This window comes from Gossypium hirsutum, chromosome D09, assembly GCF_007990345.1.
Source record: "Gossypium hirsutum isolate 1008001.06 chromosome D09, Gossypium_hirsutum_v2.1, whole genome shotgun sequence".
Classification (NCBI taxonomy): domain Eukaryota; kingdom Viridiplantae; phylum Streptophyta; class Magnoliopsida; order Malvales; family Malvaceae; genus Gossypium; species Gossypium hirsutum.
Window position 1 is genome coordinate 2,557,636 of NC_053445.1, and position 144,179 is coordinate 2,701,814.

Below are 144,179 nucleotides of genomic sequence, written 5' to 3' on the forward strand. Positions count from 1 at the left end.
AATATTATGGAACTTTTAATTAAAATAATATGAAAAATAAAATTAATTAAAAAATGATATAGAATATAAATTATTTACTAATGATAGCTATAATAAATTTGTATGTAGCATATACCATGGGCAATACTACCTTAAATAATTAGTAAAATAATAAAATAAAAAGATGGGTATCGCACAAATAATATGGTGTAAACCTTTTAATTCACGAGGGTAGGAGTACATGGGTCGGATTGGGTTCGGGCCGAGTCAAGTAAAAAATTTAGGCCTGTTTTTTTAGGTTTGGACTCGACTCATAAAATTGATCTAAAATTTTGTCCCAGCTCGAATAAAAATACTAAAACTTGAGCCCGAACTACCCATATTAAAACTTTTATATTATCATTTTTATATAAAAATAAATTAAAAAAATATAATATATCAAATACACTAAAAACATTAAATTAAATGTTTCCCAACAAATGAAAAAAAATACTTAAATAACACTAAGATAAGTACAACTTATTAAGTAAATACCTATAAAATTAATAGTTAAATAATATCCAAACAATAACAACAAAATAATAACAATATAATGGCGAAATGATAGCAAAAACAATGAAAAAACAGTGGCAAAATAATAAAAAATAGCAACATTTTTTTTTTTGCTAATTTGGGCCGGGCTAAGGCCAAAAAAGCTTACCCAAAGCTCGACCTGTCTAGAAAACGAGCATTATTTTTTTTATCCAAACTCATTTATTGGGCCTCTATTTTTGCCCAAACCCTCCTACTTTGGGAAGCAACTATTGTGTTTTGGGATATTTGATATTTAGATCCCTAAACTTTAAATTTTAATTTAATTCCAATCTTAATTCATAGTTTTAATATTTTTATGATTTAGTCTACGCTTTTAATATATTTTTTAAAATTTAGTTTGCATCTAAATTATTAATGCCTTTGTATGTATATGGTGAAGATTCAATTTTTGGTATAATAATTTTGTGTTATGTCTATATTAAAAGAGACGTGTGAATAGTCTCAACTAAAATTATTACACCATAAATTGAATCTTCACCACATACATACAAATGCATTAATAATTTTTAAAAAAATCATATAAGATGTTAATTAAATTAAAAAATATTAAAATTTAGAACTAAATAAAATTAAAAAAAAACTACGAATTAAAATAAAAATTTAAAATTAAGGGATCTAAATAACAAATATCCCAAAAACACAATAGTTACTTCCCTCCCACCCTTGTGAATTAAAAGGTTTGTAGGGTGTCGCGTGTTATTTGTGCAATACCACCATTTTATTTTATTATTTTAATAATTATTTGATAATGATTAATTGGTTTTTGATATTGTGACTTTAGTACCATTTTCATAAATAATTTATAATTTATATAATTTTTAAAATAATTTTATTTTTCATATTATTTTAATAAAAACCCCAGAAACTCATTTTTTTCATGGCTTTCGCATTGCTTTAAAATTTTTATTTTAAAAATATCATATAACCCAATTTAATGAAATTCGATTGAGGATTAATTTGTAAATATGTGAAGGGTACAGGGACTTGTATCATGAAATTTTCAATTCTTACGTTCGAATTACTGTTTAAAAATATAATCAATAAATGTAAACCCTACCAAAACCTCTCTCCCTTAGCCAACTGAAACAGAGCAATTTATCACTGGGATTTGTGCGCTGTTAATGGTGGTTTCCTTTCTAGCTCATCTCTTTTTCTTCCATTTTGCTTAATTTCAAGATATGGGTAAGCTTTATTCTTCATTGTTTCTTCGTTCAATTGTTAATGTTCGAAGTAATCTTTCTCCTTTTTCTTCTTCTTTAAACACCATTGTTACCCACATTCAAGCTTTAAGAAAAAAGTCAACGTCTTCAAGGGGAAATGTTGATGATGCTTTGACTAAGTTTAATATGATGATTTTGAAGTACCCAAAGCCCTCAATTGTGGAATTCACTAAATTATTAGCATCCATTGTTAGATCAAAACGTTATGCCATTGTTGTTCCTATGTGTAGCCAAATGGAATTATTAGGAGTTTCCCATAACGTTTATTCATTGAGCATCTTGATTAATTGCTTTTGTCAATTAGGTCAAGTTGAATTAGGGTTATCTGTTTTGGGGAAAATGTTGAAGTTAAATGTTGAACCTGATGTGGTAACTTTTTCTACTTTGATTAATGGACTTTGTAAACAAATGAAGATTTCTCAAGCTGTGAGTTTGTTTGATGAAATGACTGAAAAATGTTATAAGCCCGATTTAGTTTCTTACAATACTATACTCAAGGGATTGTGTAAGGTTAGGAATGCTAATAAAGCAGTTCGACTTCTAAGGATGATGGTAGAAAAAGGTTTTGAACCGAATATTGTAGCGTATAGTACTGTTATTGATTGTCTTTGTAAGAATAAGTTGTTAAAGGAGGCTCTCGATCTTTTCTACGAAATGAAAGTTAAGGGTATTAGACCGGATATTGTTATTTACAGTTGCTTAATTCATGGTATGTGTATTTCGGGCCAGTTGAAGGAGGCAACGAGGCTTTTGAATGAAATTGTGGATGACAATATTTCACTTGATGTTATCACGTATAACATATTGATCAATGCACTTTGTAAAGAGATGATGATTTCTGAAGCTGAAGGTATTGTTGGTACAATGATAAAGCGCAATATTGAGCCTGATATTGTCACGTATAATATATTGGTTGATGCGTATTGTAAGGCTGGGATTGTTTCTAAAGCTGTAGATACCGTTGACACAATGAGAAATCAAGGCATTGAGCCTAATGTTGTTACGTATAGTATATTGGTTGATACTTATGGCAAGGAGGGGACGATTTTCCAAGCTGTAAATACTGTTGATACAATGAGAAAGCTCGGCATTGAACCTGATGTTGTTATGTATAGTGCATTAATAAACGGTTATTGCTTAAGAAACAAAATGGATAAAGCTAGAAGAGTATTTCAGTTGATGATTAAGAAGGGTTGTGTACCTGATATACATAGTTACAACATCATGATCAACGGGTATTGTAAAGCTAGAATGTTAGACGAAGCAATGGAACTCTTTCGTGAAATATCTCAAACAGGACCAATCCCGAATACTGTCACATATAGCACTCTTATGCAAGGTATGTGTCAATTAGGAAAAGTTTCAACTGCATGTGAACTTTTGAGTACAATGCTTGCTTCTGGACAAGTTCCGGACTTAGTGACTTGTTCGATTTTATTGGATGGTTTTTGCAAAAATGGTAAAGCCAAAGAGGCATTGAATTTTTTTCAAGCAATGCGAAGCAACGGGTTGAAACTAGATGTTGTATCTTACAATATACTAATTGATGGTTTGTACAAAGTTGGGCATATCGAAGTTGCGAAGGAACTATTTCATGAAATCTTGGTTAATGGTTTAAAACCGAGTGTTTACACATATGCTATAATGATCAATGGATCTTCTAAAAAGGGATTACTAGATGAAGCATACCGGTTGTTTAGGAGCATGGGAGATAATGATTGTTTGCCAGATAGCTGCTGTTATAATGTAATGGTCCAAGGGTTTCTTCGAAATGGCTATACCTCAAAGGCAACACAACTTCTTATGGAAATGGTTGGTAAGGGCTTTTCTGCAGATTTATGCACTGCTACCTTATTTGTTGATCTCATCTTAGTAAACCAATTTTGATCTGAAATGTTTCATAGATGGTGTAAATATAATCACTTGCGAATTTGAATCGATCTGTTATTTTTCTAATTGTAGATAAGTTAAAAAGTTTTTGGAAACTAGAATGAATGTTGTCAAGGTCTATTTTTTGTTTAGTTGATGAAACAAATAAGTGTTATGCACAATGAGGATTCTTATGGGCTCAATTCATGTCTGCCTGGGAATGACTTTAAGAGTAAGGCTCCAGTGTTGCTAACCGAGGCCAAAATTTTGGTGAAAGTAACAAGTCTTGTACTAGCCTACTAGGATTCAGATTGTATTTTACTTCCTTTACTAAAAAAATAAGCAAATTAGTTCTTGTACGTTAGATCAAAGAGCAAATTGGTCATGTTTTTAACATACAGAGATCAATTGTTAACAGTAAAAATAGAGGTAACTTTTAGTAGAAGAACTATTTAGTAGAGGGAGCAAAATATAATCTAATTTTTAGTACAAGCCTTTTATGGTATTTTGGGGTTCAAGATATCGAAGGCATAGGGTAAAAGGCTTTTTTTTCATCAGGTTCCATACTGTGATGATTTTCTTTTACTCCCTATTGAAACATACATTAAACAATGAATGGAAATGAGATTTTGTTTGGAGTTCCCATACCATCAGGTTTGAGAATTGAGATTGATATGAAAAAAAGGTTCATCATGCGTAGAACGTCGCGACATTGGTCTCGAAATAATGCCAAAAGGCACGTGATAAGTAATAATTTTTTTATTGTTGATTTTTTCTACTAGATATGTAATAAACAATGAACAAAATTAACATATATATTTACAATCTAAAAATATTATGTGGATTGAGAAATTATTCTATTTAAAAAATATAAATAAACAAATATAATAAATTAATTTTATTCTAAAAGCGATTCTTATTCAAAATTTTATTGCATTTATAGAAGTTTGACTTGTTACAATATGGATGTTTTCCTTGCATTATAACAAAGAGGGCAGTTATTAACAGGCAAAAGGGCAGTCCCCATGGTTGAAAAAGTCTGACCAAAATTATGGTAATTCAACAGGCTTTATGTTCCATATTTCTCGAGCATATTCATGAATTGTTCTGTCACTGCTGAAATTGTAAGAACCTGCTGTATTCATGATCGACATTCTTGTCCATACCTACCACACACACAGTTACAACATTTAGGTAACAGATCAACATATATCAATATACTCGGATTTTGGTGTGAGTGTTAGATATTGGTATATTACAATACTCAAATTTAAAGTGAAGGGGATGCTGTAAAATAATGTAGGGTAAACTGTATTAGCGATCACTCAATTATTAGTAAATTTTTTGTCTTTTTTAAGTCATCAACTAACCAACATTGACATCTTTGAATATTAGTAAAATAATAGCTTTAACCTTCAACACTTATAAATTATGTCAATTTAATCTTAATTCTAAAAAAAAAATTACTTTTCAATATACACATTGTGTAACTGGAGACTTTTTTTTTTCAGTATTGTAATGTTGAAAGTTAGTTTTAAAGAATGAGAAATCGCAATTTATTATCTTGGATTTGTTGGTGTTCCTAATTTTTTTGTATTTTTTGAAACAATTTTAGCTGATAAACTTGTTTTTTAGCTTTTTAAGTGAAAATGTCTCCAAAAAAGACCAAATTACATAACATTTAAATGTTACGGGTTAGATCTTTTGAAAATCAAGATTAAATTGATAAAATATATTAATGTTGAGGGTTAAATTGCTATAATGCCAGTATTAAAAATTATCACCATTAGTCCGCTGGTGACCAAAAAAGAAAAATTTTAATAGTTGAGTAATCATTTTGTAACTTTTCTTAGTTGGGTGACTAATAATTAATATTACCCAACAATATAAGAGCTTATCCCTCAATGGAAACATGCACGAGAGTGTAAAATATAACTATATGTAAAGAAAAAGGTTACTCACCTTTTGGTCTTTATATGTTTCGTCGACCTTTTCTTGGCATTCTATGTAACTAGGGAAGTCTTTGCCAACAAGGAAATAGTCTGCACGACCGAAACCTTCATTTCCCTCTAATGATCCCAGGAGTTCATTATAGTTGGAAGATCCGAATACGCCACTTTTGATAAACTTCTTAACTTCTTCGAACCGAGGATCCGGAACGAACTGTGGTAAGATGTTAACTATGTCAATGAGGTGACGAAAACCCGAGGGTGAAGGAAAACCAGTAATCAGACCACATACCTTCCCCTCAGCTCTTTCTTTCCGAAGCCCAGCAATCTCGTGTGCTTGAGCCCCGAAGAGGAAAAAGTTTTCTTCTCCAACCTCTTCTCGTATTTCAACATTGGCACCATCCAAGGTCCCAATTAAAATGCAACCATTCATCGCAAACTTCATATTGCTGGTTCCACTTGCTTCCATTCCAGCAGTACTGCATAAAGGGAAAACAACATTAAAGAACAGAAAGAAATTCAGATGCCCCGGCGTCAACTTAGCGATAAAATCGAGATAGAAGGCTCCTATAAAGGTATATACCGAGCTCATTGCAAATCTGAGTAAACAGGAATTCATTTTTTATGTCAAAACCACAACAGCTTGAGCTCGATAATGTTTCATGCATTGAAGTTGAGTCAATTTAAGGTAAAAGTATCATGAAGGCTCCTGTATTAGGAGTTGGATTGCATTTTGCCCCCTCTACTAAAAAATGGGCAAATTAGTCCCTATACGTTAGATCAAAGAACAAACTGATCTTTCTGTTAAAATTCCATCCATTTCTACTATTAAAAACCGGACACTGTACGTCAACATGAGGTACACATGGCACACTATCTAGTTTTCTGTCAGTCATTTCGGTTTTTAAAAATGAATGAAACTTTTAACAAGAATGGCCAATTTGCTCTTTGGTCTAATGTAGAGGGAATAATTTATCTATTGTTTGAGTAGAAGAGACAAAATGCAAGCTTATTCCTAGTACAGAAGCCTCAATGGTACTTTTACCATCAATAATATAAAATCACTAATGTATAATGCTTCATCAAACTGATTGAGTATAGGCTTTCCCAAGTTATAAAGAAGATTACATCCTTTTACAAGTAGGAGTTTTAGCGTAAGCTAGGAAACTTTCCTGATTCTATGCTACTCGGACTCAGACTTGCTGGACACTATGTGTTCGCAACAGCTGTACTCAATATTTTGAAGTATTTCCATGAATCTAAGGGTCATATCCTCACTATCTGAATATGCATCAAACATGGATACTTTTTAAGAAAAAAGGAGAGTCAAAGCAACATAGCATGCTTACCGTTTAAGCAAAAAGCAAAATTATGTCAAGAATTATCCATATAATGTATAAAATTGAAATACCTGATATGTTGTGATAGTTCACTTGCAGGGATAAGCAATTCAGCCACACTCACATTGTAGTCAGGAACAAAAACAACCTAAAATTAGAACATAACAAGACATTATATCTGCTTAGTGATCTCGGGAAAGAACACCGTATTAGGTCCGTTAATGATATTCTGCAGTCAAGACATACCTTCAGTAAATCACCTATATCAGGATCATGATTAACTGTAGCTCCAACATCGGTAATGAATTTCACAATTCTCTTGGCTTGAACATAAGTGGCAAACGCTTTTCCCCCAAATATACAAACACGTGGAACGAACTTTTTCTTTCTTTCTGAAGCACTCATTTCTTTCATCTTCTTGTAACGGTAAACAATACCCAAAATATTTAGCAGCTGACGCTTGTATTCATGGATGCGCTTCACCTGAAATTCAATGTAGTATACATTTTGACAAAGCATTCAGATCTAACTGTCTTGAGATGACTATCTGAAATAGCTACAATGGTCTGAAAGTATTCATAATATTTATCACATACAAATACTGAATGACGGACAATATTATGTCGACAATATGAGCTAAAAACATAAAGTTTGAGGAAAGCGTAGTTGACAAGAGAAATTACCTGGATGTCGAACATTGAATCAGGGCTTACTATATAGCCTGTCCTTTCTTTAATGAGGGATGCAACTTTTAACTTGTTGCTCCTTTTTGCGGCCCTCCATTGGATCTGAAGATCCTCGTTATCTGCAAACTATGAACATATGCCATAACACTGATTAGGTTCTTTCATAATAACTTGAAGATCCAGATGCTTCCTTGTACATACAGTCATTCAAATTAACCATAAAAAATGCTCATCTAGTATTTTTATAGACAAAGACACAAACACAAGAGCTTGTATATCAGAATCCTAGAAGGTAGCTTTTATGAAATATCACTGCTTGAATTTCAAAAGCAATGCCTAACCTGGAAATAAAAATATTAGAATGGTAAAAGTACCATAGAAGCCCCTGTACTAGGAGTCAGATTACATTTTGTCCTCTCTACTCGAGAAATGGGCAAATTAGTCCTTATACATTGGATAAACGAGGAAATTGATCTTCCTGTTAAAAATTCCATCCATTTTTGCTGTTAAGAACTGGTCTTGGTACGTCAGAATAAGGTACACATGACATGCCAAGTGTTACTGTCTAGTTATTCTATTTGCCACGCTAGTTTTTAATAGCAAAAAAGAACGAAATTTTAAACAAAAAGGATCAACTTGCCCATTTTGAGCAAAAGGGGAAAAATGCAATCTGACTCCTAGTATAGGGGCCTCTATGGTACTTTTACCACCTGTATATTTAATCAGCAGGACAAATAGGACAAAATGCTACAAAAGGCAATCTGGTTGTTTTTCTTGTGAAAGAAGCATTTTAAAAGGTTTATCCGACATTGCTAGTTTATTGTTTCATAAAATTTTCCAAGTTATACCATCACTGGTCATTCACAAAACTAACAGAGAATGCATATAAACTTCATTTCAATTAAAAGACCAAGAGCACATTGTAAATATATGTTTAGAAACGTAAAAATATTTGTACAAGAAGTTTTACAAGAAAAAGAAGAGCCACGGATATGGCAGATTACCTTTCTAAGTTCAGACAACTTTTCAGTATTTAAAACCCAGTCTTCTGAGCCTGTCCAGCTCGTTATAATTTTACTCAACTCTGGATTGCAGAAACGGATCCATCTTCTTGGTGTGACCCCATTTGTTTTATTTCGAAATTTCTCAGGCCACAACTGCCAAAATTTGAGCTCAGAGATCAATAATAGAATCATTTTCCTAGTAGATACAAACTGAAGAAACTCAATTTTTATCATCAAGTTGAAAGAGGTTTTATAATTTGCATTTACCTGAAAAAAATCATTAAACACTTCGTCTTTTACTATCTCACTATGTATGGCAGCAACTCCATTCACTGCATGACCACCTACAACACATAGGTTAGCCATACGAACCAGCTTTGGGGGCTCCGGTACTGGTTCTGGGATCTTCTTTTTCTTCCCCTGAGTACCTTCCTTTACAGATTTAATTTTTCCACCAGCAGGCTTAAGTTTTTCTTCTTCCTTTTCTTCTTCTGCTTCTGCTTCTGCTTCTGCTTCTTCTTCCTCTTCCTCTTCCTCTTCGGATTCTCCAAATTCATCACTGGGAACAGCAACAGGACTTTTCTTGGGTTTAACTAGTAAATCAGAAAATGCAGCCGGCAGCTCAACATTTTCTAAAATTCTCATCTGCTTCAGTTTTTTCTCCAGTAAGTTAGAATCTGCTTTATCATGTTCTGAAACTATGGTACGAATTAGCTGAAAACAGTATAAAGAGGGATGAAAATTGAGTTAGAATAGGAATTCCAAAAAATTGGAAGGTTTTGTTTGATGTATGTGTTCCATCTGACCTCCTCATCAATCATTTCTATGATCTCCATGTGTCGAGGCAACAGTTTCTGCATAAGTTCTAAACTCCATTTCTCCAAAGCCTCAGGTAGAACAGTGTGGTTTGTGTATGCCACGGTTCTAAAAAACAGCATTACAAGGTATTCAAGTTACCACATTATAGGGAAAGAAAAAGAAGAAATTAGAAAGGGAAAATCTATTTTAGTTTGTACTTACTAAACCCTCAACATAAACAAGTTAAATTTGAGAAAAAAAATAAGCAATTGTGAAAAGTGCAAATGCCCAATATGCACAAGCACTCGTACCAAGCAAAAATTCAGAATTGAAGGACACAAATAACTTATATTACACTAAAGCATGTGTTTGAAACTGCAGAGAAGTAGATTTGATGACGAGAGTATACAGAGTATGGCTTGAGCTTCTCAATAACCTCACAGCATATGTGTTTGGAAAGGAAAAAGAAAAGGGATTTCTCATGCATAGAGTATACCTTTGGGTGATATTCCAGGCCTCCTTCCAGCTTAAACCTTTCACATCAATCAAAATTCTCATCAGCTCTGGAATGCAAAGAGTTGGGTGAGTATCATTCATTTGCACAGCAACCTTGTCAGGAAATTCGTCCCATTTGACCTTTGCTCCTGATCTTCTCTCAAAACGTGCAATGATATCTTGTAGAGAGGCTGAGCACAGGGTGTATTGTTGCTTTAAACGAAGGATTTGTCCTTCAAGTGATTCATCCCCAGGATAGAGTACATAGCAAATCTGATATTCAAATATGTATATTATGAGTCATCCTCACCCGACCACTTGTGCATGAAAAATCAACACAAAAATTGAAAAACTTGAACTAGATGTGATTAGGGGCATAAATGGTGCAGAGTGCAGTTAAAATTCTTGATATTTCTGAAAGAAGACAACCGCAGAACATTTGCCCAAAACTATCGACATATATACTCCATTTTAAGACCAATAACCATTTCAGAAATTTTGTTGTATTACTTTAGTGTAAAGAACCTTGGTTCAGATTCTCCTCCAGATTTAGCTCCAGGAAGTTAGATAGTCTGATGAAACTGTGAAGAGATGTGCCAACAAATAGCTTGACTTACGAAGAGCTAACAGATATATTGCCAGAAGCAAAAACACATAACAAAAAAAAAAAGACTGACCTTTTCAGCATTATATAGGGCCTCAGCTGCTTGGGTATGTTTTCCAGAATTAAATACAGATAGATCAAAGTCTCCTGATGGAGCTTTCGTTGACCAGAGTCTTAGGTTGATCGTGGTTTTAGTTTCATATCCTGGTATTGGGACATCATAAGCAACAGCCTGTATATCCTCTCCTCCAATCCAGTGTTTCTTTCCATCTGAATCTGTAAGAACCTTGCCATAAAACTTGATAGGATATGCGACATCATTTCTCACAATTTCCCAAGGATTGCTCATCTGAAAAGAGAAGCCATAATCAAGACAAAGATAAAGAAGTTGGTCAGTTCAGAGAGGGAAAAAAACATTAGCATTCATTATGCAGATGTTATATAGACATGCGTACATTTATTTCTACAATGATTGCTTTGAAAGAGAGATAACAAACAGAGAACAAGTATACCTCAAGCCAATTTTCAGCAACTTCTTCTTGCCCATCTTTTGTAATATGCTGTTTAAATAAGCCATACCTATATCTAAGCCCATAACCCCATGCTGGATAATTCAATGTTGCCAAAGAATCCAGAAAACAGGAGGCAAGTCGACCAAGGCCTCCATTCCCTAGGGCAGCATCAGGTTCCTGTAAATCAATTGAAGAATTTAGCTATCGTAAAAGAACAATGTGAATGCCAGCATATGGACACCCTCCCTGTTTTTCTTTTTGACAAATACACGAAATAAATCAGAAAGGGCAGATTTTTAGAAAGAACCAAAGGAAAAAGTTCTATATTTCTAGAGAGTGGCGCACTATGGCAGCTGGTAAAGGATCCAAATGAATTTTTGTCTTATATGGCCTGTTGCTTTGATAAAACAGAGAAGTTATCAATAACTAAGTCAATTAATATAGTTCAATTCAAGATAAACACCTATAGTAATTGTATAGCAGTCTGGAGAGTCTTTTATCCTCTCAAATCATTCTCTATCGTCAGAATGTGTTGGTAAAGTTAGGTACACTAATAAAAAATTTACATGCACCAACCAACCTGGGAAGCTATATTTTCTAGGTTGTGTCCAAGCTTGCTCAAGGCCTCTGCATAAGCTCCAGTAAGCCCTAAATTACCAATTGCATTCAACAGTGCCCGACCCTATATAAGAAATAAAAAAAAGGGCTCAAATAGTAACATCTTCAAAGGAAGTTACAGAACTCAAGTATTGAATGTCAAACAAGTGCAGACCTGTAGAAATTCCATTGACAAATAGTAAGCCTGCTTTACATTCAATCTTTCATAATAATCATACGTGGCATTCCAGTTTATAATGAGAGCATCACGAATACTTTGTGCAGTTGCAAAGAAAGCCTTTGGAGGATCGAACTTCTCAGGGGAGAACAACGGGGTGAACTCTGAATGGTATTTGATACTAGAGGCAATAGATGATGCATCTGGAGGGAAAGGATTATAACTGCCTGGAGATTCTAAATCAAAGGAAACAGAATATAAGTTAAAATGAAAAGGAAAAAGTGGAAAGTGAAGGACAATAGAAAATTTGACCTTTTTTCCAGTGCAATACAAGTGCAAATTGTACTGGAAAAAATCAACTGATCTGTGGATATTTTACCTCAGCCTAAGATTATACAGGACTAGACAAGGTATAACCTTTAAGTTACAGTTTGTTTTTAGATATGTCACGGTGCTTTATCCATATTATTTTGCACTTAATTAGCTCATTATGAAATGAGAAAAGAATATTGCTCATTTTGAGACACTTCATCTATGATTCTTTATTTCAAAGCCATCTTCAATATGAAAAGAAAAAAGAAAAGAAAAACCAACTTTCATTCATGATGCCATGTCAGCACTGACTTAGTTAAGTTCAAAATATATATATGTTATATATATGGGTATGACTTATTTAGCTAATCAGCAAAATAAGAACATAGCTTAATCTCAACCATCTAAGAAGCAAGCATTTTTTCCCTTTATTTTTCACCAATAAGCTGTTGAAGACTTCAAAATTCTTTAATCAATCATTGGAAGTAAGATAGCTAATATAAACTGGTCACGTGACTCATGATCCGTTTCATGTCTTAACAACCAACCAGATAATAAGTCCCAATCCCTTTTTCGATGTTAACAAGGTAAAGTGAGACTTGTTACCATCCTAGCACATCAACAGATCCAAACAGTTCAATTATTTTCTACTGAAACTCATTTTTTTTACAACAGTCAATCAAACAACAGCATCAACTAATATCAGAGATTCAAAGTTTTAACTTCAAATCAGCAGATTCTATATGTGAGATAAAGATGATACTAAAAGTATCAAACAAGAGATAGGATAGCAACAAAAGGTAACAAACAACAGGAAGAACGCCGCACCAAAAACCTCTCAAATATAACATAGTGAGAGAAGTGGGATCCACTTATGTTAGTGTAAGTAAAATTAAAATAGTTTTATATACTTCCATACCTTTTTGCATAATTAATATTCTAATAGTCCAGCCATCAGATCACGTTATTCGAGTTTTGAGCAAGTTATGTAAAAAAACTTTCGACCTTCAAAGTATACTGATAATATGGACGAGATAAAAATATCAAATCAATTCAAAGCTTTTATGTGCACGAGTAAGATTATATTAAAAATTTTTATAGTTAAAGTATTAATCATATAAAATGTTTTTATACTGTCTAAATAAATCCTCCTCCAATATAATATATAATGCTTCTCACTCATGATCATTCAACTACAAACCTCATAATGATTAATTAATGTCTGAAAAAGAAAATAAGAAAAAAAATCTAACACACACAAAATCAGTTGTTTCTAAGTATCAAATATTAACACACACACACACACACACACAAAATCCACAAGTTTCCAATTGAGCAAGCAAAAAAGTACATAAAAAGAAAAAGAAAACTGAAAGATAAAAGTAAAAACAGAGTATCTGCATTTGTATACAGAAATTAGAGAAGGAGATCGAACCTTGTTGCTGAGTTACTAGATCTTTCACCTTCTGTTGCTGCTCACTCGACACATTCCTCACCGAAAACGATCTCTTCACCGGCCTAAGCTGCCACTTCCTAATCAACATCAGCTGATCCGGTTTGATCACTCTTCTACCTCCACCACCACCGTGGCTGAAGTCGACGAATCTACCCACCGCATTGCGACTCGAAACTGCCTCCGCTCCACCCGGCATCGTTGAATATCGCCACGTAGCCATCTCTGTTCGAACTTTAAGTGAACCGAAAGAGATCGAAAGTTGCCAATTTCAAGTGTAATGTAAGTAGAAAAATGAAACGATTCACGAGAATTATATTATGCATGAAGTTCCAATCACCTGTGATCCGATTTAACTTCTCATTTCCCTTGATTTCCACCTGGCAAAATTTCATTGGCCCACGCGGATAATAGTTTACCGTTATTATCACCACTTATGGAGTTCAGATTAAGTAAAAGGTTAAAATATGCCTATAGTCCCTGTAATTTTTGAAAAATAGGAAATTAGTCCCTATACTTGTATTTCCATAATTTAATCTAATTTTCATATTTCAAAATTCATTTTCCTTTGTTAATACTGTTAAAATTTCATGTTAAATTCAAGCTAATTACAACATCTTTTTTTTTAAATTACATGATTATTGAGTACTTTTTTTATTTCAAAATGCCACAATAACAAATTTAACAACAAAAAATAATGTTTACAGTTAAACCTGAATTTTAATACTTGAAAAGTAAAAGGACTAAATTCTTAAAAATATAAATACATTAGTGCAGGGACTAGATTCCTAATATTTTAAAAATACAGAGACTATAGGGACATTTTAACCGAAGTAAAATCATGCTGCCTTCGATTGAGATTGAAATCTGGTTTTGGTGACGCGGCGTGATCTGAACGGTTGGGGGTTTAAGTTTCTGTTTTGGTAACGGAAGGAGGAGATTTTAATTTGAGAGAGATATTTTTAACATCTCCTGCCATGGGAAAAGGACAAAAGGGCGAGTGAGAATGGAAATATGGGAGCTATGTAGCTCTGCTCCGTCCACTTGTAAGTATTTGATTGGATAAGGTGGATCCTGTCAAGCTAATTATACAGTGGATTGTGTGTTTTATGTCTATCTATGACCTCCGCAAAATGGACGGTGGTGATTTAAAGTAACGACAAGAAGCATTTTTCTTCTCAGTCTAATCATATCTGCATTAGTTGGGATTGTAAAATGAATAGTGTTGAATCTATTTTGAGCGATCCGAATTCTTCTGCGACTTATTTTCTAATTATTTTAAATTCGCGACTTATTTTTAATTATTTTAATGTTTATTCGAGATTTTTTAAGGATAAACTGTAAAAATAGATACTTTTATTTGTCTCATGTAATACCCAAATTTTGCCAAGCCCTATCAATAATAAAACCAAATAAAAATAAAAAAATAAATGTCCAGTTTTTATTACAACAGCAGGCCCAATTAATTTACCTAAAATACATTTCCCAAACCCGAATAGCCCAACACCAGACCCAAACCCTAGCCCAACTCGAAGTGGCCCATTTTCTTGAAGCATCCAGAAACCCCTAGGGTTTCTGGAGCGATTTGCGCCGCAGCCTAGCCAGACTCCTCACCGCGCACGCATCGGCCTCCCCCACGTACGTCTCGCCTCCAGTTGTACCTGCAGCAACAAACAACCAACAACAACAGCAAAATAAAGGGGAAAAACGAGTAACAAACGGAAAAGAGGGATTTTGTATTTTTATTATTTGTATTATTTATTATTTCCAGCTATTTAAGGCCAGGAAAGAAATCTGCAAAAGGGGGATTTTTACGAAAGCAAAAGACAGAAAATTTGAATACAGATACAAAAATCTTTTTGAATACAAAGGTTTTTTTATTTTATTTTATTCTACTTTGTTGGTGCTCATCGTTCTTTTACTTTTTATTATATATATTTTCTTTTTATTTTTCTTTTTTTAAAATAAAAAGAAGGGAAGAAAGGGAAACTTACCTTTTTCCGCCGGAACCACCGAGTTGATGCCGTCTTTGTCGTAATCGGAGCTTTGGCACAAGGCTGAACGTCGGCACTCAAGGGTCAGTGAAACCCTAAAGAAACTGTTTCTTTTTCGCTGCTTCAGGAAAAGGAAAACAAAAATGTTTCTTAAATTTTTTTTTTTAAACTTAAAGAAGGAACAAAACGGCGCCGTTCAGTGGGGGAGGGTTCGCGCATTTCCACCCTAAATGGGAAATTCTCGCAGTTAGGCCTCCCTTTTTGCGACATGTTTTTATTAAACCCTTTGTTCCTTTTTTAATTTGGCCCAAATGTTTTACCTTTATTCATTTCAGCCCGTGTCAATGCACAGCATTTTGGGGGGCGGATTATTATTAAACTGGTCCCCCATGTCATTCATGCGTTGCAATCTTGCCCTCAATTTGTTTTTAATTCCATTTGTCACTTGTTAGTTTTATTTCAATTGTAAAATGATATTTTTTTTGTTTTCTCTTTTTGAGTTTATTATTAATTCATTAATATCATTATCTTATTATTATTATTGTTATAGTTTATTATCACTATTCTTATTGTACCCATAGTATTAATATATCTGTTTAATTCTCACTTGTTTTCTTATATATTTATATTATTTTATAATATATATATCTTTTTTATATACTTCCTGTAATACCTAATTTTAGCCCGGACTCACATATGGAAACATAATCTTCGAGGATATGCAATCTTAGATACGATATATGCAATCTTAGATATGATATTTAATCTTAGAAGATATGATTTTGTAATCTTAGAGATTTAATTTGTAGATACTCTTTAATCTTCGCCTTTAATGTAATTGATTTGTACCGTTGAATTTGGGGAGGCTCAGCTATAAATAGAGGCTTCTCCCTTCATTGAAAAAGAAAGAATCAATAAAAAAGGGAGAACGATTGGCAGTTTTTTAAAGGTGACTTACTGTTTTCTTTTTTTTCTTTTTCGATTATTTTTTACTTATTTACGATTTTAAAAAAGGGAGAATGTGATACCACTGCAAATTTTATTTATTTATTTTATTTAGTCCTAATAAAGTGACGCGTTTCAAATGATGGAGATATTTTTCTATTCGAGCCCTATGAGTTATTCGCACCTTTTAATTGGGCCCTTCATTTTTTTTAATTCTGTTGATTTTCAATTTAATCCTTAATCTTTCATTTTAGGTTTTTAGTCTATTTTATTAATTTTGTTATTATTATTTTTATTATTATATTGTATATTATTATACCTACATATATGTGCGCATATGCATGTTAATATATATACCTATATATTTTAAACGTTTTAATATATATACATACTTTATTATTATTTTATTTTCATAGTTTTTTTATACATATATATATGCACATTTATATTTCATAATATTTATACGTTTGCCCATATTCTATGAGTTTTTATATGTTTATACATTTTTGTAATATATATACATATATTTATACTCCATTCAAAGCTTATTATAAATATTTTCCACGTTTTTATATTATACTTATATATTTCATTTTTTTGTAAATGCATGAATATATTTTATATGTATATATTTATATTTTCCTTGTTTTTATAAATGCATTATGTATTTTATATATATATAAGTTTTATAACCCAAAATTTTATGAGTAAATTATCTTTATGTCTTTTATTCTTCATAGTTTCAAATGTATATATATTTTGTACATTTTTCTCTTTATATTTTTTGTTTATTTCCTTCATTTGCTTATTGATTTATGTTTTCATTTATATTCATTTGATATTTTACATGTCGTTGTTTATGTACATTAATTTCTTTTATTTCTATGCCATTGTTGTATTTATTATTACATTTTATATTTAATGTAGCATCACATCATTTTTTTTCGATTTTAAAATTTTCAAAATTGAGATAACACTCGTATTTAAGATTTTCAAGGAAATTGAGCCCTAACGTATTGGGTTCCGATTTTCTTCGTTAAATCCAACGATCGAGGGTTTCTCATTAATAAAAAATATATAAAATAAAAAGCTTGTTGTTGGGGAGTTAAATATGTTGTATCCTAACGTATTGGATGTGACGTATTGATTTCTCGAGACAAAGATTTTTTGAAAATAATAATAATAAAGGAAATATTTCAAGTTTGGGATTTTGAGGAATTGTGCCCTAACGTATTAGGCCGCGATTTCTTAAATCTTAAACAAATGAATATTTTTTTAAATTTTTATTACACGAGTTTTAGACTAATTCATTTTTGAGGAAATTAGAATGTTGTGCCCTAACGCATTGGGTGTGACATTTTCTTTCTCCGAAATGATAAGGGTCTTAATAAGTAACGTTTTTAAGTTTTTGTTAAGGATTATATTTTTCAAATTTTCGACATTAAGACACTAATTAATTAACTAGGTACCAATTTTGGGCGTTATGAGGGTGCTAATCCTTCCTCGTACATAACCGACTCCCGGATCTGTTTTTCTAGAACTCGTAGACCAAAGCCATTTTTTTAGGTGATCCAATCATACCTCAATAAAATATTGGTGGCGACTCCCAATTTTCATTTTTTAAAGTCGACAACCTTAAATTTTTGTTTTTCAAAAAAATGGTTTCGATACTTCTAATTTTTACATAAAATTCTCTTTTTATAAATACATACATTTTTTTCAAAACATATATATCTTTTATATTTTTATTTCAAAAACATATTTTTTTAACTTTTGTAAATATATACATATACACATACTTATATATATATATTGTTATATATTGTAATTATTTTTTATTATATCTTGTAATTTATATATATATGTACGTATATATATTTTCTTATACTTTTATACTTTTATTCATTTTTATTTACTTGTTTATTTTCATTTTCGTTATTATTTTAAAAAAATGTTTTACTTTTGCTTATATACTTGATATTGTGTATGTTATTGATTTGTTTTTTTTATCTTATTTTTGTTGCTATTGCTCGTATTATTTTTACACCATCGTGTTTATTATTGTTTTATTATGCATATCAGCAATGTAATTTGTTTTTGCATTCTTTTTATTACGACATCGCATCTCATTTTACTCGATATATCAAACTTTGTTTTAAATAAATAACATTTCGTATTTCAAGATTCAAAAAAGTCGTACCCTAACTTACGGGGTTTCGATATTCTCGATAAATCTAAATACACAAGATTTTTTAAATAATATTGGGAATTAATAAAAGATTGTGTTCTAACTTACAGAACATGATCTTCTTTAAAACTCGAGATAATTGAATATCTTTTTAAATAAATTTTTCGGCATTCATTCTCGTATCGAAAGTTTGGGCATTTGTCCTAACTTACGGGATGTAATTCTCTTTCTTGATTAACGTAAAAATGTCTTTGTCTCAAAAATTCTCGATGTTTTGACAAAGGATCGTATTTTAAAAAAAAAACTCTTCAAAATTTTCAAACTTCGACACTGAGACACTAATTAATTAACTAGGTACCAATTTTGGGCGTTACGAGGGTGCTAATACTTCCTCGTACGTAACTGACCCCCAAACCTGTTTTCTGATTTTCGTAGACCAAAATCGTTGTTTTGATAAAATCAAGTTGTTTATTAAAAACAACCGTTTTATGAGGTGACCCAATCACATCTTATAAAAAAGATTGGTGATAAAAAAGATTGGTGGGACTCCCATTTTTTTTATTTTCAAGATCTAAGTCGATCCTATTTTCAATTTTAAAAGTGGTTTCAACATCTCATATTATATTTTAGTTACTTATGTTTAAAATGTAACGTTTTAGTCACTTATATTATCGTTTTGTTATGAAGTGACCACTCTAACGTGAAGCTCTGTTAACTCTCTAACGACAGTCCTACCTGGCAGTCCAAATGGATTTTTAAATGCCAACTTAAATGTCTAGCTGCTAGGATGATAATAGATTTTTAATTAAATAAATTAAATTTAGGCTACCACGTAAGACATCCAAGTTGGTATTTAAAACCCATTTGGATTTGCAATGTAAGACTACCGTTAGGGAGGTAATGAAACTTAACGGTAGAGTGACCACTTCATTACAAAACAATAATGCAAGTGACTAAAACGTAACATTTCAAACACAAATGGCTAAAATGTAATTTGAGGCAAACAAAAGTGACTATTTTTACAATTTACCCTTTTTTTAATAATTTCAATACATTTTCAAAATAAGATTATAGTAATTGGATTTGTGAATATTTTTATATTTTAATAATTTATTTTATATATGTTTTAGGATTTTTTTTTATTTTTCTAATAATTTTTGTATATGGTCAAATTGGTAAAAAAAAACTGAGGACTACATTTATTATTATATTAATTGAAAAGTTCAATGTCATCATTCCATAAGTCACTTAATAATTAGATGACGAAATTCTTTTGAAAATGTTATTGATCAAATTATAATTTTTTAATTGAGTGATAAAAATAAAACTTCCGCATAATTTAGTAACAGTTGGTGGAGTTTATTCTAAATTTAAAAAAAAAGTGTTTGTTAAAAAAATAGCATTATCAAGTATTAAGTGCAATGGTAAAACATACTATATTCTTAAGAAAGAACAGTCATTCAAACCTTGAAAATAACATTATCAAGGACAACTTCAAACCTCAAACATAAATTATACCACCAACATGAAAGATAAAAAATAATAGTTGGTACTTTGGCATTCCTTAATGCTTATATTAGGGTACAGTACGTATCAATACTAATAAAAATAGATAAATTATATTTATAGTCACCGAAAAATTATTTTATCACTCAATTATAAAAAGTTACAAAATAGTCATTTAACTTTTTTTTTGTCACTAACCGTTAAATGACTGATGGGTAGTGATGTTATAACTTTTAAAATTTGTATAACAACACCTTTAATCTTTAATATTATACATTTTGTGAATTTAGCTTTGATTCTAAAAAAATTAACTCTCAATATTTACACATTATGTAATTTAATTTTTTTTCCCAAATTTGCTTTTCTTTATGACCTTTTTGTTAGAACTGTAAATAATATTTAATATAAACTTAGAACTGTTAATCAGGATCTATCATGTTAAATCATCAACAATAAATCAAAAACAAAACTAGATGCGAAAGCATACCTGAATTCATCGATTTCTTAAAATCTACAGATCTTGAGGTTTTTTATCTTCCAAATTAGCACACAAGTATTTATAAAATGTAGCTTTCCCTTTTCTAAATATGGGATATTAGAAAAGTTAGCTTGTATGTAATTTGAGGACCATAACCTACAATATATAACTTTAGCACATTAGCCCTAATTCTTAATTAGCCCATCATTAATTAGAAATTGATTAGAACTTAAATACTAGAGTATCTACACATATTTAACCCATAACATGTAATTACCCTTATTATATATGCGATGTCCATATTTTTCAACAATTTTCACTTAAAAAATTAAAAAAGATCTATCAATTAAATTTGATCGAAAATATACCAAAAACAAAAACACCGAAAATCAAAGATAATAATTTTCATATTGTCTTATTCTTTTAAAATTAACACTCAATGTCACAAATAAAAATAAAACTACAACAAAAAAAATAAAAAAAAACAAATTATATAATATGTAAATATTAAATGTTAATTTTTTGAAATCAAGATAAAATTAACACAAAAGATAAAGTTATTATTATATCAATTTCAAAAACAACAAATTATCTTTCTATTAATAATTTAACAATCGGTGACCAATAGTTAGATAACCAAAAAAGAAACTTCCCGTGAAAAATAAACGAATAATTCACAATGATTTGAAGAAGCCGAAGGCTTTTGTATAAGGATGGGGAAGAGCTCACGTCTTGTGTACTAAAATTTTTGAATGCTGAGAAAGAGAGTACCGATGCACACAAACTTAGACTGCAGCCACCACCAAAAGAGAGTACCGATGCACACAAACTTAGACTGCAGCCACCACCAACCATATGCCATGGTTAAGTTCACCACCTCAGCCTATCCTCACTTGTTTTTGCTTTTCTAGGAATACAATATTTGCCTCAACATTATCTTTTGGATGGCAACTGCCATGATTCTATGCTAAAAGCAAATGGCTTGCAATTTCATTGTTAAATTATCTAGTTCATCCAAAACCAAGTCTTAAGAGACCGAACTAGGTCACTCTTGAAGCTCATGCATTTGGAAATAGATCTGTATAACCCATATTCGAATATGTTAGAACACATATTGGTGGAGCAATTAAGCTCAGCATGCGATTACTTGGGCTGCAGATAGTATGTAGTTAATTTACGTTTTTATCTACCAAAAATAAAACAAAAATGAAAAGTCAACATGAGTCGTTTACCAACATTTGCGAGTGTAAGCTATATTGCTTCGACTTCTCTCCCAAGTTTGTATTTGACACATATTCAAACAGGGATGTAAAGATTCAACCTTCCAATACATAGAAAACCTTGGAAGAAAAACACTAGTCTGAGTAACATGGCGCGGATAATTGTAGATACGGTGCAATCAAGTGATAGACACAACAAGAACTCAATGGTTAATACATGCGCAAGTTCTTGAACTTGGCGACTTATGCCTACTTGGTACCTAAACTTAAAAGCTATACATGTCAAAATGTGAAGCTGCCACGTATCACCATGCTATTGGTCACCAGTGCCATGTTACCGTATTTTAACAGAGTTAATCAGGTACCTAAAAAAGAGTAGCAAGTTGGCTTATGTTTCCAAATTTAGGTATCGATTAGGTCTAAAAAAAAGTTTAAGTACCAAGTAGATATAAGTTGCCAAGTTCAAGTACCTCTTATATATATTAACCCCGAACCAAATTATATCTACATCAAGCCAGAACTCCATCCCACTAGTTGAAAACACACGCATATATACATACCATTTGACATGGAAGTATTATAGTGAAGACAACAAAACAAAGAAAAGAATGACAGTTCCAAGTTCAGCTAACATTAAACACTCAATCAAGTGCAAAGTTACAAAAAATAAGTCAAACCTACCGCTCTTCAATGGGAGTGAAAAAATATATTACCTGAGATTCACAGAACAAACTCCATGGGAACAGTCTCACACTCATCAATCTGAACTAACTATTAGAATGACAGATATGAAAGAAAAAGAACCAATAAAGATCTAATCTTTCATAACGGTGATATATCTATGATGAAACAATTTTGAGCGCACCATTCCTCTTCTTCATTAGATCAGCTTTAGATTCCATCTTCACAGGCAATGGAGCAGAAAACACAAAATCATGACCTTGAATCTGATAGTCCTCAACACTGTTACTTCTTGCCTCTTTGTTCAAGTTCATTGCCTCCTCCAAATTCTCAACTAAATCTTCACTTTCTTTGACAAGATTCTCCATTGTATCTCCACGTTCATCATTCGAAACACTCTCATCGGTTAAACTACCATCTCCACTTGAACTAACCTCATCTCCATTGCTAATAATCCTATAAACATTCCCATTTTCAGCAAAGCTTACAGTTTTCTTCACTTTTGGTTGAATCCCTTGCCTTTTCAACAAAAGCTCACCATTTTTATTTTTATTTTTATTCTCTGCTTCATCAATACCTTGATGAAAACCTTCAAGCTCAACAACATCATTTCCTTCTTCAATGGTAGAAAACCTCTCAAGTTTTTCAACTCTGTCTCTCAGCTTCTCCATTACTTCACCAGATTTGGACCTTAAAACCTTAGGTTTACTACTACCATTTCTCAAAACCCTAATGTTTTTTGCATTCTTATATAGGAGCTTATTCCTTTTTAAAACTAACCCATCAACATATTCTAAAAACTGAATCAAATCTTTACTAACTGACCTTTTTCCATCTCTAATCATTGAATCACCACCCTAAAAAAAAAACCCATATTTCAAAATCCAAAAGAAAGAAAAATAGTCAACCAAGATTTCAAGTACCAAATATAGATATATACCTGAAAAGAGTCCAGTTTGAGAAGCAAGTCCATGGCTTTTTGAGAAACAACTTGGGGATCAAAATGGATATTATTGGAAACTGAAAGCTTGAGAGCTTTGAGACTTGATTTGATAAAGGCGAGATCTTTGAGCTGTCTAAGTGTTCTTGATCTATGAACTAAGAAAGCTCTGAAATGGGTTTGGATTACACGAGCAGCTGCATCTTTAAGTGAAAATGAAGGGTAAGAAGAACAACTTGAGGCTTTGGAGAAGCTATGGAGTGATGATTCAAGAGCATTGATACGGCTCACAAGTGAAGAGATGAGAAAGTCGGGTTGTTCTTGCTGTTTTTGATGAAAGTGATGGTTTTTAGTGGCAAAGTTTTGATCTTGGAATGATTTTAGATGATGGATTTGATTTAGATAATGATTTTGTTGGGGTTGAAGGAGAGAGGCAAGGGCTTGTAGAAGATGGTCAGACTGTTGGGGATATGGAGACGAAGCCGGTGCTGGTTGGAAGCACTGACTGCAAGAGCAGGTGGAGCAGCAGGTGGCGGAGGTATGCTGGTGCTGATGGTGGTGGTGGTGGTGGCAGGCCATGACTTGAGGGTTTTGAGAAGGCAGTCACTGGCAGTGGCTTATGGGGACTTATGACTAGGGACAGGAGAGGCTCCGTTGGGATAGAAAGATTGGAGTTGGCAAAGGTTTGGGCGTTTGGGATTGGTTTATGGCTTTATGGGACCATTTTGTAATTGTCTTTGTTTTGGTTTAGAATTAGAGAGAATAACAAGTCGAGATAGATATTGAAGTTTGAGAGGGACCTGCAAATTTATGGATAATCTAACATGAGAATAAGAATCCGATTTGGTGCTGGGCCATATTTTAACCTTTACCTGCTCTAATCTTGGTCAATGATCTAACGAAGAATGGCTGCTATCATTTTATCAAGTCTTCTTGGAGTTGGAAGGTATTCATGGATTAGAGGTGTTTCAATTGGTTTGGTCGGTCAAACTGAATCGATATTTATTCTGTTGATTGTTTCGGTTAATTGACCCATATTTTTCCTTCTTGTTTCCTTGTAATGAACAAGGATAAAGATCTTGCCGCTGAATGGTGATGAAGCTCTTACTGCTGAACCACGATGAAGCCGTGAAGCTCTGGTTACTGGACGGCTGTGAATTAGGGATAACTTTCGATCGAATCGAGTGATGATTTTTTTATTTAATCGAGTTGATGAGTTTTATTTATCATCTTAACTCGATTTGAAATTTTTCGAATCGAGCTGAGTGAAATAAAATTTGAGTTGAGTCGAATTGAGTAAAATTGTTCGAGTTAAATTAAAAAATTAAACATGTCAAATTAATATCTTATTATCATATAACTAATTCTATTTTAGAATATATAAATTTGAAATCATATATATTTGAAAACTCTTTCAAAGCAAAATAAGAGAAAAAATTAATAAACTTGAATTGTTAATTTACTTATTTAGGTCCCAAAATTAATTTTTTTAGATTTTTTAAAACTTTTTTATATATTCTTCAATTTTTTTTAGAATTTTTATTTTTTATATTCTTTTAAATATAAACTTTGGAATTCTTATAATTATTTGGATTTCTAAAAATCATTTTGAATTTTTTGAATTTTTAAAATTTTTTTGTTGAGAGAGACCAATTTATTCGTTTTCAAATTTGAGCAGGAATTAAAGGAGCATTTACATTAATCTTTTATTTAACTTATTCGAATTGTAAAGTTCAACTCGACTCAAACTCGAAACTCGAATTACTTATTCGAGTTGACTTTAAAAAATCGAATAACTCAATTTGATTAACTCAAAAATCAAATTCTTTTTAGATTTTTTTCAAATCGAATCAAGTTTTGTTCACCTCTACCGTGAACAAATGACTCAATAAATCTCATTTATCAAATGTATCATTCATATAATATTCCATCATAAAAAATTTAGAAAAAGACCAAACTACCCTTATGGGTCAAATTACCATTTTACCCTTTTATGTCAGGCACAAATTCCTCACAATCAATAGTTACTAACCAACTCAAATTCCATAATTCTCGCTTAATAAAGATTCTTAATTGATTAAAATTACATTTTTACCCATTACTCGATAAAAATAAATAATTTATAATTTAATCCTTACACTATGAAAATTTTCTAATGTGGCCTAGAAGTGATTTTCATCATATGGATACATATTCCAAATTATTTTCATGCCAAGTAATAAATAATAATTCACATTTTCTCTTTTTGCTTGATTTTACACTTTATTAATTAGTTTTCATTAATACTATAGGAAAAAAGTCAGAATCATTAATACAACCCGACGAAACATTTTCACTTTGTGAGCTTTGTCATCATCACTTTTTTGGACACTCGATGTGTTCTTTTTGCAGCCATCTGGGCCATGCTTTCAAGTATCATTGGAATGATGCACAAGGTTCATTATCTATGTATACTTATTCTTGGATCAAAATACTCGCCTCCCTTGAAATTTGAGACGGTTTAGAAAAAAATAAGATAAATTATTAAAATAATTATTTTTATTTATTTTAGATTATATTTAGTTATTTATGTTTTAAATGTTACGTTTTAATCACTTACGTTGTAATATTTTAGTTATTGAGCCATTAATTATCGTTAACGATATAACGGTAAGCTGACATTACACGTTAAACCATAACTTCAAACAAAAATTTTAGGTTAATTTATTCAATTAGTTCCCATATTTTTTCTTTTTTGAGCAATTTAATTTTTTCTTTTATGTTTCTTTAACTTTTATTTTTTTCTTTATTTTTCATTCTCTTTTACTTCTCTCTCTATTTTCCTCCTTTCTTCATTTCTTTATTTTTTGAACAATTTAATTTTTTTGAGTGAGGCGAGCATGTGGACTAGTTTTAAATAAAGAAGGAAGGAATATAGAGGGAGAAGCATAATAGAATAAAAAAAGAAGAAGAGGAAAGTTAAAAGAACATAAAAGGAAAAAATTAAATTACTCAAAATGAAAAAATATAGGTAGCAATTGTAGAATTTAACCTAAAATTTCCATTTAAAATGATGATTTAATGTACTATGTCAGATTATCTTACACCGTTAACGATAATTAACAGCTTAGTAACTAAAATGTTACAACATGATAACGTAAGTGATTAAAACGTAACATTTCAAACATAAGTGACTAAAATGTAACCTGAGGTAAACAAAAACAAAAGTGATTATTTTAATAGTTTACACATAAAAATATTCACCTCGAAAAATATGGGTTGGGCTTAGGCTTGAACATTCAAGGCATGATTCAAGCCTGAGCCCGGCTCGACTCATTTTTTTAAGTTTGTGATGTTTTATATTATATTATTTATATATATTATGTAATTTATAACACAAAATTTATTCATACAATATAAAAATTAAACAAATGTTAAGATGAGTTATATATAAAATTTTAATAAATTAAAAATATATATAATTATTAAATCAAATTAAAATAATATAAATATAAATTTTATTTTTTTTTAAAATATGGGCAAGCCTAAAATGGACTTGAGTTAATTATTTACAAATGTGAACAAATTTAGATAAAATTTTAGATCATATTTTAGATTAAGTTAGACTTAAACAAATATAAAATATATTAATATGATGTCTAAAGGTAAGTTCTACCCATAAACACATCTAATCTACTGCGAATGTATTCATACTCCACTGCCTGCAATGATGCTTTTCAATGGCAAAACTAACCCATGTTGTAAACGGTAAGATAAAGAAAATTGACATACACACGCCCGTGAGGAGAATGGAGGCCAGGTAGGTTCTAAAGAGTGTTGCAGTAGGAAAACATATTTCAGGGGAAGTCTTACAAGGAAAAGGATTATACAAATGAAATGATGACTGTCTAAGAGTTTAATGAGACAAAACAATGACATGTCTCCACAGCATAATTTCAAGCCACAGGCCAACGGTTGCACGTTCAAGCCTCTACATGAACTATTCAACGGCTTCTTGAAGAGAATATAATTTCATATCCTTTAATCGAAAACTACACCACTAGTAAGAGTATGCATTATACATTCTCAGATTGTCGAGTCAATAATCACAAAGCAAAATTTATACAAGTCAACTATGAATAAAAATATCATCCACCAGCACATTGTTAAAAAATGGTAGGCATGAATTTTAATAGCCTCACAAGGCATTGTATATTCCCGAATCATCGAGCCAATAACTATCAGTCGAACTACAAAGTGAAGTTTTGGGGGGGGTTTCTTCCTCTCTTCACATTTCAACCAATGAAAGCACTTCCCTATACTTTCCCTTTATCACTGACGACTATCCGCCCTTTAAAGGTGATCCATTCTAAATTGTCATCCACTACTTTATTTGCAACAACTACTACTTGAGGAGACAACGTAGGGATGGTCTCGAGACAATGTCACTTTATGACTTATCTCTTAACTGGGAGAGGACTATTTTTATACCCTACCTCAACATCTAAAATTGATTGTTCCATTTTAATTATTTGTGATTAAATTACTATTTTATGTCCAAATGAATTTATTTATGCTTAATTAATTTTTTACCAAAAAAATAATTTTTTTTTTATTTTTAATAATTTATTAATTTTATTTTAACATTTTTTAACTTCTAAAAAAGTTCTATATTCCAAGATTTTATATGCACAAAAATGTATATAAAAAATTTAAATAGTAAGTTGATGTTTTTAATGGAAAAGGTAACTAAAAAATAAAATATTTTTAGGATTATTCAAAGAAATAAATCTATTATTATGTATATGTATCAATATATATTAATATTGAATTTACTTTCTTTTTTTTTTCTTCTAAATTTAAATTGGTTGGTTTCTTTTGTAACACCCCTATACCCAATTTGATTACCGGATCAAGTATAGTGTTACATTAGTTTTCAAAAACTCTAATAATAATATTTTAATAAAAATATCATTAAAATTTGTACATATTAATTTCGTTGCTCTAGTATATTGATTATTGATATTCGAAATAAGCTTGAAATAAAAATTTTCAACCATTTCTACATTTAGAACAATATACTAAAGTGAAAGAAGGGCCATTGTGAAAAGTAAGGAACGTGACTGTGTGGATTTTAGTAACCATGTTTAAATTTGAAATTCAAGGGATAATTTGCCAAATTAATTCCCAAAGTTTACCTAGTTTAACCTTTGTTCACATCTCAAAATTTAAGCCAATTTAATTCAAATATAAATCGTAATTAATTTTCTTATATTACTTAATTAACATTTAAATTATTTCACATAAATTAAGTAAACATCGAGTTTCACATTTAAGTCTCATCACATTCAACCTTAATACACACACCTAGGTACATGCCATTTACTGTAACAACAAAAATTAATACTTTACCCCTTTTTCGGATCCATTGATGTGATGAGATGAGGTGCCTTCAATCTTCAAAGATCCATTTTTCCTCTACTTTTAACCTACGTGTATAAACACGAGTTAAGTTATTGCTAACTTAGTAAGTACGACTAATATTTAGATTATAATCTATATTATAAATTATGACTTATTTATTATTACTACAGAGAATCATTTAAATGACCTGTTTATATTCATCATACATAATTTACCAATCGATTCACTTATTCTTACAATTAAGTCCAATTTTATTATTATTTACTCATTAAACACCAACTAAACATATTGATTTAATCATCATATATATATAATACTAGAATCACATGATTTATTTTAAATTTTCATTTATTCCATTTAGCTAAAATTTCTGATAATTTACTTTACTTATTTCAACCATACATTTTCTTATTTTTCTCAATTTCAAATTTTCAACACATAAAATCTATATAATTCAATAATCACTAAAATAGTTTTGTACATTTTTCAGAGGCCCAATAGACTTAATAGAACACATAGGATATATGAAACAGAACAGAACACCACCAAAATGTAACTTGTCTCAATATTTAATAATCTTCCATAATTCCTCTAATAATTCTTATTATACATTTCACCTATCACTTTTACTTATTTTACAATTTATACCTCATCATGACATTTCATGTAACAATATTTTTTTCTTTCAATTTCGTATATAACATATTTCATTTGTCTATTTAACTTCCATATTCCACCATAATTTCTTGTCACATTCACATGTCGTTTTCATTTTATTTTATTTTCTAAATTTTGTCTTTGAGGCATCAAATCCACAAATAGAATTTATAATTCTCGTTTCACCAATTAATATAATTTCCATAATTCATCACTAATCTTTATTAATTCTTTCCTTTTCATGTTATTTTATGCTTTTAACAGACTAATCATTGTCTTTCATTTTTTTTAATCAAACATCTATACATTATTTCACGTATTTCTCTTCACATTTACTTACATAAATATATAGTTCCATCAACTTTTACATCCTCTAGAATTTAGTATTTTTTTTATGCACTCTAAATCTTTTCTCACATCTCTTTCAATTTCTTTATCACATATTACTTAATAAATACAATCAATTCATTATTTATTATATTTAATCATTATCAAGTCTTAATTCTTCACTTATTCAACTTATAACTTTGTAATTAAATACCATATTAAAATTATATTCATTCTAACAATTAACTTCATAATCGAGACAAGTAAGAATCTAGTTGTACTTACAACTCAAAATATGGAATCAAGCTTTCTTCCTCCTTTAGCTCCTCATTTGCTTTAATTCTCTACTTGTTTCTCACTTCCCTTCACTTTTTCTCCATTTTTCCATATCAAAGTACACAATATTTACACATTAAAATCATATTCACATATCATATTTTATGTTTTTCAAATAAAACCAACATGTATTTCAAGAGAAGTTTAACTTTCTTACCTTAATCACTTGTATTCAACACTAATTCTTATTTTCTCTCTCCTCCGAGACAAGTATGAGTGTATTTTGTTTAATAGTTGGGTAATTATTACACTTCTCTACTAATTTTACTCATTAATCTTGAAGAAATTTGGAAGAAACTAACGTGAAGCACCATGGCTAATGGCTTTTATAGCCCTTTTTTTTATCATTTTCTTTCTCCATTTGTTTGGACTTCTCCATCAATTTATCTATACAAAAATCTTTTTATTTTATTTACCATCTTGCTCTTTCCACTTAATTACAATTAAGCTATTACTTTTTTATAATTATCTTTTTAATTCTTTTACCATTTTACCCTTTCACTTTTTCTATAATAACACCCATGTGTCCTATTTCCTTTGGTATATTTTCACCTCTAGTCTTTCCTCCTTTTTCATCAATTTAATTTAATCCTTCAACACTCAATTTTCTCACCTTGTCCCAATACTTTCCATTAATTTAATTGTTTCCCAAAGTAAATTTATATTAATATTTATACTTTTCCAAATATCTTATGCAGCTATCTTTTATGTCTCATAACTCTTTAAATTTTCAATTTAACTTTCCTCAAAATTTTGACAAATTTATTGTATATTTATCACTGTTCAAGACTCTAAATTTTTTTAAGGATATTACATCTTTAGCTTTACTAAATATATTATTATCACAAATTTTAATGATTTTTCAATTCAACTAACAGCAATTTAATGTTATTTCAATTTCAATTACATACTTTGTATTTCATAATATTTGTTATTAAGATGGGTATATATATGGGTTTCTTTTTATATTCATTCTAGATATTATTCTATGTTTAAATTAGATATGAGGTTTCGAATTACACTTTTATTATGACGAGTATAGATATATTTCACTTATATGATTTAATATATTCATGGCATATTCTACAAAATTATAACAACTTTTTGTAAGGTAAAATAGTATTTTATCTAAAAAAATAGTCAGGGTATCTACCCTCGGTAGTATTGATTAATTCTTTCGGCACGGGTGTTCTTCGAAGAGGTAAACCCCTATCCCAATGGAAATACATGGTAACATAAAAACCAGTGAGAGAGACTCATGAGCAATTATCTTTCTTGTACCGTCCAGTTGATCACTAAGTGATCAACTATCTCTCCCCCCCACCTCACAAAAGAAACAGTCCATCCTTGACCACCTGATTGAGTCCTCTGTTAAGCCATCCGTTATTAATAGGTGCACTCTCCTCAAGAGGGGATCACTTGAGAACCATCACCTCTCCTATAAATACCCCCAGAGCACAATATAGAAAGAGGTCTCTCCTTTCTTTCCAACAAAACCTAAAAGTCCAAGTCATCATCCTCACCCCTTGATTCTCTCTTTCACTCTCCTACTTTTCTGACTCTCGGCCTCGGCGTGGGTGAACCGACCTTCCTTGTTGATATCTTATATCAAGAATAGCGCGGTGAGCATGGATTGAATTTACTTGTTCCAGCCAAGAACATAATAAATCTATCTGCATCACTCCTTTTCCCCTCTTTTTCGCTGTTTGCTTAATTCCCTGCATTTTTCATTTTGATTTTCCTTTGTTGGTTTGTATAATTTCGTCCCTACAATTGCTTTCTTTGAGCTCTTTCATAATGATCCGCAAGTTAATGCATGGTTGGATCGTGTATGTTGTTTGGTTTCTTATTTGATAGTGTTGTAAGCTTGATATGTTTAGAATTTAGAATGCTTTAGTTGATGACTAAACTCAATGGATATCCCCTCCATTTCCTTTTCACTAACCCACTATCCCTGTCGTAGGTCAGATCTTTCTTTTCCTTTACATACACATATATTTATGTGTATAATATGTTTCAGTCATCGGGGTGTCCAACACCTACCCCTCTCGTTTATATTTTATCTAAATAAAAAAATATATATTAAAGACTCCGGCGGGAGGTGTCCCACGGAATTAGAGAAGCACGGAGGGTGGCTACACCCTCCATCTACATACAAGCATATTAATAATACATGTATAATAGAAGAATAGCAATAGCAATCCCATGAAGCGGGGTTTAAGGAACCCCACAAAGGGTCACATATACACATGCATGTATTTATATTTTATAAATAATAATAATAAAAGTTGTTAAAAAGAAACCACGAAAGGTCACCATGGAGAAATTTGAAGTAGAGATGAGCATGAACCCAAGCATTATCAAATGATAGGTGAGCTAATTCCCATGTTTATATTTAAAAGAAATGATAACAAGTGATAATTAAAGACCAACAAAAGGTCCAATTGGGGGTATACCCTCACTTGCATGTGTTTGCATGTATATAGGTACTAAAAAAAGAGTTGATGGCCGATTAAGTCTTAGCTTGATTAACATCGATATTATTGTCAGTGGAAAAAATATAAATTCAAATGTGCTGAATCAAATTATCACAAGTGAAAGTGGGGCATGAACCCACCATCTGTTCCTCATATATATATATGTGTTATAAAAAAAATTATATATTGAAAGTGACATTGCGGTGGGGTTTAAACTCCACGGGAGTGTTCAACATCCCCATACATGTATATATTTTGTATGTATTATGATGATAGAATATAGGGAGCTACTAACCTCCCACCTATACGCATATAAAGTATGCATATTACATAAAAGTAAGTATACATAGAGAAGAACAGAAAAAGGCCCCACGAAGGATTACCTCTAAAGACAGAATTTCCCATTCATGTATGTGTATATTTTATTTGTTAAAAGAAAATATAGGGTAAAGCAAGGAGAACTTACGAGGGGTTCCCTCCATATGAATAATATATCATGTATATGGTGGTAAGAGAAAGTGTCCACGAATGGTTAGTGAGCACGGATTGTTCCCATGAGATGTATCGGTACGCATGTATAAAAAAAAAAGAGAGTCGCGTAATATCGCAAAAGAAAGGCTAAAAGTTTAAGAAAAGAAACCCATGGTGGTCATATCTACCGCCTACATTTATATTATATTTAAAAATTCTACATATTCATCAAGTGGTAAATCAGTTTTTATTTACATAATTTTTTTATATTATTATTTTTTATTTGGTAAGTTTTGCTCAATATAGGAGAGCTCAACACGATATTAATCATGTAAATTCGAAGTGAGTAGATTTGGTTGATAGTTGTGATTCGATGTGGTAGAATTTCACTTTCCACGTAATTTTTGGCTGCAAGAGCAACAGTAGTGTGATTGTCATATGATTCCATAAGCCTCTCCTATGTGTGGGAGCAAGACATTTATTACTTTTCACGTAATTTCGAGCTGAAAGCTGATGGTAGTGTGATTGACTTTTGATCAACATTTGGGCCCTTCCATGAACCATTCAACAGCTCTCTGCATAGGCAAAGCATATCTCCAACCATCAACATTTGGACTCTTCCATGAACCATTCAACAACTCTCTACCGAGGTAAGGCTTATCTCCAAAAATCAAAATTCGAGCCGCTTTGTGAATCATTCAGTGGCTCTCCATGGAGGTGAAGTGCATCTTCAAAAATCGACACACAATACCCTCCCACAAGTACTGTAACATCTCAAAAATTTTTAGAGTCTTGAACAATGATAAATATACAATAAATTTTTTGAAATTTTGAGAAAAGTCAAAAATTAGAAATTTAAAGAGTTGTGAGACATAAAAGATAGGTGCATAAGATATTTGGAAAAGTATAAATATTAATATGAATTTATTTAGAGATAAATATTAATATAAATTTATTTGGAGAAACGATTAAATTAATCGAAAGCATTGGGATAAGATGAGAAAATTGGGTGTTGAAATATTAAATTAAATTGATGAAAAAGGAAGAGAGACTAGAGGTGAAAATATACCAAAGGAAATAAGACACATGGGTGTTATTATAGAAAAAGTGAAAGGGTAAAATGGTAAAAGAATTAAAAAGATAATTGTGAAAAAGTAATAGCTTAATTGTAATTAAGTGGAAAGGGCAAAACGGTAAATAACATAAAAAGACATTTTTGTATAGATAAATTGATGGAAGAAACTAGAGAAATGGAGAAAAGAATGGATGAAATGGCTATAAAAGGCACGTCAGCCACAATTTTTACACCATTTCAACTTTTATTTTTCTTTCAATTTAGTCCTTTTCGTCAAATACAAATCAATTAAGCTAGTTTCTTCTGAAATTTTTCAAGATTAGTGAGTGAAATTAATAGAGAAGTGTAGTAACTACTCAACTGTTAAAAGAAATGCATCCATACTTGTCTCAGAGGAGAGAGAAAATAAGAATTAGTGTTGAATACAAGTGATTAAGGTAAGAAAATTAAACTTATCTTGAAATACATGTTGGTTTTATTTGAAAAACATGAAATATGATATGTGAATATGATTTTAATGTGTAAATATTGTGTATTTTGATATGGAAAAATGAAGAATAAGTGAGGGGAAATGAGAAACAAGTAGAGAGTTAAAGCAAATGAGGAGCTAAAGGAGGAAGAAGAGGAAGAAAGCTTGATTCCATATTTTGAGTTGTAAGTACAACTAGATTCTTACTTGTTTTGATTATGAAGTTAATTGTTAAAATGAATATAATTTTAATATGGTATTTAATTACAAATTTATAAGTTGAATAAGTGAATAATAAGGCTTGATAATGATTAAATATAATAAATAATGAATTGATTGTATTTATTAAGTAATATGTGTTAAAGAAATTGAAAGAGATGTGAGAAAAGATTTAAAGTGCATAAAAAAAATACTAAATTATAGAGGATGTAAAAGTTGATGGAGCTATATATTTATGTAAGTAAATGTGAAGAGAAATACGTGAAATAATGATATATAAAATAATGTACAGATGCTTGATAATAAAAAAATGAAAGACAAGTATTAGTGTGTTAAAAGCGCAAAATAACATGAAAAAGAAAGAGTTAATAAAGATTAGTGATGAATTGTGAAAATTATATTAATTGGTGAAACATGTTACATGTATTAAAAGAATTATAAGTTCTATTTGTGGACATGATGCCTCAAGGACAAAATTTAGAAAATAATAATAAAAATGACATGTGAATGTGATAAGAAATTATGGTGGAATATAAAAGTTAAATAGAGAAATGAAATATATTATATACGAAATTGAAAGAAAAAGATATTCCTACACGAAATGTCATGATGAGGTATAAATTGTAAAATAAGTAAAAGTGATAGGTGAAATGTATAATAAGAATTATTAGTGGAATTATGGAAGATTATTAAATATTGAGACAAGTTACATGTGTTAATAAAAAAGGAAGATATAATTATACGAAGTATTGTTATAAGGATTAAATGGTAAAAAATGTAAAAGTGACGTGTGTATATTATGAATTGCCCAAGTAGACGAGATAAAAACTATGGGATGTTAGTGGCATGCCATTAAGGAACCCTAGCGCGCTCTCTGGTTATTAGAACGTAAGTGCTCTCTGATTATTAGCACGTCAGTGCTCATTGATTAGCACATTTGTGCTATCTGTTCATCTGTTTCGGCGGTGTTCTATTCTGTTTCGTATATCTTGTGTGTTTTATTAAGTCTACTGGGCCTCTGAAAAAGGTACAAAATTATTTTAGTGATTATTGATTCATATAGATTATATGTGTTGAAAAGTTATGAAATTGAGAAAAAAATATATATGGTTGAAATAAGTAAAGTAAATTATCAGAAATTTTAGCTAAATAGAGTAAATGAGAATTTAAAATAAAGCATGCGATTCTAGTATTATATAGATGATAATTAAATCAATATGTTCAGTTGGTATTTAATGAGTAAATAATAAATGTGGACCTAATTGTAAAAAAATAAGTGAATTGATTGGTAAATTATGTATGATGAATATAAATAGGTCATTTAAATGATTTTGTGTAGTAATAATAAATAAGTTATAATTTATAATATATATTATGATCTAAATAATAGTTGTACTTACTAAGCTAGCAATAGCTTAATGCATGTTTATACCCGTAGGTTAAAAGTAGAAGAAAATGATCTTTGAAGATTGAAGGCACCTTGTAACACCCCTTAACCCTAAATCGTCACCGGAACAGGGTTACGAGGCATTACCGGACATATCAAACAATTTACAAATAATTTTTAAATAAATAACCAACATATTAAAATAAATCATAAATTCATATAAAGTTTAATAATTGATTACATTCATTCTTTTTTTTTATATAAAAATTTCGACAGTATTTCTGCTTATTTTTACATATAACCCCTGCAAAAATTTCAAGCATAACCAACCCAATTCCAGTATTTCAACCAAAGCATTTATATACTTAAATCTTACTTGACATATTGACATAATAACTTAATTAATAAAAGTCTTATTATCATTTCTAATTAACACATAAAACTAATCAAGCCATTTCAATTTGATACCAATGCCATAAAGGACTTCTACCATTTTACTAACATAATCATCAAAACACATAATATCTTACTTTACAACAAAACTATATAACATACCAAAATAACTATTATAATTCTTATGTACATGCCACTTTCAATTAAGGAAGAAGACATCACCAAAATCTCTATGTCAGAGTCGGGATTGTCCTGGATGCTGAACCGAGACTCTGACCCATTTTCGACCTGCGCACGGAAACAACCGTACGCTGAGTATTTTATACTCAGTGGTATTACCATAATTCAAATTATAATAGCAATAAAAAATTATAATTACCAAGCATGTAACTATTCAATTTCTTAAATAACAATTAATTCATAAACTTTTATTATTTAACAATAACAATACAATTTTAGCTATTCTTCAATCTCAATCACATATCACATGTAGCAATTTCAATCACTACATAAACATTAAATTCATGCCTTTCATTTTCAATATCAATTTCAATCTGCAAATTTTAAATTTTCTCATATTCAATACCACAATCGATCAAATTCATTTGATTTTCTCATTTTAATTATTCACCCTATTAACAATCTGGACTTTGATGGATACACGGATTCCAACCCAAACACACCAGTACGGCACATTGTGCCTAAAATGGTACATAGTACCTGATCAGTATACGACACATAAGTGCCTGAAACGACACACGAGGTGCCTGATATACGACACATAAAGTGCCTGATCGGCAAGGCCGATGAATCCCGTACTCATCCAAATCCTATGGCATGCCAACTATATCCGACTTAGCCCGACTAGTTAATAGGGTATATAAATCTCACAATCTAATTTTCACTTTTGATTTCAAGAATTCATTTTCAATATTAATTATACTTTCTTTCTTTTTTTTTCCATTCACTAATTAAAACACAGTTCAATACCAACACATACTTTTCTTATTCAATTTATTTTTTTTTCAAATTCAATTCAATAAAGTCACTTACCTTATTATATGCTTACCATACACATAATTTAAATTTAACATCAAATAATAAATAATTTGAATTATAGTAATACAAACCCGAATTTTGCTCGATTATTCCTCAATAACCTTCTCCTTTTCTTTGTGTGTCGATGCCTCGAGTTCTTTGTTAGCTACGAAAATAATAATAATTTACACCATCAATTACAACTTTAATTTATAATAATAATAGAATTTCTATCTAATTTATACTTTAATTCCAATTTAATCCTAACTAAATTTATTTACTTTCTAATTTAATTCACCCTCTATTTCTATTCAAATTTATTCTAAACTCAAATTTAACTACCAAATTTTCAGCATATTTCATTAATTTCGAATTTTCCTCAATTTAATCCCTACAAACATAAAACTTATAGCTTACTTCACAATTTAATCCTTTTACAACTCTAACTAGAAATTCTATCAAATAAACCCTCAATTCCATCATTTATTCAACATAAACCCTACTATAAAAAATCTATTAACTTTCAAATTTTCAACTTAAATCCAAGAGTATTTCACTCTAGGGTTCTAAAAAAAACATCAAAGGACTTGATTTAGCTTACCTATTAAACTTCAAGCTTCAAAATCTAAATTTTTCCCCTTTCTTTTCTTTCCCCTTTTCTTCCCCTGTTTTCGTCTCTTTCTCTGTTTCTTTTTAGCTATTCTGTTTCTATTTCTTCTTTTGTTTCTTTTATTCTATTCCTTTTATGCATTAGTTAATAATAATAATAATATATTATAATATTATTTACTTAAATGATAAGTAAATATGTAATAATTACTAATACATGTATTTCATTTTTCCACATGTCTTCATTTGCACCATACATTTGTCAACTTTTTTTATTTAAAATATAATAATAATAATTTAATAATACTAATTTAATAATATATTTTTAACACATAAAAATTTTAGATTTTTTATGCTTATGCCGCCTAATCTTAAGCCATTGGCTTATTTACCTATTTAGTCCATCTTATTTTATTTTAATCTATAATTAAACTTTCACTTCTATTGTAACTTAATCCTTTTTACTAATTACTCTTAATTAAGCTAAATTCACCTATCTAAAACCTAATTAAACACACAACTAGTTTAGTAAATAAAAAAAATATTTCTAATAATTATTTTCGAACTCAATTTACTAAGACGGAGGCCTGATATTATACTTTTCCGATGCCCTTGAATTTTTGGGTCATTACACACCTCATCTCATCATATCAGTGGATCCGAGGAAGGGGTAAAGTATGAATTTCTGTTGTTTCAATAAATGGCATGTACCTAGGTGTGTGTATTAAGGTTGAATATTATGGGACTTAAATGTGAAACTTGATGTTGGCTTAATTCATATGAAATAGTTTAAATGTTAATTAAGTAATATAAGAAAATTGGATTTTTAAAATGCTTAATTACGATTTATATTTGAATTAAATTGGCTTAAAATTTTGAGATTTGAACAATGGTTAAATTGGGTAAACTTTAAGAATTAATTTGGCAAATTATCCTTTGAATTTCAAACTTAAACGCGGTTCCCTATTTTTCACAATGGCCCTTATTTCACTTTACTATATTGTTCTAAATGCAAGAATGGTTAAAAAAAATTAATTTTGGGTTATCCCAAATACCAATAAAAAATATATATACTAAAATAATGGAACTAATATGTACAAATTATAATGTTATATTATTTAGACATTATTATTATAGTTTCTGAAAACCAATGTAGCACTTCTATAATTAATTCGATAATCGGGTTGGGTATAGGGGTGTTACAAGTACCCTTCCACGATACCTTCCCATGAGTACCTTCCCACGATTACTCCCAAAGTACCCTTCCACGGAACCACCCAAGTTACAGCTCTCACACCCTTCCACTAAGGGTTAATCCATCAAGTGGTGGTTCATCTCATTAAATCTGCATAATTTCGAATGGTTGCTATAGCCTTCGAGGCAAGCCTAATTTTGAATGGTCGTTTTACCTTCAATGTTAGCATAATTTTAAATACCTACAAACATTTGCAATGCTTATGATGTAAGCACAATCCTTGTTAGAGTTGTATAACTCAAATTCCTGTTAAAGAAAATATAGTAGTAAAATTAAGGGATCTGGGTAGGGCTTAAGGCCAAGGGCCGAAACTCCTCTTGTGTCATTCAGTTTTCAACATTAGTGAATTTATTCTCCTCTACCCGTGGTTTTTTCTTGAAAGGGTTTTCACGTAAAATCTATGTATTTTATTTTTCTTTTCTTTATGCTTTGTAATCGTTTTATATTACCATTATCAACGTTAGTTTTAACAATTCCAAATATTTGTGAATTACCACCATTTTTGTAAGAAGAAATACAAACAAATTTTACTTAAACCAAATTGACCTTACTCACGATATAGAAATCTTACCATTGATTTTCGTCTCAGGCAAGGTCATTTTATAATATTTCCTTCGACTAGGGAAGCGGAGACAGTTTTTATAGACATGAATGTTGACCATAATGTAGATTCCACTAAAACCCCCTACATATACCCGTTTTAGGATCCACTCACACATTGTTAAAATGGGTAAACATGAATTTCAATAGCGCAAGGCATCATGCATTCTCAAATCATCAGGCTAAAAATTGCATCTTTCGTCCTGTTGCTTCATTTGTAACAACTACCATTGCAAGGGCAACTTGTAGATGGTCTCGAGGCACAATCACTTTATAACCTATCTCTCGATTGGGGGAGGGGACTATTGTTATCCCTCTACCCCAATAAGGACACGTGCAACATGAAAACCAATTAGAGAGACTCGCGAACAACCCTTCACCTTGTACCATTTAGATGGTCATTCTATCCCCCACATGAAAGGAACTGTCCATCCTTCACCACCCGGTTGAGTCCTCTGTTAAGCCATCTGTTATTATTAGGTGCACTCTCCTCAATAGGGGACCACCTAGGAACCATCACATCTCCTATAAATACCCTCAAAGCACTGTATAGAATGGGTGTAACAGTCCGATTTTAACCCTAATCAGAATAGTAGTTTCAGGATCATAAATCCTAGTTAGAAAAATATTTTAAAATTATTTTCTGTGTTTATTATGTATGAATTTACTTGTGTGAAAATTTTGTGCTTTAATTTTGTTGTTTGAGTGCCTGATTAAATAAAAGGATTAAATTGCGTAAAATAAAAATTTAGTGGTTATTTGTAAAAGGACCGCATAGTGGTTGTTCTTTAAATATGGGGGTTTTATGTTGCAATTTGACCATTGAAAAGATAGTGGACGACATTATGTTTATAATATATAGTTTTATTATTATTTATAAAGGTTATAATAATAATTTGTATATTATAATGTTATTATAATAAAAACAAAACATAAGAAAGTGGCCATATTCATTATCTTTGTGCCGAATGAAAAGAGAAAGAAAATAAGAAAACCAAGCTAGGTATTCGGCCCTTGTTCAAGCAAATTAAGGTATGTTTCGGTTTCGGTTTTTGATGATTTTTATGTTTTTGAGATCGTTGTTTCGAATACTACTCGACCCATGCTTAAATTTTTGAATTTGATGATGATTTTGTGTTTTTCCATTGTTGAAAGCTTGTGATTTTGTTGTTTAATGATAAAAAATAAAAGATATGAAATGGATATATATATGTTGAAATTGAATTTTTGATTATTTTGAGTAATTAGGGCTAAATTGAAAAAATAATAAATTGAGGGACTAAAATGTGAAATAAATGGCATGCATGAACTTATATGAGCTTAGTGCATATTCGGCCAAACTATTGTGCAAGGAAAGTTTGTTTATTTTGTATTTTTGTGAAATAGGGACTAATTTGTGAAAAATGTGAAATGTTAGGGGCAAAAGTGTAATTTTCCCATTTATGTGTTTTTGGATTTAATTGAATGAATATGTGGTTAAATTAGTTAAAATTGAACTTATTTAGATCAAGAACAGAAGAAAACGAAATTAGATCGGGGAAAGTCGAAAGTAGTCGAGTAGTCGACTGTGTCCGTCAATATCCGAGGTAAGTCGATAAGCATTTAAATGTTGTTAAATTCAAGAATATATAAATGATAAGTAATAAATTAAATTATTGTATTTGTTATATGCTTTGGCTGAATGTGATTATCGAGATACAGATTTTGTTTCGAGTTTGATTCGATTGATAATCAACGCCTGAAAGCCTCGTACGAACCCTAGGAATAGATAGGATACTTATGTCATGACATAGTACTCTGATATGTGTTTTCGTGTAAGACCACGTCTGGGACGTCGACATCGACTTGTGTTTACGTGTAAGACCATGTCTAGGACATTGGCATCGTATTTGATTCGTGTAAGACCCTATCAGGGACAGTGGCATCGATATGAGATAGCACGTAAGACCACGTCTGGGACGTTGGCATTGTTCGATATATGTGATTATCCGAGTATCCTATTAAATTCCGAATGGTTCAACGGGCAATGATAAGTTGTGATCGAAGGTGTAAAACGAGCTAAAACGATCAGGTATGAGTTAGTTGACTACCTATATAAAAATAAGGCAAGTTGGCCAGTTGGTATATGATACAAATTAAATAAGTTACTAATGTGAACATATGTACATTAGTGGAGTATATTCGGCCATATGTTATGTATATGCATATGATGTTATATTTTGATATAAAATTATATGTATATGTGTGTAAATATATATTCGGATATATAATGATATTATGTCTTTAAATTGATTGACACTTTGAATATATATACATATACATTCGGTTAAGATAAGATTTACTTAAGAAAACACATGTTTTATATGAAACGTTAAGCTTGAGGTTAAATGTGATTATGCTAGTGTAATTTAATTTGGTTAAAAAATGAGTTGATAATGTAGTTTATATTCGGTCAAATTTTGATATGTAATAATGAGGTTAAAAAAATGAGAGCTGCACATGTGAACGACATTATATATATATTCGGTCAAATGTTAAACTTATGTGTATTCGGTTAAATATGGATTTGAGGTATAATACGTGTTTGATAAATGTATTTTTCGATTATGGAAATGTATATGAATATTGAAAACATGATTTGATTTTGTTGTAACTAATTAAATGTTGTTAAGTTATATATTTGCTTATGACTTACTAAGCTATAATTGCTTACTCTATGTGTTCTTCTTATGTTTTTAGAGTTCCAAAGACTTGCTCGGGTTGGAAGACGTTGGAGTCGTGATCACACTATCCGGTTATGGCTTTGGTAAGTTAAAGATTTGAGTTTTTGGTTATGTGGCATGTATAGGCTAGTTTTAATTTAGTTTTTGTATATATATTTAGCCATGCGAAAATGGCTTGATCTAATGCTAATGATCCAAGGTTTAAGTAATTTTGGTCATAGTAAAGGCGTGGGGTATGCTTGGTATATGAATTTGATAAGACGTAATGATATATATATAGGTATGGTTTATAATTATTTTATTTTGGTAAGCTTGATATGGATGATGGATGTGTTATGGTTGTGGTTTGTCAATGATGCTAATGATAGTAATTTTCGGTCATGTATTAGTTTAATTTGTAAGTATGAATTATGGTCTAATTTGTGTGATGGAATGGTATTTAGATTTGGCTTGATTAAATAGGTAAAATATGAAATATATTGAAGATGAAATAATGGTTATTTCGATTTATGTGATTTAAATATAGGTGATGGTCATAATCTAGTTTGTGATTTGGCATTGGTGATCAAATCATGTAGTTAAGTATTTAGTTATATGTTAATTTTGAATTTGGTTGTATTCATTATGTGTGGACTATGTTATGCTATGAATATTGGTAAATTGAAATGGTTAATTTGAGTAAATTTGTAATGGCATGAGTACATTGGTGAAATGGATTGAAAATGGAAATTGATATATTATTATATATTCGGTTGATGAATTGTAAACATATATATATGTCTTTGACAAGTTATTTGATAATTCGGTATGTAAAGGACCAACGGTTTTAATGCTTGAATTACAAAATGTGTTATATGTATACATAGTGGTATGATCGATTATGGTAATTGACTTATTATTGTAAGTATGAAATATTTGCATTGGTATGTGTTCTTTTAAGTTTATGAAATGTTTATGCCATTATTATGATTTGACTATTTAGGCTTAACATAGGATGGCAAAGGTTGAATGTGATTTAAATGTTATAGAAGTTAATTTGCATGACCGAATTTGCATGACCGGATATATATATAATATATTGATTTGGGTGTGTATATGAAGCATGTGTAATATGGTAATGCCTTGTAACCCTGTTCTGGCGACGGATACGGGTTATGGGTGTTACAAAAGGGGTCTCTCCTTTCTTTCCAACAAAGCCTAAAAGGCCAAGCCATCACCCTCTCCCCTCAATTCTCCCTTCCACTCTCCTACTTTTTCGGCTTTCGGCCCCTATGTGTGTGAATCAACCTTCCTTATCACCATCCCCTTGCATGACCACATATAAAGCATGTGTAATATGACTATTTTGAGCCGTGTTTTACATGGTAATGCCTTGTAACCCTGTTCTGGCGACAGATAGGGGTTATGGGTGTTACAAAGGGGGTCTCTCCTTTCTTTCCAACAAAGCCTAAAAGGCCAAGCCATCACCCTCTCCCCTCGATTCTCCCTTCCACTCTCCTACTTTTTCGGCTTTCGGCCCCTATGCGTGTGAATCAACCTTCCTCATCACCATCCCCTCCTCTTTCTCTAACCTTGTTGATATCCTGTATCAACAGTTTTGTATTTATTGCATTAGGTTAAGAACTGATGTTTATTTAACTAATATTTTTATAGCTGATAATCTATATTAATATAGTGTTAAGAAGTGCTACAATTATGAAATGCACAAAGATTGATTAAACAAATGTTACAATGACAAATTGATTAAACAACTATATACTTGTTTTTTTTTATTTTGGTATGTAAACTTTTTTGGGTCCAATTTGGTACTTAAAAGTATACCCGTTTCCCAATTAAGTACTTGAAGTATGCTTTCGTTATGTTTTTCAGTCTATCTTTTAATAGATGTTAAAAAAACCTAATGGCCAATCAAATAATGCCACAAAATGGTCACCCAATTATTTAATATTATCTTTTTTGGTCAACAAAGGGCTAATGGTGGTAGATTTTTAAATTGGCATAATACAACTTTAACCCTCAACATTCATACATTGTGCCAATTTAATCTTGATTTTAAACAATCTAACCAATAACACATTGTGTAATTTGGTATTTTTGCAATTTTACTTTTTTTGTGACCTTTTCAACTAAAGAGCTAAAAAACAAATTTATCAGCTAAATTTTATTGGAAATATACAAATAATAGAAACATCCAAAATTTTAAAATAATAACTTTCATCTTTTCTCATTCTTTTAAAATTAACCCTCAACGTTATAAGGAAAAGAAAAAGTGAAAAAAGAGAGAGATCAAATTACACAATTTATAAATGTTGAGGGTCAGTTTTTTAGAATCAAGACTAAATTGATATAATTTATAAATGTTGACGGTTATTTTTGTTATTATGCGAATTTAAAAAGCTACCATGGTTAGCCAACTAGTGACAAAAATAAAACAAAGTGAATAGTTGGGTAATCATTTTGTAACTTTTTTATAGTTATGTAGCTAAAACGAAAATTACTAATAGTTAGGTGACCATTTTTTAACTTTTAATAGTTGAGTGATAAAAAAGAAGTTTACTAATAGTCGAGTGACTACTAGTGTAGTTTACCCTTAAATTTATTTAAATAATAATTTTTATAATATTGTAATTAAAAAAATTAGGAAAAAAGATCTCTCTAATCCCTCTTAATTTCAAAATTGAGCAAATTAGTCCCTCTCAAAAAGGTTGGAGCAACCTGTCAATTTTGAAAGTGAACAATAAATGACAATTAATCAATATGTTAATGTATTTCATCAATTGTGCATAATTTAATTGGTATAATAAAAAATTTAGCGCTAAACGTTTACATATTTTATTAATTTATTATTGATTCTAAAAAATTCAACAAATTTAGCCTCAACTTTTACATATTTATAATAATATTGTGGGCTAAATCTGTTAAATCATGACCAACTTAATAGAATGTGTAAATTATGAGAGCTAAATTTGTTATTATACCAGTCAAATTTATCTAAAATTGAAGGAAAATATTAACATTGTGGTTAATTGTCATTAGTTTATCACTTTCAAAATCGGCAGGGAATAAATTGTTCCGATTTTTTAAGAGGGATCAATTTGCTCAATATCAAAATTGAGAGGGACTAGAGTGGTCGTTTTAAAAAAAAATCAAAAAGTGTTATTTTTTTAAATATTTATTCCTTGTGAAAGAGAGGAAGAAAAAGAAAGAAATCTGTCCATTTTCATCGTCTTAGGAAATTGGGAGGAGAAGGCAAGAATGGAAGCATTGACCATGCATTTAGAATACTTTGAAAACTCCGAAACAGCCTCGATTATGAAGGAGATTTCTCATTTGATCTCTTCTTCGTCTTATTTCTCTCTCTTTCTTTTTCATTATTGACTTTGATATGATCAAAACAGTATATCAAAGCAGCGGCAGCGGCTCTCTTCTTCATTTTCTTGAAATTTTCAAATCGACCAAGATCGGTTTTGGACTCAAGTAAGTTAACCCATCAAGCTTTTTCACTTCTTTGTAGTATTGGAGTGACCTATTTTGGATTTCAAGCTGATTTTGTGATCTTAAAAGACTATATAGTTTGGAGATTTGTTCTTCTTTTTTATTGGTGGGTGTTTGCTTATTTGCTTATTTTACTGGTTTCTCTTTTTCTCTTCTTCAACGCTTGGAGTTTTTCAGCAAAAAGTAACCGACACAGATCGGGTTTGGACTCAAGTAAGATAACCTATCAAGGTTTCTAATTTTGTTTTGGTTTTGGAGTAAATAATTTTGTGATCTTAAAAGACTACAATATGGAGATTTGTTATTCTTTTGTTATTGGTGTATGATTGCTTATTTTGTTTTCTCTTTTAAGTTGTTGCCTTTAGCATACCTTCTTAAACTAGATTGCCTGTATATCTGTTTCAAATATATCTTTGAGTCAAGCGATTCAATTTTGCAGAATTTCCAGTTGAGAAATAGAGAAAACCAAGTACTTGAAGAGGACTATTGATATCTATTACAGCAATCCACATTGAGCTTTTTTGTATACAATTAAGGAGAAAAGGGCCTAAGTAAACATATCGAGGTTTCAGGTTTTGAAGTCTTTTAAAGTTTCTGGAGATGGCTAGTGTCCAAGATCAACTAGAAATCAAGTTTAGATTGATTGACGGATCAGATATTGGACCTAAAACCTTTCCTCCTGCAACCAGTGTTGCAACCTTGAAGGAAAGTGTTCTTGCTCAGTGGCCTAAAGGTCAGTTTGGCCTTTGATTAACACCGAATGAATATCTGCCTTTCGTCTAATTTTTGTTGGTGGTAAAAGTACCATGGAGGTCTCTGTACTAGGAGTCAAATTGTATTTTGCCCCTAGTAAAAAATGGGCAAAAACTAATCATTTTGTTAAAAATTCTATCTATTTTTGCTGTTAAAAACTGATATGTATGTCAGCTTGAGGTACACGTGACAACTATATGGTTATTTTCATCAATCACGTCAGTTTTTAAGAAATTTTTAACAAAAGGGATCAATTTATTTTTTGATATAATGTACAGGGACTAATTTACCCATTTTTTAAGTAGAAGGGGCAAAATACAATCTGATTCCTAGTATAGGGGCCTCTATGGTACTTTTACCTTTATTGGTGCATGTTTTGTTGTTCTATTTGGTTTGAAAGTATAGGATCATGAAACATGATATTGCTTTTTCGAAGTTTGGATAGTTTACTTGTACTATTTGGTGTTTGATTAAATCCAAATGAATATTGTATTTTCTATATGTTCTTTATCTAATTGTTTATTGCTTGATGTTTCATTGTTCCATATGACATTGCTTTCCGAAATTCGTATAGTATATTTGTATTGTGGGTTTAATATTCAGATGAGAGAAACAATGCAAGAAAATAGAATAATTCTATTGTACTTTATTTCCTTAGGACTAAATTACATTCTTTGATCAGTAAATTGATTAGAAATGCTCTAAAGTACCATGAAGGTCCTTATACTAGGAGCTAGATTGCATTTTGCCTCTTTTACTAAAAAATTGGGCAAATTAGCCCCTATACAACAGATCAAAGAGCAAACTGGTCCTTTTTGTTAAATCTCATCCATTTCCACAATTAAAAACTAGTATGGTTGATAGAATAACCAGACCGTTACATGTGGCGTGTCACAAATACCTCATTTGGCATACAAGGACAAGTTTTTAACGGTAGAGATGGAACTCTTAGCAAGAGGATCAACATGCTCTTGGATCTAACGTACAGGGACTAATTTGCTCATTTTTTGAATAGAGGGGGCAAAATGCAATCTGACTCCTAGTACAAGGACTTCCATGGTATTCTTACCTTACCAGTGTTGCTGTATGAATGAAATATTGCCAAGGCAACCAAGATAACATGCTACAATATATGAATTAAGAATGTTTTTGGCCTTTTTTTCCCAGTAAACTCGGTTTTTTTTTCTTTTGATAAATGATGTTTGTATTCGTCCAAAGAAGTTGGCAGATAAATTGACATATTATAAGGTTTTTGGCTTGCTTCTTTGCATCATAGGGTTTCTGTTGGAAAATGTGGCTTTTAGATTGTCCTTTTCGAACACTATGAGGCACTTTTGTTGAACATTTTATAGTCTAATTCCAAGCAGAGATGATCTAGAAATTTCTCTTTCTCGATTCTCGCTCTTAGGTGGTTCGCGTTTTTTTTGTATATTTTGTCAGCATATGGAAGTATTTGCAGTTAGTTTTAATTGTAAATTGAAGTTACTCGATTCAACTAAAAGCTTAGGTCAAGCTAAGTTCTGCCATCTAGCTCTACCTTTAACTTGCATTTGACACATGAGGAAAACCGTAAAATGCAGGGGCCAGGGTTTTAGTAAAGCACGCAAATTGTCTCTGATTGAATGGCATTAACCATTCCTATATACTACGAGATCTCTCTGCTCTTTTTTTTTCAGTCACTAAAATTCCATGTGTAAATATACAAATTTAATTTCGGCAGAGAAGGAGAATGGTCCAAGGACAATGAAAGATGTCAAGCTAATTAGTGCAGGAAAAATACTGGAGAATAACAAAACATTGGGAGAATGCCAGAGCCCTCTTTGCAGTATTCCTGGTGGGGTGACGACTATGCATGTCATTGTTCAACCTCCTCTGGAGAAAGGTAGGATTTCGAAAATTATAATATGAAAATTTTCATAACAAGCTGTAACGATTTCATCGTTTTAAGGTTATATATACAAGGGGAAATCCTTTTCCATAACAAGCAATAAATATCTTTTTCCTTTGTCATTTTGTGATAATGATCTTTAGGTTAAAAAGGGAAAACCCGTTTGTTCAGAAATTGTTCAAGTTTGCTGTTTGAGGGTATAAGTACCATGGAGGCCCTTGTACCAGGAGTTGGAGTGCATTTTGCCCCTTTTACGCAAAAAATGAACAAATTAGTCTCTATATGTTAGATCAAAGAGCAAATTGATTCTTTTGTTAAAAGTTTCACGCATTTCAAATGTTAAAAAAACTGGTTCATGTACATCAAAATGAGGAAACATGTGATCATTTTGTATAACTGTCAGGTTATTTTGGTAGCCATACCATCTTTTACCGGTAGAGATTGATGAAATTTTTCACAGAAAGGACTAGTTTGCTCTTTGATCTAATATATAGGAACAAAATTACCCATTTTTTGAATAAAGGGAAAAAATGTAATCTAACTCCTAGTACAAGGACAATCATGGTACTTTTACCGCTGGTAGAGGTTTTCTGCTTTTTAGGTCAAATTGAAAACATTTGGTGATGTTCTCCATTGCTTTTTAGAGAAGTTTTAACTTGGTTTGCTTGGCCATTTCTTGTTTATAGTATTAGGCACTGGGCTGAAACCAACCATGCATTCATGCTACCTTTTCCGAACTTGGAACCTTTTTGATGGTGCTTTTTGTGTGCGTTCCTTTAAATTAACTTTTGTTATCTTTCACCAATGAGCAGAGAAGAAAGCAATAAGCCAACCGAAGCAGAACAAATGTTTGTGTGTCATATTATAATCTGCAACCTGAAAGGGGGCAACATCATTTTCAGGTGGTCCGTTAATTTTATGTTATTCAGACTCTTCATTTTTTTCCTAAAGTAGTTATATTTGACGCCTATGTTCAACATGTAATTGAGCATACCCGTCGGAATCACGCCCTAGTACTCTAAACCAAGTTACATGCAAACAAATTTTCCTCAGATAAAGAGTGTCAGAAACTGAAGTTGCGGATCAGTGATGGTGGTTGGCAATGGCATCATGCACATTAATCATATAGGTCATATGATTGTTTCGTTTTGTTTTGTTTTTTTCCTTCTGCTGGTCTATGCCTTACAAGTTATATGTGTAATTGATGATTGTCCATCCATTTTGTTCACTTTGTTCTATTTTCACATAAATTGTACTCTGCTGCTATCAAGCAACTTAATCTCGGATTTCATGTCCAAATACATCTCGTAGGATGCGTTTTCACGGAATTTTTATGTTTCGGAATCATCTTTCCTTTGTATAGTACATTACCATTTCTTTTTGATAGTGTAACTTTACTCGGAACTCGAATTTGTGTCTTTGTTCATAGTTTTACCAAGAATAAATGTTGTGAGTTTGAGAGTTGTTGCCTTAGTAATTGTTCCTTTTTGCATGCCACCATTGTTCAGAAAAGTTCCATGTTGGCTTGCTCTTAGGGACGGCAAAATAATCCGGACCTGTGGGGTTTCAACTTGAACTGTTCTTATAGATTCATATCGAGGCAGAGGGTTTTAATTAAAATTTTCAGGTTTGGGATTGAACTTACGTTTTCCTAGTTGTGATATTTCTCTTCTAATCTTGTTATTTTTATCATATTTTTTATTTTCGTTTTATGGTTCATGTTCAAGGTTCGTGGTTACTCTTCTCAACAATGTCGTTTTTAAAGTTTGAACTTGAATTTCTCTTTGAGAAGCTAATGTGCTTTATCATTGTCCCAGCACTTGTGATCTATGTGATGTATGCATGTGATCTGGCTTAATTTTAGTCTTTAAATATATGATGCAAGCTTGAATTTAATTTTTTTATAAATAATATTTATGTAAATTATTTTATAAATTAAAATAAGTGCTTGCATCAACAAAAAAATTTCATTAAAGAAGTATTTTGCAGAAAGCTAAATTGTTTTATTAAAAAAAAGGGCTTGGGGGGGGGGGGAATGGATTCAAACATAAAAAGAAAAATTGAAGTACATGGTTAAATAAATAAAAAGTTATAATATTCAAGCTATTCATAAAATTTTATAGGTACAATGATGGTTGATTAATATTAGATTAGAAAAATAAAATTATATAATAAATATATTTATAAAAATTAATATAAATAATATTAGTTAAATGGTAAAATTAATATATTGGAAGGGGCTCTGGTTCATTTAAAATGGAAAAATTTTTACTTAAGCCTTTAAATTTTTTTAAAATTTTAAATTAGTAAAAGTAAAATTGTATTTTGAACTTTCTAAAAATGATAAAAATTTGAGTTAATTCTTTAAAATTTATAAAGATATAGACTATTAAAATAGTGACATTGTATTTTTTATAATCGTAAAAATTATAATTTAATTTACATTTTTTCTAAAAAAAATTTCTAGCTTTGCCCCAAAGAGAATTGGGTCTAAATCCTATTAGTTGGTGCAATCAATTGTTTTCTTTTATATATCATTTGAATTAAAATTTTAAAGTTGCGAAAACAAAATATTTTTAATTAATATAAATTTTAAGTGAATTTTTATATAAATTTTAAAAATAAATTAGATAATTTTGAAATTCAATATAAACTATTTTTATTTAATTATGTATAAATATAAAAAATAAAAAGTAAATATTATAATAAAAATAATATAAAAACAAACCTAAAACAGAAATGCAATTTATATTTACATGACTTGAAAGATACTAATAGTTCAATTCTTTGACATACTAAATTTGCTCTGTTTTAAATTATGGACATATCCTTGGTCTTTACTATCAATTTCTTTTCCAAGCATTTGCAACCAAGCAATTTTAGTGTAACATTCCTTACTCGTCTCGACAATCAGTATAAACAGAAAATACTACAATATAACATTTTCATAGCTTAAACAAAAAATTTTCTTTTATAAAAGCATTCATTCCATAACATATTAATGTTCTTTGAATCAAATAGACAACATTTAGAAACATTTAAATATAACAAAAATCATTTCGGATAATTAAATACATATAGGGACATATTCTAATCATAAAACAAGTTTTTGAAGCTCTTCAACTCAAAACGAGGTCATTCGAGTTTAGAAAAATAGGGTTTTGCAATAACTTAAATTTTAAAACAATTTAATAAAATATTAACAATAAGATAAAATCATTTTGAAAGCTTTAAAAATATTTTAAAATTATTTAAAAACTTTTCGTGAGTGATCAAAGGTGGCCAAGATCAAATACGAACTTCGAAGAGCTTAAAATGACCAAAATAATGTAGTGGGGTCCGTCCAAGAGTAAGGTATTAGTACCTGGGCCATAGCTATCTTACCTTAGCCTAGAAATCTAAATTTTTAGCTACTAACTTGCAATGTTCCAAACTTTACCAAAACAAATCAACAAGTTTTAAATCAGTTTGAAACATTTTCAAAGCTTATTTAAACATAAATTCAAGTCTCAAACATGCTCATATCAATTTATGAATCGGCACCACATAAAACATCCAAATAGTTTCAAATGACACTTGAGTTCACAAGTTAAAATACTTGCAAATTCTTAACCTAGCCTAAACCTTTATGTACATGCCAAAATACAAATAGCAAATACAAACCATTACTAATCCCATCTTCTAATCTCGATGGTTATACAACCCACTAATAGCACAATCTTGGACTTCTCAAAAGAGTCTTCCACTTACGTGTTTAAACAACTAACGATTAAACTCGAAGAGTTGAATAAGTACTCAAGAATTTCCTAACTTACCTTATTTGGATCAGTCTTAAGTCTTTTATGCACATAAAGTCTTATTTCAAATAAGCCACATATTCACAAATACCACATCAAGACTTAACCACCCTAAATCTTAAACTCCTAAATGAAATCAATGAACATATGGCTATAAGAGGAATGAGCTTATTTATGAGTACGTTAGAAAAACTCTAACAACAGGAAACTTATGTTTGATTAAACATTCATTAAGAATCATATGTTCGGACTTCATCATGTGATCGACTAAATAATCATAATGTATAAGTTGAGCCTTTATAATTGGGTAATAAGAAATGAATTTGACTGTCGTAATTTAATATGTCAAATTAAGCTCTCTCGAGTACTTATGAGCTTGTTCTCAAGTAGTTTACACATCTTTTTAATGTTTTTTTTATCGATTCTTATATTTTATTGTTAATGATAGCTTTTTTATATTTGACCTCTTTTAAGACCCAAATTAGTAAAACTATGTCGTTGTGAGTTTGATGATTTAATTGAGGTTGTGTAAGGAGATTATTAATGCCAAACATCAAGGAGGACCTCAACTGTTGTGGGGATCACGACACAGATGCCTATGTATCGCAACACTAACCTTCTATCACCTTAAGGAAGTGAATTTCAACGAAAACCCAACTTGGATTAACATGTCATTAAAGTCTCAAAACTAAGTGTGTGGTGTTGCAATATTGAACCCTCGAGGTTGTGATTCCAAATCAATTGTTGAAGTGAAGGTACCTAGTGGCCTGCTGTCGAGGTTGGGACACCCGCAAGGCTATCGCAACACCAAGTGCTCCCAAGCCAAGCTCGTGCCACTGCCATGGATGTCACGACACCGAAGCTTAGGTGTCGCGATACTAAAGTTTGACGGGTGAAAAACTGCAAGGGCAATTTTGTGTCAAACTCAACTCAAGTCATCACATATTTACATATTCTTTAAGGGCATTTTTGTAAATGTTAAGGTTAGGGAATCTGATGCATTTAAGGTATTTTTATGCCACAACTAAATGAGGGATTTTTATCATCTTTTTGTGAACATTTTTTATCCCCTCAACCGTTTTTAGCTTTCTAGGTTTTTCCTTTCTTAGCTTAGTTGTTATTTATGTTGTTTTGTTCCTTATTTTTAATGCACTTTTAGTTTTCTTCCAAAAAGATACAATGACCTATATTGTTATTTTGAGTTTTCCTTCAAAGCATTCAATAGATTTACATATTTTTAGTTATAAAAAATGCAAACATATTAATTTGGGCTGTGGATTTGTCAACATTCATGCTGCCATTATCTTCATTAAGGACCTCTTCAAGAGTCACTAAGCATTTTTAAACCTTTGCCTCTTTTGTGGTTACTTGATGAATCATTTGAGCATGAAATTGGTTGGACTTTGTAGATAATGGGTAGGAACAAAGTTTTATTGTGGTTGGTTGATTGAAATGTTGCATGATTATTTTAGATTTAGAGACTGAATTGCAAAAAATAAACTAAATCAAATAGACTTTAAAATGTAAAATTGACGACTTTAGGTGAACATTTAGATAGGTGAGACTGAATGGATGTCCTATTATGAACTAATTTGATTGTCCCGATTTAATTTAATGAGGTTGAAAGATAAATTGGACTAAATCGTCTACTTAGGTAAAATGGTGATCGAGTGGTAAAATTGTACCAATTAGGTGTTTGAGCAATTTAGATTCCTAATACGAGAATTAATTAGCAATATGGATATCAATTGACCACTCTATTTCATTGAATTAATATTTTTGTACTTTTAACTTTTGTTCAATTTAGTCCTCTTAAGTATAGTTTTGTTTAATTAACCTTGAATCATGGATTTCTATAATATAGCACTTATTCATTAGCTAGCTAGACTTTTCAATTGCATGCTTGATCGTTCTCCATTCATCTTATCGTCCAATCTCTCTTGAGTTCGATCTTTAGAATACTCGGAGTGTTTTATTGTAATACTTATAAATAATACAACTGACCTGTTACACTTGCAATAAAAGTCACTTTTCATTTCTTGATATTTTGTGCTAATTCTCTGCTCGGTGTACATACGCCATGGTGTGGTCAGAATCCACTAGTAACATTAAAATACGACAGGAATGAATTTAATAGTAATCACTTCTAAAGGGCTTAACGTTAATAGGGAATATGATAAGTAGGTTCATCCTTGTATATTTATTGAGCTTATCAAGGTCATGAGTTAGTTGTTTAAATGCGTAGGTTATGGACTTGACAAGTAGCTTGTGATTTTCTGCTTAAGAGCTTTACATCACAATTCGAGATTTTGAGGTTGTAATGCATCTATGTTGGCTATCATTTTTATAGGGATCATGACCTGTACACAAATACTTAATTTTGATTTTGTATTTGAGAATTGATTTGCAATTCAAAAACCTATTGGCATTCCTATTTGAGCATACATGGTTGCAAATGCCCTTTCGTGTATGTTTCACGACTGCCTAGTTAAAAGGTATTTTGGTGTGTGCTGGAGGTGTCTTTGTCTTGAATTTTTGAACTTCTTCTTCAAAGTTTCGGTACCTTGCTTTTAGGTATTGAAATAACCTAGTCAGTAACTCATTTAGTTCTAGGGGTCTAAAGTATCAGTACCTGGCTCAGAAGTTTTGGAACAATTGAGTTAGATAGCCAAAATCAACATACTGAGTTAGATGTATCAGTACATCTCCCTAAAGGTGTACATCTAGGCCAAACTTGGTTTATTGCACTATTTTGGCTTGTTTTGGATCTTAGACACCTCTAATCACTCCCAAGTCAATTTTAAATTGTTTCTAAATCCCCCAAATAATCCCAAACTTGATTTTATGATTTAAAAATTGTTCTAAAATTTAAATTTTAAAGATCTCTAGATTTTCGTTCCGTATCAGTAACATCTCCCATTCGTACAGTACACTAGGACTGATGAGGAGCGCTACAACAATTTACTTGCATCATGTTTGGTTGGGAGAATGGCTATTTCATTCCCTCCTTATTCAATATAAATAAATATTCAATAGTTTGGTGGAAGAATGACTCATTCAATGAAATAGCTTTTCCCCCTCTATTCACTTCCCTTTGTAATAACCGTTATTTAGTGTTACGACGTTACCTTGAATAGGAAATATATATATTCAAATTTGCCCTTAAAAATATTTATATGATTAAATAAATAATAATTATATAAATATTAAATAAAAAATTTAAATTATATTACTTTAAATATACTTATTAAATAATAAAATATAATTTCATAATTTTAATAATAAATATTTTATCACTTAAATATAGAGGTTGGGTCGGGCTGCAACCTGGTTTCAAAAAAATTCAAACTCGCTCTTGTTTTTTGGTTAGCTCGACCCAACCTGTTAACTCGTTTCATTGCTCAAATATTAATAAAAAGCTATATTTTTATATTAATTTTTGTATTTTTATAATTAAAATTACTTTTTATTGTTTAAATCAAATTTGGGTTGGGTCAGATCGGGACATTTTGGAAAATGAAAATCTTTTCCCAAGTTTAGATCAAGTCGAGTCGAACTTACTACATCAAGTGAGTTGCCTGGTCATGAATAAGTCTATTTACATGTATTTAAAAATATTATACTTTTAATATTTTAAAATCTTTTCATATTTTAAGTAATTTCTTAGGAAAAGAGCTTGAATATTCATTTAAATAAAAATTAGTAATTTTTTCCTTTCAAAAATTGAGTTAAACACAAAACTTGACATGAGTATTACAATTAGATATCTTCTTCAAAATTTTGAAAAATTCTATAATAATACCTTATTTCTGAATATGTTTTACTTATCATATAAAACACGAGAAGTTTAAATAATTTATTATTATATTTAAATATTTTATTGAGTTAATATAATTTTTAATCGGATCATTAACTCAGTAATGAATTTACCAAAGACCCTTAATTTTTTTAAAGCAACTTTATCTTTTCACTTAAAATCTAGAAAAGTGATAAAGAGGATTATTTATATTGATTTTGGGGCAATTTACTAATAAAAGTCTTTTTTTTTTAAAAAAAATTATCGAAATGGGCCCATTATTTCATTATTTACCGGAATGGTCCTTTTCCGCGAAATCGCATCCACGTCAGTGCGATGTCAGGGTACGCGCCAGGAAATCGCGAGTTGCTGACGTGGACGCGATTTCGACCCGCGCGTGAACAGTACCCAACGGTAAAAAATTTGACCGTTGCCCCCCCAACAGTAAAAAAAAACTATAAATACCCCCACCCCTTTTTGTTTTTCCACAAACAAATCCTCTCTCATATTTCCTCTCAATTCCTCTCAATTTCCTTCTAAAATTCTCTTAATTTCCTTCCAAAATTCTCTCAAATCCATATTTAATTTCAATTTCCTTTTTTAATTTTTTTATATTTTTTATAAATCATAAAAATTTGTACGATTTCATCAATGGCCAGATCATTGACTCGTCTTGATAGGCATCACATATCGGTGGAACAAATGACAATGGTAAGTGTTAAATTTAATTTTTAAATATTATTTAAGAATTTTTTATTTATGTATTTTTAGATAATTATTAATTTATTATTTGTTATAAAAGTCTGAAGATCGGGTATTGGAATGCAATATCCGGAATATGCATGCTCCTCCATCATCGTTGGTAGAGAACTAACTGCGGGAAGCGGGTGTTTGACACGTGGCGACGGTAGGCCGGGGATGCAAGTTGGAACCGAAACTGATCAGTGCGTTGATCGAGAGGTAGAGACCCGAGACACACACATTCCATCTTCCATGTGGAGAGTGCACTATCACTCTAGAAGATGTTAGTCTGCAGTTGAGATTGCCGGTGGACGGGCACCTAGTCACCGGGTCTGCCCAATCTAGCAATTGAGAGACGGTGTGCTACGAGCTTTTGGACGCTATTCCGGAGAAAATGGAGGGAGGTAAGGTCGAGATGGGCTAGTTACGTGACACATTCCCTGATCTGGATGAAGATTCAACCGAAATTGAAAGAATCCGATATGCTCGGGCATACATTCTTCAAATAATTAGAGGTTATCTGATGCCCGACACGTCACGGAGCCGCGTACATCTAAGATGGCTGCTAAAACTCGTTGATTTTAGAGCAGCCGGTGAATTGAGTTGGGGGTCTGCCGTATTGGCAACATTATATCGGGAGATGTGCGGGGCGACGCGACCGAGGAGAGCAAACATCGGAGGTTGCCTGTCACTACTGCAGTCATGGGCACGGTTTCGCTTTTCTACGTCCTCGAGTGAACCACCCATATACATTCCCACTCATAACAAGGTAAATTTTATTATATTACATTTTACAATTATTATTTAGATTTTAAAAATAAAAGTATGCTAAAAATTTATTTAATTAGGTGGAACCATCCGGCAAGTTATGCTCAATTACCGCCCTCTCTTGAAGATATACGGCTTCTATTGGACCAACGGTTGGAAGCAGAAGTAAGTATTATTGCAAATAGATATTTCCATACATTCGCTATTCGATTGATATTTAGTATTTAGTATTTAGTATTATGTATATAACTAATATTTCTATCATGTTCATATAATTTCAATGGACACCATACAAGGATCCGGCAATTCGGGCAATAATCCCGGAAGAGTTTTTACAAAATCCACAAGCTTGGCACGTGAAAGTCGTGTTGGTCAACTACGCAACCGTGGAGCCGCACCAGACAGACAGAGTGCTACGACAGTTTGGATGTAGACAACTGATTCCGGTGGATCCTGAGATGTTTGATTATCAACACAAAGTTGACCTTCGGCAATTGAATACGGATTGGACGAGATACTGGTCTGAGTACATGGAAATGTGGGAAGATCGGTATGAATATTTACCTACTCAGGAACCAATCATCGTTCCGGAGTTATCGTGCATTCCAGAATACATGCCATGGTTTAGGATCCATGGCAAGCCGTATTTACTGACGCCAGAGGAGAGGCAGCGGCAAATACGTGTCGAAAGGGTAAGGCGCGGGCCTCTAAATCCAAGACGATAAGACGAAGGCAGCCCCTCAACGAGGCCCAGACATTCACCTGGCTCATCATCAGCGGCCATAAGATCACCAGGCCCAACGAGAGCACCGACGCAGCAGTTCAACCGATGATACCCACTCAACCGCCTTTTTAGATGATGCCAGGTGCGTTTCCTAGCCCTTATATGTACCCTAACCCTTATATGTATCCTTTTCCAAGTCCTATGGCAGGTTGGAGCCAAATGCCCAGTTTAGCTCCATTTCCTGTTATGCCGAGCGGACCGCCGATGTATAGGCCAACGGCGCATGAGGGATCGCAAGGGGGCCGTCGGGGAGCTCTCATTTTTACAAATCCCCATTAACGTATGGGTTTCAAACACCGTCGCCGTTCCTGATGCAAACACCTCCACATACACTATTCTTTGAAGGTGGATCATCGTCCCAAGTCCGACAACCAGATACCGAACCGGAAGAACCAGAATCCCCACCGGAGGAACAACAACCGTCGCCGAAAGCTAGAGAAATGAGGAATCTAGCGCGTAACCATCGACGGCCGCCATGTGGCACTGAGTCCCCCGGGCATAGACATTGATTGCCGTATTTAAATTTATTTGTACAAATATTTTGAATATTTTGATATTATTTTATGTAAAAAAATAGAAATTTTTTGAGTTATTTTGATATTATTTAATGTAATAAAATAAAAGTTTATTTGATGTAATAAAATAGAAGTTTATTTGATGTAACAAAATAGAAGTTTATTTGATGTAATAAAAACCCTAACCTAATTTAACCCTAAACCCTAACCTAAATTAATTAAAAATCCTAACCCCTAACCTAAATTAATTACAAACCCTAACCCTAACCCTAACCTAATTTAATTAAAAACCCTACACCATTAACTTAAAAACCCTAACCTTAACCTAATTTAATTAAAAACCCTAACCTAATTTAATTAAAAACCCTAACCCTAACCTAATTTAATTAAAAATCCTAACCTAATTTAATTAAAAATCCTAAACCCTTAACTTAAAAACCCTAACCTTAACCTAATTTAATTAAAAACCCTAAACCCTAAACCTTAAACCCTTAAACCCTAAAGCTCTAACCCTAACCTAATTTAATTAAAAACCCTAACCTTAACCTAATTTAATTAAAAACCCTAATTTAATTTAATTCAAAGCCCTAAACCCTTAACTTAAAAACCCTAACCTTAACCTAATTTAATTAAAAACCCTAACCTAATTTAATTAAAAACCCTAAACCCTTAACTTAGAAACCCTAACCTTAACCAAATTTAATTAAAAACCATAACCTAATTTAATTAAAAATCCTAAACCCTTAACTTAAAAACCCTAACCTTAACCTAATTTAATTAAAAACCCTAACCTAATTTAATTAAAAACCCTAAACTCTTAACTTAAAAACCCTAACATTAACCTAATTTAATTAAAACCCTAAACCCTTAACTTAAAAACCCTAACCTTAACCTAATTTAATTAAAAACCCTAAACTCTTAACTTAAAAACCCTAACCTTAACCTAATTTAACCCTAAACTCTTAACTTAAAAACCCTAACCTTAACCTAATTTAATTAAAAACCCTAACCCTAACCTAATTTAGTTAAAAACTCTAAACCCTTAACTTAAAAACCCTAACCTTAACGTAATGTTAGATTTAGAAAAATGTTTTGACTGGTACTAACAAATAATAATTTTACATAATTTGATAATTTTACTAACCATTAATACAATTTTTTGACTTAATAATTTTACATTCACATAATATTAGATTTGGAAAAATGTTTTGATTGGTACTAACAATTAATAATTTTATATAATTTGACTGGTACGATCACGCAACCGGTGTGGTAGATCTGGAAACTCTAACGCATCATCTGCAGACAGATCGACAATATGCATGTGGGTTGGAGGTGAGTATGCTCTGAATCGTGGATTTTCTTCCTCATCTGAACTCCTGTCAGCATCTTCAGCTTCTGTTGGAATAGGCTCCGGTTCAGAAAATAAGCCAACTTCTGCACCATCCGGTCTGGGCTCTCGAGGTGGATCCACATCGGAGTCATCTTCTAACCCACAATTATCTGTAGTGTACGAGGTCCCCTCACCGGTTGACGTCGTAAGGAGTACATCATCCATTCTTCTGGGCATTTGATAACGTCCCCAATTGGATGTAGATTGCCACCCGCTAGAACTTGATGCCGCTCCTCAGTACGTATTTCCAGCATCAAACATCGAGCCACCGACGTACATGTCCCATCCACCGACAGAGTGTCTTGCAGGGGATATGCATTCGACACCGCTACCGAACATGGGCTGTTCCGTATTTTGTAACCTGTTGACCGAGTGTCGGCTAGGGGTGGTGTATACATCTCGAACACCGGTTGCTGGTACATCAGTTGGCGATGTAAATTGTATATATAACTCAATATAAGATGCTCCACTAGCAAGATGAGCCTGCACCATTGCCTCCAAGCTACGAGCACCTTTTATGTCGAACGAGTCTTATGTCACCGAATCAACAGAAGAACAAAATCGATACGTGATAGGCAGAACTTTTCATTGGCGTCGTTCCAAAAATTGTACGCCTAATCCTTTTACGAAGTTCTGTCAAATCTATGTTCTGGTTAAAAACTAGTCGCACCGTATTCTCTGACAAAAAAACAACACCATTCTCGGTGTGGCAAACCTCACCATCGTAGTAAATAACAGCACTAATACGTTCACTCATATTTGAAACTCTAACCTTCTTAGTCTCTCTAAATTGTTTCTGCTGTGACTTTATGCATTCTGAGAACATTTTCTGCCTAGCTTATAGCCTTAGCCCAATCATGCTACTGTAGCAAAAGTGCGTCTACGAGGGCACGATTTCACAAATTCTTCTCAAATAGCATCCTGCTAGAAGCGATTTTATATTATTTGCTCAGAAACATCAAAAAAATTATTTCTTACATGACCTACTGTAGCAAAAGCGCACTGACGAGGCCGCGATTTCAAAAATTCTTCTCAAATAGCATCCTGCTAGAAGCGATTTTATACTATTTGCTCAGAAACGTCAAAAAATAATTATTTCTTCCGTGATCTACTGTAGCAAAAGCGCGTCCATGAGGGCGCGATTTCACAAATTCTTCTCAAATAGCATCCTGCTAGAAGCGATTTTATACTATTTTATCAGAAAAATCAACTCAAAATTATTTCTTCCAGGACCTAAAAACCCTAAAAAGCCTGAACCCTAAACCCTAAAAGCCAAAAAAACTAATATGGGAAAAACCGCGAAATCGCGTCCACGTCAGCGCGATGTCAGGGTACGCGCCAGGAAATCACGTCAAGGGCGCGATTTGCTGCCACGTCAGCAACTCGCGCTGACGTGGACGCGATTTCCTGGCGCGTACCTTGACATCGCGCTGACGTGGACACGATTTCGCGGAAAAAAGACCATTCTAGTAAATAATTAAATAATGGGCCCATTTCGGTAATTTTTGAAAAAAAGGACTTTTATTGTTAAATTGCCCATTGATTTTGTTTTATAAAGAATTTCATATAAAGTTTTTATTAAGTTTATTTATAAAGATAGTTGAATAAATGTAATAATATTTAAGGTATATTTTAATTTTAAATTAAGAAAAATAAAATAATTATTTATGTGCATTATATAATAGGTTAAAATATGTATATAATTTTTGTATTTTTTGAAAATTAAAAATTTAGTTTCTTATTTTTTTTTAGATTTTAAAATTTAAGTTTAACAGTATCTTTTTTTACATAGCAAGTAAGTAGTTTTTTTTAAATGTCACAGTAACAAATTTAATAACTAGATTTGAATTTTGAAATCTGAATAGTAAAGAAATTAAATCCGTAAAAATTATCCATAATATTTTAAAAAATAATTATTATTATATTTCCATCATATCCACAAAATAAGAGCCACGTGTAAGAACATAGATGATTACCGATATTCTCTCCACTTAAACCTTATATATGTCCGACCAGAACTTTCATTCCTTAAAACGACATCCCCAAACTACAGAAAACGCAGAGGAAAACCAAACAAAACCGAGGGATTTCGAGAAAAGCCGAGAGACAGCAACTAGAACTCTACAAGTTCATTTTTTCCCCCTTACTCCACGCAAAGCCAATCGATTATTTTTGTTAAATTCATTTGAACTTATTTCATCTTTTTGAAATCTGAACTTAAATCAGTCCAACAATGGCGGCTTCTTCTTCTACTACTTCAATGGCGTCTGTTAATGGTTTCAGTTTTTGTGCTACACGTTCTGTTTCTAATATAAACAATCTCCTTTTAACTCACCCACGCCTTTCTTTGAGCTTTCCTTCAAAACCCAATTCATTGAAATCCTTTAAACCACTTCAGTTAAGGAAAAATGGGGTTTTTGAGAGGTTTTCAAGGACTTCTTCAAGGCCTTTCGTTGTTCGTTGTGAAGCTTCAACTGGGAAGGTTAGCTTGTTAGTAGCCGATAGTTTTTTATTTTATTTTATTTCCATATGCATCGTCTCGATATATTTCTTTTTAAGTAGAGAAACATGATTTGTTTTAATAATTCTAGTTTAATTAGTGTTAAAGAGACCGAATCTGTATTGATTTCGAGTTGCTTCTTCAGTGATTTTCATTGGTTCAGTGCGAATGTTGTATGTAGAGATGCTAGTACTCGTGTGTAATTGTTGGATACGAGTATGTTTGTTGAGGGGTCTGCCCTCTTTCGGGAGAAGTATTGTCGTCCATCGAGCACCGGATCAGATCCTCAAACACTGGAGAAATTGTGCCCAGAATGTCTGTGCTCGGTTTTAACCCCAGGTTTTGTCTCCTTATTCCGAGGAGAGCCATACGGATTCATGGAGTGCGTCTAGTACACCAAAGAAATGTTTAACATTTGGCCTTGGTGGGGTTCGAAACCCACCAAGACTAAAGGTTAAACATTTCCTTCGTGGATTAATGCTCCTGCCAAACGACTTGAATCCTTTTGTGCTTTTCTCGGAGTAAAGAGACAAATCCGGAGCTAAAACCAAGTATAGACACCCGGGCATAATACCTTCATTATTTGAGGGTTCACAGACAGCACTTCAAAGACTTCTACAGAAAGAGAGCCGATCCCCCTAAAGAATGTTCAATAGTTTTCTTATATTTTCATGTGTTTTGAGATTTCTTGATTATATCCTCGTATCCATATTTGAATATGGCTTAGTCAACTTAGTGTGAAGTAGCTTGCTTTATTATGTAATTGTCTTTGTGAATTCTTTTTGCTGAGTTGGGGTTGGGATGTTATGACAGATTACACAACAGGACTTCACTGAAATGGCCTGGCAAGCCATTGTTTCTTCACCAGATGTGGCTAAAGAGAATAAGCATCAAATAGTGGAGACTGAACACTTGATGAAAGCTCTATTGGAGCAGAAGAATGGTCTTGCTCGGCGAATATTTTTGAAAGTCGGAGTTGACAATACTCGCCTTCTCGAAGCGACTGATAAGTTCATCCAACGCCAGCCGAAGGTAACTCCTCTCACATATGTTTGTATCAAACCTTAACCAATTGGTACTTGAACTTTACTACATTGCTTGCCTCTATGTCTCACCGTTTTCCTAGTTTCATCTGTGGATTAGGTAGTGCTGTTTTTTTGATAATATCTCTTCTCTGCTTTACTAGGTTTTGGGTGAATCTGCTGGTTCAATGTTAGGACGTGATTTGGAAGCACTGATGCAGCGAGCAAGAGAGTACAAAAAGGAGTACGGGGATTCGTTTGTTTCTGTCGAGCATTTGGTTCTTGGATTTACACAAGATCGGCGTTTTGGGAAGCAGTTGTTCAAGGATTTCCAGATATCCAACCAAGCCTTGAAATCCGCAATAGAATCTATTAGGGGACGTCAGTCAGTTACCGACCAAGGTTACAGAATTTCCCCTTTCTTTACATCCTATTAACCAAACCATATGCGTTTGTCTCGTGCAAAAATGTCTCAACATTTTTGATTTGTTGAGTCTGAATCATATTCTTTTTACCCACATGGATGACTGGTATGACCTTTTTGTTTATCCTCGTATATCAGTGCCTTTTAGTGGATTATGGGATTGATTCAATTCTCAATGTCATAACGTTGCTTCTTGAGGCTTTGGTGTTTTTGGTTGCTCATTTATTCTTGGGGTTTATCTGCATGTTTTCTGTTTTCCTGACATTTCGACTTCGAATATAGACCCCGAAGGAAAGTATGAAGCGTTGGAGAAGTATGGGAAAGATCTAACAGCAATGGCGAGAGAAGGAAAGCTTGATCCAGTTATTGGAAGAGATGATGAAATACGTAGGTGCATTCAAATCCTTTCTAGGAGAACAAAGAACAACCCTGTGCTCATTGGTGAACCGGGTGTCGGTAAAACTGCAATTTCTGAAGGGTAAGCACTTAAGTTTCAGCTTCATAGTTGTAAATGGCCTTGCAATGAAACAAGACCATGAACTTTCAGTATATGCTATGTTACTTGGACTTGGACTTGGGTTTGTGTCTGACATGGATATGTTCAAAATTTTAAGAGATGTCTATGTATTCGGAGTCTTTAGAGATCATATTCCCAAATCTGTATCTAGCTATGCATCGGATACCGATGTTAAGACATTGGTCCTTAAAAAAAAGTCTCAACATAAGTCAATTTGTAGAAATTAGCATTTTGCAGTTAGTGTTAGCTTAATTTCTACATTATCTACATTATCATTCTATTTCTTTTAACAGGCTTGCCCAAAGAATCGTTCAAGGGGATGTCCCTCAGGCTTTGATGAACCGTAAGGTGAACTTATCTAGCCCTTTCTTTCCAGGAAGAAAACCCGGGTTGGGGGTGGGGGTGGGTGTTCGAATCACAATGTTGCTGATGCTAATAAACCAGTTTCTTTCTACAGCTTATCTCACTCGACATGGGTGCACTCATAGCTGGGGCTAAATATCGAGGAGAGTTTGAAGACAGACTGAAGGCTGTACTTCGGGAAGTCACTGATTCAGAAGGCCAAATTATCCTCTTCATTGATGAGATTCACACAGTTGTTGGGGCAGGTAAGGCTTTTGTTGTGTTTTTAGATTTATCGGTTGTTTATCCAATATTTGATGATATGTGATTTGTGTACTGTGGAAAATGGTATTCTATTTCAGGTGCCACCAATGGTGCAATGGACGCAGGCAATCTGTTGAAGCCTATGCTTGGTCGGGGAGAACTGCGATGTATTGGGGCAACGACTCTAGATGAATATCGTAAATACATTGAGAAAGATCCTGCCCTGGAACGTCGTTTCCAGCAGGTTTATGTTGATCAACCAACAGTAGAAGATACAATTTCTATTCTCCGGGGGCTTCGTGAGAGATATGAGCTTCATCATGGTGTCCGTATTTCTGACAGTGCACTTGTGGAGGCTGCAATCTTGTCTGACCGTTACATTAGTGGCCGATTTTTACCTGACAAAGGTAACATATGAGCGAACACATATAAACAGGTATTATTGAGTTGGCGATGCTCGTATTTGCGGACTAATATATGGTTTTTGGATTTGCAGCTATTGATTTAGTAGATGAAGCAGCTGCTAAATTGAAAATGGAAATCACTTCAAAACCTACTGCCCTCGATGAGATTAATCGTTCGGTACTGAAGTTGGAAATGGAGAGGTTGTCTCTCACAAATGATACTGATAAAGCTTCAAGAGATAGACTGAGCCGCCTTGAAGCTGAGTTGGCGCTCTTAAAGGAGAGACAGTCCGAGTTGACTGAACAATGGGAGCATGAGAAGTCTGTAATGACAAACATTCAGTCGATCAAGGAAGAGGTAAAAAGCTTTATTTTCAGCCACCATACATTTTGCCATTTATTGTCCTTGAGAGGTAGTCAACCAACTGTTTTACTCGGTACAGATTGATAGGGTCAATGTTGAGATTCAGCAGGCCGAGCGGGAGTATGATCTCAATCGAGCTGCTGAGCTGAAGTATGGAAGTCTGAACTCTTTGCAGCGCCAACTTGCTGACGCTGAAAAAGAATTAGATGAGTATATGAAATCTGGAAAATCGATGCTAAGAGAAGAAGTTACAGGAAACGATATTGCCGAAGTAGTTAGTAAATGGACTGGCATACCGATTTCCAAGCTTCAACAATCTGAGAGGGAGAAACTATTATATTTAGAAGAAGTGCTGCATAAACGTGTCGTAGGTCAAGATCCTGCGGTCAGATCCGTAGCTGAGGCCATTCAACGATCTCGAGCTGGTCTCTCAGATCCCCGTCGTCCAATTGCCAGTTTCATGTTTATGGGTCCTACTGGTGTAGGGAAAACGGAACTAGCAAAAGCACTTGCATCTTACTTGTTTAATACGGAAGAAGCACTTGTTCGAATCGATATGAGTGAGTATATGGAAAAACATGCGGTTTCAAGACTTATAGGTGCTCCACCTGGTTATGTTGGGTATGAAGAAGGAGGACAGCTGACAGAAACAGTTCGCCGGAGGCCCTATGCTGTAATTCTTTTTGATGAGATCGAGAAAGCTCATGGTGATGTATTTAATGTTTTCCTTCAAATTTTGGATGATGGGAGAGTCACTGATTCACAAGGTCGTACTGTGAGCTTTACCAACACTGTCATCATTATGACTTCGAATGTGGGTTCACAATACATTCTAAACTCGGATGAAGACACACCTAAAGACTTAGCTTATGAAACTATCAAGCAGAGGGTAATGGAAGCTGCAAGAGCTATCTTTCGACCTGAGTTCATGAATCGTGTTGACGAGTATATAGTGTTCCAACCTTTGGACCGCGAACAAATAAGCAGTATTGTGAGATTACAGGTAAGTTTATTGGTTCCTTTTTACACCGTTGAGCCGATGATGTCGTTTATCTGTGCTTATCCGCTTTAACCTCGTGTCCATATTTGTTTTACAGCTGGAACGTGTGCAAAATAGGATTGCAGATAGGAAAATAAAACTTCAGGTAACGGACAGTGCCATTCAACTTCTCGGAAATCTTGGTTATGATCCAAACTACGGTGCTAGACCGGTGAAACGAGTGATTCAGCAGAACGTTGAAAACGAACTTGCCAAAGGCATATTGAGAGGAGAGTTCAAAGATGAGGATACAATCTTGGTAGACACCGAGCTAACTGCATTCGCAAATGGTCAACTCCCCCAGCAAAAGCTAGTCTTCAAGAAACTCAATAATGATTCCGATACTCAAGCAACCGGCAGTCAAGAAGCTTTATCTCAGACTGTCTGAAAGTTGGAAGAAACTCGACAATGATTTGGATACATGAGCAACTGACAGTCGAGAAGCTTCATCACAGTCTGTCTGAAAGTTAATAACTATTAAGTTTCTTTCCCCTAAATGCTGTAAGTATTACACAGTTTTGCATTGTATATGAATTCTCTATAAGTCCCAAATCAACAGTTATATCTATATCTATATATTCTTTTAAGTGATGATTTTCTTGTGGCTTGTATTTTTATTTTTTAGTTTCAAAGTTCTAGTCTAATTATTAATATTATTAAGTTTTCTTGTTAAATTGATTAATGTAACATCTTGAAATAAAAAAATAAATGCTCACTTAGTAGTAATGTAACTAAAAAACACGATGTAATGAATTTAAATTTAATAAAATAATTTTAACAGAATTAACGATTGAGTTTGAATTTTGAAATCGTAAGACTAAATTTTTAAAAATAAAAGTACAATAATTAATTTTAAATTTACGAAAAATATAGGGATTGATAGTATATTTTAACCTTACACATAATGATGATATTGTTATTGGCTTAAACTCTTTGGATAATTTAAGGGTTAAATCATTTTTTAGTATTGGTAGCTATTTTTACATTGTGGTTTGAACTTTTTTTTTGTTTAAGTTAGTCTATGAACTAGGCAACTACTCTTATATTGGGGATTGAACTTTTTTTTTCCAAGTTAATCCTTAAACTTGGCAGTTGTTCCTATATTAGGGCTCAAAATATTTTTTTGTCTAAGTTAGTCCTTGATAGTTTTTGAAGACTCTAAAGTTCAAGTCCCAATGTGAAAATAATTATCGGAGTTCAAGATTAACTTGGACAAAAAAAGTTCAAACCCTAACGTGGAAACAATTACCTAGTTCAAACCTTAATGTGAGAAAAATTATCAAGTCTAGAGATTAACTTGAACAAAGAAAATTTCAAACTTCAAGATGAGAATTATTGTCAAATTTAAACCTAAATAATGAGTTAACTCAAAACACTTTTTTGTTTAATAGTTTTCATCAAGTGCCTTGTTCCATTTTTGTTTTTGAAATTCTTAAATGGGAAGCTCATTTTTTAATATTAACCTCTTAATTTATAAAATAATTATATCCTTTAATTTTCACTTATGTGATATCTTTATGTTAAAATTTTTTATTTTAGTACTTATATTATTTGAAAAAAAGGTAAAAAATAAATAAAATTTTACCTCCGTAAAAGTCTTCAAAAGAAAAGATGAACAATAAAGATTCCCTATAAAATTTTTTAAATTCAAATATGTATAACTTTGGAATTCGATTTCATTGAAAGAATATTAGATTAATCCAATTAAAAACCTTAAATTTAATACTCAATATACCTTTAATACCCTTAAATCACAATCTTTTCCCTCAGCCTTCTCAATTCCAAATTCTGCAATTATATGGCTTAGGGGATAGCTTTTATTTATGGGTAAAGTACAAAAATGTTACCAAATTTTGGTGGAATTTATTTTTTTGTCAAATATATATTTTGATCTTATAACCTTAATGGAAAAGTAAAATGGCACATTAATTCAAGGGTTAATATCTAATTTGATCCCTGAAGTATAGCTAAAATATTTAATTTGATATTTCTACAACATTTTTAACAATAATTTAAAAAAATATTAAAAAATTCTAAAAATATAAAAAGCCTTGAGAAATTATGAATTATAAAATTTTAAATTAATAATAATAAAATTACATTTTTGCCCCCAAAATGATAAAAGTCTAATTTAACCCTTTAAAAATTATAAAGATATAAATTATTAAAATGATAAATTGTATTTTTACTATTATGAAAATATATAATTTAATTCCGGCTCCTCAAAAAAAATTTCTGGCTCTACCATTGCTTTCATCTAAATACATAACAGAGATACATGCATGCATACAATGCCCATAAACCTAACACCATGAGATTTCTGAACAAAACTCTATGGTCAGATCATCTTTCTCTTAGTTCTCTACAGAAGTATCAGATGCAAACATGTATTGAAGTCCTTAAATTGCCATATTTACGTACCAATATCTGGATATATATCAAGAAAAATGAAGAACCAGGCGACTTCTTTGCTTTAAATCGGTCTTTTTGTAAGTTCTGAAGTATCGATGTTCTTGTTTTGTCATCGTATCTAAATATGCATCGGACAAGAATATTTCAAAAAAGAAAAAAAAGATCGAAGTTACATTAGGGCAACTTCTGATCTTTAAATCGAAGCATTCAGAAGTTTTGAAGCATCAATGCTCTTGTTTTTGCTATCATGTGTGGATATGTATCAGATATGGATGTTGGACGCAAATAATGAATAACCGGAGAAAAATCCGGCCTCAAGTCAACTTCTTCACTTTAAATCGATGTTTTCGCAAGTTTTGAAGCATCAAAGCTCTTGTTTTGCCATCAGGTTTAAGACCATTCTTTTGCATTTTGAAGTACAGCTTCTTTGCTGATTCAACTTTGCCTCTCAAACTCATTCCTTGAATAGCAGCATTGTAAAGAGATACATTTGGTGGAAGTCCCTGTAAATCACAAAAAGAGAAAGAAGGTAAATGTTATCTTTAGAAATTCAATTGGGATTTGTACTTAGATCACCCTTCTTCTAAATGACTTTTGAACACCAAATTTGAAGATTAAGTAAACGAGTACAAGCTAAAATTGGTAAAAGTACCATGGAGGCTCTTGTACTAAGAATCGGATTGCATTTTGCCTCTTCTACTCAAAAAATAGACAAATTAGTTCATTTATGTTAGATGAAAGAGCAAACTGACCTTTTTATTGAAAATTCTATCCATTTTTATTATTAAAAACTGGTACACGTGACATGAGACTAGTTTGCTCTTTATCTAACATTCAGAGACTACTTTGCCCATTTATGAGTAAAGGAGGTAAAATGCCACTAAATTCATTCAAACAACGAACCATTGAAAATGCAAGCTTACATCTAAAATTTCTTCCACTTCAGCCCAAAGAGATCCCCAAATGCAGCTTCTTATTAGTGATAAATGAGTAAATGTATCTGGAACACACTTTTGATGAATCATGTGATCATAAACTTGCAATGCAACTTTCGGTTTCCTCGCAGTCTCGCAAGCACCGATGACAAGATTATACGATGTGGTTGAAACCGACAATCCCAAACCTTCCATTTGCCATAAAAGCTGTAAGGCCTTATCCCATGAACCAAGCTTCTGGCACGACATTAAGGCGGTGTTGTATAGATGAAGGCTTATGAGTTCATTCTGTTCTCTTATTCTTTCAAAGAGGTGAAGAGCATCGGCATGTCGGTTTGCTCTATACAAAGCACCAAGCAATGAATTCCATGTGAAATCATCTGGTTTATGACCTAAAGATATCATAATATCATAGATTTTAAAAGCTAATTTCATCTCTCCGCCTTTTCCAAGTGAATTAATCAATGCATTGCAAGCTACTAGATTCGGTTTCAATCCATCATTCAACATTTTCTGAAATATAGATAACGCTAAATCCCGTTTCTCTTCTTTCACACATGCGTTAATCATAGCATGCATAGTGTCATCACGGGGTTCGACTCTGTTTCGAATCATCTCAGTGTAAGCATCAATTGCCAATTCGCATTGATTACAACGAACAAAAATGCTAATTAGCAAGGAATATGTGACTTGTGTTCCTATATAACCATTTTCCTGGATTCTTCTCCATAACCCCTCGGTTTCAACCCAATTATTCGATCTTCCACAAATCGATATAACTGTATTATAAACAACCATATCAAAATCTTTCTTCAGTTTTGAGTCCCTTTCCAATTCTGCAAACATATCTAAAGCTGCATCATTACCTTGAGTATCCGCAATAGCTTTCAGTATTATGCTATAAGTATGTCCTGTAATGACTTTATTGTTCTTCATAAACTCGAAAGTTCGCAAAGCATCATCGAGTAACCCGTTTCTAAGCGTGCAAGAGAGAAGAGAATTATATGCATGAACATCGGGTTTAAGACCCGAAAACTCCATTGATTTACACAATTCCAATGCACTTCTAACCTTGTTAGACCTACTAAGCATCAATATTCTTCTTGATAATTCCTCTTCATTCCTTTCTTCCAAAAAATGTACCTTACTATCATAAACAAGGTCCTTCCCATTTGAACTTGTTGAAGGCAAATTTCGACTAGAATCCAACTCAGATTCAAAACTAGCAGTCATATTCAGTGCTTTAACTCTATTACCCATCTTGGTGGACTTGAATTGCAAATTCATCCTTGGTATGTTCATTGGAAAAGGACTAAATCGAACATATTCATAAACTGGCACCAAAACCATGTTTAGCCTACATTTCAGTACAAGCCTTTTGTGAGTTTTCAAAGGCAAACCACCATTGAAGCTGCCATTAAAAAACCTAAAGCAAACAGTATCTCTACTTTGGCTACATGAATGAAACTGCAATCCAAACCCATTTGCTATTATAGCGAAAGAAGCTGAATTCCTCAACAATTCCCCCATAACTAAAAAATACTCAAATCACTTGAGCAAAACCCCCCATCTTAACTATTTAACAAATAGACCATTATTTGTTGTACCAAGAAAGTATATTAATTTGGCATAAAAACGAAAAATAGTTTGAACTTTGAGGCTTATATAAGAAAATAGAAAAGACCCATTTCAAGTTTGAAGCTTGAAACCAGAAACAGAGAATTATTTTGGCATAAACACAACAAAAAATTTGAACTTTGAGGCTTATATAAGCAAATGGAGAAGACCCGATTCAAGTTTAAAGCTTGAAATTCAATTACCTGCAAAAAGATCTATTGGAATTCTAAGATACACCATTCGGAGCCAGCGGTGGGAGCTGAAAGAAAGTTCAATTCTTTTTAATGATAAAAGATAATAACCAAAAGGTTAAATTCTTTAACTAGTCCCTATGCTTTACGAAAGATGTAGATTTATTCTTGCACTTTAATTTGATATTTCTTAGTCATTTACTTTTCAAATTTTAAAATTTAAGTCCAAAACAAATGATAATTGTTAAATTCATTCGGTTAAATATTTGATCATATGTGCTACATAGTACTCACTAAAAATTTATTTAATGGATTAATACGATTTTTTTCTTCAAGATTGAAATTTCAAAATTCAAAAAGTGTAGGGATATAGAACGACTCAATTAGAGAATATGTACTAAATCTACAATTGTACGCATAATACATGGCTAGTGATTGAATACTATTTGGATCAATACTAAGATTTCTAAATTCGAAAAGTACAGGGACTAAACTTGACCAAGGAAGTAAAAAATTAAGATAGATCAAATCAAAGTATAGGGACAATATCCACAACTTTTGTAAAGTATAGGGACTAATAGCAGAATTTAACCTAACCAAAACGACATAACTTTGATAGGCTCTTGAAACACACCGTATTAAGCTCCCCAGCAACCCTACAAATAATGAATATTGACAAAACAGTTTCCACTTTCCAGTCTCCAAAGAATTAAACAAAAATGGGTATATTTTTTTTCTTGCTTCTTTATTTATTCTTTTTAGAATTGATTTTTTTCCCTTTTTTTTAATGGGATTTAGATGATTTTGAAGAAGGAAAAGATGAAGAACCAAAGGATGTAAAGGAAGGAGTAGCATCAATAGCATTATTGCCAAATGGGTCCCTTTCAGGGCATTTTATTCAGCTTCCTCAATCTATCTGCTATGGCCTTCATGGCACAGGTACTTCCTTTTTACTTCTTGTTTTATCCTCATTGCTTCTCTTTCAACTTGCTAATAACTGGGTTCTTTTTGGTTTTCATTAATTTCATGTATAAATCAGTTTTTTTTTCTATATATTCATCCAAATGGCTTGTATGAACTAAAAAATGAAAAAAAGAGAGGGTTAAATTGCTTGTTTAGTACTTTTATTCCCTTTGCTTTGTTTTGTGTTGGTTCATTAGTTACACAAATGTCTATTAGTAACTTAAGTTGTTTAATGCAAAAGTGCAGCTAGATTGCCTTACACTTCTAAGAAGGTGAATGCATTGGTTCTCTACTATTACATGAATCAATTTAGTCCTTTTACTATTAAAAGTAATCAAACAAGGCAAATTGGAATATAGAACATTCCAAATTTTTCTACAGTACAGTTTGGATTTATTTGATTCCTTTTAATAGTATAAGGACTAAATTGGTCTATCTCTATAATACAGGGACCTCTCAAGTAGTTTTAACCTACATTTATCTCTATGCTTATGTTCGAATATACATTAGAGATGGATGTCAAATTCGGATACTTAAAGAAAAATAAATAAAAAGTGCAATGCAGCTTTTAATCTGAAATGCCACAAAGCAATGTTGAAAAGGGGCATGTATAGTATCTCTGGAGAGTGTAATTTAATTTTCTAGAGCCATTTCATTAAGCCTCCAAAAATATACTAGAAGTAGCAGATGGTTGAGATATAGGATAATGGATATCATCTATGTTATGTTTCACACTTCTTTTTTTATTTTAAAATGACATCACATTTATGTCCCACACATATTTCAACATGGAAAGTAAAATCCTCAAGGAAACTTTGAAAAAATTTGATCCGTGTCAAGTACATATCTTGAACATTCATCCTGAGTTTGGATAACATTAAGATATAATTTGATGAATTTTTCTAAATCATTTTGATTTGGAATTATGCACTGCTCCTATAACTCTCATTCCACGATTAAAGAGTTGGCTTGTGAGATGGAGTGCAGCAGGGGTGAGGATTACCGCTTGATCAAGCTCACAATCATAGACTACAATGTATGAATCTTTTCCACAAAATCTCTCTCTCTCTCTACACACACGTATATATATGGTAGTCCTTTCTATTAGAAATTTTATCCATTTCTATTGTTAAAAACTGGCATGGTTGATGGAATAACCACATAGTGTCACATGTACCTCATGCTGAGGTACAAGGATAAGTTTTTAACAGTAAAAATGAATGAGTAAAGGGGGCAAAAGGCAATCTAATTCCTAGTACAAGGGCCTCCATGATACTTTTGTCATATATATATCTATTTCTCTAATTAGTTTGAGTATATGATAGAATAAGAAAGATCATACTGTGGTGGTGGAGTGTAGAGGGCATGATGCAGCTCGGTTCCACAACATCAACCATGCTCATGGGTAAGCCAATGTTAAAACACAATTCTTTGGCTCAATATTTTTCCTTTTTAAGTATCCATATCAAACATATATTTGGACATAAGTATAAGTGTATAACCCTCGAATTATATCACAAAACTTGCAAAAAATGAAATCGAGTATACCTTTAAGGATACATAACCCGTACCCCTTATGTAACTTTTACCTTGAGTCGAAGTAGCATATTCAGTTACAATGTTGCTCTAACTCTTTATTTAACTCAAAAGTATATGTATCTGACACCCGTATTCATTATATGCTCAGACGTGAATATTGGATTATGATTTTCTATGAAAAAGTTAGAAAAATTTAAGTATCTATATGGGGATGTATTTGTACCCGATACTCATCCCATAACCAAATAACATGGGTTAGTTATTGGTAATAGTACCATGGAGGCCCATGAATTATGATTTAGATTGCATATTGAACCATTTATTCAAAAAATGAGTAAATTAGTCTTTGAACATTAGATCAAAGAGTAAACCGTTCATTTTTATTAAAAATTCCATCTATATGGGGATGTATTTGTACCCGATACTCATCCCATAACCAAATAACATAGGTTAGTTATTGGTAATAGTACCATGGAGGCCCATGAATTATGATTTAGATTGCATATTGAACCATTTATTCAAAAAATGAGTAAATTAGTCTTTGAACATTAGATCAAAGAGTAAACCGTTCCTTTTTATTAAAAATTCCATATATTTTTACTGTTAAAAACTGATGTTGACATACCACATATACCTCATGTAAACGTACAATGATCAGTTTTTAATAGTGGAAATGAATGGAAGTTTTAACAGAAGGACCAATTTGTTCTTTGATCTAATGTATAGAGACTAATTTGTCCATTTTTTTGAGTAAAAGGGGCAAAATGCAATTCGACCCCTAATATAAGAGCCTCCATGATACTTTTACCGTTAGTTATCCATGTCTAATGTTATAAATGTGGCATGCTTTTACATTCTTATTGCTTGTATCTTGTAGACTTTATATGATATGTTATCATTCTCTAGATACGCTTTTCAAATAAGCTTATAAGAAAATTAAAAACCCTAAACATGCATTTGGAATGTTCATGGTTTCTACTTTCATGAAGTGTACTTGTTTTGGGGTTTAATTTATATTATTATATATTACAGTTGGGAGAAGGATGTTGTGGATATGGTTGAAGAAAAAGAAGGGAAGAAAAAGATATTGGTCTCATTCGAGTGTGAGACATTGAAATCCGACAAAGCAGCTGAAGAACATATAAAACAGTTCATGCCTAAATTATCTGGACTTGATGCTGTTGGTATGTAGTAATAATCTAGCCTTGAGAAACTCCTGTTTACAATGCTGCAATTTGTCTACATGGAACTTGGCAACATGTTTTAGATTTCATGGCAACTTCAGTTTTAACCTCAGCTAATTAAGTCTTCATTTTCATTTTCCATATTGTTTGTATCGGCTCCTTAGGGAAAAGTCTTGGAAGTGTCGTTCTCCAAGCAGCTGATCCGATTCCCCTCAACAATCAAAGGTATTGTCTCTCTCGAGAGGGTTTTGCCGGCAAAGCTAGAGTGCCGTGAGCGGTTGCCTTGGGGATTTGGTTCACAGATCCGGGAGCCCCTCAACTGTACATGGGCGTACAACCACCTACCAAGAAGTGACATGAGTGTCTTGTCCTTGGTGGGATTTAACCCTTAACCTATTATGCCATATAGGTCACTTGTTGGGATATATGGTACCACTTGAGCATAGGTGGCCATACACCCACGTACAGTCGAGATGCTCCTGGCTCTGTGAACCAGGTCCTCAGGGCAGCCGCTCACAGCACGTTGGCTCTCAACAGAACACAGAAAACAAAACCCTCCCTCGCAGAGATAATATTTTCGGTTGTTGGGGGACCAGATCGACTGCCTAGAGGACGACACTTTGAAGATTTCTTTTGGAAGAGCCGATACCCCCTCAACATTTTGAATCTTCCAGCTGAAATGACCTCTTGTTTCCGAACAATCTGTAAAACGTTCGGATATCTGCTGCTGCCTTTTATTTGTTTTTATGTAAACTTTCATGGCAGCTTGAAATTGCCAGGTAAAACCCCTAACTCCATAGTTTTGAATCAATGCAGTTAATATTGGAAGGATGAGCATATCAGGGATGGACTCTGAAGCAGAAACAGCAGATTCTAAGCAGGATTTATCAACTGCTTGATATATATAGCTAGATTTTTAACAACCACCATAACCCCAAATTATATAATAATATTACAAATTAAAAACTCGGTGTTAGGCTTATGGGCATTGTATGTAATTTTACAAATTAAGAGGCTCTGAGAAATTAGAAAAATGAAAAATCGAATAACGGCTGTCAAAACTCAAAATTAGCTGCTATCACGTTAAATTAATAACCCAGTATCATCTGGGTTGGTTTTGCAGGTGGGATGAATTTTCTTTATTTGTAAATATTATCACAAGGTTAAATTCTGCTACCAAACCCTATACTTTGTGTATATTAAGGATTTGGGTCAAATTTAGTACATCTGTTTGGTTCAGTTGTGCTATTAGTCCTATATTGTGTGCAAAGTTAGGTTTAGTCTATGTTATATTTTTTTAATTTCAAAATTTTAATGCAAGCGATTTATTGTGAGTAATATGTGAAAATAACAATAAAATATAGCATTAAACATGTGATAATATGTTGAACAGATTAAATTTTAAAAATAAGTACATAGATTGAAAACAACATATTACAACATACAAACTAAATCCACTAAGTTAGGGTTAAATTAGCATTGCTTTTAAGAAGCACTTTTAAGGCAAAAAACAATAAAAAATAAAAGCATTTCCAAACAAAGTCCAATATACATACATTATTGGACCTTTTGAAACAGTTGAGAAGACCTTATAAAAATTGAATGCTTTTGAAATTTTCAAAAATGCTTTTAAGATAATAAAATGATTTACAAAAGTATTTTTTTAACCAAAAGTAGAAGTAGAAAATTTTTAACTTTTATTCAAAAGTGCTTTTTGAGAAGTAATACTAAACTAAGCCTAACTCAAAGTACGTCGAATAACATAATTTGACCTTTCATTAAAATATTTCCATTAAAATTTCATCTATTTTTATAATTAAAAATTGATCTCTATACATTGACATGAGAAATCTGGTTATTTTGTCAGTGACGTCAATTTTTAACTATAGAAATAGATGAAAATTTTAACAAAAAAACCAATTTGTTCTTTAATTTATCGTATAAGTACTAATTTACCAATTTTTTTCAGTAAAAGGGATAAAATGTAATCTCACGCTTACTAATTACTTAAGAGGCCACCATGATATTTTTACCCTGCTTTATCCCAATTATAGCGTAGAGTGATTAAGATGACAGAAGTTTTATGTTGAGATCTTAAAGTTATAAAGTCAGTTTCAAGTCTAACTCGAACTCAAACTACCATTTTGATAAAAACGGGAAACCTCTTTTCTCAGCTCTTGCAAATCCGGTCCGGAGGTCTGCAGAAAACAACCTCAAAATCAAGATGAGTACACAGAGAAGGGAATAAATCATGTAAACATTAACTCAATGATTTATTGATACCAATCAGCTATTCAAACACTATATAAGCCACACATAAATGTACAAAAGCATGCTTGTGTTAACCGGTGGATAATTCGAAAAGCAAATGGTTAGAGCTATTTAGCTTATAACTCATTCTAGTAGATACCAGAGTGTAGAGACCAAGCTATGATGCTCGATTTCAGGTCCGGAGAAACATGAAGATCTTGTCTCTAATCCACCATGAGATCAATCTGCAAATGACAATATAAACAATCTTCCTGTGAGAGATTACCGGATTTGCATTCTAACATATCACTCTGATTCAGATGCCTCTTCGGAATCAGACAAAGGTAAAAGGGTGCAAATGCCAACCATATGTCCATTAAGACAGACATAATATTCAATAGAATCCTCGTAAGCACCTAACTTACAGCTTGCAGTCTGCGGTACCATATTAGCTTGTAACATGTTCCACATCTTTGCCTTACAATAGGGGCACACTGCTGTTGGATGAAGCTGGGCACCCCTGTCGATCAACATCCTCCGAACCTTTGAAACCATGAATGACTTGAACACACCTCGGAAAAATCCCACATCCCCATCATCCCCTTGGTCGAGATGTTCACAAGGGTCGGACACATATAAAACATCCGTTCTGCAATGTGGTAAAAGGAAACTCTTCCCCGATGTCCTTGAGAACCTAGTCCTATAAACAAAATGACCTGGGATTTGAATACTATTGAACAATCGACCACCACTACATCCCGAGCAATAAATAAGCAACTTTCCGAGTGCTCTCCAGTTCCCATCAACACTGTGACTTCCACAAGATTGCAGATCAAGCATCATTTTTAGGGCCCTTGTTTTGCAAAACTCCTTCCATAATACTCTCTTAGCAAGATCATCAAACCATTTGCATACACACGAAAGAGCGGCGATCAACTTGGGATTCCAATTCAATTGTCGAAACACTAGAAAAATCACATCTTCACTTAGATGCCCTTTCGTGCATTGACAACTAGACGAGTGTACGCAACGATACTGCTTCGTTAGAATCATTGTATCGTCCCCCACTTGATACGTGCAAAAGAAACAATGATCATATGTCCTGTTTTGTACAAACCAACAAAACATCATTGTTAACCGCAACATTTTGGCACCTCAGAACATCCATTTCGAGAACAAGAAAGCTCGGAATAAGCTATAATAACCATCATTATTACACTAAAATTTCCATTTCAACTTCAAAAATCTTCATATTCCATAAACAAACTTTATCAATAACTACCTTTACAAATGTTTGGATATCTTAATGAAAGAACTTAACTTAGATTCTTAGGTTTTAATACACCAATGCATGCCATTTAACTTACTAATTCTAAGATCTAAAAGGAAGACACTTCAATATGAAACCCAATGTACTAATTGAGCTCAAATCACTAAAACCAAACAAAACCCATCTCAATTCTTCACTAAATTCTCCAAAATCCACAACTTAAATTAAAGGGAAAAAAAACACCCATTAAAAGCAAAAATGTAAAAAGAAAAAAAAAGCAAGATCAAAGGCAAAGCTCTTTCTCTCACTTTTAAATTGAACGAAGCTCCTCTTTAATATAGACTTTGGAACTTTACATATGGACCAAAATCTGCAAAAAAAAAAAGAAAAAGAAAAAGAAAAGAAATTAGGGTTTTCAGCATGTACTAAAAAAACCAACACAAAAAATAGAATCAATAAACAAGATTTTTTTGAAAAGAAAAATTACTTGAGAAATTCAATATGGGTTTCAATCAATGATTGAAAAAAAAGGGAATTAATATAAAATTGAAAGAAAAAAAAAGTAGTCTCCCAAAGAAATCAAATTGCAAAGAAAGGGAAGTGAAGAGAAAGCAAAAAGAAGGGCTGCTTTTAGTGTTGAATACAGGAGAAAGAACCGAAAGGGAAGATACTTAAAGATGTTTTCAGAAAATTTAATCATACAATTAACATATTCTTCCATGCATCAACGACCAATTAAATCAGTCCACGTACAATCTATTGAAATGTAAAATATTTTTAGCTTAACTGCTTTTTATTACGTGGCATTGAATCATTGGAGGTGACTTAAGGGATGGAAAATTATAGTGTTCCGAGATTTTAGTTTTTTACAGACAGTTGTCGGGACCTAAAGCAGTAAAATGACAAAGTAATTATACTGTCCACATAAAAAGATTCTAAAGCCTTCACGTTTGGCCACGTGGCGAAATGGATTTTTTTGGGAATTTAGTTGATTATTTTAGCTTCGGTGGCACCTTCTCATTGGCTGTTCCATTTCTCCATTGTCTCAACCTAAGAGCTAGTTTATTTTTCTTATTTTATTGATTTTTTTCTTAATTTATTTTATAAAACATACACAATTAAATGCCATCAGTTCTTATACTACTCGGGAATTTGGAATTTAATTCATGTAGTATTATTTTTAAATTTTAGTCTATTTATTTTTTAAATTTTAAAATTAAGATTTATTAATATTGATAAAATTATTTTATTAAATATAGATTCACTGTAACCCATTTTTTTAAAATATGCAAAAAAAATTCATTAGATTCGAGGACATAGTTAGAGGTAGGGCTGTGCATAATTCGGTTAACCCGATTTTTTTTCGGTTAACCGACCGAGTTCGGTTAATCGGTTGGTTAACCGAAAAAATTCGGTCGGGAGTCGGTTAATTTTTTTTGATTTTTTCGGTTAACGGTTAAATCGGTTTGAAATCGGTCGGTTAACCGAAAAAATCGGGTAAACCGAATTTTGCAGGGTAGGGCCTAAACTAGGTCAAATTAAACCCGGCCCAATTTTTTCTCAAGCTCAACACCAAACTTTTTGGGTAATTTTCGGGTAATTCTGGTAATTTTCGGGTAATTCGGTTAATTCGGTTAATCGGGTAATTCGGGTAATTTTTAACCAAAAATAAAAAACACATAATTTTCGGTTAATTCAGTTAACCGACCTTATTAACCGAAAAAATTTCGGTTCGGTTAATTTTTTTTAAAATTCGGTTCGGTTAACGGTTAAAAATTTTGGAAGGTCAGTTAATTCGGTTATAGTAATTTCGGGTTGGTTGACCGGTCGGTTAACCGAATGAACACCCTTAATTAGAGGGAAGCAAACAGGGGCTTTGGTTAGACCGGAACATTTTCTTTTAATCCTTTCCATAAGTTAAAACATTAAAAAAATTTCTGTTAACCTTTTATTAAATAGAATAATTGCATTTTTAGACGGTGAAAATTAAAAATTTTTAACATAATATTTTTTAGTATTATTTCCTCCAAAATTTTATAATTTTATCTTTACTCTTTTACGAAAATTTTGACTTTGAGTATTATTTTATTTACTTATGATACACATCATAGTATAAATTCCAAAACAAAAAGCAAACCATTCATATAACTCCACGATGATAACATGTAATGATCAATATACACAAGATGAACCATTTCCAAAGATGGTAAAAATCAGACCAAAGCTCCATAACCAATTTACTCTCTTAATATCATACTATAAATCGATTGTTTAAGATCATCCTTAGCTCACCAACTGGCAACATTCGATAATGGTTTGGAGTCTTGAAGGGAGATCGCAGTTTCGAATGCACCAACTATGGTCATAACTTTATTTTTCCGGGTTTCGACAAGTTTGTTCGCGGTTTCTTTGATCACATTATTGAATAAACTCTTTCCATCTATCTTCCCCTGCACATCTTTGTGTCTTGAAACAATGTCATTTGTGTCACCATCGGTTTCTCTTCCTTGACCGGACTTGAGACGCAACGGACCATTATTGCTCGAATTGTCCGCCGCTTCCGTATTTAAGGTTTCATCTTCACCGTATTCAGGGACAGAGTCATGATCAACTTTGGTCACAGCATATCCGGATTCATCTACAATAGGTGGAGACAATTCAGCAGCACAATTTTCGTTTTTATCGGATTCCAACATCATATTTTCTGTCTCCAACTTGATAACATACAAGGTTTTCTCCTGGAGCGTGTCGTGTTCATCGAGAAGTTGCTCGGTTTCGCCATTTTCGACCTTGTTCCGATCCTTCTGCTTAGGTACAACTTTCAAATTCCTGTACTTTCTTGTAGTAAGGCTCGTAGCTCCCGTTGAAGAAGCTTTTTGTGATGCTGCAAGTTCCTTTATTACATTCCTTTTTCCCGTCTTCATATCATCGATTCCACTCTTTCTTTCGGCCTGATTTTTCGGTTTCAAACAAGTAATAGAACGTTTATAACAACTTCTCTCATTAGCTTTTGATGGAACTTTCTTCGAAGGTAATGATCTGTCCTGTTTCACGACTTTACCGGCATCGAATACGTCGGGTTTCAACTTCGGTGAAGATTTAAGCTTTGTCATAGATGTCTTTTTATCCTCGAAGTTAACAACATCATTGATATCAATGGAATGCCTTCTAGAATTAGGGGGATATAATTTGGCCTTAACCTTTTCCATTGATGCCTTTTCTTTCATCGAAACAACTTTTTTTACACCGGAACTGCTTCCACTCGGTGAGTTGGTCGACGTTTCCGGCTTGACGATCTTTTTCTTGGGTGGCAACTCTAAGTTCTCAAACAAATTTGGTTCATCGAATGCCTTTTTTGTGATCCTTTTCGGAAAGGGAAGTTTAGGCGCCTTCTCTTCGGATTCATGTTTCTTCTCCGGTTTGCAGATATCATGACAACAACCGGTTGAAGCTCGGCGATAAAGAGAACGTGTTCTTTCTTTGTTGTTAGCAGGACATGATAACGAGCTCCTTCTCGAATCACCGCCATTGATTCCGGGAATTTCCGGTGTCATTGATGAACCGACACTCTCCGCAGCCATCAAATATGTAGTAGAAGAGAATAAAAAAGCTTACAACAAACAATCCTGAAATCCAATACAAATCTATATCATTAGTAGTCAATTAGATTTTATTAACTACATAAACATTCATATGCATAAATATATACATGTCATTAGTAGTCAGTCAATCATATGATCAAAACCAAAACCAAACAAGAGAAAGTCTCGGAAAACCAAATAATTAGATGTAATTGACGGATTAATCCGATGCAATTCGACTATTAGTACATGTTTCTATGATACTTTTACCTACATAAAACCTACCAATGCAAAGAAGGAGCCAAAACTATAGAATTCACAGTTTGGTTTGGAAGAAACCCAGTGAACCCCATATTATATATATTCACTTACAAAACCAAAAACAGAAAGAAAAAAAAACAGCACTTTGGAAAAGAAGATATTGCTAATACAAAGGGGAAGTTATACCTTTCTTTATCTTCTCCAACTTCTTGTTGTTTAAGCAGAAAGGTGGGAGAAGGCAACTGGAATATAAGCAGAATGAAGGGTTTGGATTTGGTAAGGCATGGTGCAAGTAAACTGTTTGGTTTTTCTGTTTTCTATGTTTAGGTGAGAGAAGAGAGATTTGGCTTAGTAAAACTGCAATGTAGGAATTTAATTTGAGGCATTGACTTTCACCTTTGTTGTTGTTCCTTAGAAAAACAAAAAAATAAATAACACTCAAGTAGTTGTTTTCAACTTATGTTACTTAAAAAGTAAAATTGGCTTTAATTGTCTTGAATAAATTAAATATAAATTTATATATGATTTAGTAAATGAATTTAACTTTCCAAAAAAATTATGTTATTAAAAGTTACTCTTTTTATTTGATTATATATATTATTGGTTGAATATAAATTTGTTAAATTCATTTCGAAATTTAGGGTTTTATTGAAATTTTTATGTAATAAATATATTTATTAAAAATAACGTTTTTTTTTGTAGTTTTGTCTATGGTTTGGGCAAAAGGCTCGTTCAAAGAATGAGAGGGTTTGAGTAAAAAATATAGACTTGAAATATAAGCTTGGGCAAAAAAAATTAAGGCCTGAGCCCGGCTCGGCCCAACATGAATTTATAAAAATAAAAAAAATTACTTTTTTTGCAATTTTTTATTATTTTATTGCTATTTTCTCACTGTTTTGCTACTATTTCACTATTATATATATTTTAAAAATTATATATAAAATTAATACAGACGGGTCAGACCCGTGATTTAGCAATTTTATCCAGGCTAGGCTTGGACAAAATTTTAAACCCATTTTTTGGGCCGAGCCTAGCAAATGACCCTAAGATTTTGGTTCAGCCCAACCTGACCCGACCCATGGACACCTCTATTTTTTTGGTATTTTTTATATTAAAAAAATTATGCCTCCCAATAATATTGTCAGATATACGTTCTTTCTTGAGAGACATTGTCACATCCCAAAACCTAGATTAAAAGAAATTGGGTTAGTGAGACCAAGAATATTCACGTCATGTTTTTGAGTAAAGGTTATGGGAATTATGAGGGTTTTTTATGTATATAATATAAAATAAAATAAAAAAAATTCTAAAATGGCATGTTTAAAAAACTATGTACCAAAATGGTACATTCAAATTGGTGGAGAGTGGTGCATAGGCGACACCACTCTAGAATTCCGAAAAATCTGACTGAAACAAAAAATAAAAATAAAAAACTGGTGAAGGCAATGTAATAGACAGCACCTAAAGAAAATACGGGTCAAATACGACCCATATACGGAAAAGCCCGACTCGCTGTCATAGATGGGACAGCACAAGGGGTCTTGCCTAGGGAAGAGGCGGCACCCCCTGGCCACGCCATCTCCATACACGGCACCGGCCTGCGGTGTTAGGCGATGGGACGGGTCATGGCTTCAGCCTGTGAGTTGTGTGTTTTGGGACCTTATAATGGTCCCTAATGCCCCATTTTTGGCCAAAAGAGAGAGTTTTTGAAGAAAAGAAGAGAAGAAGGAGAAGGAGAAGTAGAGGGCGGGAAGGGAAAAAAAAAGAAAAAAAGAGAAGCAAAATAGAGAGAGGGAAGGAGAAAGAGAAGGAAAAAAATACATAGAAAAGAAAATGAGAGTTTGTTGTTTAGGGAAGATTAGGTGTTTAAGAAAATGTGATTTTTTTTGTTATAAATTAATGTTAATTTAATTTGTTTTTGTTGTTATTATTGTTGATTTAATTCGGATTTAATTTTTAATTTTATTTTTGTAAGGTATTATTTGGTTAAAAAGAGCTATTAAGGTATGTTTGTATTTATTTTATATTTTCATTCATTCATAATTTATTTTTAATGTTTATTGAAGTAAAAAAGCCTATTTATGTTATGTACAAAGAATGTTTTATTTTTTATGTAATTTATTTGGCATGTTATTTTGATTATTTTAATATAAATTTTTTTTTTTATTTTTTATGTAGGTAAAAGATGAGGCCATTGATATGGAATTTGTGAATGAGACCATTGAGTTGGAATTTATGAGATAAATTAGGAATTAGTTTATATGTTCTAATTTTTTAAGACTTTATAATTGAGAATAAGAGTTTATGTTTTTAAATTTTATTTTATGTTTTTTTATAAATATTATAAATAAAATTTCTTTTTAATCATTCTATGCAAAAAAAAATTTATATTTTTTGACAATAATTAAGTTGGCATGTTATTATATATATTATATTTTAAACCAATACATTTTACTTATTATCATTTTAAAATAATAATAAAAATATTCGTATTTATTATGTTGAGATAGTTTATGTTATGTTTTTGTTATATTCTTTTTATTGGCATGTTATTTTTATTATTTTAATATAAATTTTTTTGTTTTTTATGTAGGTAAAAGATTAAACCATTGAGATGAAATTTGTGAATGGGACCACTGAGTTGGAATTTATAAAACATATTTATTTTGTTAATGTAGTATAGCAAAAAATATGATGTGGACAAAATTGTTTGGTATTTTTTTGTAATTAAAAACAATATATAAAATTTAGATATTTTGATAAATATTTAAAATGCATCAAACTTTGAAATTAATAACTGAAATTTGTTTTGAAATTGCAGGTATCGCAATGGGTTCATTGATGAAGAACGATGGTTACATATCAAACACAATTAATAATGTGGTAATATATTGTTATTTGTTAATCACGGGGTCCCTTAAAAAATTTCTATGTCATTTATGGAAATAAATTATGTTATTATAACTATTTTCTGTAATTTAATAGTGTTAGGGCTCGTACCGCGCATTAAGGGGCCAGGTGAATGGTTTAGGATATTCCCTAGATGAATGACTGATGCCATACTTGGAGTTAGCTGGATTCAAGTCAGCAGCATTGATCCGGACGTTTGATTTGCGGTACGATTTAATATCCGCATTGGTCGAGCGTTGGCGCTTGAAGACCCACACTTTTCATTTGCCGTGTGGGGAGTGCACTATCACTTTGGAGGATGTTGCATTGCAACATGGGCTCCCAATCAACGGGAGTGTCGTAACGGGCGTAAGTACGATAGCTAAGCCGGATGCCCTTTGTTATAACCTACTAGGAGTCTCGCCCAAACGATGCTGTGTCAAAATTTACGGGTTTGATATTTTCATGGCTAAAAGCCAATTTTGAACCTTTATCAATTAATGTCACTGAGCAGGAGGTGATGTGCATAGCTCGAGCGTACATGATACATATTATAGGGGGTGTACTGATGCCGGATGCGAACAACAACAGGTTTCATTTGATGTATTTACCTCTATTAGTTGATTTGCAGAATGTTCGCTTGTATAGTTGGGGTTCCGCAGTTCTGGCTATGTTGTATAGTGAGCTTTGTCGGACGACAAAGCCTGATGCCCTAGACATAGGCAGATGCCTTATATTGCTACAGTCATAGGCTCTTTATCGGATGCCATTCTTGGCATCGGTTAGGCACCAAGCTTATGTATTTCCACTAGTAAATAGGTGATAAAATTTAACTTGTTATAGCAATTAATTGACATTTTTTTCTAATGATATTATTCTAACAATACTATTCTAACATGTAATTTGTTTTCGTAGATCAAGTTTTTATCCGGGTATCGGGAGGTCGTACACTGTCCTGATATATCGTCTGATGATTGAACAACATGCCGGAGAAGGGGTAAGCTATTCCAATATTCGTGACATGTAATTACTTTGTATATCTTACTCGAACCGTGTTAAATTTTAACCATGTTATTAATCGTGCAATTTATCTGGATGCCTATCGGAGACCAAAAATTACGACTATTATACCCTCGTCTGCCCACATTCATTCTCACCTGTGGTGCATTAATGCACCAATTATCAATTTCCAGATAGTCGAGTGGTATAACGGGGATCAAGTACTCCGACAGTTTGGTTGCATCTAGTATATCCTGGCTCCGCCAATGCAGTTGGGGAAGATTCACGGGATTAACAAGAGAGGAAAACATGGAAATAATTGGGGGTTGTGCACCAGAAATATATTGCAGTGTGGGATAATCGGATGGCATTGAGACCTCAGATGGATATTTCTTTCAATTTGCAACCATCGTTAGAGTACATACAATGATACTTTAGTACTGGAAAACCATATTTACTTGGTGGACAATCGACTGTAGTTGTGGGTCAATGACTATTTCCTGGGCTCGTCAGGACACGAATATCATTCTGGGTTTGATATCTTTAGTCCAGTACCACCGTAGTACAGCACTCCTTCCGACCCATATCCACCGCATAGTTCCACTCCTCATGGGTCGTATCCACCGTATTACAACACTCCTCCTCGCTCAAGTTCATCGATGGCGTTCGGGGCATATGATTTTTCTTCCATGTTTTGCACACCCCCACCTGCGACTAAAGAGGATGTTGATCGCCGCGTTCACCCACAATGTGAACGTCAACCCTCGCAGAAATATACCCCTAGGACCACACCATCAAACCATCAATTTTAGGAGTTTCTTACAATTTAAATATTACAAAGTTTGTACTTTTTTATTCTAAAAAAATATAAATCAAGAAAAAGACAATCTTTGTATTTATTTAATTAGATTAATTGCAACATTAAACTTAGAACAAACTTTATGGTCATAAATTAGATTAATTGTAACATTATAACATTACAACATTACGACATTAAAACTTGGAACAAACTTTGTAATATAAATTTTGTAATATAAATTAAATACATTACAATATTAAAAATTGGAACAAAATTTGTAATATAAATTTTGTTATAAATTAAATACATTACAACATTAAAAATTAGAACAAACTTTGTAATATAAATTTTGTTATATAAATTAAATACATTATAACATTAAAACTTGGAGAAAACTTTGTAATATAAATTAGGTACATTGGATTACATAAGCTCAACCCCTACCTGATTGTGACGATTGTCCAATATGGTAGTTTCGCTGCAGGCATTTACTCCGATTATAACCAACTAATCTGCATAATCCATAACGCTTATTGTCAGATTTCTCCCTAATGTCCATTTCATTATGGATTCTGGATGATTGCGGACGACCTTTCGAATTCCTAAGCAACCCTTTGTCTAAGACAAGCTCGAAAGTCATCGGAGGCACCTCCCATATAGACAGGTCAAGTAGGACAGGGAACTCATTCTCTTAGACACACAACGTGCGCTCGAGGGTGTACACATCATTGACAAATTGTTCAACATTGAGCGAGACTTTAGCACACGCTGCCACGACATACGCACATGGATAATGAAGTGTTTGGAACCTCCTGCAATCGCACCGTCTGTTTTGGAGATCAACTCCATAGGACCTAGTGGTATACCAGGTTGACGACCGATGGTCTCTGTAACTCGAAATGTTTCAAGATGTCATGAATATACTTCTACATTCACCGACCTCGCCTTCCGATGATTTGCAACCATTGTATCCCTGACATCTTCGACAAACACGTGTCCTGCCTCCATCTGGTTGACTTGTTGCTGACCCATTCTTTGTATCAAGGTAGCCAACTTGTAGAATGTAGCCGAGAATACAGATGAAATTAGAAGATGTTGTGTTTTCAACAACACAACGTTGATCCCCTCCACCAAGTTTGTGGTTATTTAACCATAACGAAAGCCTCATCAAAAATTTGAGCCCATTGCCACGGTTCCATGGTACCCAACCACTATCGGAAATGTGTTCATTTGACCCTCCATGTCACTCTCAAGTCGAGTCATTCTTTGGCGGAAAATGTGTGGCTTTAGCTCGTGCGCTGTATATGTATTAAGAAAAGATAAGTTATAGTTGTAACACCCCTTACCCGTGTTCCTTGCCAAAACAGAGTATGAGGTATTACTAGAACTCAAACACTTATAAATTATTTTTTTATAAAAAAAATTTCGGCAGCATTTCTGCTTGTTTTTACATAAAACTCCCTGCAACTTTCCAAAAACAATTTCAAACAACTTCAATATTTCCAACCAATTACAGATATATGTTCAGACATAATTTTTCCATTAATAATCACCAACATATTAAACCGAACAGCACTATACATATATATTTATACCACATCACATAAAGTCATCTTTACATGCCATATTTCAAAATATATTAATTACAAAATACCTAAAAATTTTGATGATAGTGTGGATGATTTCCTGACTTCGTCCAAGTTCCGAGCTGGCTGATGTCGCTATAATCAAGGGAAAATAAAAACGAGTAAGCATATAGCTTAGTAAGTAAACATATGACAAATAAATAAATTCCTCATATGATTACATAATAACATAATTTTAATCATACATAAATTTCAAGGTTCGTTTAATTTCCAGCAAACTTTCTTTCTGCGTCACAGTTGCTAATTTATTTTTATTTGGAGCTACAGGACTCTAAATTAAGTTCTGTAAATTTTCTCCGAAACTAGACTCATATACATTTCCACCATAAAATTTTCAGAATTTTTTATTTAGCTAATAAGTACAGTTTATTCTTTAAAGATTCCCCTGTTTCACTGCCCGACGGTTCTGACCTCCCTTTACTAAAATTTAATTAAATCCCTGTAAAAAATTAAAAAAATGTTCTAGTTTGTTTCTATTAAAAATAGACTCATTAAGGAATCCAAGAATATAAATTTCAGGCCATAATTATTTTTTTACAATTTTTACCGATTTTCAAAAGTTGGAATAGGGGATTTCGAAATCAATCCAACCCTGTCTCAAATAAATTCAAATATCCCCAAATATACAACTCTTTTGGTTGCTCTGTTTCTTTCGTATGAAAATAGACTCATTCAGATTCAATTTAATATATTATTCAACCTCTAATTAATTTTTCACCATTTATGGTGATTTTTCAAAGTTTCTCAACTGCTGTTGTTCAAAACAGTTTTGTATTTAAATTGTTTCTTTTGTATTTTTTATATTTCCTCCCACCTTATACATGGGTCGATTAAGTATCAAACCCAATATTCCTCCCATAAACTTGTCCACCACATATAAATATTCACCTTCCCAATTTACTCGTTGAGCACTCAGAATATTAACCGTTATCGATGGATTCAGCACTTAGCAACCACCAGTGATTCGGGGAATCAGCACTTAGCAACCACCAATGATTCGGGGAATCAGCACTTAGCAACCCCTTGGGGGAATCAGCACTTAGCAACCCCTTTCACATTTAAAATACGGTGGGATCAGCACTTAGCAACCACCAATAAATCGGGGAATCAGCACTTAGCAACCCCTTGGGGGAATCAGCACTTAGCAACCCTTGGGAGAATCAGCACTTAGCAACCCCCTTCACATTTAAAATACTCCAGCTTATTCCGAGTGTTCAGCTGGAACCCATATTTTCAACATTTTACCACCTTTCCCAATTTAACCACATTTTTAGGATCTTGCCGAATATTTATTCTATGTTCTATTAAATCCCAACATATATTGAATAATATCAAAATAATCCATTAAATCACATGTTTACTTACCTCGGTGCAAAATATCGTAATTTTGCAATTTACTCCACTATCCTCTCTTTTCCCCGTTTGAGGTAGCCTTCTCGTCTTTCTTGATTATGGAGCTTGGAAGCTTAAAAACCCTAAATATGACTTCCCCCTTGCTGATTTCGTTCACCATGAAGAAGATGAGCATATTTTGCCATCTTTTTCCCATTTAATTCTATTTAATTACCAAATGACTAAAATGCCCTTACTTAAAAAAATCTATTTCACTAATTCTATGCCTTTTTTTGTCCATCAACTAACTAATGGTCTAATTACCACATAAAGACCTCCAATTTAAAATTTCATAACAATTAGACACCTCTATGATGTAGAACTCAACTTTTGCACTTTTTACAATTTAGTCCTTTGACTAAATTGAGTGCCCAAACGTCGAAATTTTCGAACGAAATTTTTACGAAAACTTTCCGTGAAATTGTAGGCCATAAAAATATAATAATAATAATATTTTCCCTCGTCGGATTTGTGGTCTGGAAACCACTGTTCCGGTTAGGCCCAGAATCGGGCTATTACAATAGTATTGCCCTAAAACATTAAAACTTATATTGAAAAGATAAGGTTATCCTTTACCCATTCTCACAACTTGTCTCCACCAGTCTGTTTTCTTATAATCTCGATGAAAGTTAGTCGTGATGTGCCAGATGTAGTAAACGGATCTCCATGGCACACCGAAACGCCTAATGGCGGCAATTAATCCTTTCCTTCTATTGGAGATGATGCAAATATTATCGTTGCTAATAACATACCTCCGCAGGTTGGTAAGGAAGAATTCTCACGATTCCATACTCTCTTTATCTACGATGGCAAATGCTATTAGGAGCAACAAAAAAGTAGGATTTGTGTGTATTTTCCGTACAACCAGGTCTCATCTACTTGCACAAACGGCTTGCAGTGGAGAAATGTGTGCACACATGGATCAAACGTCCAGAACATCCGATGGAAAATTATTTTTCCCGGTTGTAGTTGGTCATCCGAGCCGTAATAAGGTCGTGTCTGTAACTCAATGACAGTCCTCGGTATGTACTCCAGCATAACGGCTATCCATCCTTTTAGCTCATTGTACGATGCATCGAAATCCCCGTACAATTGCTCCATTACCATGTTTAACTATCCACACCTTTCGATATGATACTCGATATTGGAATCGTGCCTACATTTTGGCAATCAGTACCGAAACTTTAATGGTCGGCATGTCCTTTACCATTGGCATGATACACGTATAGATAGTTTTGGAATCAAGTTTTCGATGATCTTCTGTCATACGTGTTGATGTGCATGTGTGAGGCCCAACAAATTTTCGTATCTCCCACATCTATAAATTTTGAATAAATACAGCTTGTACCCGCCAATTTCAGCCTTCCGCCGACTTCTAACACTCCCCAATATATAATGTCGTTTAGACACTGTGACTTTATAGTCCACTGATATATTTATGCTATACCGTTTAATAGCAAATATGCATTCTTTCTTACTTTCGAATCTTTGGCCTACGAACAACTCGGTTACGTGCACCGCATCGGGGTCTATGAGCAACATGTGTGGCCTAGAATTATTGTGTATCACAATACGTTAAATTTGGTTCCTGACTGAAGACGCTTTAATATTTTCATCGTCATTCACGTCTTTGTCGTCAATATCATCGGGGACCTCGTCCACATCAGGATCACTATCACTATCGACCTCTTGATCATAAGGATCACTACTATCGTACCCATCATCACCAACCACATCAATATCGGGTGCAACATTAAGATCGATATCGATCCCGCATATAGTCGATTCATTATCAACATATGATATTGGAGCCACCATACACGGTTCTTGAGCTCCATGTTTCACCAGATGCAATGAGATCTTCAATTGGCTCCACACCAGCTAACTCAGCAAATAACTGGATAGGTGCATTTTGGTCACTCTGATTCCCACAATAAAGAGCGATCATTTTTTCTACGTCTTCATCATCTACAAGTTCCATTTCGATGAATTTGATGGGATCTATCAAAACTGGAAACTTGTAGAAAAGTTTCGAAATCCTTATCCCACAACGTCTAAGTATTTTTGCGCTAATCATTTCCTTCATATCATCGAACGAGACATTTCTATTAAATCTCATTGCTATTTTTTGCTGACATTCAAATATACATCCAACGATTGTTATCAAGATGATTCCATCGAAATAAACGCATACGAAAAACTGATTATCCATCTTTAATACTCAATCTGTTAAAAAATAAACAAAAATTCTCAAAACAATTTCGAACAGCATAAAAATACTTACATAAAAAACTTAATGAATGAAAAGAGACCATTTCTAACAATATCAAATTTATTGTCATTTCTAACAATATCTATGATAGAAATATTTTCAGTATTTATCTATTTTTTTCTGTTGTTATCACTAACTAACAATTACTTTATAATAGTTACTAATGTAAAATCTTTCAAATATATTAAAAAATTTAAAACATAACATTCACAATAAGCACATAATTAATCTAAACACAAAACTTACTAACAAATCACAATAAACAAAATAACTTTAAAACAAAACATAAAAATAACACTAAACAAACTATATAATACTAACAAAATAATTTTTTCTTATCATAATCTATTTTATTTGAAAATAACAATAAAAATAATAATACATTTTCTTTCTTTTCTTCTCCCTTTTGTTTTGCTTTTTTTTTAATTGATACTTTAAAATTGAGCCGGATGGGGGAGCATGGGAGGGGGGGAAAGCTACTGGTGCCGTCTATCAAATAGGCACCATACCCCTTCTATATTTTTATACGCGTATATACCAGAATAGACAAAGTGGTGCCGCCTATCACTTTGGCACCATTACTAAAATATATATTTTTTAAACTGAAATGTGTCAGAATCCTAGGGTGGTGTCGCCTATGCACCACCCTCCACTTCTTTGAATGTACCATTTTGGTATATAATTTTTGAAACACGTCATTTCAGTATTTTTTTTAAAATTTTATATTATATAGGTAAAAAAACCTGAATTATGATAAGTGAAGTGATCTAGTTCAATGGTTAAGTGTTATGCTTGTGTGTGTGAGGTTTTGAGTTTGAATTCTTTGCCTTACATTTTTGTTAAAATTTTCCTAAACCCTATCTTTCAACAACTAGTTTATAGATTATTTTCACTTGATTGTTGACAAGAATGAGTTTGTTGGTTCAGTGGTAAGACTTTAGCTTACCCTTTGGTCTTATGTTTGAGTCTTTAAGTGTGCAAAGTGGAATTTGATTTTATTTTGAACTCTAAGGGAATCTGATGGGTGGTTAGTTGATGTGATTTGGTGGGATGTGGGTAGTTTTGAATTAACCCCAAAATCTCTCCCCACTCTTTCCACTAGTCTGTCGTCCCATTTTTGTTTGCTTTATTTTTCCCATTTTCTACTTTAGCCATTTTTCTTTTGTGTCTGTCAATTTCTTTTTGCTATTCTTTCTTCCTTTCCCCTCATTTTTTTCTTTTGTTTTGGTTCATATTTGCAAGTTTTATTGTTGTTCATCTTTTGTCGTTTCCCTATTAGTATTCTTTTCTGGTGGATCATCATTTTGGTGCTAAGTTCTGAGCGAAGAATTCATATTTTCAATTTAGTGTAAGTCTCGTAAGTGTGTTCTTCGTTGGTAAGGTGAATTAATTCTATTTTGTTGTTGTGTTAGGGGATTTAAGATGTTCTTGTAAACATTCGATGTTAATTGTTTTGGGTCCCTCTAGGTGAAGTTCGTGAAACATCAACTCTTCCGGTGATCAAATATGACTTGGGGTTGTTGTCAATTTCGTGGTAAGGGGGTTAATATTAGTTTGGGGACTGATTTTGCTAAGTTGTGTTTGTCGAATTCAAGCTTCGATATTAGTATTGGGGTTAATTTGTGTTGTTAATCACTGTATTTTGGTGTTATATGTAGGAATCGGAGTGCGTTCTTGTGTGGTTAATTAGAAATAACACCAGTTGTGTGATTCTAACTTGAAACTTCGATTAGAACTCGAAAAAACTCAAAAACAGAGGTTATTTTTGAACTGCTCTGCGTTACACAATTGTGTGACTGGCCATGTGCACGACACGGGTGTGTGGCCGGCCGTGTGCCAGGTCGTGTGCACCACTTGGCTGTGTGTCAAGCCGTGTGGAGCACACGGGCAGGTTAGGCAGGCCGTGTGGGCCTATTTTTTAAAATTTTTTATTTAGGCCCGTTTGACTAAAAAATTCGTAATTAGACCTACTGTGAGGTTCGTTTAGCTTAAATAAGATTCAAAATGTAACATTTGCCAATATGTGATATGGTTAAGGTAGGCGAAAAACTTATGTGCGGTCTATGTTCTGATAACTCTGAAAGCATAATTACGTGTAAAAACATGTATGACATGTAACACCCCTATACCCGGTTCGACCCAAGGAACCTAACATAGGAATATTACATTTGGTGCCAAAGTGATTTTGGCTAATCACTAATATATTTGAACATTAAAAAAAAATAAAGTTTTCATAACTTGGAACACACTTAATATTCCTTAGTACATGCCATTCTATTCAAAATTTTGAAACATACCCTCCTAACACTTGGAGATATGATGAGATGGATGCTCACAACCTTAATTACAACTCTTCAAAATCACTGTACCTACGCGTTGAAAATAAACGCGTTAAGTCGGTGAAGATTTAGTAAGTACCCATGATATTCAAATTCTGTTAAATTTCTTAATTTCCAATATCTCGCTTCTTTGTTTATTTATCATATTATTTGTAACTTTTTACTTATTTCACAATTTAGTCCTTAAGTCCTCAAATCAACTTATAAAAATTACTACTATTTTTATACATGTATCATATTTCAGCATTTAGTGTAAATTTTCATGATTTTCTCACTATTTCTTTCACAATTTATTTTTAATTTAATATTTCAAACATGAATCAAAGATAAACTTTTATCTTGTAACAAAAATTGTTTAACTTTTTAGCAGAGGCCCAGTAGACTAAACAGAACATTTAGGATATACGGAACTGATACAGAGGTGCATTATTATGCACTATTAAATAGAGAGCACTAAAGTGCTATATAGAGAGCACAAATGTGCTAAACAGAGAGCACTAATGTGCTACTAATCGAAGAGCACTAACGTGATAACAATTAGAGAGAGCACTTAGGTTCCTTAATGGCATGCCACTAATATCCTAGTAGTTCTAATCTTGTCTAATTGGGCAAATTATATCATACACACATGTCACTTTTATACTTTTCGCATAGTGCTTTTACATACTTTACAATTTAATCATTGCACCAATAATCTGTATACTTATATCTTCACTATCTTTAATACATGTAATATATCTCTAAATTCATTATTCATCCATAATTCACTAATAATCCTTATCATGTATTTCACATATCACTTCTATATATTTTGTAATTTAGTCATTAGCACAAAATTTCATGTAGCAATATATTTTACTTTTAATAACACATATAACATAATTCAATACTTATTAATATTCCAAAATTCACTACAATATCAATTTTTCTCATTCTAAGTGTTATGCACTTCACTTTTCTATTTCTAATATAAATTTTTCCAAATTTACGATTTAACCCTTAATTTCCACAACTTAGGAAATAATTGTAGTTTGGATTACAAAATTCATATAGCCTTTTATTTTTCACTATGTGCTTTATTATCAATATTTCCTTGTAAACTTTTATAACTTTCCAATTTAATCAATTTTTTCATAAAAGTTCTTTATTCATTATTACACAATTTATCTTTAACATCTCACTTAATTCACATAATTAACTATACTATCTCATTTTCCACATCAAATTTCTATTATTACTATCTCATTTTCCACATCAAATTTCTATGTATTTCACTTGTATTACTTTCACCACATATATTTCTCAAGTCTTTCAATTTAGTCATTGTTTCCACAAAATTTCATATTTTCCCATAATTTCACTTATCTAATACTTTGTATATTTTTGCTAACACATAACCCAACTATTATACTTTTATTATAACTTCCTCCTTCACTTAATAAATTATTTCACACTATATATATATTTTACTTAATTAACACTTACTTTACAAAAATCACATTTTAATCCTTAAATAACAAGAAAGTTCATGGGTACTTACCTCTTTTCTATCAAAATCTCTTGTTTTTTTTCTTCTCCTACCACTTGATTCACTTACTTAACTTCTCTCTTCATTAACATGTCAAAAACACAATATTTCCTCATGAGAAATCTTTACTTTAACACTATTTTTATGCTTTTCTATCACTACTAAGCTTAAAAATAACATAAAACCTTAACATCCATACCTTATTCTCTTGAAACCAAACTTTAACTTGACTTTCTCTCCCCTCCAACTTCTATTTTCTTGAATCTAACTTGATATTCTAGCTCCCCATAGTCTCCTTAATATTTTTCTCTCTTGATGGCTATGGAAATTCTTTTGATTTCTAAGCGAAAATGGTGAATTTTTAGTAAAAGAACCAAATTGTTCTATTCTTCTTTTAACGTTAGTAGCATGGAAAGATGAAGAGAATTTTTCATCTTTCTTTCCTAATGTACTAAATAAAATAATAATTAAATATAATTAAATGTCAAATTAAAATATTAATAAACTAATAATTAATTAATTAGTTAACCTAAATATCACCAACATCATCATTAATCTTCAAAATTATCTTCCTTGCTAAATGACCATTTTTCCCCTTATGATATTTCAAAATTCTTCCATTGAATCATCACTCATTTTAGTAAAATTGTGATTTAATCCCTCATACTTTTTCCACTTATTCAATTTGGTCCTAATTCATCCATTTTCCTTAGTTTCTAGATCCTTCCACCCTTAAAATATTTTCACTATTGGTCCTTCAAATTTTCCATATTTACACTTTAACCCCTCAAATTTTGAGTATTTACTCTTGGGTCACAATACGTTTCTCACTTTTTCGATTTATTCTTTTCTTGAATTAATACATCATAATATACTACCTAAATAGATTTTGTTGACATAACTCAAACTTTCCCTTTTTGTCACTTTATTTTCTTATTTTACTAAATCAAGGACAATATTTCACATTCTTATTGTAGCAACTTTTGGGGTGTTACATGACACCTGTATGTGGAATAACTATTAGTATAAGCTATATTATTTGTTATGATTTGTAAGATATGGTTAAGTTTGCATGTCGTACCATTCATGTGATATGTATGTATGTTATTGTGGTCATGCATGTGCATTGGGGTGGGTTTTGATATGATGGAGGAAGTGTATTCTGGCAATATTACTACAACTCTGACGGTTAAATTGCAATATCTATCCGGTGTCTCAATTGCATCATTATATGTAGTATACCACCACAATCCGGTGTGATTGGATGGATGGACTCTTGTAGTCCTATTTGGTGTGATTGGTTGGACGAAGATGGTGTGTAGCGAATGGGGGTAGGATTTGTTCTAATATGATATGACGTTCTGATATGATATATGTTTATGAAAATATGACATTATGATCTGGTATATGTTTCTGGAAATATGGCATTTTGATCTGGTATATGTTTCTGGAAATATGACATTTTGATTTGATATATGTTTCTAGTAATGTGACATTCTGATATGATGTTCGTATATGTGAACATTATAAGTAAAATTTTGTGTTGATATTTACATTTGTATATGTTATAAGAAAATTCTATTTGTGGTGCTAAGTCACATACTAGGCTTCTAGCTCACTCGTTTGTTTAATATGTTTCAGGTGATATTCGGACTTAGGACTGGACGACGTGCGGGAGCTCGAATTGTTTTCTCGGCTAATTAAATATGGTGATTTACATTAATAATTGATATGGACTTTTAGGACTGCAATATGTCTTTGGGCTTTGATTTGGTTTTTGTTTTATTCACCAGTATTTGTTATTTTTAAACGTAAAAATTGGAAAAAAAATCGCACGGGTTAACAAACTAAGATTCGGATTTCAAAACTGAAACTTTGAATGTTTTTTGTTACATAATTAAGTAATCACCTAGGTGTTTTTTGTAAATAAATAGTTTTTAGCAAAAGTTAGCGTTAATCAGAGATGATTTGCCAAAATTGATACTTTCAAATTTTGGGTTTGAAATAAGTGTTTTCGAACTTAAGTTTTTCATAAACATTTGTGAGAGTTCTGTCAAATTTTATGCTTTCAAAATGCACAACTAAGTTGATTAAGTCGAGCTTTAAAATGAGTTAATTTAATTCCTCAAGATCCAGTCATAACATCTAGACCGAGTTTGAGGTGTTCTAGAAACTGCACCAAGGCTTGTTAGTATTAAAAAGTAATGTTATGAACAAATGAGATTTTAGTTGAAACAATAAAGTTAAGATATTAAATATTATGATGTTTTGGAAAGTCATATGGGTAATTGGATTTAGGTGTAAATTACCTACGTAATTACTCCAATTCTCACCTTCCCCTAATAATTGGAAAGTGTATTTGGGTGCTTCAATTACACCAAATTCAATGGACTCACAAATTATAATGATTACCACCCAAACATGCAACCCATGTGTAATTATAAGTATACTCAAATCCAATTATTAGGTGGCCTTCCAAATACTACCTAAGTGATTTTTTCTAGATTTTATATGATAAAAATGCCCTCATAATACTGTTTATTATTTTATAAAAGAAAAAATATTCAGTAATTACTCAATTGAGTTAGGATCCATTTTTCTAACTTTATCATTTCTATCCATTTCTATTCATTTGATTCAACATGTAATTCATTTCTAGTTTTAATGAGCTAGCGGAGGAACTAATTGGACATATGTAATTATGACTCGAATAATTTATAATTAAGTTATAACTTTTTGCCTGTTAATTATAAACTCATTTAGTTACGAAGTCATTCCACTATAATATCATGATTGAGTTCTCCTTAGTGACATACCATTATGAAAGCTACTCGATTAGTGTTCGTTCAATGACCTTATTATAAGTTTGTTACTGTCACGTCACAACTTTAGACCACTCGACGTTGCGACGTCGCGACGTCACTTGCTGTTGGTTGATGTTGTGACGAGGTAGGTTGGTGATAGGAACATGAATCCTATTTTTGGGAAAAATGAACCATTTGATACCTATTTCATAGTTTTCAACAATAACCATTCAATATGTTCACAAACCACCACATTTACTTTATTCAAAACATACCAAAACATTCCAAATAAGTTCAAACATCCAACTTCAACTACTTAACAAGACATTCACTAATTACACAATGATTAAACCTAAACATTTTGATTTCATCAGGGCGTACCAACCAAATCATTCAAATACATATCTTTACCTATACAATACCAATTTGAAACATGCCAACTCACCTTAGTTTCATACACTTATGTTCATTTTATTAATTAATGACTTATAAGCCTTAAACATGGACCAAATCAACCATTCAACAATACATATCTCAAGCATATCATTTCAACTAGGCATTATTTTAGCCATTCTACTTACCTCATTTCACTATCGTTAATATACCAAGTTCAAAAGATTCATGATCCTTATTTCCAAAGACATCAAACATTGCTTAGATATGCACTACTAGTTCATATGCTATGCTTAACATTCAAAAATCAACATTTGTCATAATCACCTCAAACTTTTCAATTCACCACAACTTATATACATTAGGGTATCATGAAGACATCTTATATATACATGCCACAACCTTAGACTCAAAATGACCAAATAGCTACCGATTCGGTGATAGTGTGAGCTTCGAAATGATCTGATTTGATGTGTTCCGTAAAGTGATGATCTACAAGAAAAAAAGAAAACATGGATGATAAACATGTAAGATGCTTAGTAAGTTTATAGGTATTTAAACAAAATTTACCTTATCTTTTATCTAAATACAACAAGCTACCAAAACTTAGCATAGTTTGGCTAGACATGACAAATCAAAAAGTGACTATATGTATTATAATGAGGAAACAAAGTATTTGAGTGAAGTGTTATATGAAAATGTGTTGATTCTAAAGTGATTAAGTAAGGAATATAGTGAAATTTGTGGTAGTAAAGATTAAAGTGAAAAGTATGAAAAGTTTTACATGTAATTAATTGATGAGTAAAGTGATGAAATAATTCTAATAGTGCTAAAATTCTTGATAAATAACATACTTGTTTTTGAAAAATTATATGAGAAATATCATGATGTGATCAAATAGATATATTATGTTAATGATCTTGATAATACAATTAAATGTACCAAAATGTTCCATTGATGTGATTATTGGATTAAATTGTAAATGAAGCAAAAGAGAATTAAAACAAGTAGAGAAATTGATATTAATGTGTATGAAAGTAAGATTAGTCATTAACTAAGAATATAATGATTAAAATCTAGAGAATATTCACAATCGAAATTACAAATATTCTTGAAGTTGTATAAATGAGGACTAGATTTAAAGAGATATAAAATACTCTTGAAATCTTGTGTACTGAAATACCCATATAAATGACAATAAATTTATTAGATATAATTGACATACCATAAGAATGGCAGAGCACTCCGTTGCATGCACTTATGTGCTATAAGTGAAAATTGTGCGTAATGCACCCTGTCTTGTATAGTTCCATGCATCCATCATATTCAAGTCTAGTATAGGCAATAAAAGAAATACCATATGGAGATGCATCCATCATATTCAAGTGACTCTTATTAATAAATCTTGTTAAATAGCAAAGTTATAAATTTTATTTAAGTTATTGCTTAATATATTATTATCTTAAAATTCTTGACAAGAATGTTATAAGGGTCTATTTGTTTCACTGAAAATGACTTTCGAAAAATGATTTCTGAAAAATAATTTTATTGAAAAAGTTAATATTTTATAGTATTTGGATGAATCTGTGTAAAATATTTTTTGTTGTTTGACAGATTTTTTAAAAATATTTCATAAAAGTTGTTTTCAATTAAACAAACATACATTTGAGATTTTCTTATCTTTTCATTGTTTAATTGAGTTTATTTTGTATCTATAAATTTATATTTTACATTATTTTTGCATATATTAAAAATATTTTGTTAAATTCAGGTTCATTATAACATCATTTTTTAGTTACATGACTACCAAATGAGTCATTTTTATTTAAAAAATGTGACATCAATAAAATTAAAAAAAAAATAACAATGTCAACAATTGGACTTGACTTTTGAATCTGAAATGTAGATGGACTAAATTCTTGAAAATAAAAGTACAAAAACTAAATTGCAAGTTTGTGAAGAGTATATTGACTTATGAAATATTTTAACCTTTATACTACAAACAATTTATTAATATATTTATAATTGTAATAAATATTTATTATTAAAACATTTATATTGAATATTTTCAATAATATGTAAAGAAGATTATTTAAAATTATTATTTTTAAATTTTATTATTAAAATAAAATTAACATATTAAATAATTTATTAGATAATAATTTATATTAATTATATTAATAATTTTTTATATGACTAAATATAAATAATTAAATATGCATGTTTAATAATATTGAAAAAGATAATATTTTATATTAATAATTTAATAGTTTTAAATATTTTTAAAAATAAAAATAAATTTTATTATCAATATAATAATATTAAGCTTGATTTCAGTTAATTTTTATATAAACATAAAATGACTTATAGAGGAGCTCTTTTCCGAAAAATGACTTACGCTTTTGAAAAGGGTATGTCATTTTACAGAAAAAAATGAGTTATTTTACGTTGACTTGTAAATCATTTTCCGTAAAACCTTTTACATGTTAACAAACGACCCTAAATGTTATTTTGATTAAGGGAACGGTAATGACCAAATTTCGAGGTACTTAATTATAATGTAGCTTAATGCATTATTATTTAACATGTAGGTGATGATCAATTGAAATAGTAAACTCAACACAACTTATCACATCACCAAGATTAGAAAGAAAGTATGAATGTAATCTTTTGGTATAAAATATGGCATCTACATAAGTTAATTTTGAATATTTGGTTAGCTTTATGAACTGAGTTGAGCTTTGTCTTGAGCAATAAAATGATGATATATAAATGTGTGTAACAATTTGAGATGTTTTATGGTTTAAATTGGTTGGTGGATGTTTGAGAATGAATTGGAATGATTATAGCATGAAAATGAGTGTTTTGAGCATGATTTAGGATCCCATGCAAAGAAATATCAATACTTGTATAACTTGTATCAGTACAAGTGCTCTATTTTACCTTATTTTTGCTCAATTTGGTCTAAACAAGCCCAAACGACCTCCGATTGCAACAAAATTTTAAGAAAAACTTAGAAATGGTTCAATAAGCCTTAAATAATCTTTAAAAAAACCTAAAAGATGAATAGAACTTCAATGTAACATTTAGAACTAAAATTAAGTTATCAACTTGTAAATGTAGCATTCCTTACTCGAATTTAGATGTGACCTCGGGTAAGAGATGTTACATATATAGCTAACCTCGTCATGCTTACCTTTACAAGCTCGCCTCTTTAGGCTCCCTTCTGTAGGCTCACTCCAACAAGCTTGCCTCCTCACGCTCACTTGTACAAGCTTGCTATGTTGGCCTTTTCATGCTCATTTCTACAAGCTCGCCTCTTAAAGCTATCTTATGTAGGTTACCTCATTACGTTGTTCCTACAAGCTCTAATGTAAGAACAATTATCAAAATTAGAGCTTAACTGGACAAAACAAGTTGAGGCTCTAATATGAAAATAATTGCCAAATTTAAGTCTCAAAAGTAATTTAACCATGTATATATATCTATATATCCAACATTAATGGTAGGTCTGGATGGACGATTGATTGTGGTGCAATACGTTTAACTTATTTTTTGTCTCACGCTACAATATCGCTATAGTATCTAATCTCACCGCTATCGTTATTTTTACACTAACCGTAGGTAAACATACCACCTATCCAAACCCACCTAAGTCTTTTAAAATCCAAATATATATCTAATACAGGAACATATATCGACCAGTGTTCAATGGTCGAGAATTATCAAATTCATTTGTATTTAAAGCTCAAAATTGCAAGTAAGAGAATTTTTGCTTCGAACCTGAAACTCATTTTCCAACACATGTATAAATAAATAATTTCACAAGATAAAAATAAAAATAAAACCCCCTAAATATACCCATACTGGACACTAGACCTGTCCATGGGCCGGGTGGCCTGGCCCGGCCCGACGGCTCGCCCGAAATATGGGAGGGTTCAAGTAAAAATATAGGTCCAAAATATGGGCTTGGGTAAAAAAAGAGGTCCGTTTAGAAAATGGGCCGGGCCTCGGGCAGAATTTTTTTAGCCCGGGCCCGACCCGGCCCGGCCTAAAAATATATTAAATATATATTTTTTTATGTTTAAAATATACTAGTTTAAGTTTTTTATGTTTTAAGTTTTTTATGTTTAAAATATATATATATTTTTATATATATATATTTATGTTTTAGTTTTAGTTTTTTATGTTTAGTAAATCCTGCACATAGCAATTGACTGGATAGCAATTGAAAGTGATAACATTGGTAAATCCTGCACATGTAATATTGGTTGATTTTAAGATAAAAAAAATGTAAACTTATTTGTTTACAAAAATATTTGATAATACAAAAATGTAAACTAATCAAATGTTAGATTTTGTTACAACAATTAATACAATTAACAATTAATACAATTAATACAATTAATAATTTGATAATTTTACTAATCAAATGTTAGATTTTGTTACAACAATTAATACAATTAACAATTAATAATTTGATAATTTTACTAACAATTAATTTTAATAACAATTAGTTTTAATTTTATCAAAAAATTTAATTTTAATTAAAAACGGGCAGGGCCGGGATCGGGCCCCATATTTTTTCCCGGGCTGGGCCTAGACAAAATCTCAAGTTGGGCCAGGCCCGGGCCTAAGAAGCAGGCTGAATTTTTTCTGGGCCCGGCCCAGCCTGGCCCATGGACAGGTCTACTGGACACATATTCTTAATAAATACCTGCATGCAACTAACATAAAGTAAAAATAAAATCATCAGCTTCTACAACACCATGACCAAAAAAAACTCAAATTCCTTACATATGAATTAGAACATAGATTAAAAACGAAAAATAGAACCCTGCAAACCATATATCAAGCCATGTTCATCCATATAATTGATTGATTTCATTCATACCAAAAAGAAGTACAAGCATAAGCATAAGAGCTCCATTATACACGAGCCCTTCCCACTGTATCTCGAAACTTTGGTTGGCATTGTTGGACGATCAAATCCCAGAAATAAGAATCGAAACAATCATGCCTGAGTTGAAATGAAATCAAATGTTCCAAAATGGGAAAAAAACCTATCAGGGAACAACTTATTGAGAGCTTTGAAGAACTAATATAACCTAGGGACAGCAGAAACTTGTCGAATTCGGAGATTTGATGGTGTCTTCGAGTGAATATATGGCACAAAAGTGTGAACTTACAATCATGATACTTGCTGAACAAGTAACAGATACCATCTCAAGTGATGATCTCTTTCACAAGCCAGTCTAAACTCGGATATGCGAAGTACAAGATAAGAAACGAAGGGAAAGCGAAGAGAATGGTTATAAGTATGTACAGGGCTAAGATGGCCGCACTAGCAGGAACTGCATAAAGGATGATCAAGAGAAATATGATGATTAATGGGAACTTGGCAGTCAGATGTACAAAGAACACCAGAGATTTCCGAAGGACAGTGTGTATTGTTTCCAAATTGAAGTAATCTGTAAGATGAGTATGATTTTGGGTTGATCCTGATGATTCAGAATGATGGTGATATGCCCTTCGATGGTTACAACGAGTTACTTGGTTTCCAATGGGTAAACTGTTGTTTGACGACAAGTCCGGTTGGCGATCTTCTGAGAATGAAGAATGAGACATTAGTCTATCACCATTCATGCTCTCAACCATCCAAAGTAGAAAATAGTTCTTCCGAGGGAACTTGAGGTTTCCTCGATAAACCAGACGAAATGACAAGAGATTGCACCACGGGCAAGAGATGAAAAGTGGAAGTTGGATTGGTAAAGTAGGGAATTTCATGACAGCCCATTGAAGTCCTAGAATGCAGTTTTTACAAAGGGTATGACCACACCATAAAACATACGGCACATTTTCGACAATGTTGAAGGATTCACAGCATATCGGACAATCTAAACCTTCATCCCTGCTAACTGCTGAAGAACTTTCATCATCTGAACATTCCGATGCAGCACGCGTTTGCCTTAGAGAATCATTTTTCAATCCAACAGTTCCAGCGATGCATTTGGATGCAAAACTCCACATGTTGATGTAAGGAACATAAGCTATTACATAAACAACATCATTTTTGAGTAGTAGGAACCGAACCTTGTGAATTTCAACATAATGTCAAAACCCAAAAGTCAGTCTGCCAATTGCAAATAGAAACAGTGCTGCGTACCAACACAACAACCTAAAAGGAAAACGAAGAAAAACTTCAGGCAGCAATAATTTAGGCCATTTTAACCGTAAGCAACTATCATTAATGTAACGAACTACCAGTACATTCAGAATTAACCTACTATTAATACAAATCCACACTATACTACAAATCAAAGGGGAGGTCTCATGTATAGATATTCAATAAACATACAAGAAACTCAAAACCACAGGGGTTAGCAACAAAAGTGAAAATTCAACACCTAGCGGGACCATTGTTGGCCTTCTAAGTTTGAAGTAAGCCTAATCAGTAGAATGAAGTACACAAGGCCCCAAAAAAACACTCCCTAGAATGAAAAAAGACGGTAAAAGTACCATAGAAGCCCTTGTATTAAGAGTTAAATTGCATTTTGTCCCTTTACAAAAAAAATGGACAAATTAGTCCCTATACTTTAGATCAAAGACTAAACTATTCTTTTTTGTTAAAAAATTTTATCCATTACTATTGTTAAAAATTGGCATGATTGATGAAATAACTAAACATTTACACATGACCTCACGTGTACGTCATGATAACATAGAAGGGCCAGTTTTCACCAGTAGAAATGGATGTGATACCTTTACCGAAATAAGACATGTATATATATATATAGAAAAGCTTAAGGATATATAACCATATATTATTGTTGGCTTTCTAAGTTCCAAGTAAGCCTAACCAGTGTTGTGAAGGATGCAAGGCATGAAAATGCATGCTAGCTTGAATAAGACACAATATGAATATGTACATGTTTTTGTATGTGTGTTTACACACACAGATATATATATATATGTTTCAGATATATAATTATGATAATGAACTCTTAAGATGTAGAACTACAACACTAGATTTCAGTTTCAACTTATCCCGTTATCAATAAAACTTCATTTTATATAAAATCTTTAAATACCAAAGATTCTAAACAAAACACCCAATTCCTGAAAATGACAAATCATCTTAAATCAGAAAAGGATAAACAAATTGAATTTACATCTTCCAACAGATTTCATTTTGAATGAGAATTGATAAATGCAAGAAAATAAAATGAACCCAGAAAGGATAACACTTCAAATAATCATTGAACATATAACCCGGAAAGAAAGCAAGAATCCTTACAATTGAAAGAAACTTTTAACAGTAAATAATAGAAATTTAAAATAAGGGTCTTACAGAGTATTGGGTATCTTTGATTTGATGATAACAAAGAATTTCAGCTCTCTTTTTCAGTTTTTCTCTACGCTTTTTTACCTTTTTTCCCCTATGACTAGATGCTGGAGACGGGATACTGCTAAAAATGGGGGGGGGGGAACATGAAAGAATGTAAAATTGGGGGTTCTTAATTAGTATATAAAGAGAGAAAAGAAAAGAAATCAAGAATCAAGGATCGTGGAACATGTATTGATTTGGTAGAGGGGACAATATTTCTACCAATGTTGCCTATTTCCGATTGGCAAATGGCAAATGGCAAATGGCAAATACAATGACGATGAGGGCATTTTCTTGATTATGACTTCACCATTTGCGTAGACCGGGCTTGTTCTATTGATTTTATAATTCAAAACTAGCCCAAAGTTTTTTTTTCCTTTTTCTTAATTAATAATCAAAAGGGTAATGTTTGTTTAAGTTTATGTCTTGGTCAAGTCTACTACCCTAGCACGTCTTTGTCTGCTCTCTCTAGCAGGAATTAGGGTTTTTTAAGTTTTTAAGTTATTGTTTCGTTTCTTTGAAGGCAGATATTGAAATATTTACTTTCTTTAATCTCTTTAGTCAATTAGAAATCTCGTTTATGTATTGATTTTAATCATGAAGTCAGAATTTGCTAGTTTATCAATTAATGAGGAGGAAGATGAGATCTTACAAGTATGAGTCGAGCCAAACTCAGAGAGGGAGGTGGAAACTTTTTGTTTAGTGGGGTGTTTTCTCACAGCTAGCATCATTCACTTTCCAGCAATGAAAAGCACAGTGGCAAATCTATGGCATCCTGTTTGGGGTGTTAAAATTCGAGATCTTGGAGGAAAAAAGGTATTTATTTCAATTTTTCCATGTTATGGATATGGAAAGAGTTTTAAAGGGATCACCTTAGACTTTTAATCATCATTTATTGGTGTTATACAAGCTGTAGTGGGGGGAGGATCCATTAAAAGTCCTTTTAATTTTTACACCTTTTTGGGTACAGATCCATGACATTCTTTTGGTTTTTTCTCTGAAAATTTGGCAGTACAGTTGGGTAATTTTATTGAGTATGATGGCTCTAATTTGGGAAAGGAAAATCGTAATTACATGAGGATAAGAGTCCAGATAGATATTCGACGACCTTTGAAAACGTTGACACCATTTTTTTTGTGAAAACGGGGTCGACTTAGATTTTGATAATGAAACAAAAATGGGAGTCACCACCAATCTTTTTTAATGAGGTGTGATCGGGTCACCTCAAAAAGTGATTATTTTCAATAAATGATTTGGTTTTATTAAAACAACGATTTTGATCCACGAAATTCAGAAAAACAGGTTCAGGAGTCGGTTACGTACGAGGAAGGGTTATCACACTCGTAACACCGAAAATTGGTACTTAGTTGAGTAATTAGTGTCTTAGTATCGAGAATTGAAAACTTTGAAGAGATTCAAAATACGATCATTGCATTAAAAACTTGTATAAATCAAATTATATGTTAAGACCCTCTCATTTCGGAGAGAGAAAATGTCATACCCATTGAGTTAGGGCATGATATTTCACATCCTCAAAAATGAGCTTGTCCTTAAAAAAACTCATGCAATAAAATTCAAAATGATATTCAATTGTTTAAGTCAGATGAAGAAATTGTAGTTCAATACGTTTGGGCACGATTTCTCAAAATTCCAAACATTGAATATTGCCTTTATTATTTTTTAGAAAAATCCTCATCTCGAGAAAACAACATGTCGTATCCAATGCGTTAGGACACAACGTATCGAACTCCCGATAAGGAACTTTTTTATTTATGTTTTTTTGTTTAAAGAGTATTCTCGATTATTTAGATTCAACGAAGAAAATTGAAACCCAATACATTAGGGCTCAATCCTCTTGAAGATCCCAAATATCAAGTATTACCTTTATTTTTAAAATTTTCTTTTTTACAAATTTGGGTAAAAATTGATGTAATGTTAAATTTGATATATGAATAAATGCCGCATTAATAAATGACAATAATGAATACGACGATGTGAACATAGATAACACAAGCAATCATAATAAAAATAATAAATAAAGAAAAAAAAGGACAAATCAATTACAAGTAAATAGACAAATAAAACTAAAATGTTTCTTTTTTAAAATGATAATGGACATATAAATAAATAAACACCAAGTGAAACAATTATAACAACAAAGAGAATAGATAAAAATTATAAACTATAAAAATATATATATGTACATATAAGAAAAATATATGTATGTGTAAAAGAAATAAATATAGATATATATAAAAAATATACATATTTTAAAATGTAAAAAATATATAAGTATGTATATAAAATTATGAAGCATAGAAAATATATAAAAGTATGCGTATATATATATTTATGAAAATTAAGAAATATGTACATATATGTATATATTATAAAATGTATGCATGTATATATATATAACAAAATTAGAAATTTAAAAGGTATAAATGAACAAATAATAATAACACAAGATTAATGATATAATATAATAATGATAATAACATTAAAATAATTAATTAAATAATAAAATAGCTAAAAAACATGGACTAAATTAAAATAAAAATGAAAAAAAAGGCAGATTCGAAAATAAATAAAAGGGGAGGACCACATTGAATGCGCGAATAATAAGGAGGGACCAAATGGGCAACAATCCAGTCCCTCCAAAACGCACAGCTTCAAGGTGGATCGAATTGAAATCTGAAAGAAATTCCAGGGCCAAATTAAAAAGCTAAAGGAAACTTGATTGCAAAATAACTAAAAAGCGGAATGGCTGAATGCGCAAATAGACCCTTCCACAAAAACACACGGATCCTGCTAGCGGGTCAGGTCGGCTAGATCAGGTTAGGACAAAACGACGTCATTTCAGGCATCTGAGACCACCCCAAAATAGTACCGTTTTGGTATCCTATAAAAACCCCAAAATTTCCAAAAAATTCATTTTAACCCATTACTAAAAAAATAAGAAAACTCTCCAAAACTCTCCCCTCAGCCCCTGAGTTCGATCCAAGGTCCGGTCAACTTCTGGTCACTGGCCACCGTGTCGACCGCCGGCCGCCAGCGACGGCGCCGCCGTATGCGGTGGCCGAAAAAGGTTAAAACTTTCGATTCAACCTTTTTAAGCCCCTAAACCTGAATCCAAACTCAAAACTCCCAAAATATTAACGAAAGGGCCCCAAAAGTTTAACAAACCTTTCAATTTCCAGTCGCCTATCCTTGGAGGTGACTTTCTCGACCGTCCACGACGTCGAAGACCCGAATCTAGGTCAGTTTATGACTCCCCTTTCTTTTTTCTTTTTGTTTCTATATGCAATATAAGTAAATAAAAAAATAAACAGTAGATTAGAGAAAAAAATGTAAATTGTAAAATATCCACCTTTTGAACTGATTTCTGTTCCCTTAGTATTGGATTCTTAGTGTGTAAAAACTACATGGTTATTTTCGTGGCTTTTATTGCCACGATTACATTGCTATATCACTGTTCTTTTTGCTTTTGCTTTTGTTCTGCTATTATTTCTATTGTCGTTCCTGTGTTTGTCTCCCTTTTGGTTTTGTTTACAGGTCTGTGGCAAAGTCAACTTGCCGTTTTGGTGCAAATGGAGGCTACCTTGGGCGACGAGTGCGCTATGGAGGCACATGGGCAACAACGACGCATTAGGGCACTAGGGTTTCTGCCTTATCGAAATCAATTAAGGTTTTGGGCCTGTCGGGCCCTGGGTCTTTGGGTTTTGATTTGGGCCATGTAGTTTCGACTGGCATTGTAATGGACTTTATTTTTATTGGTTTTGGGTCTTTAGACCTAAGTCAAAATTGACCTGTTACAGCTGCCCCTCTTTGCTCGTTGTCGTGTAACGAGAATGGAGCAAAGACTTTTGAAAGGTCAATTTTGTCTGGCCTTGTCGAATCTTGACTTCTTTGCGTGCCTCCTTTCTTCGTTTCAGTCTATTGTGTCTTGTTGCTTCGAATCATTCTGCTGCAACTTCAGAAAGAGATACGACTTGTAGATTCAGTCTACTCTGCCGCAACTTTGAAAGGGACGAGATTTGTGATTTTAGTCTGCCTCACTGCAACTTCAGGGAGATAAGACTTGTTTTCGATCTGTTTCACTACTAGTACAGGAAAACGAGATCTATAATATTCGACCTACTCCACTATTGCTCAGGGAGATAGGACTAGTGGCTTAAATCTGTTTCCCTACTACCTTTGGAAGATAAGATTCACCGATATAAGATTTACTGCCTTCAGCTTTAATCTACTCCGCTACAACGCCAAGAAAAAGAAGACTCGCTATCTTCAGTCTTAACGCCAAGGAGATAAGATTCGCTGCTTTCAGCTTTAATCTGCTCCGCTACAACGCCAGGGAAAAGAAGACTCGCTGTCTTCTTTCTTAACGTCAGGGAGATAAGATTCGCTACCTTTAGCTTTAATCTGCTCCACTACAACGCCAGAGAAAAGAAGACTCGCTGTCTTCTGTCTTAACGCTAAGGAGATAAGATTCGCTGCCTTCAGCTTTAATCTGCTCCGCTACAATGCCAAGGAAAAGAAGACTCGCTGTCTTCTTCAAACTATTCCACTACAACTTCAGTGGTATGGGATCTGTGGTTTCACTGATCTGTTCCCTGCGGAACATGACCAGTATAATCTATTTTATGGACCTATTTATGCCTAGTGTTTAGTATGTCATGATTAGAATGAATCAGATGCTCCTCACTAGATGCGTATGAATGATGTTTGCATGAATGTAGACTGTCATTTTTTGAGAATGATCCCCTTTTAATGTTTGGCTGGATATTGCTCGTTGTTCATTGAAGTTTTATCACTCACGTATTACCCTGTCTTCTTATTCAGCTGGTAAATTTAATAGAAAATTTGAAGAAATAGTCACAACTTGGACTATTCTTTCTCAAATGTTTCCAACCCTTAGGTTTGATTAGTTCTAAACAATAGTCCTGTTTCAGGTCATCGTACTATTTAGAAGTTTTCAGAGTAATATGCAGAACTCCTTTTGCTTGAAAATTGTCAGTCCATTAATCGCTATTTCAATGAAAAATGCTTGAAAAAGATTACCACAATGGACAGGATAAAATTTTACTGAGAGCAAAGCTCGATATGAATGAATTAATCAAGCTAGCAAATTTTGCTAGAATACAAAATGAGAATAAATTAATCAATATAGCGTGTTTTACCAAAATAAATTAATAAAAATAAATAAAATAAAAATGGGTGCCCCAGAAATCACAACATGAGCTTCTCTACCTCGAACATCTTGAGAACCTTTTTGAGCTTGATATGTGTTTAGAAGTCTTAGAAGACTTTGTTGATGCCCCAAAACCACCGCATGCCCCACCTTTGATCAAAATTTGAATTGCACATTCCTAGGTTTTCAATTCAAAACCCATTTGTCCTCAAGGCGCCCTTTTGCGGGTTTTCACCTTGGCCTCTCCTTTTTTTCTTCTTCTTTTTTTAGGTAAAGTACCTCTTGACTAAATCCGAATTTACAGGATTAGACAAGTTTTTGCCATCTATCTCGGTCAAAATCAACGCTCCTCCAGAAAAGGTTTTGCTTTACCATATAAGGTCATTCCCAATATGGCAACCATTTTTCTCTAAAGTCCTTCTGTATGGGAAGAATCTTTTCCAGTACCAGGTCTCCCTCATGGAATTCTTTTGGACGAACTTTCTTGTTATAAGCTCGCATCATTCACTTTTGGTACATTTGACCATGATGAATAGCTCTCAACCTCTTTTCTTCGATCAAATTCAGTTGATCATATCAGGATTGAATCCATTTCGCTTCATCTAGTTTCAACTCTAATAAAACTCGGAGGGAAGGAATCTCTACTTCAATGGGCAAAACTGCCTCCATTCTATATACCAATGAAAAAAGTATTGCCTCGGTAAAGGTTCTGACAAACGTTCGATAGGTGAAAAGGAAAAATGGTAACTTCTTATGCCAATCATTATAAGTCTCAGTCATTTTTCCTACAATCTTCTTGATGTTTTTATTGGCCGCTTCTACCTCGCCGTTCATTTTTGGGCGATATGATGATGAGTTGTAACGTTTGATCTTGAATTGATTACAGACCTCTGCTATCATGTTGTTGTTCAAGTTTAATGCATTGTCGAATATAATCCTTTTTGGCATCCCGTAATGACATATGATCTTTTTTTTAGGAATCTGCTGACTGCTGACTTTGTAACTTTGGCGTAAGAAGTAGCCTCTACCCACTTAGTAAAGTAGTCAATAACTACAAATATGAACCGATGCCCATTTGAAGCTTTTGACGAGATCGGCCCAATGACATCCATGCCCCACATAGAGAAAGGCCATGAGAAAGTCATGATATGAAGAGGTGAATGAGGCACGTGAATCTTGTCTCCATAAATTTGACAATTATGGCATTTCTTGGCATATTTGATGCAATCTCCTTTCATGGTGCACCAATAATATCCGAATCTCATGATTTGTTTGGCCATTGTGAAACCATTAGCATGCGTTCCACAAACTCCCTCATTGACCTCTTCCAAGATTTGTCTGGCCTATACAGCATCTACGCATCTTAGCAGCACCTGATATTTTCTTTTTTTATATAAGATCTCTCCATCTAAGACATAATCATTAGCCAGCCTTCTCAATGTCTTCTTTTCATTCTCAGTTGCCTGGCCAAGATACTCGCGATTCTTTACATATCGCAGTATGTCGTGATACCAGGGGTAATTATCTTTTTCTTATTCATCGTCAATATTGTTACAAGAGGCTGGAGCCTCACAAATGCTCATTTGGATAGGCTTCACATCCTCTTTTTATTAACCTTGCTCATAGAGGCTAATGTAGCTAATGCGTCGGCCATCTGATTTTCATCCCGTAGGAGATAGCAGAAGGTAATGTCATCAAACTCAATTAATTTTAGGACCCACTTTCGATAATTAATCAACTTGGGGTCTCTTGTCTCCCATTTGCCTTTGAGCTGATAAATTACCAATGCAGAATCCCCACACACCTCTAACACATTGATTTTACGTCCAATGGTTGCACAGATACCCATGATGCATGCGTCATACTCTGCCATGTTATTTGTGCAATCAAAATCTAATTTGCTAGTGAATGGGTAATGATCACCGTCGGGAGATACTAAGACTACCTCCATCCTGTTGCCCACAGCATTCGAGGCTCCGTCAAAATTCAGCTTCCAAGGACCGCCTTCTTGAAAGTTTTTTTTTTGCAGCTGCAACATACATCAAATCCTTATTCGACAAATCAAAGTTTAGTGGCTCATAATCTTCCAGTGCTCTATTGGCCAGAAAGTCCGCTATTGCACCCCCTTTTACTGCTTTCTAGTTCACATAGACTATATCAAATTCAGACAGCAGAATTTGCCATCGGGCCATTCTTCCATTCAGAGCAGTCGACTCCATCATGTATTTCAAAGGGTCTAGTTTAGAGATTAACCAGGTTGTATAGTATAACATGTATAGTCTCAGTCTTCGAGTTGTCCAGATCAGGGCGCAACATAGTTTCTCAATTAGCGAATATCTCGCATTCAGTGAACTTCTTACTGAGATAGTAGATCGCTCTTTCTTTTCGTCCTGACTCATCATGTTGGCCAAGCACGCATCCCATAGAATTTCCAAATACTGCCAAATACAATATCAGTGGTTTATTTAGGCAATGTAGCATTAGTATTGGGGCATTGGACAAGTAATGTTTAACTCTTTCAAAAGTTTTCTGACACTCTTCATCCCATACACCTGGATTGTATTTCTTAAAGAGACGAAATATGGGGTCACATTTCTCAGTTAACTGTGAAATGAACAGAGCGATGTAGTTTAGTCTCTCTAAAAAACCTCAAACTTCTTTTTGAATACGCAGAGGAGGTAGTTCTTGTATAACCTTTACTTTGTTTGAATCGATATCAATTCCTCACTCACTACGAATCCTAGTAATTTTTCTGATCTGGCCCCGAAGGTGCATTTCGCTAGATTTAGCTTCAGCTGGAATTTTCTTAACCTTATGAACAATTTTCTAAGGACTTGCACATGTTCCCCTTCTATTCTAGATCTTGCAATCATGTCATCGACATAAACTTCTATCTCTTTATGCATCATGTCATGAAACAATGTTACCATGACTCTCTAATACATTGGTCCCGTATTTTTTAGTCCAAACGGCATCACTTTGTAACAGAATGTCCCTCACATCGTTATGAATGTGGTCTTCTACATGTCTTCAGGATGCATCCTAATTTGGTTGTATTCCGAGAAACTATCCATGAAGGAGAACAGTGAGTAACCGGCCGTGTTATCCACTAAGGTATCAATATGGGGCAACGGGAAATTATCCTTAAGACTAGTTTTGTTTAGATTTCTGTAGTTTACAAACATGCGCACTTTCCTATCTTTTTTAAGAACGGGGACTATGTTGGCTACCGATTTTGAATATTTGACCACCTGTAAGAAACCAGCATCAAACTACTTCTTAACTTCTTATTTTATTTTTAACAAGACATCAGGTCTCATCCTTCGAAGTTTTTGTTGAACTGGTTTACATTATTTTTTATGAGTCGGTGTACAACTATATCAGTGTTTAACCCGGGTATATCTTGATAGGACCATGCAAAGACATCCTTGAATTCTTAGAGCAACTCAATAAGATCTCGCTTTGTTTCTGCGTTAATACAAGTTCCAATTTTCACTTCTTTTCCCTCCCCTAAGATCACAACTTCTATTGACTCTTTATAAGGTAGGATCTATTTTTCTTCTTGTTCTACCATTCTTAACAGATCAGGAGGTAAGTTACAACCTCGATCATCTTCAAAATCCTGAGAATTCTCTATACCCATTAATATCTAGGGACCTGTTATTGAGGTGAAAAAAGATTCAAAGAAAAAGAATTTAAGGATAATTATATGCATAGTATATATTTCATTGAAATAAGATTTTAGACATATGCCTTTTACAAAAGATTCTAGTTGCTCTCAGACTCAAAGCAACAAGTGTATTCTGAATATTATTCTGAATATTACTCTTCGGCAATCCAATTATTTAGAGCACTTCCCGACTTGCAATGGCGAATACCTAATGAATTCCCTTCTTCTAACTCTTCCTCGTATATTGAATTTATGCTCAGATTCCCTAAAGTTTCTTCTGCAACTCCCTTCTTCGACATCATCCGCTTCGAGTGAATAGTTTCCCTCGATACGAAAGTTCTTAATATGTGATGCAATATCATAAGCTCCTATTTAATCTTCTCCGTCCAAACGTGCTTTTCTCCTTGCCTGCTTCTTCTCCAACTCTTTCCTCTTTTGCTTTGCATCTGACTTATATCCTAAGTTAAAACGGTCTCGTTCGTCTATTAATCTGGGTACCTCCACCCTCCATTGAAGGTATTTCCCAAGTCCTTTTCTAGGTAGAGCTCCTTTTCTAGCCATCATTTGTAGGCCCATCCTCGTTTTGGATATTCTGGGTATGGGGATCTTGTTCCCTTCAACAATGAACGTTGCGTTTACAAATTCCAAAGATCGGAAGGAACATTCGATTTCTTCTTCTACCCCTATATACGGTGCATCACTGGTCACAGATGCAATGATTTCCCCCTTTACATTGATCGTCACCAGCAGACCCTTTACTACCAACTTCAACTTCTGGTGCAACGATAAGGGTACTGCTCCTGCTAAATGAATTCAGTGTCTTTCTAACAAATAATTGTAAGAAGGCTTGATGTCCATTACCAGGAAATTTACCTCGTACGTGCTCGGGCCGATTAAGAGGGGTGTTTCATATGCGAGCTATCTACTAGCAACCTATTCAGGGTAGATAAGGATAAGAGGTTTAGGGCTGATCCACTATCAATTAATACCATCGAAAACGTATACCCCTTGCAACGAGTTGTAATGTGCAAAGCTTTGGCCGATCACATGCCTCTCGGAAGTAGTTCATCGTTGTTAAAAAAATGAAGTTATCAGCGCTTATGTTACCAACCAGACGGTCTAACTTGTTCACATAGATGTCATTAGCGACGTACTACGATGTACTTTCGAGTTTAAGAATAATGCAAGTACCGAGATACGAGCTGGCAATTTATGTAACTACTCTACGACACTGTATTCGCTGTGTTTTAAGAATTTTAGAAACTCCTTAGCTTCATTTTCCGTTACTGGCTCGTTGACAGGTGATTCAAGTTGGACCGCATTTTCCTTCTTCTGTTTGACCACCAAAGGTTTTCCTTTTACAGGCTCTGTTTTGAAAATTGCTGGATCGTAACATTTTCAACTATGTGTATAGAAGCCATCATCATTGCTTTCTTCTAAAGCATTTATCGGGTTCCCCTCTCCTATAATTGTCACGTTACAGTCATAATTACAAGGAACCCTTTTGTTATCCTTATAGGAAAAGGGTACAGGTTTTTGGATTATGACTTTCAGTGGTATTTGTACCACTGGGTGATCGACCTTTTGGAACCTTTTTGCGGGTCCCTACTCTGAGGCACAGACATCTCTTTCTTCAAATCCTTTGATCTCTTCATAAGACTATCTCTTTATTATCCATCAGATTTTGTACCATGATCCTAAACTTTAAACATTCCTAGATATTGTGACCCTCATTGGCATGAAACTCACAGTATGTTCTTGCCTTTTTAGGCTTTTCGTCTAAATCTCGCATGTTTAGACCCCTACATACCATCTGTTCCCAAACACATTCCATTGGGGTTCTAACCTCCATCACGACAGCTTTAATTTTCTTGCTTCTACCCTCAGCTACTGCATCTATCCCTTTGTCAAAATGATTAGGTAACGAGTTCCCTGTTACGTTAGGTCCAGAAGGAATATCAAACTTTACGATACCTATTTTAATGAATCTTTCGACCAACTTCTTCAACACGGTGTAATTTTTAATCGAATGCCTCGTTATCCCTGCATGGTATTTGCACTGGGCGTTCGCATCATACCACTTAGGGAACGGGGGTTGCATGGGTTTCAGATAAAAATGGGCTACCACATCTCCATCAAATAGATGTGGTTACTTTTTCAAGAAGAGGCGGCTAGACTTGACTTTTCAACTCTCTTCATCTCTGGGCGCACCGTCTGAAGCTTTCATTTTGTTACGTGGCTATATTGTCTCATGAAGGCTTGCGCCAAGTCTTTTCATGAGCTAATTTGAGCACGATTCAGCTAGTTATACCATTTGGCCGCAACTCCAATCAACCTATCCTGGAAACAGTGGATTAACAATTGATCATTGTTGATATATCCCGTCATTCATCGACAGAACACGATAATATGGGCTTCAGGACAACTAGTCCCGTTATATTTTTCGAATTCTGGCATTTTAAACTTAGACGGGAGAACTAAGTCAGGGGCCAAACTCAGGTCTTTGGCATCGATCTTGCAACAGTAATCAACACTTTCTATTGTTTTGAAATTTTCCCCTAACCACCTACACCTATCTTCAAGTTGCTTCGATAAATCCACGCTTGCCTTCTCTACTTCCGCTACATCGTCCTGATCAGGGACAACGGGGTTGGTTGGATTATCTCCCGGGTTAAAACCTGAGCTTGTCTGAAAGTTCATCGGTGTCGAGTCGCTGATTTAGTATTGAGGTCTAATGTGAACACTCTTTACGAACACATATCCGGTTGTGCCTGAGTGTTTGTTGGGGCGAAACTTAGAGGATAAACAGGGTCCTCATGATCAACTCCGGAATTGATTACAGAGTTATTTCCTTTATCATTCCCTCCAGCCAATAATTGTGCCAGTTGGCTCATCATAGTTCTTTGGGATTCTAGCACGTCTTGTTGGATTTTATCCAATTGTTCTTGCATCTTATCTTGCTTTTCTTTTTGTATTTGTTCCGACCTTTGATCCATTGCTTTTGTTTTCTTTCTTGTGCCGTAAGGATGTTCCAGGATAACTGTCATAATTTTAGTTTATTAGGGTCTTTTTATTATACTTGATGCATATAATAAAATGTAATGTAGATGAATTATGACAGTTATATGCATCAAGTATAATAAAAAGTCCCTAATAAACTAAAATTATGACAGTTACCCTGGAACATCCTTACGGCACAAGAAAGAAAACAAAAGCAATGGATCAAAGGTTAGAAAGGTTGGAACAAATACAAAAAGAAATGCAAGATAAGATGCAAGAAAAATTGGATAAAATCCAACAAGACGTGGTAGAATCCCAAAGAACTATGATGAGCCAACTGACACAATTATTGGCTGGAGGGAATGATAAAGGAAAGAACCCTGTAATCAATTCCGGAGTTGATCATGAATACCCTATTTATCCTCCAAGTTTCTCCCTAACAAACACTCAGGCACAACCGGTTGTGTTTGCAAAGAGTGTATGTTCACATTAGACCTCAATACCAAGTTGACGCCTCGAAACCGATGAACTTTCAGACAGGCTCAGGTTCTAACCCGGGAGATAATCTAACCAACCCCGATGTCCTTGATCTGGACGATGTAGCGAAAGTAGAGAAGGCAAGCGTGGATTTATCGAAGCAACTTGAAGATAGGCGTAGGTGGTTAGAGGAAATTTTCAAAGCAATAGAAAGTGTTGATTACCGTTGCAAGATCGATGCCAAAAACCTGAGTTTGGCCCGACTTAGTTCTCTCGTCTAAGTTTAAAATGCCATAATTTGAAAAATATAACGGGACTAGTTGTCCTAAAGCTCATATTATCGTGTTCTGTCGAAGGATGACGGGATATATCGACAATTATCAATTGTTAATCCACTGTTTCCAGGACAGGTTGATCGGAGTTGCGGCCAAATGGTATAACTAGCTGAATCGTGCTCAAATTAGCTCATGAAAAGACTTGGCGCAAGCCTTCATGAGACAACATAGCCACGTAACGGACATGACGCCTGATAGGATCACACTATAAAACATAGAAAAGAAACAAAATGAAAGCTCTAGGCAGTACGCCCAAAGATGGAGAGAGGTGAAAACTCAAGTCTAACCGCCTCTTCTTGAGAAAGAAACCACAATCCTTTTCATCAATACTTTAAAAGCCACATTCATCAACCATATGTTGGGAAGTGTTATTAAGAGCTTCTCAGGCATAGTAATGACCAGTGAAATAATCGAAAATACGGTAAGTGGTAAAATAGATGCGGGGGAAGACTTTAAAATATTGGTCTCAAGAAAGAAGCCGAGGAGAATAATGTGAGTTCATACAACAAGGGGCATTCAAAGCCAATTATCGTTGGCCCATCAATGACGGTAGTTCCTAGTCATCAAGGCCCCTCGAAGCAAGAGCCCAATTTGAGGCTAGAAAGACCATGTGATGCAGGAACCGTATCAAAATCTATTTGATGCATATGTGGTAGCCCATTTTTATTTGAAACCCATGTAACCCCCATTCCCTAAGTGGTATGATGCAAACGCCCAGTGCAAATACCATGCAGGGATAACGAGGCATTCGATTGAAAATTACACCGTGTTTAAGAAGTTGGTCGAAAGATTTATTAAAATAGGTATCGTAAATTTCGATAATCATTCTAGACCTAACATAGTAAGAAACTCGTTACCTAATCATTTTGACAAAGGGATAAACGCAGTAGCCGAGAGTAAAAGCAAGAGAACTAAGGTAGACGTGATGGAGGTAAGAACCTCAATGGAATGTGCTTGAGAACAGATGGTATGTAAGGGTCTAATCACGTGAGATTTAGACGAAAGGCCTAAAGGGGCAAGAACATACTGTGAGTTTCATGCCAAGGAAGGTGACAATATTTAAGAACGTTTAGAGTTGAAGACCATGGTAAAAAATCTGATGGATAATAAATAGATAGGATTTTATGAAGAGATCAAAGGATTTGAAGAAAGAGATGTCTGCACCTCAGAGGAGGGACCCGTAGAAAGGTTCCAAAAGGTTAATCACCCAGTGGTGATTACTTCGTGGCCAAAGAACAATGAAGCAGGGATACAAATACCACTGAAAGTCATAATCCAAAAACTCATACCCTTTTCCTATAAGGATAACAAGAGTTCCTTGAAATTATGACTGTAACGTGACAATTCCAGAAAAGGGAAACCCGATAAAAACTTTAGAAGAGAGCAATGATGATGGCTTCTACATACATAGTGGAAAGTGTTACGATCCATCAATTTTTAAAACAAAGCCTGTAAAAGGAAAAGCCTAGGTGGTCAAACAGAAGAAGGAAAAGACGGTCTAACTTGAATCACCTATCAACAATCCAATAACGAAAAATAAAGCTAGGGAGTTTCTATAATTCTTAAAACACAACGAATGTAGTGTCGTAGAGCAGTTACATAAATTGCAAGCTCGTATCTCGGTACTAGAATTATTCTTAAGCTCGAAAGTACATCACAGCGCGTTAATGAGACTATTAAATGAAACTCACATCACTCATGACATCCCAGAATATCCAAATCAATGACGATAGGAATACAATTGACGGCTGAAAAAATGGCTCTACCTAGAAAAGGACTTGGAAAATACCTCCAAGTGAGGATGGAGGTACCCGAATCAATGGACAAAGGAGACCGCTTTAGCTTAGGATATAAGCCAGATGCAAAGCTAAAGAGGAAAGAGTTAGACAAAAAACAGGAAAAGAGAAAAGTACGTTTGGACGGAGAAGATTAAATGGGAGCCCATGATATTCCCTCACATATCAAGAATTTTCGTATCAAGGGAAACTATTCACTCTGAGCAGATGATGTCGAAGAAGGAAATTGCAGAAGAAACATTAGGGAATCTGAGCATAAATTCAATATACGAGAGAGTTATAAAAATGAAATTCATCAGGCATTCGCCCTTACAAGTTAGGAAGTGCTCTAAATAATTGGATTGCTGAAGAGATCCTTTTAACTTTTAAAGTCAATTCAGAGTAATATTCAGAACACTCTTGTCGATATATTCAGAGTAATATGTCTAAAATCTTATTTCAATGAAATATATACTGTGCATATAATTATCCTTAGAATGGTAGAACAAGAAGAAAAATAAATCTTACCTTATAAAGAGTTGATAGAAGTTGTGAGGTTACGGGAGGGAAAAGAAGTGAAAATTGGAACTTACATTAGTGCAGAGACCAAGCAAGATCTTATTGAACTGCCCCAAGAATTCAAAGATGTCTTCGCATGGTCCCATCAAGACATGCCCGGGTTAAATACTGATATAGTGGTACACCGACTCATAAAAAAATAATGTAAACCAGTTCAACAAAATCTCCAAAGGATGAGACCTGATATCTTGTTGAAAATAAAAGAAGTTAAGAAGCAGTTTGATGCTGATTTCTTACAGGTGGTCAAATATTCATAATCGGTATCCAACATAGTCCCCGTTCCTAAAAAAGATAAGAAAGTGCAAACGTGTGTGGATAACAGAGATCTGAACAAAGCTAACCCCAAGGATAATTTCCCGTTGCCCCATATCGATACCTTAATGGATAACACAACCGATTACTTACTGTTTTCCTTCATGAATGGTTTCTCCGGATACAACCAAATTAGGATACATCCTAAAGACATGTAGAAGACCACATTCATAACGATGCGAGCGACATTCTGCTACAAAGTGATGTAGTTTGGACAAAAATGCGGGGGAAACATATTAGAGAGCCATAGTAACCTTGTTTAATCACATGATGTATAAAGAGATAGAAGTCTATGTTGATGACATAATTGCAAGATTTAGAATAAATGAGGAACATGTGCAAGTCCTTAAAAAATTATTCATAAAGTTAAGAAAATTACTGAGATTCATAGTCAGAGAGAGGAATTAATATCGATCCAAACAAAGTAAAGGCTATACAAGAACTACTTCCCCGCGTATTCAAAAAGAAGTTCGAGGTTTTTTAAGAAGACTAAACTAAATTGCTCAGTTCATTTCACAGTTAACTGAGAAATGTGACCCCATATTTCGCCTCCTTAAGAAACACAATCCAGATGTATGGGATGAAGAGTGTCAAAAAACTTTTCAAAAAGTCAAACATTACTTGTCCAACGCCCCAATACTAATGCCACCTTGCCCAAACAAACCATTGACACTGTATTTGGCAATATTTGAAATTTTCATAGGATGCGTGCTTGGCCAACATGATAAGTAAAAACGAAAAGAACGAGCGATCTACTATCTCAATAAGTTCACTGAATGCAAGACAAGATATTCGCCAATTGAGAAACTATGTTGCGCTCTTATCTGGACAACTCGAAGATTGAGACAATACATGTTATACCATACAACCTGGTTAATCTCTAAACTAGACCATTTAAAGTACATTATAAAGTCGACTGCTCTGAATGGAAGAATGGCCCGATTGCAAATTCTGCTGTCCGAATTTGATATAGTCTATGTGAACCAAAAAACAATAAAAGGGGGCGCAATAGTGGATTTGATTAATCAAGAACGAAAAACTTTCAAAAAAAAGATTTGATATATGTTGCAACTGCAAAAAAAGACTTTCAAGAATATGGTCATTGAAAGCTAAATTTTGACGAAGCCTAAAATGCTGTGGACAAGAGAATGGGGGCAGTCTTAGTATTTCCCGACGGTGATAATTACCCATTCACTAGCAAATTACACATTGATTACACAAATAACATAGTGGAGTATAAAGCATTCATCATGGGTATCCGTGTAGCTATTGAACGTAAAATCAAAGTGTTATCCGTGTAGCTATTGACTACTTTACTAAGTGGATAAAGGCTACTTACGCCAACGTTACAAAGTCAGCATTTAGCAGATACCTAAAAAAAAGATCATGTCATTACGGGATGCCAAAAAAGATTATATCCGAAAATGCATTCAACTTGAACAACATGATAGCGGAGGTCTGTAATCAACTCAAGATCAAACGCTACAAATCATTATCATATCGCCCGAAAATGAACGGCGCGGTAGAAGCGGCCAACAAAACATCAAGAAGATTGTAGAAAAAATGACTGACTTATAATGATTAGCATAAGAAGTTACCATTTGCCCTTTTTGCCTATCGAGCGTTTGTATATGAAATAGAGGTAGTTTCGCATATTGAAGTAGAGATTCCTTCCTTTCGAGTTTTATTAGCGTTGAAATTAGATGAAGAGAAATAGATTCAATCCCGATATAATCAACTAAATTTTATCGAAAAAAAGAGATTGAGAGTTACTCATCATGGTCAAATGTATAAAAAGCGAATAATGAGAGCTTATAACAAGAAAGTTTGTCCTAAAGAATTCCATGAGGGAGGCTTGGTACTGGAAAGATTCTTCCTATACAGGACTTTAGAGGAATATGGTTGCCAAATTGGAAAAGACCTTATGTGATAAAGAAAGCCTTTTCTAGAAGAGCGTTGATTTTAATCGAGATAGATGGCAAAAACTTGCCTAATCCTATAAATTCGGATTCAGTTAAGAGGTAATTCACCTAAAAAAAGGAGAGGCCAATGTGAAATCCCACTAAAGGGAGCCTTGAAGCCAAATGGGTTTTGAATTGAAAACCTTAGAATGTGCTGTTCAAATTTTGATCGAAGGTGGGGCATACGGTGGTTTTGGGGAATCAACAAAGTCTGCATATTACTCTAAAAACTTCTAAATTGTACAAGGACCTGAAACAAAATTGTTTTTTAGAACTAATCAAGCCTAAGGGTTAGAAACATTTGAGAAAGAATAGTCCAAGTCAGAAGATAATCTCTTTTCCCTGAGGGTTAGAAACATTTGCGAATCTTATCTCCCTGGCGTTAAGACAGAAGACGGCGAGTCTTCTTTTCCCTGACACTGTAGCGGAGCAGATTAAAGCTGAAGGCAGCGAATCTTCTTTTCCCCGGCGTTACAACGGAACAGATTAAAGCTGAAGACAGCAAATCTTATCTCTTTGACGTTAAGACTGAAGATAATGAGTCTTCTTTTCAATGCCGTTGTAGCGGAGCAGATTAAAGCTGAAGGCAGCAAATTTTATATCCCTGGCGCAAACTGTAAACGGTGAATCTTATCTTGCCAAGGTAGTAAGGAAGCAAATTTAAGCCACCAATCCTCTCTGAACAACAGTGGAATAGGTCGAATATTATAAATCTCGTTTTCCTGTACTAGCAATGAAACAAATCGAAAACATGTCTTCTCCCTGAAGTTGCAGTAAGGCAGACCAAAATCACAAATCTCGTCCCCTTTGAAGTTGCAGCAGAGTAGACTGACTTTACAACTCGTCTCTTTTTGAACTTGCAACAAAATTATTCGAAGCAACAAGACACAATGGACTGAAACGAAGAAAGGAAGAACGCAAAAAAGTCAAGATTCGACAAGACCAGGCAAAATTGACCTTTTAAAATGTACCTTTCAAAAGCTAAAACCTTCAATTCAACCCTTTTAAGCCCCTAAACCTCAATCCGAACTAAAAACTCCCAAAATATTAACGAAAGGGCCCCAAAATTTCAAGAAACCTTTCAATTTTCGGTCGCCTATCCTTGGAGGCGACTTCCTCGGCCGTCCATGACGTCGAAGACCCAAATCTAGGTCAATTTATGACTCCCCTATCCTTATTTTTTGTTTCTATATGCAATAGAAGTAAATAAAAAATAAACAGTAGATCAGAGAAAAACATAAACTGTAAAATATCCACATTTTGAACTGATTTCTGTTCCCTTAGTATTGGATTCTTAGTGTGTAAATGTAACACCCCTTACCCGAGACCGTTTCCGGAGTCGAGCACGAGGCATTACTTAGCTTATCTTACCAATTCGGAGCATAAAAACTAGGTTTGAAAATTTATTTCATTATTCGGGACTTGGATGATGTTCCCGTCTATCCCTCTTGAAAATTGACTCGATAAGGATTTTAAATATATAAATTAAAACACAATTATTTTTGTACAATTTGTAATTATTTTCTAAACTCAGAACAGGGGACTCCAAAAACAGTTCTGACCCTATCTTACTAAAATTCACATATCTTAAAATATAAATTTCCTTTTTCTACACCGTTATTTTTCCATGAAAATAGACTCAACAAGCTTTAATTCCACATATCATTCACCCTCTAATTCATTTTATACTATCTTGGGTGATTTTTCAAATTCACATCACTGTGCTGCCTGAATTCTGTTTCTTTGCAAAATTTTATCCTTTCATGATTTCCATGCATAATTTATCACCTAATCTTTCATAACAACAAACACCTTCATCCTTAATCATTTTAATAACCATACATCATCAAATACTTACACATCACTCATTAGCAAAATCATCATTACAAACATACAAAATAACTAAATCCCTATACATGCCATAACTCAAACGTTTTTCGATATAAAATACCGAGCAGTTGTAGTTGATAGTGTGGACGATCTCCGACTTCTTTAGGATCCTTGAAGTAGCTTTGCAATACTATAAGAGAAAGAGAAATAAAAGAAGTAAGCACAAAGCTTAATAAGTTTACTAGCAAATAAATAACAATATTTAACTTAAATAATTAAACTCAATGTCTATATCTCTAGTTTACTCTTTAGTTAATCTCATACTAGTTCTCTTACTTGTTTACTTAGAATACTTGTGTGCATAACTTACTCAATCCTTGCTGCATCGTTGAACATCAATTGATAGTATAATAAGTTCTTAAGTCTTACAACTTACCTGAGCTTGCCATTTATGCTTTAAACTGAACTTTCATGAACATGATTCGTTTACAAGCCCGTTGAGCTACATTGGAATAATAAGGATACTCGGGTCTCTTCTGATAATAACATGCCAAAGCCATGTCCCAGACATGGTCTTACATGGGATGTTCTCGTGATGGTGCCCATGCTATGTCCCAGACATGGTCTTATAGGGGACCTCTCATCTCGGTGCCAACGCCATGTCCCAGACATGGTCTTACATGGGACCTCTCGTCTCGGTGCCCATGCCATGTCCCAGACATGGTCTTACAGGGGACCTCTCATGATCTTAAGGATGCCAATGCCATGTCCCAGACATGGTCTTACATGGGATCTCTTTACCCAAATGTCATGACATTCGTATCCAGTACCATCCTTATGTATCAACGGGACTTTTAAATTTTAATTTTCTATCATTTCATGCTTGGATCATCATCAAATAAATTCATAAAATAAATTCATAATTGCTGGAAATTAACAGCATTAATAATAAATATTGAAATATTGCATTTATTTACCGTAAACTTACCTCGGTACCAATTATAGCCAAATTCACCAACTTAGTCTTCAACTTTATTCTTCCCTTTGTCTAACCTCGAGTTTCGTACTTCTTGATCTAAAATAGTAAATTTAACTTATTTAATAATCACATTCATCAAAACAGCCCTCGACTCTAACTTTTTTAAAATTACAATTTTGCCCCTAAACTTTTACATAATTACATTTTTGCCCCAAGGCTCGGAAATTAAACTTCATCTCTTATTCTTATGTTTTATAACATTCTGAACATTTTTCCCTTCTATGGCAACATCAAATTCCCACTCTAACATGTACTTATGAACATTAGGTATTTTTACCGATTATGTCGTTTTACTCGTTTTCACTTAAAATCGCTTAGCAAAAGTTGTTTAACATAATTTCTAGCTTCATATTCTATCATAAAACATCAAAATAAACACTTTTCACCTATGGGTATTTTTCCAAATATAAACCCTAGATTAAATTATTGCTAGAATAAGCTAAATTAAGCTACCGGGATCTCAAAAACGTAAAGAACATTAAAAACGGAGCTTGGGATCACTTACTATGGAGCTTGGAAGCTTGAAAACCCTAACTATGGCTTCCCCCCTTGTTGATTTCGTCCATATGAAGAAGATGATTTTTGCCATCTTTTTTCCTTTTAATTCATTTTAATTACTAAATTACCAAATTGTCCCTAACTTAAAAATTTTCTATTTCACTTATCTCATGTCCATTTTTGTCTACCAAGTTACCAATGGTATAATTACCATATAAGGACCTCCAATTTAAAGTTTCATAACAATTGGACACCTCTAACATGTAGAACTCAACTTTTGCACTTTTTACAATTTAGTCCTTTTGACTAAATTGAGTGCCCAAACGTCGAAATTTTCGAACGAAATTTTTAAAAAATCATTTTGTGAAATTGTAGACCATAAAAATATAAGAAAAATAAAATTTTTCTCATCGAATTTGTGGTTCCGAAACTACTGTTCCAATAACCTTAAATTTGGGCCATTACAACTCTCCCCCCCTTTTTAGGATTTTCGTCCTCGAAAATCTTACCAGTAAAGAGATTCGGGTATTGCTTCCTCATTGTCTCTTTCGGTTCCTATGTTGCTTCCTCAATCCCGTGCTTTTGCCATAGCACTTTCACCAGATTTACCTTTTTGTTTCTAAGCTCCTTTGTTTCTCGTGCTAATACTTTAACCGGTTCTTCATTATAAGTCATATCCGGCTGAATTTCTACTTCTGTTGGAGTAATAACATTTGAAGGATCTGATCGATACCGTCGTAGCATAGATACATGAAATACATTATGAATTTTGTCGAGTTCCGGTGGTAAAGCCAATCGGTAAGCAACTGGTCCAATTCTTTCTATAATCTCATATGGTCCGATAAATCTTTCTACAATTCTTTCTATAATACTTCGTTTCAACATTAAACTTTTAGTTGGGTGTGTCGGTCGACCAATAAGGCGGCTCATTCGCTTTCTCGAGTAACCTTATTACATGTCAATCACACTGAATGGTTTACTTTATCATATTTGTTTTTAGATGCTTTAAATGGTAATAACGTTTTTGTTTCGTCTAATGGAGGTGTTAGATAAAATAATATGGGTGTATGGGTGAGCCTGTTGGCTCGGGTCTTAGTGCTCCTTCCCATTAGTCGTTAATTTTGTTGATTTGTTTCTATTTGAATATAAATTTTCATTTGGAGAATACCACATTCATTTCTAAATGTTTCAAATTTCTCAATTTTTACTATTTCTATCAATTTCGTATCATTTGATTCAACATGCAATTCATTTCTGGTTTCAACGAGCTAATGAAGGGATTGTTGGACATATGCAATTAGGGATAAAATGATTTATAATTAAGTTCTAGATTTTCACCTATTAATTACAAATTCATTTAGTTACGAAGTCATTCCACTATAGTATTGTGACTGAGCTCTCCCAAATGACATACCATTACGAAAATAACTCGATTAGTGCTCGTCCAATGACCTTGTCATAAGTGTATTGCCCTCATTAAATATCCTTAATCTCTTTGGGATAAATCTGTTATCCCAATATGATCCTAATTTATCTCTTGGTAACCATTACATATTTCTTCATGAAAAGTCAATTACTATCAAATAGTAATCAAGTCATTTATCACAAAAAAGAACGATCTGTGGCCACATTTACTTTTCATCAAACATGTAGTGCCATTAAGAGGATATCATTTACTCATATCTCGGGTTATGAATTCCATTGTTGTGAATGACGCTACATATTACAAAAGTTGTACACCCAACATACCAGCTTTTGGTTCCTTATCTATTTGAATTTAGGCTTTTACTTACATCAAAATATATGAGTTACGCATACATAGTCTGTCATCCACTCAGGATTAAGGTACGCCACACTTTGAATGTCACAAGTGAATAAATCCATAAATGGATTCAAGATCTATTTTTCTTGGGTCCAGTCCGGTGTACTGTTAGTCTAGCCAGTCACATCTATGTCTCTATCTTCTGGGAGTCATCCGCTTTGATGCCTAAGACAAAACATCTCTCCAATTGGACTTGGTAGATGATATATTAGTCTTTCAATCAATTTTTCATTTCCGATTAGACTAAGAACATGTTTAGATTCGCCTACTAATGCAAGTTGTCTTTTTCGTATTACGATTCAACCACGTAATACCGCTTAGAATTAGTATAAATATTAGACAACCAATGAGCTAATATTTGCTTTTATTTTGCTTTATATGAAAAAACTACGTGAGGATAATATGCAAAATATATTAATGTAATCTATGAATTATTTTATTAACCAATCTGTTCAAAAAAATTGCAAGTGTACATAAACGAAAATACTACACTTAGGGCACCAGATCTAGACTTGTCCATGGGAAGACCCGCCCGAAAAGGCCTAAAAATGGGTTTGGACAAAAAAATAAGGCCCGTTTTCTAAATGAGCTGGGCCTCAGGTAAGCTTTTTTTGGTCGGGCCCAACTCGAATTTGAAAAAAAAAACTACTACTATTTTTTTACTGTTTTGCCACTATTTTTCCATTTTTTGCTATTATTTCGCTATTATATTACTACTATTTTATTGTTATTGTTTGGATATTGTAATAGGCTCAATCTGCCCGGCCCGTTAGTGAAATAAACCAAATAAACAAATAAATAAAATAAAACCAAATTATAAATTAAAAGTCCAAAAAATAACACAGTCCAGTTCTTTACATCAGCAGGCCCAAATCCTAGTAGGCCCAACTAGCCTAAAGTTTCAGACACCCTAAACCCGAACACATTAGACCCACTAAGCCCAAACGTTACAAACCCAACACCAGCCCAATACCCAACCCAAATCAAGGCCGAAACCCTAGCAGCGAGCAAGCCCCAGTGCCGCAGCAGCCTTAACTCTCCCCGCGCGTGCCAAGCCTCTGCCCTCACACATGCGCCTTCACCTCCATACCTCCACGTCGACTTCTGCCCCCGTACACCTGTAAATGAGACGCAAACAACGCAGCAGAAAACAGAAAAAATCGTATTTTTCATTTTTTGTTTATTTTTTTCCGACCTATAAAACAAAAGGCGAAACCTTTGTAAATGGTTACACAGACAAATACAAAAAAAAATATAGCAATAGTAATCAAAAAAAGGGAAAAGTTTGCTGAAGGTGATTTCTCTTTCTTTTTTTTCTGTCTCTCCGATTCGTTTATTACTATTGATATTTGTAAAATAAACATAGGGGAAGGGAGATTTACCTCTAGGTCTGCGTCGATCGAAACCTCGCTCACTTTGTCGCAATCGAAGTTCGAGCGAGGGCGGTGAGGCCGAAAATCGGCGGAGCTTTCGGTGTTGCGAGACTAAGGTTGAAACCCTAGTACAGACGAGAGGAGGGGGCGGCCCTCTCTTTTATTTTTTTAAAAAAGCAAACTGGGACAAATGTTTTTTTTCTTTCTTTCAATTTAAATAATAGAGTCGTACGGTGTCATTTTGGGTTAAGGTTAACAACTCTCAAAACGGCACCGTTTAACCTACTTAACCCGATGACCCGACCCAGAAGCGGCTGAGATCCGCGCGTTGTGGTCTTGGTAGGGTTATTTGTGCATTTAACCCTCCTTCCTTCGTGGCGTTTTCATATCAGTTTTTTTCTTTATTATGAATTTCATGCTTGATTTTGCTTTTGCTTCATTTTGGCCCAAGTTGTACGCCGCGTTTTGGAGGGACGAGATTATTTCCCATTTGGTCCCCCAAGTCATCCGCGTGCTACATTTGGCCCCCTCTGCTTTATTACATTTTCATTTTGTCCTTTCGATTAGACTGCTAGTCTAATTTAATCCCTACTATTTTAATGTGTTAGATTTTATTTAATTATTTAATATTTCATTATTTTCGATACATTTGTTTCTATCTAATATTATTTGGTAATTAAACTTAACTTTCTATCTTATATTATTTTACATCTTATGCGCATCATTGTTTTAAGTTTTTAAATTTTAGGCATTATTACTTTAAAAAGTTTTTAATGTATTTTGTTGATAGTATAAGTTTATTACATATTACATTTTTAGATTTGTTATGAACTATGGTTTTAAAATTCACATATATATAACTTATATAATTTATCCTATATGTAAATTCCTGCATATATTATTTATTTAAAAAAAAATTTCGTGAGCACACTTTATTAGTTTATGATTTCCCCTTCTTTCATGTTTATTAGGTTAGAAAAAAGCTATACAATTTCATGTGTTAATTTGTTCCCTACTTTGATTCATTTTATATTCAGTATCCTTTGAATGTTTGCATAATATAGGATATAAAATTGTTGCACTTATGTTATTCGTATTTCGAACTTTTGTTATTCATTAGCGTATGCTTTAATTTATGAATTATCATTTCGCGTTGTACCATCGTTTTTTATATATATGCATTCAAAAGATTATAAATGTCAAAGTTATTTCATACAAAGGTTTTCAAAATAATGCAATACTCGAAATTTGGAATCCTCGAGAGAATGGAGCCCTAACGTATTGGGTTCCAATTTTCTTCGTTGAATCTAAATAATCGAAAATCTTCTTCAATTAAATTGCATAAATAAAAACTCATTCTTGAGAATTCGATACGTCGTGTCCTAATGTATTGGATGTGACATGTCGTTTGCCCGAAATGAAGATCTTAAAGAAAATAATAAAGGTTATACTCAATGCTAGGAATTTTGAGAAATTGTGCCCTAACGTATTGGGTTTCAATTTTTCATCTGACTTAAAGCAATTGAATATCCTTTTTAAACTTCACCACACGAGTTTTGAAAATCAAAAGACAAGCTTATTCTTGAGGACTAAAATGTCGTGTCCTAATGTATTGGGCGTGACATTTTATTACTCTGAGACGAGAAGGTCTTTAGCACTCGCCTCGATTTATCCAAGCATCTTTCATAAAATTAACATTAACAAAAAGGAAGGGTCATATTTTAAAATCTTTTCAAATTCTCGACACTAAGACATTAAACAATCAATTCGGTACCAATTTTGGGCGTTACGAGGGTGCTAACCCTTCCTCGTGCGTAACCGACTCCCGAACCTATTTTCTCAAAATTCGTAGACCTAAAATCGTCTTCAAGGTGTTCCGACCACACCTCTTTAAAAGATCGGTGGCGACTCCCAATTTTTCGTTTCATTTTTAAGTCGACTAAAACAAAACTTTTTTGTTTTTCAAAAAAGGTGGTTTCGACAGATATTATATAACTCTTGTTTTATTATTAATTTTGCTACTATTTTAGAGGTATTTGCTTGCTAAGTTGCACTTATCTTAGTGTTATTTAAGTATATATATTTTTAATTTTTTTCTTTTTTTTTGGAAACATTTATTTTAATATGTTTAGTTTATTTGATGTATTGCATTTTTAAAATTTATTTTTATATAAAAAATTAATACGGGCGGGTCGAGCTCAGGTTTTAGCATTTTTATCCGGGTTGGGCTTAAGCAAAATTTTAAGCTCGTTTTTTGGACCAAGCTCGAGCATAGAAAATGAGCCTAAAATTTTTATTTGGCCCGACCTAAACCGGCCCAGCCTGGCCCAGCCCAACCCATGAACAACTCTAACCAAATCCAACACAATTCATATTGCAAGTAATCTTGTTTTTCATGAATGGATAAAACACATAGAAGTCGATTGTCATTTTGTGAGAAATTCAGTTACTAGTAAGAAGATTTGCACTCCTTTTACCCCTTTAAGAGAACAAATTGCTAATATGTTCACTAAAACACTTAAGAAGGAAGACTTCATCATTTTGAATGACAAACTTTGCATGATAGACATCTATGCTCTAGCTGGAGGGGGAATGTTAGTTGTCTTTCTATATCTACCATTTACCTAGTTTAGAATTGAAAGATTTGTGCCTCATTTATAAGCTTAATTTATAGGCTAACTTGTAGTTGTATCCATATTACTTGTATAGTAGACTTTCCTATTAAGACCCTTGTATACATGTATATAAAAGATGTTACTATTATATAGAATAATATCATATTCTTTTCTCTACAATTACGCTTGTTTACACTGTAAATGTAAATATTAAAAATTGTTTAGTTGTCTATATATAAAATTTTAATAAATAAAAAAATATATAAAAGTATAAAATTAAAAATTAAAAATAATATGGAGAGGCTTAAAATGAGTTTAGATTAATTATTTACAAATATGACAAACTTGAATAAAATTTTAAAAACAAACTGAACTTGGACAAATATAAAATATATTAATATTTTACTCCACCTCAACCTGATTCATAAACTTCAACAAAAAGGTTTTATTATAAACACAAGTATAATTTTCAATCTACAACTTTTATTATACATTATTTTCACCTTTCACAAAAGAAAAAAGAAGTATATCTGTCACGGTCCATGCACGCCGGTTCTTGACCATCCGGTTTGGACGAACCAAAAAGATTTTATTTTATTTTTCCTTATTCAAGATGATCACGTGGCTTTAATGACATGAACAGTGCAGCATATTTTCTAAGTCGATCTTCATTTCCACCATTAAGTATTACAGGAATCGACGGATCTGATTTACTCTTCATCCTATAGCATCGCCATGCAAATTGTATATTCACAGCAGCCCATGATCTCCAGTTTGATGAATAATATCTTGTCGTTCTTTTGAGCTGATTGCTGGCGAAACGGTACCTAAAGTGTTGGGTAATGTACCGGAGATCATTCTCGTTGAGTCCGAATGCTTCCGTGTATTCAATGCAAGTGAATGTTGCCGACGAGGCTGGAAGACGGTCTATAAACGGGCGACGAAGGCACCACGAAAGGAGTTCGTCACCCAAAAATCCACCTGGTTCGAGTATACTCGTGGCTATTTTGCCTTTGCTGAGGCCTTGGCTACGTTTAACTCGCCCGCTAACGACAAACACCATTCGTAGCACCGGATCTCCTTCTCGTATTATCTGTCTTGTATGGACTACAAGTTAATGTTTATAGCATGGTAGTCGAATAATATGTTGTGTTTTTCATTTTTTTTTCGCGCACCTTTTCATCTTTTGAGTAAACGAGAGGCTTCACACGATCGCATATGTTGTCGAGGATTAGATCATCTAAGCTATCGAAAAGTGGTACCTAAGAAAAGAAGTTCCAATTTTGGATGAGTATTTGTGCTTAGACCAAGAACATACAATGACGATGTTCGGGTTACCTTTTTTATCAAGTCGAGGCAAAGATAGCGTTTAATGTCTCTCCGAAGCCCATCGGGAAGCTCTTCGATCCATTTCATCTCTTCTTCACCTCCCATGGTATCCCATGTTTGGGTTTCGAAATGGCGTACTCGTTGCCTTAAACCGGAAGGCAACTGCCTTCTTCTCATCCACCATTCGATATCTCGACGCCTTAACTGCAATTTTTTCCGGTTCGCCATAACCACATGTAAAAATACCTGCATAACAATCAAAATGACCTTTAGCAATTTACCGGAAAATAAAAGAAAAAAATTCAAGGAGTACTCATCCAAGTAATTGAATTTACCTGAATATTCCCTACCAATAAGGTGAAGAGGAGCAAGCCCCCAAGGACAATGCAAATGCTGAATACCACCTCTACAGGGTTACTTGTTGGGCTAAGCTCGTTTCCGAATGAGCTGTAAATTTCAATTACCAGAATGTAACCTACAATTTTCAACTGAAATATCTGATAGAAAGCTTGTGTCGCAAGTAAAAATATAAAGGAGGTTTAGATAAAGCCTTGAAACGTGTTTTAAGGCTTTGTAAGTTTGCCTCTAGGATACACTGAGTCAGAAAACAACAAGAAAAACATAGTAGTCAAAATAATATTGTTGAATATTATATAGGCACAAATATGTTTTTCATGAAAGAAAGTCTCAGTTAGTAAATAACTTATGACACAAGTTACGTTTTTCTATAAGATAATAACTTTCCAAATAAAAAATTATGTTTATTCGTTACAAAATTTTCTGAAGAATTATGTTATTCAAGTAAGAATAAAAATAACAATTATATAAAAAAACTATTTGTACCAGTAAATTTAAGTTCAAGTTGCCTCGAGTGTTTATCTTTTACAGATATATATATATATATATATATATATAAAGCCCAATAGGTAGTAGGCTAAACACAAATTCAAGTACTCGAGTTATAAAAAACTATTTATTTAAATTCTTTATACTATATATTCGGTTCCATTTGATGGGGTTTCGGTCATATCCAGCTATAAGAAATACCAATATCAATATGGAGCCAATTGAATGATATGGACTGCGTTTATTTCAGTATTATAGCTACGAACTTTGGTTCACTTGTAGGTTACCTCAGGTTCAATAAACCCCAAAATATAGGATAGAGAATCTTAACAGCCAGAAAGTTGCTAGAAATGACTGGAAGGGCAGGTTCGTAGATCCCGTATCGGAATACTCCGTCGGGATCAAAACAAAACGACTTGGTCATCAATGTCGAGTTCCCTCCACATCGACTCATCTTCAACATATTTGCCGGCGACAGATATTGAGTACTGCAAAATACCTTAGAGCAAGAGGAAGATATATCGCAACGAGCACTTCTTTCGCACCGGTGTTGGAGGCACGTGACTACACGTTGTGTCGCTAGGACGTACCAGCATCCGCCGGCAACCTGTGTAGCAAGCAAAAAGAGAATGTCCAAAGAAGTTTGGTAAGTGTCGAATGCAAAGAAAGCTTAATACACAGGTCTGCAACCCAAAATCGAAATGGAAATCAACTCACATGAGATGCGATTAAGTAGGCGATGAGATTAAGTCCGAAACCCCACCAAATGGAACCGAATATATAACCTGTAACTTTCCTCATTCTCCTCATTAAACAAAGGCTATGGTACACCTTTGGGAGGAATTGGGACAAGAAAATTACTAAAAGTATCGTCATTATTAGCTTGTATTGTTCCTCTCTCAGCAATTTCGGCACAATTAACCAAAATACCGCCTGCCAGAAATCATGGTACACAACATTTCAAATAATTAGTACAATTAACCAATGTACATACACACACAAAAAGAAAAAGAAGTTGACAATGAAATGAAAAGTAAAAGTACTATGAAATTCCAGTAATAGGAGTTAGATTGCATTTTGCTCATTCTACTAAAAAAATTAGGTAAATTAATTCTTGTACAGTAAATTAAAGAGCAAATAGGTCATTTATGTTAAAAACTTCATCCATTTTTACTGTTAAAAACTGATGTGGTTGACGGAATAACTAAATAGTAACATGTAACATGTAACATGCTACATATACCTCATTTGATGTACAAGGACAATTTTTAAGAATAGAATTGGATGAAATTTTTAACAGAATGACCAATTTGCTTTTTAATCTAACATACAAAAATTAATTTGTCCATTTCTAGAGTAAATTGAGCAAAATACAATCCAACTCCTAATACAAAGACTTTCATGATACTTTTACCCAATTCTCGGTGAAGCCCATGGTATAGAACGAAATAGTAATAAGGGAAAAAACAATAAGGGAAAAGGTCATTTTCTCTTTTACTTTTGCTAGAAATATCAGCAATTAAAGGATACCCAATTTAAGGTAAAGTAAACTTTCCTAAGGCAATTTTGGATATTTTCTACTGGTAGTTAGAATCTCATTGTTGAAAACCTCTAAGCATTTCACTATTCTCAAGCTCTTATTTTTGCCTACTTTTGGGGTAATATTTTCCATTTTCTCATCCAAGTTGATAATAAATACATATTACACTTGAGATTAGAGGTTATCATGGGTTGGGCTACTCGGCCCGGCTCGACGGCCTGTTTGAAAAATGGGAGGGTTCGGCTAAAAATATAGGCCCGAAATATGGGTTTGGACAAAAAACGAGGCCCGTTTTCGTAAAATATTTTTGGCCCGGGCCCGACCCGAATTATATATTAAATATATATTTTTATTTTTAATCAAATATACTTTTGTTTTATTATTAATTTGGCTATTATTTTAGTTCTAATTTGTTTCAATTTTAATATAACCACTTTTTATTATATTTTTAATTTGTGTATTGTTTTAAGAATTGTTTTAGTCTCATTTTTTATTTTTTTGTTTTAATATTTGTTTTAAAATTTTTTATTTAATGAAACAAGCTAAAAAAAATTAATATGGGTCGGGCCGGGCTTAGCAATTTTTTTGGGCCGGGCTTAGACAAAATTTTAGGCCTGTTTTCTAGGGCCCGGGCCTGAAATATGTGCCTAAAAATTTATCCAAGCCCGGCCTGAACCCGGTCCGGCCCATGACCACCTCTACTTGAGATGTACAAGTAGCTATTTTTAGAAGAGACCAATGGTTGGAAGTGTAATTATAGTCTTTTTAACAAAGGAGACCCTAATTTTATGGGAAAAATATATTAAAATTGGGTGCAACTCGGTTTGATGTTTATTTTAGTATCTACGTTATTTTTTTTAAATGATACCTGTCTTTGATTTTCGGTATATAAAATGGTACATGAGATAAATGGTGTTAATTTTTTTTATGTTGTTCATTGAATATTTGACACGTGATAAATTCTACATTTGATATATGCTGACGATAACACTACAATAATGTCATCATTCGAAAATTATAAAAATATCTAAAAAAAAATTAAAATAAAAATAAGAATAAGAATGTATATTAAAAATTCAAAAAAATTATAAAAACTAGAAATATCTGTATAATGTTTAATAAAAAAATAAAAATCAAATTTTTATAGTTTTCTTAATGTTTTCTAAAAAAGTATAATTTTTTATAAGAATAAAAATTTATAAAACCAAAAAAAATCAAAATCATGAAAGTATTCATTGAGTTACATAAAATTATTTAGTAAAAAACAAAAATGATAGTTTTTTAATTTTATCATCATCATGTGCCAAATATTCATTGGATTTGATCTCAGGTCCGTTTTGTGTGATGGAAGCTAAACATGGGTAACATTTTAAGAAAAAAATATAAGTATTAAATTAAACATCGAAACTAAATATAGATACCAAAAAATGCACTTACCCGTTAAATTTTGAACCCAAATGAATTAAATGAATGAATGAAATAAGCAAAACTTGAATTCAAATTTGAACTTAAAAGTGATTACATGAATTAAATAAGGGAATTTTCAATTTTGGTCCTTTAAAATTTATAAATTTTTAAATTAGTATATGATAAAATTGTACTTTGACCTCCTAAAAATGATAAAATATTGATAATCTTTTAAAAAAAATCTAAAAATATAGATTATTGAATTGTATTTTAACTCTTAACAAAATTTACAACTGGTCCTAAAAAAATTCTTGACTTTAGCCTTAATTAAATAGATAAAACTTGAATTCAAATGAATAAAATAAGTTAAATCCAACGGGCTTTTAAGTGAATGCATGAAGGGCTAAACCCGGATTCAAAGTCATTCTACTTTGCTACAACATAATAACAGTAAATAAAACACTAAAAAGTGACGTGCATGTTATTATATTAGGAGTTAGATTTTATTTTATTTATTTTATTTTAAAAATAAATAAATTAGTTCCTCTATCTTAGATCAAAAGATAAATTGATCTTAAAAGTTTTATTCATTTCCACTGTTAAAAATTAACTTAACTACGAAATAACTAGGTATAATATGATGTTTACCTAAGCCTCCATGAATTGATGAAAATAGAATACTAACCTGTGGAACAGGAAGAATAACGAAAACATCAAACCAAAAGCCTTTGAGGGACCTCACATAGTGAGAAGCAATAGCTCGAGCATCCCACACCAGTTTCCCGCATCCAGTCACCAATGACTCCTTCGACACATACGCCATCTTGAATTGAAGCCAAAGGTGCCACAAGTGCACCCCATCCACACAGGTCCTAACCACCGTCACGATCGCCGCCAGCCCACCGTCCAAGTACACACACGGTGGTCCGTCATCGATCACCATCAAAGTCAAAGTGTAAAAGAACATCGGGTCCACCGCCAAAGCAATGCCTCGTGCAACCAACAAAACTGGATTCCACCTCCGAACCAACCCACTACGTGGGTCCAAGATTTTCCCAAACGGACCCGTGGTGTACCGAGCTCGGGTCAAATTCTTAATCGGGTCAGATGTGGCCTCCATGGGGAACAATGATGAACCAGCGTAAGCTTCCCATTGAGGTTGATGGACACTGTCGCAGCTGGTGGAATGGAAAACCGGAACTCCAACTTGAGTACAGGCGTAGCATTCAATGGAGCTCGAAACCGGTCCATCTCGTTCACTGCTGCTCCGGCTATCCTTCTTCAACCACCTGTCACAATAAATAAAGACCATTAATACTTGTAAACAAAATTGTAATCGCTACATGCAATCATGGCATATGCTTGTGTTTTACATTTTTGTGCGACTCGGTCGCTGGTGGATAATAGTTTTAGCCTTTTAGGCTGTTTTGAGGATGGAAAAGGCGACGTGGCGGGAACATGGGAGGAGGAGATGAGGGTTTTGGGGAGGATGCCGATGAGATTATAAAGGAGGGGAGGCGGGTTGTGGCTTTAACTCAGAGAAACCACATTTAAGTTGCAGGGTAACGTGGTGAAAGTATTTTTGCGGTTTAGTTTGTCTTCAATAAGACTCGTACTGTGTAAGCCTACAGTCAACTCATTCCAACTCTTCTCGCATACGGAAATAAATACAAACATAATTTTCTTTTTCAAGGTTTTACTTTAAGAAAAGGAATGTTTTTATTGAAATAAATTATTTTCAATTCAATCGATTAAATATTAAAATAAATAAAATTCTGAAAAATAAAAAATTTTAAAAAAATAGAAAAGTTCATATTTCTATACTTAAATTAATTAAATAATAATTTGAAAACCTTAAAATAATTTTGAAGTCATTTCTATACTTAGTGAGAAAACACATTTATTTGTGAATGCGACTTATTTCTCTAGCTTCATCATTTCCATCAATTTCTGCTGTTTTGGCTCTACATGCAATTCATTTTTTGTTTCAACGAGCTAATGGAGAGACCAATTGGACATATTTAGGGCTTAAACAATTTATAATTAAGTTCCAGTTTTTCACCTATTAATTATAAACTTATTCTATCACGAAGTCATTCCACTATAGTATCGTATCGTATCTGAGCTCTCCACAATTACATATCATTACGAAAGTTACTTAATAAGTATTCGTCCAATGACCTTATCATAAGTGTGTTACTCTCATAGGATATCTTTAACCTCTTTGAGATAAATCTGTTCTCTCAATATGATTTTATTTTATCTCATAGTAATCATTACATCTTCTTTTATGAAAAGTCAATTACTATCAAATAGTAATCAAGTCATTTATCACAAAGAAAAATAACACGTTATCACATTTACTTTTCGTCTATCTTGTAATTTCGATGAGAGGATATCATTTACCAGTCATTTGAGCTAAAAATTCTACTATTGTGAATGATGCTACATATTACAAAAGTCGTATACTAAATGCACCAGCTTTCAATTCTTTATCTATTTGAACTCTATCTTTTACTTACATCAAAGTATACAAGTCACGCATACATAGTCCATCGTTCATTTAGGATTAATATATATTACACTATGAACATCACAAGTGAATAAAATCCATAAATATATCTAAGATTTATTCTACTTAAGCCTTGTCCAATATACTATCAGTCCAATCAGTCATATCTATGTCTCCATCGTTTGGGAGCCATCCGCTCCTATGCTCAAGACAAAATAATTTCCCAATTGGACTTGATAGACGACATATTAGTCTCTCAACCAATTTGCTCACTTTCGATTAGACTAAGGACATGTTTATGTTTATCTACTAATACAAGTCTTTCCATATTATGATCCAACCACGTAATACCTCTTAATATTAGTTAAACATTAGATAACCAGTGAGCTAATATTTGTTTACATTTTGCTTTGCATGCAAAAGTATCGAGGATAATTTACAAAGGGTATCAAATAATTGATGGATATTTATTAAATCAGTTTATTCGAAAAATATAAGTATACAAAATGAATTTACTACACTTAGGGCACTGGATCCAACAGTCTCCTACTTGCCTTAGTGAAGTAGATAAGTCATATTTTGCATGCTCGTGCTTTCTACATTTTCTCAAAACTCCCACTCAATCTTTTAGAAAACATGCAATTTTTTATTTTCGGTTTCAATCATAAATTATTAAAATGCCATGACAAGTGCATGTGACATTGTTTTTTCCTAAACTATATGCCATGTTTGTCTTACACATGCATGAACATATTTTTTAGTCAATTTAAATATCATCATGCTATAAATTAAATTATTTTGATTGGTTAAAGTTTCCATGATTCTATCTAGAATAATAAATAATAAAAATTATTTTACATTTCTTTTACCAAAGCGTTCTTTGGGTCTTCTAGGTGAAAGTCAAATATCCTTAAAAGACTTGAAAAATCACAGAAGGGATCTACCACTGAATCGTCGTCACCACCAAAGGTCACTATTGTCGTTGTTGGTTGTCCAATCACCGTCGGTCGGATCACCATTGGCTTTTGCCAGTTGGCCCATTACCTATCTTTTGCCAGTTGGCCCATTACCTATCTTTTGCCAGTTGGTTGGATCGGGTTTGCATCATCTCGATCAATTTTGGATCGGGTTTATGGTTTCAACAAGCTAATGGAGGGATCGATTGGACATATATAATTAGAATTTAAATAATTTATAATTAAGTTCCAACTTTATGCTTATTAATTATAAACTTATTAGTCACGGAATCATTATATTATAGTATCATGATTGAACTCTCCCTAATTACATATCATTATGAAATCTACTTAATAAGTACTCGTCTAATGACCTTATCATAAGTGTATTACTCTCATAATATATCCTTAATCTCTTTGGGATAATTTTGTTCTTCCAATATGATCCTATTTTTATCTTATGATAACTATTATATCTTCTTTCGTAAAAAGTCAATTACTATCAAATAGTAATCAAGTCATTTATTACAAGGGCAAATAACTCATGACCACATTTACTTTTCATCGATCATGTAATGCTGATGAGAGTATATTATTTATCCATTAGTTGGGTTATGAATTTCACTATTGTGAATGATGCTACATATTGCATAAGTTGTATACCTAACACACCA

The 144,179-nt window shown here is 33.0% G+C and overlaps 11 protein-coding genes and 1 long non-coding RNA gene across 19 annotated transcripts; 4 read left to right on the forward strand and 8 right to left on the reverse strand.

The window, feature by feature from the left end:
* The first annotated feature begins 1,751 nt into the window (after nt 1-1,751).
* On the forward strand, nt 1,752-3,680 carry LOC107888549 (pentatricopeptide repeat-containing protein At1g63330). Its single transcript, XM_016812697.2, has one exon. The coding sequence runs from the start codon at nt 1,752-1,754 to the stop codon at nt 3,678-3,680; it is 1,929 nt and encodes a 642-aa protein (XP_016668186.2).
* Nucleotides 3,681-4,558: 878 nt separating this feature from the next.
* LOC107892378 (alpha-glucan phosphorylase 1) lies at nt 4,559-13,916 on the reverse strand. 2 transcript variants are annotated; one of them, XM_041101561.1, is made up of 15 exons: nt 13,573-13,916; nt 11,823-12,061; nt 11,631-11,732; nt 11,051-11,227; nt 10,612-10,887; nt 9,936-10,207; nt 9,448-9,565; nt 8,909-9,355; nt 8,642-8,794; nt 7,635-7,763; nt 7,198-7,434; nt 7,023-7,099; nt 5,904-6,090; nt 5,625-5,825; nt 4,559-4,828 (listed from the first exon to the last, which is right to left on the reverse strand). In XM_041101561.1, the coding sequence occupies exons 1-15, from the start codon at nt 13,811-13,813 to the stop codon at nt 4,712-4,714; spliced, it is 2,973 nt and encodes a 990-aa protein (XP_040957495.1). In that variant the 5' UTR covers nt 13,814-13,916; the 3' UTR covers nt 4,559-4,711. The 2 variants fall into 2 exon arrangements, with proteins under 2 accessions (XP_040957495.1, XP_040957496.1); XM_041101562.1 differs by having other exon boundaries at nt 11,823-12,052; nt 13,573-13,908.
* A 1,093-nt stretch (nt 13,917-15,009) lies between these two features.
* On the reverse strand, nt 15,010-16,703 carry LOC121221091 (uncharacterized). The gene is made up of 2 exons (XR_005918370.1): nt 15,585-16,703; nt 15,010-15,251 (listed from the first exon to the last, which is right to left on the reverse strand). It is a non-coding gene; the product is annotated as an uncharacterized lncRNA (long non-coding RNA).
* Nucleotides 16,704-22,452: 5,749 nt separating this feature from the next.
* LOC121221092 (BAG family molecular chaperone regulator 8, chloroplastic) lies at nt 22,453-24,507 on the reverse strand. Its single transcript, XM_041101564.1, has 2 exons — nt 23,543-24,507; nt 22,453-23,459 (listed from the first exon to the last, which is right to left on the reverse strand). The coding sequence occupies exons 1-2, from the start codon at nt 24,119-24,121 to the stop codon at nt 22,761-22,763; spliced, it is 1,278 nt and encodes a 425-aa protein (XP_040957498.1). The 5' UTR covers nt 24,122-24,507; the 3' UTR covers nt 22,453-22,760.
* Nucleotides 24,508-46,175: 21,668 nt separating this feature from the next.
* LOC107888553 (membrane-anchored ubiquitin-fold protein 2) lies at nt 46,176-50,445 on the forward strand. 3 transcript variants are annotated; one of them, XM_041101565.1, is made up of 6 exons: nt 46,177-46,458; nt 46,646-46,689; nt 46,916-47,209; nt 48,950-49,111; nt 49,930-50,019; nt 50,171-50,445. In XM_041101565.1, exons 3-5 carry the CDS (start codon nt 47,077-47,079, stop codon nt 49,983-49,985), a joined length of 351 nt encoding a protein of 116 aa, XP_040957499.1. In that variant the 5' UTR covers nt 46,177-46,458; nt 46,646-46,689; nt 46,916-47,076; the 3' UTR covers nt 49,986-50,019; nt 50,171-50,445. The 3 variants fall into 3 exon arrangements, with proteins under 3 accessions (XP_016668196.2, XP_040957499.1, XP_040957500.1); XM_041101566.1 differs by having other exon boundaries at nt 46,654-46,689; XM_016812707.2 differs by lacking the exon at nt 46,646-46,689 and having other exon boundaries at nt 46,176-46,458.
* A 12,436-nt stretch (nt 50,446-62,881) lies between these two features.
* LOC121221093 (chaperone protein ClpB3, chloroplastic) lies at nt 62,882-68,374 on the forward strand. The gene is made up of 10 exons (XM_041101567.1): nt 62,882-63,393; nt 64,225-64,443; nt 64,598-64,835; nt 65,140-65,335; nt 65,668-65,722; nt 65,832-65,982; nt 66,079-66,387; nt 66,477-66,742; nt 66,828-67,751; nt 67,846-68,374. The coding sequence occupies exons 1-10, from the start codon at nt 63,145-63,147 to the stop codon at nt 68,173-68,175; spliced, it is 2,937 nt and encodes a 978-aa protein (XP_040957501.1). The 5' UTR covers nt 62,882-63,144; the 3' UTR covers nt 68,176-68,374.
* A 1,803-nt stretch (nt 68,375-70,177) lies between these two features.
* On the reverse strand, nt 70,178-73,060 carry LOC121221094 (pentatricopeptide repeat-containing protein At3g29290). 2 transcript variants are annotated; one of them, XM_041101569.1, is made up of 3 exons: nt 72,955-73,060; nt 71,123-72,491; nt 70,178-70,702 (listed from the first exon to the last, which is right to left on the reverse strand). In XM_041101569.1, the coding sequence occupies exons 2-3, from the start codon at nt 72,482-72,484 to the stop codon at nt 70,514-70,516; spliced, it is 1,551 nt and encodes a 516-aa protein (XP_040957503.1). In that variant the 5' UTR covers nt 72,485-72,491; nt 72,955-73,060; the 3' UTR covers nt 70,178-70,513. The 2 variants fall into 2 exon arrangements, with proteins under 2 accessions (XP_040957503.1, XP_040957502.1); XM_041101568.1 differs by having other exon boundaries at nt 71,123-72,988.
* A 529-nt stretch (nt 73,061-73,589) lies between these two features.
* LOC121221095 (uncharacterized) lies at nt 73,590-77,867 on the forward strand. Of its 2 annotated transcripts, none has more exons than XM_041101573.1 (6): nt 73,590-73,665; nt 73,741-73,881; nt 74,868-74,941; nt 75,231-75,310; nt 76,477-76,628; nt 77,445-77,867. In XM_041101573.1, the coding sequence occupies exons 1-6, from the start codon at nt 73,662-73,664 to the stop codon at nt 77,525-77,527; spliced, it is 534 nt and encodes a 177-aa protein (XP_040957507.1). In that variant the 5' UTR covers nt 73,590-73,661; the 3' UTR covers nt 77,528-77,867. The 2 variants fall into 2 exon arrangements, with proteins under 2 accessions (XP_040957507.1, XP_040957508.1); XM_041101574.1 differs by having other exon boundaries at nt 73,604-73,665; nt 73,753-73,881.
* Nucleotides 77,868-78,649: 782 nt separating this feature from the next.
* Nucleotides 78,650-80,795, reverse strand: LOC121202865 (EID1-like F-box protein 2). Of its 3 annotated transcripts, none has more exons than XR_005918371.1 (4): nt 80,636-80,795; nt 80,457-80,518; nt 79,039-79,980; nt 78,650-78,826 (listed from the first exon to the last, which is right to left on the reverse strand). XR_005918371.1 is itself a non-coding variant. In XM_041101572.1 (4 exons), exons 3-4 carry the CDS (start codon nt 79,929-79,931, stop codon nt 79,119-79,121), a joined length of 633 nt encoding a protein of 210 aa, XP_040957506.1. In that variant the 5' UTR covers nt 79,932-79,980; nt 80,457-80,518; nt 80,636-80,795; the 3' UTR covers nt 78,883-79,118. The 3 variants fall into 3 exon arrangements, 2 of the variants coding, with proteins under 2 accessions (XP_040957506.1, XP_040957505.1); XM_041101572.1 differs by lacking the exon at nt 78,650-78,826 and having other exon boundaries at nt 78,883-79,123; nt 79,304-79,980; XM_041101571.1 differs by lacking the exon at nt 78,650-78,826 and having other exon boundaries at nt 78,883-79,980.
* A 1,478-nt stretch (nt 80,796-82,273) lies between these two features.
* LOC107890190 (uncharacterized) lies at nt 82,274-84,405 on the reverse strand. Its single transcript, XM_016814687.2, has 2 exons — nt 84,177-84,405; nt 82,274-83,774 (listed from the first exon to the last, which is right to left on the reverse strand). The coding sequence occupies exon 2, from the start codon at nt 83,727-83,729 to the stop codon at nt 82,437-82,439; it is 1,293 nt and encodes a 430-aa protein (XP_016670176.2). The 5' UTR covers nt 83,730-83,774; nt 84,177-84,405; the 3' UTR covers nt 82,274-82,436.
* A 21,511-nt stretch (nt 84,406-105,916) lies between these two features.
* On the reverse strand, nt 105,917-108,762 carry LOC121221096 (uncharacterized). The gene is made up of 2 exons (XM_041101575.1): nt 108,403-108,762; nt 105,917-107,229 (listed from the first exon to the last, which is right to left on the reverse strand). Exon 2 carries the CDS (start codon nt 107,079-107,081, stop codon nt 106,278-106,280), a length of 804 nt encoding a protein of 267 aa, XP_040957509.1. The 5' UTR covers nt 107,082-107,229; nt 108,403-108,762; the 3' UTR covers nt 105,917-106,277.
* Nucleotides 108,763-135,345: 26,583 nt separating this feature from the next.
* LOC107921197 (cyclic nucleotide-gated ion channel 2) lies at nt 135,346-141,589 on the reverse strand. Its single transcript, XM_016851079.2, has 8 exons — nt 141,411-141,589; nt 140,723-141,326; nt 137,808-138,023; nt 137,378-137,697; nt 136,580-136,691; nt 136,254-136,490; nt 136,091-136,177; nt 135,346-136,008 (listed from the first exon to the last, which is right to left on the reverse strand). Coding segments are annotated over exons 1-8 (2,067 nt in total). The 5' UTR covers nt 141,413-141,589; the 3' UTR covers nt 135,346-135,519.
* Nucleotides 141,590-144,179: the final 2,590 nt, after the last annotated feature.

Bases quoted from the DNA above. Each gene is read 5' to 3' on its own strand.
- LOC107888549 (XM_016812697.2), top strand. From the start codon at position 1,752: ATGGGTAAGCTTTATTCTTCATTGTTTCTTCGTTCAATTGTTAATGTT.
- LOC107892378 (XM_041101561.1), bottom strand. From the start codon at position 13,813: ATGGCTACGTGGCGATATTCAACGATGCCGGGTGGAGCGGAGGCAGTT. The intron at 10,888-11,050 runs GTATACTTGTTC...TTCTCTTTTCAG, and splicing joins TTGCTGAAAATTGGCTTGAG to ATGAGCAATCCTTGGGAAAT. The intron at 4,829-5,624 runs GTGAGTAACCTT...TGTGTGTGGTAG, and splicing joins AAACATATAAAGACCAAAAG to GTATGGACAAGAATGTCGAT.
- LOC121221092 (XM_041101564.1), bottom strand. From the start codon at position 24,121: ATGGCCTGCCACCACCACCACCACCATCAGCACCAGCATACCTCCGCC. The intron at 23,460-23,542 runs GTATATATCTAT...TTTTTTTTTTAG, and splicing joins TCAAACTGGACTCTTTTCAG to GGTGGTGATTCAATGATTAG.
- LOC107888553 (XM_016812707.2), top strand. From the start codon at position 47,077: ATGGCTAGTGTCCAAGATCAACTAGAAATCAAGTTTAGATTGATTGAC. The intron at 47,210-48,949 runs GTCAGTTTGGCC...TAATTTCGGCAG, and splicing joins TCTTGCTCAGTGGCCTAAAG to AGAAGGAGAATGGTCCAAGG. The intron at 49,112-49,929 runs GTAGGATTTCGA...ACCAATGAGCAG, and splicing joins TCAACCTCCTCTGGAGAAAG to AGAAGAAAGCAATAAGCCAA.
- LOC121221093 (XM_041101567.1), top strand. From the start codon at position 63,145: ATGGCGGCTTCTTCTTCTACTACTTCAATGGCGTCTGTTAATGGTTTC. The intron at 64,444-64,597 runs GTAACTCCTCTC...CTGCTTTACTAG, and splicing joins TCATCCAACGCCAGCCGAAG to GTTTTGGGTGAATCTGCTGG. The intron at 64,836-65,139 runs GTTACAGAATTT...CTTCGAATATAG, and splicing joins TCAGTCAGTTACCGACCAAG to ACCCCGAAGGAAAGTATGAA.
- LOC121221094 (XM_041101568.1), bottom strand. From the start codon at position 72,664: ATGGGGGAATTGTTGAGGAATTCAGCTTCTTTCGCTATAATAGCAAAT. The intron at 70,703-71,122 runs GTAAGCTTGCAT...TGTGATTTACAG, and splicing joins AAGTGGAAGAAATTTTAGAT to GGACTTCCACCAAATGTATC.
- LOC121221095 (XM_041101573.1), top strand. The intron at 73,882-74,867 runs GTACTTCCTTTT...CCACGATTAAAG, and splicing joins CTATGGCCTTCATGGCACAG to AGTTGGCTTGTGAGATGGAG. The intron at 74,942-75,230 runs GTATGAATCTTT...AGTATATGATAG, and splicing joins TCACAATCATAGACTACAAT to AATAAGAAAGATCATACTGT.
- LOC121202865 (XM_041101571.1), bottom strand. From the start codon at position 79,931: ATGATTCTAACGAAGCAGTATCGTTGCGTACACTCGTCTAGTTGTCAA.
- LOC107890190 (XM_016814687.2), bottom strand. From the start codon at position 83,729: ATGGCTGCGGAGAGTGTCGGTTCATCAATGACACCGGAAATTCCCGGA.
- LOC121221096 (XM_041101575.1), bottom strand. From the start codon at position 107,081: ATGTGGAGTTTTGCATCCAAATGCATCGCTGGAACTGTTGGATTGAAA.
- LOC107921197 (XM_016851079.2), bottom strand. The intron at 138,024-140,722 runs GTTAGTATTCTA...GATTTCTGGCAG, and splicing joins TTATTCTTCCTGTTCCACAG to GCGGTATTTTGGTTAATTGT. The intron at 136,692-137,377 runs GTAACCTACAAG...TGAAATTTACAG, and splicing joins TGGGGTTTATTGAACCTGAG to CTCATTCGGAAACGAGCTTA.